General features: G+C 42.5%; 3 protein-coding genes and 1 long non-coding RNA gene across 5 annotated transcripts; 3 read left to right on the top strand and 1 right to left on the bottom strand.

Annotated features, from left to right (window-relative positions):
• The first annotated feature begins 28,149 nt into the window (after positions 1 to 28,149).
• Positions 28,150 to 72,320, top strand: zfr (zinc finger RNA binding protein). 2 transcript variants are annotated; one of them, XM_026186177.1, is made up of 20 exons: positions 28,150 to 28,264; positions 28,413 to 28,494; positions 31,757 to 32,039; positions 34,517 to 34,655; positions 40,979 to 41,197; positions 41,597 to 41,832; positions 45,116 to 45,319; positions 45,616 to 45,928; positions 53,294 to 53,484; positions 53,567 to 53,686; positions 54,268 to 54,413; positions 54,978 to 55,143; positions 55,730 to 55,932; positions 56,635 to 56,785; positions 57,349 to 57,490; positions 59,425 to 59,522; positions 60,354 to 60,449; positions 64,449 to 64,560; positions 65,952 to 66,049; positions 71,315 to 72,320. In XM_026186177.1, the coding sequence occupies exons 1-20, from the start codon at positions 28,228 to 28,230 to the stop codon at positions 71,495 to 71,497; spliced, it is 3,219 nt and encodes a 1,072-aa protein (XP_026041962.1). In that variant the 5' UTR covers positions 28,150 to 28,227; the 3' UTR covers positions 71,498 to 72,320. The 2 variants fall into 2 exon arrangements, with proteins under 2 accessions (XP_026041962.1, XP_026041963.1); XM_026186178.1 differs by lacking the exons at positions 59,425 to 59,522; positions 64,449 to 64,560; positions 65,952 to 66,049; positions 71,315 to 72,320 and having other exon boundaries at positions 28,151 to 28,264; positions 60,354 to 60,415.
• On the top strand, positions 32,046 to 33,223 carry LOC113032976 (uncharacterized). The gene is made up of 2 exons (XR_003273974.1): positions 32,046 to 32,534; positions 33,112 to 33,223. It is a non-coding gene; the product is annotated as an uncharacterized LOC113032976 (long non-coding RNA).
• A 3,032-nt stretch (positions 72,321 to 75,352) lies between the features above and the next one.
• Positions 75,353 to 99,564, top strand: fam151b (family with sequence similarity 151 member B). The gene is made up of 6 exons (XM_026187903.1): positions 75,353 to 75,666; positions 75,768 to 75,893; positions 79,038 to 79,197; positions 79,274 to 79,491; positions 98,398 to 98,533; positions 99,092 to 99,564. Exons 1-6 carry the CDS (start codon positions 75,570 to 75,572, stop codon positions 99,231 to 99,233), a joined length of 879 nt encoding a protein of 292 aa, XP_026043688.1. The 5' UTR covers positions 75,353 to 75,569; the 3' UTR covers positions 99,234 to 99,564.
• A 17,535-nt stretch (positions 99,565 to 117,099) lies between these two features.
• ankrd34bb (ankyrin repeat domain 34Bb) lies at positions 117,100 to 122,140 on the bottom strand. The gene is made up of 3 exons (XM_026188310.1): positions 122,046 to 122,140; positions 118,685 to 118,947; positions 117,100 to 118,582 (listed from the first exon to the last, which is right to left on the bottom strand). Exons 2-3 carry the CDS (start codon positions 118,885 to 118,887, stop codon positions 117,100 to 117,102), a joined length of 1,686 nt encoding a protein of 561 aa, XP_026044095.1. The 5' UTR covers positions 118,888 to 118,947; positions 122,046 to 122,140.
• Positions 122,141 to 144,179: the final 22,039 nt, after the last annotated feature.

Genomic DNA, 144,179 nt, shown 5'->3' with positions numbered 1-144,179 from the left:
ACATCACAGCAGATGCCTTTGTGTGAAAGTAACTGAGAATAAAACACAGAAAAACATGAAGGAGATTTTCCTGGTCTGGCTTTTTATAGCAGATAACCTTAAAAATATTCTACAATGTTCTGCATATAAAGCTTAAATTTCTTCAGTATTGAACAACAGAAAAAATAGGCTTTCTTGTCCGAGGTCATTTAGGTGAAAGAAAGAAAAGAAAAAGACAGCAGCCACAGCGCTGTAAACAACGGTAGACTGGTGGGTAATAAGCAACTGAATAATACAGAAAACAGAGATTGGAGACGGGAAACTGTTCTTGAAGTACAGAGAGAGAGAGAGAGAGAGCTGTGCATGGATGTGAATTTAATAGTCGTGGAAGCAAAACAGCAAAATTCATGACGACATTGATCAAATGTGAAGCGCAGTTTGAATCAGAATCAGAATACTTTATTGCTCCCTGGGGGAAATTATTTTTTGTTACAGTGCTCCATTTTGCTGCTTCTTTTGCTGCTGGCTCGGTGAATTTTGGTTGGAGAGAGACAAAACCTGCAGCTCAGAATCAGCGCAAAAAGACACATAATCACAGCGCGGACCGGACGCATCAGAACCGCTAAGCTCCGACAGCGTGTCCGTCTACGGGCCGTCGGGTGAGAAAGCCGAGAAAGACGAAGCTGATTCTGATGCGTGGGGTCCGTTCTGTGTTTACGTCTTTGTGTGGAGTCCGTGTACCTGCTCTCATTTGCTGTTTGGTTGTTGTTGAAATGGTTTTGTGAGCTTTAATCTGAGAATCTGGCGTTTCTGGCAAAACACAGTTATATTTAAAAGTCGATTCAGGATTTAATGAATTGATATCGCTTTATTCAAGCTACTCACCTCCCACTTCCACCTGCACTTTCAACTGGACCACGGCCAATCAGAGAGGTCCCGCCCCTTACTATCTCTGATTGGTTTAGTCCACGATAGGGGCAAAATGTGTGTCTGTTGTTGACCACAGGGAAGGTTGCAGATTTTTTTTTTTTTTTTTTGCTACCTGAACATTTGGTCGCACAGGTGCAACCAAATTTTTTTTTTTAGTCGCACCACTGAAAACTTTGGTCGCATTTGCGACCAAATTGGTCGCACTCTAGAGCCCTGCTGTTGCTTCTACTTTAAACAGAAGAGCAGGGACATGGGTGCAGGTCTTCGCCACTCCGGCCATACTGGTGCAGTGGGCGGCTTCAATCTTCCCTGTGATGCTCACAGTGACCCATGGCTGCAATGCTGGTTCATTCAGTCTTTGAGAGTAGTGATGGTAAATTTGATTCTTTTTACTGAATCGAGTTTTAATGAGTCACTCACCAAAGTGAATCGGATTTTTTGAGTCATTTGATTCACTGAGTCAGTTGACCAGAGAGTGCAAAAAATTTACATTTTCACTCAAACTTAATTTGTTTCTCTTTTCATGTAAATCCCACTGCTAAGATGAATGATTAAAAAAAAAAAAACTATTTTATAGAGCAAAAAAGAGCAAAAACATTTCTAAAATTAAGCAATTTCCTATCAAAATTGCTTAATAAACATTTATTTTGTTTATTTTTATTTTATTAGTATTTTCCTTAAATGTGTTAAATATATATTTTCTCATCTAAATGTCCACTGAGCTGTGAGCCAGGGGGCGGTAATGCGCCTTAACATTGGTTGCCAACCAAGAAGAAGAAGAAGCTGTGAGCCAGGAGGGAGGGGGTGAGTAGCTCAAATGTGCTGTTAGCATGTTAGCAGAGCGATGCTACTGTGAACTGAGGAGCTATTTTCTTGATGTGAGCTTCTACTCAGGGTTTTTTCTTCCAGTTCAGAGCAGAAATGCTTTTGTTAAGAAACTGGCTGTTGTTTCCCCCCCCCCCCCCACCACAATTTTAATTATAAGCTAGATATATTTCTACTAAGCGAATTAGTTTGCTAACAGAAACAGGGATGAGTCAGTGAGTCAGTTGGGCTTGTGAATCGTGATTCACGAGTCAGTAAAGTGTTTCTCGAGTATTGAACGATTCGTTCACGAATCGAACATCACTATTTGAGAGCGCAGTACCTGAAAAACACACACAAAGTTCATTTAAAGACAAGAACTAATGAGCCAAGGCCGACATAAATGTGTTTTATCTACTTTATCATAAATGTAACAAAGTGTTTAGAAAGTTAGCACATACATGTAATTTTTCATATTTTTATGTATCCATCTATAGAACGCTGCATGTTATATTCTAAATCTGCCTGTTCTCTGTCAGAAACCTGCCTGCAGAAAATGAACCTAAAGTATGTAATGCAAGGATGTCATCACTTTCAAGATGGAGAAAGCATAAAGTGACAATTATGAATCACCTAATATGATAAGGAGATTCTGCAGGTCATTAATCAATGTATAAAACTAAAATAAAATGTATTTTTAGTGATGCAAGATATAAACATGGAAGCAAGATGTATAATTAGGATTATTTATAATAAATATGAATAAATTATTGCAATTTCTTTAACCATAAAGAATAACTAAATCCTCCAGGACAATGTCTCATCAATGCACTGAACTCACTATGTTATCCACCTAACATCCTCCACATGTTGTCACTGTAATTTCCCCCTCATGAATGAATTTATGCTTGCACTAATCTGAATGTTCGGGGGAAAATCAAACGCATTTTACTCGCAGTACTCAAGCTGAAGAAGTGGTTTTATTTATATATGTTTATATATAAATATATGCGGTGGCCCCTAGAGACAAAGCACGTACAAACTCCAAAACACATTTCTGTCACGGCTGGGAAGGCGAGCCGTGTGGTGTGGAGGACGGAGGACCCAAGATGCAAGCAATGGATGAAAATGCTAGTGAAGTTTATTTACAAGGTGTAGTGGCAAACAAGCAGTGGGGGATGACAAATAACTGAAGACACCTAAACTGGGAGAACTAAAATAACAGCCCTGGGAGCATACGACAAAGGGCAGAGAGGCAGACGACGAGCAGGACACCGAGTAACACAGACTGACACGTAGGGCTGCCACGATTAGTCGACTAGCCACGATTATGTCGACTATTAAAATCGTCGACGACTAATTTAATAGTCGACGCATCGTTTGAAGCTTTGTAAGATCACAAAGGACGCAGGAATGAGTACCGGTAGTAGGATTTAAGAGTGTAATAACGGACTGAAACAGAAGATGGCAGCACTGCATGTACAAGGATGCCAGCTGCCGTTAAACCCTGAAGAAGAAGAAGCTGTGTCCCAGAATTCATAGCGCAGCCCAGCGCAGTTGTCAACAATGGCGGCAGCTAGTTAGTTTTAACTTTACTCTTATTATTCTTTCTGGGGCACAAAATAAACGTTTAACATATTTTCAGGCTTGAATGTAGCTGACAAGACACCACATATTTTCAAAAGCGCTCCGACGTTTTCAGAGACGTCTGTTACCCACTAGCTCGTTAGCTAGGCGGGGGCAAGGCTAACTAAAGCCGTGAGAACACCGGACTCCCGGTGTCATGATCCTGGGTCTGTTGACCCAGCGTTTTGAGTTTTAGTTTATGTAAGCCCTTCAGGTTTCCTAAGTTCATTTGTTATCATGCCTAGGTGTTTCTAGTTCTTATTATTTCCCCCTCGTGTTTCCAACTATGTTAAATCTCCCCTGCTCTTCATGCGTTTCATGTCTGTGTCTTACGTTGTCAAGTTCGGGTTGTCATGTCTATGTCTCATTATGTTTCCTGTTTTATTGTGAAGAGGTCTGGTGTTTCTGTGTTCATCGTGTTCAGTTTTACTCTCCCACTGTGACGTCATTATGTTCATGTGTGCCAGCTGTTTCCCCATGTGTTCCCACTTCCCTCATCATCCTCCTGTGTGTATTTAGTCCGTGTGCTTTCAGTCATTTGTTGTCAGGTCGTCTGCTCATCCATGTCTCATCCCCAGGTACCCATGTCAGTTCACTATGGTTAAGCTTTTTCATGTTTTGTTATTAGTTCACCCAGTTTAGGTTATTGTTTAGTTTTCACCGATGCCCGATTATTTTTACCCTCATTGCTAGCCTCAATAAACGGCTTGTTTTGTTTATCCACACTACGTTTTGGTCTGCGTTTGAGTCCTCCTCTGCAACACATACGGTCTGCCCCAGCCAGACCGTGACACCCGGCAAATCGTTTTCAAACCCACCGCCGTCTTTCGCTAGTCAGGTTAAACATATATATAAGTCACTTAGATAACTTAAAAATGTTATTGTTTGGCTTTCTTTAGTATTTTATTTGTTCCTGAGTAAATCGGTTTGGCTGAGATTAAAGTTATAGTTTTTGCACAGCTAAAACTGTCAAGCAGACAGCTGATTGTCAGAAGTGTGAGACGCTGGAGAATATACTCCGGTGTCCTGTTATATTTTAGAAAGCAAGGAGTTTATTAAACTTCACCGAAACAATCTGCAAATTTCATTAAAATTTAATAAACTATCATCTTGTCTTTATTTTTAGTTAGCACAAACACTTCAAGCTGTAAGCTAATGATAGTTATGTAAGACCAGATGCTGCTGGTGCAATAAGCTGTACGCTGTACGTCCAATGGATGATGATCTGATTAGTCGACTAATCGCAAAAATAATCGGTGACTAGTCGACTATCAAAATAATCGTTTGTGGCAGCCCTACTGACACGGAGGAACACAGACGAACCGGAAACAGGCAGGAGAACACACAGGGCTTAAATACACACACCAGTAATCAGGGGATGAGAGACAGGAGGGCAACACGGCTGGGAGGAATCAGAGCTGACGGGACAGGGGAAACGTAAACTGAACACACTCACATCAGACAGAGACCTTCACAATAAAACAGGAAACTCAGACACGGGGAACCAAACAAGACACAGAACTAAACAGACAGCTTCACAAACAGACGGGGTGACACCATAGACCAGGGCTGCCCAATCCCAGTCCTCGAGAGCTACTATCCTGCAGCTTTTAGATGCATCCCTACTCCAACACAGCTGAATCAAATGGTTTGATTACCTCTTCAGCATGCCATCATGTTTGGCAAAGGCCTGATAACAAGCCATTCATTTGATTCAGGTGTGTGGGAACAAGGATGCATCTAAAAGCTGCAGGACGGTAGCTCTCGAGGACCGGGATTGGGCACCCCTGCCATAGACAGACAGAGACACAGACGCAGACTCAAAGGCAGACCGAATATAACACATAGAACTCAAACAATAATAATCATCATCATCATAATAAACTAGAAAATGATAATAAACTAAAAGCGCTGGGTCACCGACCCAGGACCATGACAGTACCCCCCCCCTCAAGGGCTGGCTCCAGACAGCCCAGCAGAAACACAAAAACTGACCAAAACAAAACAGAAAACGACCCGACCAGGGCGGGCGGACGGGGTCCAGGACGGAGGGACAGAGTCCAAAAAGGCCCAGATGGCCAAGTTCAGGGGGCCGACAGCGCAGGAGGCCAAAACAGTTCAGTTCCGGAGGCCAACCATGCGAATGGCAGCGGCAGTGGGGCAGGTCCGGAGGCCAGTCACGCAGTAGGCAGTGGCGTAGAAACAGTTCTGGGGGCCGACCGTGCGGACGGCAACGGTGGCGGCGAGGAAGCAGTTCTGGGGGCCGACCGTGCGGACGGCGGCGGCGAGGAAGCAGTTCTGGGGGCCGACCGTGCGGACGGCAACGGAGGCGGGAATGCGAGTCTGGAGGTCGGCCACGCGGAAGGCAGTGGCGGCGTGTAAGAGGTCGTCCACGCGGAAGGCGGGGGCGGCAACAGAAGTCCGGAGGGCGGCCACGGTGGTGATGATGCCCAACAAGCGGCCTGACAAATGACCGATGATGTTGAGGCGGCAGTTTGGAACCTGAAGGTGGCATGATCCCTGCAGCACCAGGCGAGGTGGAGGCTGGACCAGACAAGGCAGAAGCTAAAGCAGAGGCTGGACCAGACGAAGCAGAGGCTGGACCAGGCGAAGCTGAGGCGGAGGCTGGACCAGACAAGACAGAAGCTGAAGCAGAGGCTGGACCAGGCGACGCTGAGGCAGAGGCTGGACCAGGCGACGCTGAGGCTGGACCAGGCGACGCTGATGGTGCTGATGCTGGACCAGGCGACGGCGTGGGTGAAGCTGAAGCTGGACCAGGCGACGGCGAGGATGAAGACTCGGAGGCCGCAGCTGGCGAGGATGAAGACTCGGAGGTCGCAGCTGGCGAGGATGAAGACTCAGAGGCCGCAGCTGGCGGCGGCGTGGGAGCCGGAGACAGAGGCGCTACAGCAGGCGGCGGCATGGATGAAACTGCTGCTGCAAGCGTGGATGAGGCTGCTGGTGGAGCAGCCGGTGTCTGGACGGGCTCCTCGGGCCCCCCAGCTGACGAGGAAGGAGGCTGGACGGGCTCCTCAGGCCCTCCAGCGAGAACAGTCTCAGGACCAGTGGGCACAGGGGCCCCTGGAACACACAGGACAAAACCAGCAGGTGCGGGGACCTCTGGCAGGAACAGATCAGAACCAGCAGGCGCACGGGCCTCTGGCTGGGATAGAACAGAACCAGCAGGTGCGGTGGCCTCTAGCAAACACATAGCAGACTGCAGCTGCGCAGAGCATTGACCCTGCTCAGGCAGCGACAGCCGGGTGCAGTCCTCAGCTGGCTTCTTGACCTCCAGGGGTCCAGAGTCTGCTGGGGGCTTAAACCCAGCCTCTGGGGAGGCCCTGGAGTGCATCTCAGTCTCAGAACTAGCCCGCTCTTGAGGAAAGTTTGCAAGATTGTTTGGTTTGTATCTCTGCCTGGAACGAATGGGTGAACAATAGTTTCTTTCGGATTGAACTGGCCTAGCTGGTTGTACAGGAGGAGTTGGTGAAGATGATGGCTGAACAGGTGGCTGTGCTGAGGGTGACTGAAGTAAAGGTTGAGACAATAATGGTGGGGAAGTTGGAGACTGAACGGAGGATAAGGCTAATGATTCTTCTGCCAACTGGGCTACTGACTGGGCTATGGATTGTAACATGGTTTGTAATAAGTCTGGCTGTGACTGTAATTGAGCTGTGGATTGTGAGGCTGAATGTGGTGAAGGTGGCAACTGGGCTTCTGGCCGGGCGGCTAACTGGGCTTCTGGCCGGGCGGCTAACTGGGCTTCTGGCCGGGTGGCTAACTGAGCTTGAGGCGATAAACAGTCTTTGTCCTGTGCCGTACATAACATTACCCCTGAGTAAACAGTCCCACAGTTCAGACCAATAATACTGTCCTGTCCACTCACCACAGCTGGCCGCTCAGAAATCCCCAGGTCCGACTGTGGCGAGGAGCGTCGGTAGCGTGAGCGCCGTTTCCCCCTTAAAGGCTGGACCGACGGGCCGGGCAGAACATCCTCTGTCGGACCGGGCAGTGAAGCATGAGTTGCAGGGTGGGTGGTAGCAGCCGGGGGGTGAAGACGGAGCTCGTTCAGAATGAAATTCTGTGCGAGTGGGTGAAGTGAGCTGAGCAGCCAGGGGAGACCAGAAACCAAGCGCTGTAGCCGATTAGCCACGGCTTGGCGGAATTCTCTCCCCTCGTGCTCCAGCCAAACGTTAATTAATTTGTCCACAGAGTAAACAATATCCTCCCGGAGCTCCTTGGGCGGGTTGAATGCTGCTGGGTCCATAGTGGCCGGTTCGTACTGTCACGGCTGGGAAGGCGAGCCGTGTGGTGTGGAGGAAGGAGGACCCAAGATGCAAGCAGTGGATGAAAATGCTAGTGAAGTTTATTTACAAGGTGTAGTGGCAAACAAGCAGTGGGGGATGACAAATAACTGAAGACACCTAAACTGGGAGAACTAAAATAACAGCCCTGGGAGCATACGACAAAGGGCAGAGAGGCAGACGACGAGCAGGACACCGAGTAACACAGACTGACACCGAGTAACAGGCAGGAGAACACACAGGGCTTAAATACACACACCAGTAATCAGGGGATGAGAGACAGGAGGGCAACACAGCTGGGATGAATCAGAGCTGACGGGACAGGGGAAATGTAAACTGAACATACTCACATCAGACAGAGACCTTCACAATAAAACTGGAAACTCAAACACGGGGAACCAAACAAGACACAAAACTAAACAGACAGCTTCACAAACAGACGGGGTGACACGATAGACAGACAGAGACACAGACGCAGACTCAAAGGCAGAGCGAATATAACACATAGAACTCAAACAATAATAATCATCATCATCATAATAAACTAGAAAATGATAATAAACTAAAAGCGCTGGGTCACCGACCCAGGACCATGACAATTTCTAGCTTTAACTGAACTTCCAAAACAGAGCTACCTAGATCACTTAAATTACACAATTGAAAGCATGTGTGTATTGTTTGTGTATTTATACACAAGCACTCATATATATTCAAAAAATTTTTAAAAAAAAGGTTCATTTACCTGTTACTACCAAACACCAAATCCGGTTGTTGGTACTTGCTGGCTTGTGTAGCCAGTAGGTAACAAAAGCTCAACACTGCGCCCTAGCATCCTGGAGCACTTCTGTTGTGTTTTGTATGTGTTTTGAGTTTTTATGTGCTTCTGGGTTTTTACGTGTTTTGGAGTTTTTACGTGTTTTCCAGTTTTTACGTGTTTTGGAGTTTTTACGTGTTTTGGAGTTTTTACGTGCTTTGTCTCTAGGGGCCACCGCAAATATACTTTTATTTATTCACTTTATTCGCAGCTGGGATAGGCTCCAGCGCCCCTGGAAAGGATAAGCGGAAGCGAATGGATGGATGGAGGCAGGGAGTTAGTGGGCTGATCTAGGTATATCAATATGTCATCCGCATAGCAAGCAAGCTTGTGTTCCTGTCCCGCAATGGTAATCCCCTTAATATCTTTATTTTGTCTAATTGATTGTGCCAAAGGTTCTAAATACAAAGCAAACAGAAGCGGGGACCAAGCACAGCCTTGTTTATTTCCTCTCTGCAGAACAAAGCTATTTGAGAGACCCATTAACTTTAATTCTTGCGGTGGGGTTAGTATATAATGCCCTCACCGTATCAACAATTCCCTTATGTAAGCCGAATTTATCCAAGACTTTGTATAGAAAGTCCCAATTTACGGAGTCGAAGGCTTTTTCTGCATCAATACTCATAAGCATGGCTGTACTCTTAGATGTCTGTATCTGATGTATTACATGAAGAGTTCTACGTATATTATCCTGGGTCTGTCGTCGTCTTATGAACCCCGTTTGGTCATTACTAATCAGGTCGGGTAAAAATTCTTCCATTCTCCTGGCCATTATCGAAGTAAACAGTCTATAATCTATGTTAAGGACAGAAATGGGTCTATATGAGCCACACTCCATTTTGTCTTTCCCTTCACGTCGGAGCGCTTTTGAAAGTATGTGGTGTCTTGATAAACTGAGCAGATATTTGAGGTTTACACAGCTACATTCTCGCCTGAAAATATGTTAAACGTTTATTTTGTGACCCAGAAAGAATAATAAGAGTAATATTAAAACTAATTAGCTGCCGCCATTGTTGGAAACTGAGCAGGGCCGCGCTATGAATTCTGGGATAGGTTGGGCCACGAAGTATGCACCCGACCCATCCTTCAAACCTGGGGAAATAAAGGACGCATTTGTGGGCCGCATTATTTGGAGTCTTGGAATTTGGACAGTCTTCCTCGTGTCGCTGTAACGTAATCGGCCTACAAATGCGGGCACAGGAGGATGCGGTTCCTGAATTTGGACACAGCTACGATAACGGACACTGCTGCTTCTTCTTCTTCGGGGTTTAACGGCAGCTGGCATCCTTGTACATGCAGTGCTGCCATCTTCTGTTTCAGTCCGTTATTACACTCTTAAATCCTACTACTTATTCCTGCGTCTTTTGGGATCTTTCTGCGAAACTCTGGTTCCTTTACTGGTTGGTGCCGTCCGTGCACATCCTGTCTGGTAATGAGTCTTTGTTTGTAGTATCATTCGGTAGCTGTAGTTGGAGCGACAGTTGAGGCTCATCAGTGTCGCGTTACTGGCACAGGTTTCGTTGAGTGAACAGTCCATACACTTCCTCTCGTTCCTCGGTGGGCAGAAAGTGTATATGTATTTGCATAGCAGTCAGTTTTATTATTCAAGTAAGCTGTAGTGTTCATAAACTGCCACCAAAAGTTAGTGGCGTAGCCATGGGGAAACTTGGTGTACTTTCCTTTGTCATACAGTGTCTGCCTTTTCTTCATATAGCGTGACTTATTGTCCCTCACGGAAGCAAAGATGAGGAGCCCGGCCATGGTCAGGGCCACTGCAGTTATTAAGAGCCACCACCTCATGACGACGGGACACACCCTCCTGTCGCGAGTAGACCCCCCGGCCAGGAAAGCTGACCCCTCCACCGGGCGAGATCACAACAAGTGGGCAAGCCTGCTGTCAGCTGTGTTTAGATGGCTTCACTTACTGGCTCTGATGGATGCAAGATGGTCGTTCCGCTATTTTGCAAGCTCCAGTTTTTCCTTTGGAGCACTTTGATCAGAACCCAGTCACCGGGCTGTGATCTGCAAGACACTTGATAGACATCATTACATTCTTCGTCATTTACAATCATCTCTTTATTTTCCTACAACTTAGACATACATTTTGCTACTGAAATTGTATCTGCCTTTTTCACTGGGTAGATTTCTGGCCACTTTGAGAATACATCTATAACCACTAGGGTGTATTTTTACCCTTGGCATTCATTTAGCTCAATAAAGTCCATATGGATTGTGTGGTCTCAGGTTTCCCTGAGCATTATATTTTTGACACGTCATGCACGTTCTGACAAATTGTTTTGCTGAGGTTTCAAAATTTACAGTGTAGAAATGAGAGTTGACAATACTGGTCAGTCCCCCCGTTGACAAATGCGTACAGCCATAACACATCATTAAGTCGTTTGTCAGAACTGCACCGTGTTTTAGCCATTTTGCCTGCTCTGCTGTGCTTGCTGCTTTTGTTCATTTTTCAACACATCCAGTGGAATCTGATGTGTGTTTACTGCCATCAATGTGATGTTTGTGTTTTGTGCCGCCTATTTTGCTGCTCTGTCGGCAAAGTTGTTGCCTGTAGTAATGAAAGAGTCAGTAGGCGTTGTAAGAGGTTGGCATGCTGAACCAGGTTTCCAGTTGGTGTAATCATTCCTCTGTTATGCCAAATTTTTTGCAAAATGATGTACAGCAGAGAAAACATACTGGCTGTCTGTATGTATATTTATTAGTTTGTCTTTGTGTATTTCACTTTCGCGTATCACAGCTATCAGCTCAGCGCTCTGTGCAGAACACGAAGAAGAAAGGGGTTTTGCTTCTATTATTTTACTATCTGTGGTTACTGCGTAACCTACACAATTTCGGCCTGTGCTGTAAGGTCAAATGCTGTTCTCCTAGCTTCCACACTTGCTGATCATAAGGTGGATCTGGGCCTGGAGTTTGTTTAAATCTCAGAATGTTGTGATACTCGGTCGGTTTCTGGAAAGTGGATGTGGCGGGTGTCATTTAGCATGCACTCAGGTTTAATACCAGAAAAGAATGGCATGACTGCTATCTTAAGTTTTGTCAGAGCGTCTCTACCTAGCAAATTTACTGGACACGACGGGTCATATATGCATTTAATAAAGCACCTGCGGCCACTTGCTGTGTGTACTAGTTCTAAAAGGGCAGTTAATTGTTGTACAGTTGTGTGGCCTGAAGCTGACTTTACAACTAATTTGTCCTCTACTCCTACAATCTCGTGGGAAGTGACCTTCCTCTCCACGGTTCTAGCAGGCGTTGTCTCTATGTTATCTGCTGTTTCTGCGTGGCTGTCTGCAGCCTTGGTGTTTATGACTTTGCTCGCCTCTCTGTTCCTGATAGCCACCTGCGGATTAGTGTTTTAGTCTATTGTCAACAGTCAGCCTTATTTTGAAGTTACAGAAAGCTTCTTCTTTTTTGTTTGTCTTGGTTTGGGAGAATAGATGCAACACTACATTTTCACTTAAGGCAATTTTGAATAATTTCTAGTTTTTCAAACAATTCATGGATCTCACACATTTCAAACTTTCAAGTTAGGGTTGTTTCCCATATATATATATATATATATATATATATATATATATATATATATATATATATATTTAACTTTGCACTGCTCACAGCTCATAGCTCACAGCTCTAAACCTAGGCATTTTTCAATCATATGCCTAATCACTATGTGTCACTGTGATTCTCAAGTATTGTCACAAGTTCGTTTAAATTCGTTTCCAAAACCAACAAAATAATCAAACAAAAACAAAAAACATAAACGTGTCAGGACACAAAAGAAAAAAAAGAAAAATGCTGCCACCCGAACAAGGCAGAAGTCTGCATATGTTGGCTTGTAATAGCATGCAGCTTGTAACATGGTAGACTAATGTGCCTGTGTTAATTCAGCTCCATATTATTGTGTGAAGTTGCACTGGGTTGGGAGTGGTTTTGTGTGTGTCACATTTTTGGTGAGCCAATGGCTGGAATGGGGTTGGACTAATTAGAGGCAGGTGTACTTGATTGCACTGATACACTGGTCTTCTTATAGCCCACACTACAAACACTGCTGTGTTGTTTTGTCTCTCTGTGCAGGTATGTAATGTGATGAAATCAGATATGTTTGGGATGGATGGGTTTTGCCCTATGAATTTTATATTAAGTGTGTCGTTTTGTCTCTCTGTGCAGGCCAGGGCCTATTATATGCCACAGCCTAAAGGCAGCTGGGTTGCAGAGGCTTGAGTGACCACTGACTATATGCTTGCAGGGTGGTGGGTCTCCAAGGACAACTTCTAACCCTGTTAAAGGCAACATGTGGAGTGCAACTTGGCCGTGTGGCATAGCTGGCTCTGGCCTTGGGACTGTGTGTTTTTATACAATTCATAAGTGGGACACTGGACTGTTTTGTCTTTTATCTCTTGATATATTTTTCGTCAATAAATTATCTTTTAGAATTTTATTGACTGACATCTTTTTGCCCATGACTGAGACGGTTGGTCAGACCTAGAGTCTTTCTTTGGGTGTGTTACAGCAGCTTCTGCTCTAAAAGAAACAAAAAAGAAAAAGAAAAGAAAATGTGTAACATGCTCATCAGCTTAGCAGTGTCTACATATTTAATTCAGCTTCTCAATCCTGTAGTTGTAGCTGTTGTCTACAGGGTTTTGCTTATTGGTTGTTATTATAGGTGTGCTCTATATCTCAGCAATGTGTCATTCTAGGATGATAGGTTTCAAGCTGGTCAAGTGCCTCTATGCACTTCATTAGTTTAGTTATTCTCTGTATTGTCTTCATCTCACATGTCATTACACTGAGTTTCAGCAAACCTTAAGCTTGATGCAGACTACTGCTTAACAATTATCCACCTCACATCATAACCGATTAAGGTGCCTCTTCATATTAATATTATGTCATTGTTAATATTATCCTTTGTCTTATATAACAGTAATAGCATATTATATTTTATCAGTGTGTACCACTATACTACTACTGAGCCAATTTGTTAGTTAGGATAATCTTATTCAGCAAACAGATAATTTAGAATTCATCCAATCTGCGGTCACATTTGTTCTCTCTGTTGCATGGCGGACCAGGCAGTTCTATTATAATATATTATTTATATTTTATTTTGTATCCATCAAGGGCTTCAGATGACCTGCAGAATCATCCTTTCCCCAGGGTGGAGACAGTTACCTTTTCACACACTGTCCTTGGCTGAACAATGACACAGCCTTAATATACCTTATTTATTTTATTAAAATATTTTCGTGTGAATTATTTGCTTTATATTCATTTTATACATGCTGGGCATGGTCATCATGCCAACTGTGTTTCATTGTTAATATCACTTTACAGGTTGTTATCCTTGCTATTATTAATTTCAAATATTCTAAAGATCATTTCTACTGTAATTTTCCCTTTGTTTATCTTTATTTCGTACTTTTTATATTTATATCTACTCAGTGGGGTCTGTTTTCAACCCTTTTAAACTACTTCAAACTACTTTGATCTCTAGTTTTCACCTAATAAGGGATTATTATGTTCTTCCTGATATGGGTGTTGCTGCAGATGCGGCTGCAGGAGTGAGTGATGGTTTACTAAAAGGATTGTGGGAACTGCACAGTGTCTCGTCTTCTGGTTTTACTAAACTGGCAGTTGGATTCTGTTCTTCTGACTGTTTATATTTTGTTTTCTTAAATCTCTCAGTTTACAGACACTGTTTTTGTCCGGCGTCTGGACTTTTCTTTTCTCACCACTGCTCGTCAGCAGGAGTGAGTTTTAATTTCACTTGCTTGATTACCCATCTTATTTATGAATTTACTTATTTTTGTTTAAGTAATATATACACAATACAGCTGCTATCACCTTCGCTGGTATTAGAGACGAGAGTGGTTGCTCACACGCCCTTCTACTTTCGGACTATTTCCAAAAGCGGTGTGAACTTTACGAGACGGAACTCGACCGTTCTCTCAACTCACCAGCACGTCAGTGAATAGCAGTAAAAGAAAAACACAGTAGGAGCAGCTCAGTCTCTTATTGGACCGTGAAAATTCAGCTTGCTCCGTTAATTAAAACAATACACACACACACATTCACATTCACACCTATTCGCGCGATCGGACCCTTATCATAAGGGGAGCTGCCAGTCTTTCTGTAGACGAGCTACTTATTCCCTAGACCCAGTCTAGACCCAGCTGGGGGAGCTACCCAGAGCTCCAAACCTAACCCACAGAAGTGGGGAGCTTCCAGTCGACGAGCTCCAAGCTACCAGCCGACGAGCTACTTTAAACCCACAGAGGTGGGGAGCTTCCAGTCGCGACGAGCTACTTTCGCTATTTTAAATTCCCTGAATTTAAAATACGCTTTTACGCAAGATTGTGTCAGTGTGTCTGTATCTACCTGGTCGGTGTCGCCGGGTCTGGTCCACCTCGATCGGGCCCCACCACCGTGGGTCGCTTTCTAGAACGTTGGCCAAGACTCGAATTTAACGCCCTTGGTCTTTGACCACACACCTAGTGTGTGGGCTGTCGACAGACGAACAACGTGTACTGGTCACGGAGATGGGACACGATGGAGGCGCTCCGGCTCGAAGGACCAAGAAATGTTGGGGGAAAACTCTGTAAAAAAACCCAGGAGAAATAAAGACACAATGAGACAAAGTTACTTTCTTTATCAAACGTGTACACGGGTGAGCTGCTAAGAACAACTCACCCCATGCACAGTGGCTTGGTAATTTTTATAGGCACAGAGCACAGAGACAGTGAGAACAGGATAACAAATAATAAACAGATAAAATAAAACAACTCCATATATGGTGCTAGTCTCGTCAGCAGAGGGCTAGGGAAGATAAAACAATCTAAAACAATATGTCCCAGAAACAAGATGTGTTTGCTGGGAAAGTCTAAAAAGATAATTCTAAACTAATCTAACCATAGGCAGAGGGCAGACAAAAGGCATCTTTGTACATTTAAAAGAAGGTAAAGAAACATAGAATCATTTTTCCTGTAACAGAAAGAAAAATATTTCTTTGTGCCCACCTCTCCCTGTTAATGCCCTACCTGGCCCCTGGCAAAACTTTGCTAGACCCGCCCCCGCACAGTTACCAGCTGTCAGCTACTTAGAAAAGGATCCTGGTGTTATTTGTCTCTCAGAAACAGTTCATAACTTCAACTCATTCATGTCACATAAAGGTAAACCTGTTTCTCCATCACCTGTTCAGCTCTGATGATTCAGTAAGGACATCTCCTGGTTTCATCTTCATGTTTCCCGCTCACCACATATCCAAATCGACATCATGACCAGCAGCTTTACAGCTGTGGCTCCAGCAAACATCAGCTGATACTAGAAATTAATATTAAATAAATTCTAACAACAGCTGATCAAGCTTAAACGTGCTGCTGTTGTTTAGCGCGACATCCTGCGGTTTCCTGTTTCTGGCGCAAAGTGGGAGATAAACAAACGAGAGAGACGGGACTTGTGACAGAAAAGCCGATCAGCTGATCATTGATCAGTTTTATGATTGAAGTAGCAACAGGAGAGGGAGGGGGAGAGAATGAGAGAAGAAGAAGCAGCTGCAGCATAAAGACACAGAATAAATCCAGCTTTGTGTCTTCTTCCATTCTAGCTGAAGTACGGGACAAACTGTGCTCCTTTTCAGCTCAATACGAAACCCGTAATATTTTCTCTGAGTACGGGACGATTCTGTCTTTTTACGGGACGGTTGGCAACTCTACTAACTAACCTTATGAATGCCTCGGGCCTCTCCTCCTCCTGCCTCCCCTTTCCCTCATCCACCTGCTGGCCTCTGTGGAAGCTCCGCCATAGCCACCACAAAACAACTGAGTTATTTTTACACAACGGCCAGCATCTGGCCAATCAACCACCTTTCATTGTTTATACCATTACAAAAAAATAAAATAAAATAAAATTCATCGGCCCATAAAAACAAAAAATCACCATCGGCCCACGGGGTAAATGCCTGATGGCCAGTCCAGCTGTTAGATTTGTATTGTTGATTGTCATTTATGCTTAGAAATATTTACTTATATATGCTTAGAGTTTTGTAATTAGTTGTAGATTGGTAGAGGTTTTGATCCTTGATAGTCTGCAAACTTTGTGTGTATTAGACAGCACTTTGGGAGCATGAGAGGTCATACCGTGTTTTATTATTTTATGGTAGGATTAACGCAGTTGCGTTTGTTCTAGTCTAAGTGCTTTTTGTTTAGATGAACTGCAGGACTTCCTCACCGTGTTATCTAGGATGAACCATCTAGGGTGAGGGGGAGGCTACCCTCTTCCTGACCAAGGATGTTTGACCCTTTGATCAGCAGTCCCCACACACACACACACACACACACACACACACACACACACACACACACACACACACACACACACACACACAGGCAAGGTACTCTTTGTTTGTATGTAGACATCGTATGTTAATGAACCTATGCATATTCATGTAACCTCAATAAAAGGACAGTGTATGGGAGAACGGACGAGACCAACTGGAGTCAAGCGGTTGTCCGGTTCTCTCCCGTGCACGAGTAACATGAAGAACTTTGCCTATTTGTGTCTTGCTTAGCAGTGTAATTATATTGTCTTAACGTTCCAGCGAATAGGTTTATGCTACAAACCTATCATTAATTGGTCCTTCGATGCCGGAGCCCTGGAATCGCATTCACCGAGGGGAGGAGAGGCACGCTGACAGACTGACGTCAGCCAGGAAGTTCCTGTGGATTCGCGGTCTGTCCTCTCTCCTCGATGAATGACGGTCGGCGGGATTCGGGCTGATATTACACTCTAAGCAACGCCAAGTAAGTTTAAAGAGGCCGACTCTATAACCGTGTCGTTGTGCAGTCTCCGCCACTGTGTGAGGCGTTGAGAAGAGGCCGACTCTATAACCGTGTCGTTGTGCAGTCTCCGCCACTGTGTGAGGCGTTGAGAAGTTCGCTACTTTGTGTAGCGATACCCGGGTTCCTTGCTACTTTGTGGAGCAAGAGGTTCCTCGCTACTTTGTGTGGCTAGAGGTGAGTTCTCCGCCGCTTTGTGGGGCGTTGAGAAGTTCCGCGGGGTCCAGATTGTGCTGGACGATAGGCCTATTTTGTGTTGTTTTTGTTGTCGTCGTCGTTGTTGTTGTTGTTGTGTGAGTGTGTGCGGAGCAGAACATGTGGTCTGTGACACCGACTGTTGTTGTTATCATGGGTTTCTAAGCAACCAAGAGTGAGTCGGAGGGAGACAGACGTTTGTGCTGGACTTTGCTCCTGGCAGCACAAAGTATTTATGTAAAAAAGAGAGGGAGCGACGGCTCCACAGCTGCGCGGGTTCACGCGAGCGCGGTCACGCGGGTTTCACGCGGACCTGAGCCGTGCGGTTAATCGCAGGCTTAAAAATGGAAGAGATTAAAACGTTAGAAGTTTTCAGAAAACACACCAGCCTTGAAGAGCGTGTGGAGAAGGCCAGCCCACATCAGCAGCTATGCTCTGGTGGGTGGCTGTTCCCCCACCCCTTGCTGACACAAAACGTTAACTCTTCAGCCTGTGTGCCAGACCATAGACGTAATTGAGGTGGATAGTTGTTAAAAGTCATCTACATTACGCTTGTGGTTGCTTAAATTCAGTACGATGACATGTGAGGTGAAGTGATATAGGTAAATATTTCAACTAATGAAGTGCATAGAGGCACTTGACCTGTGTGGAAGACTTTCATCTTATTATGAACCATTGTTGGGATGTAGAGCACACCTGTGAAAACAACTAATATGCTGAACCCTGTATGAAACATCTAAAAGTACATGATGGAGAAGCTGAGTTGAATATGAAAGTGTAAGACTTTGCCGCTGTGGGCAGAGCAACTACTGTGTGATGTTGCGTTGCAGTTTTTTTTTTTTCTTCTGAGCTGATGAGCAGGCTACACATTATCAGATCGAGAGCTGTCTGAGAACTACTCTAAGAGAGGGAAACAGCGCTATGATAACTGTGATAACTGGAGTGTGCAACGTTTCCATGAGCAGTTTTCCTGCATCTTGACTTGTGTGTAGAGTGTTCATAACATCAGCATCATGTTTTTGATTATTTGTTTGTTGGGTTGAAAAATAGTTAAATAAACTGGTGATCATATTTACGGATCACCATGGCACATATCATCAGCCATGTGATTTATTTTTGCAGATGACGAAGTGAGTGTGAATGTGTCTGACATCACAGTGTTTTTGTGCACTGTGCAAGAGTAATTGCCTTTGATTGTGAGTGAGAGCGGTGATTCTGCAGGTCACCAGCTATTGTAACGAAAAAAAAAAGAAAAAAAAGAGTGAAAAAGAAAAATCATAGGAAAAAGGTTTTGTGTTGATCAGCCAAAAACAACTACAATTTCATTTTCTGCTTTTAAGAAAAGACTGTTCACAAAAACACAGAGAGAGAGAGAGATGTGTGTTGATTAAGCAGTGATGATAATAATGAAATGTCTTAGTTTGTCACTTTCAGGTGAAAAGCAGACCTGAATCAATTTTCCACATGCAGCGGTCGGAAGAAAGTTATAGTTTAACATCATTGGAAACATGCAGGCCAAGTTTCTGGCTGACTTATTTACAGTGCCATGTGTTTCTCAACCTCACAAGCGAGCTCACTCCTCCCTGAAGATAAGGAATGCAGCTCCATGATAAAGAGACAGCAGCAAGTCCTGAGCACAAAAAGTCCCAGCAAAGCAGCAGCAATGTGGATAAACAGCAGCAGAAGAAAGCAAACCCATCTTCCTGTCTGATTGGATGAATTCCACGGAGGGGCGAGCAAGATGGCGGTGGCAGCATGTTGAAATGCTCAAAAAGGACTGAGTGACTCGGGCAAGCCACATGCAGCTAGCATGCTGGCTAGCGACATGAAAGAAATGGACCCTTCATGATGCGTTCAACGTGCCAGCGCTGTGGTGGGAAAGGCTCCATCATAAACACGCCCTGCGCCGAGGTTCAGGCCAAGAAGAAGAAGACTATGACTTCCAAGCCCAAGAAGGTCGGCCTCAGCGTGGGCGAGCTGATTGTGAAAGCCGTGGCCGCTCTCAAGAAGGCTCTGGCTGCCGGAGGCTACGATGTGGACAAGAACAAGGCCCGTGTCAAGACCGCCATCAAGAGTCTAGTGGCGAAGGGCACCCTGGTGCAGACCAAGGGCACCGGGGCCTCCGGATCCTTCAAGATGAACAGGGTTACTGAGACCAAAGCTAAGACGCCTGCCGCGGCCAAAGCCAAGAAACCGGCAGCAGCTGCTAAGAAGTCGCCCAGGAAGGCAGCAGCAGCAGCACTTCGGCCACTAGCACGAAGTCAACCGCATCAGAGGACAATAGTGAGAGTGGCTGTGACTTCACTGTGCATGTGAAGAAAACGTTTGAGGAGAACTGAACAGTTGGAGTTTGACATTTGCCACCTGTGGAGTAAAATGGCAAGAAGAGACAGTGGGACACAGGACAAAGCTGAAGGAGAACTGCCGGCTGTTGGACTGTTGAAGTGGGAGAGGACAACAGAGTGAGAAGACTAGGTGAGAACACATAGGAATTATTTAATGTGGGAAATCAAAATTTGGGTTAGCAAACCTGGGGGAAAACAAAACTGACTGCTTAAGTTGGAAAATGGAGACGGAGTCTGAAACATTGCGAAAATAGAAACATATACAAAATCACACACACACAAGCAGAACATGCATTAACCCTACTAACAATTCCAAACACAAAATGACTCATGAAGACTCATAGCACATTAGTTAAGAAATGATTAAATAATAGCAGAGAAGTGTGTAGGAAAGGCAGCTTTAAGAACATGCTCTGCTGGAGATGCAGCTCCACAGACATGCATTAGACCTGCCTAATAACACAAACACATGTAATGAAAATTAGCTTGTTATCTTTCATCAGTGTTAAAATAGCGTCAATTTAGCAGACACTTGTTATTAAATACTGAATTTATCCAATGCAAAAAATTGACTCTCCAGGTTGCAGGACAACAGTTTAACTTTTGTGGGAAAAAAGATCCTGGTTTGACCAACCAGTGATCAGACAATAAATTTAGTTGTTAAAATGGTAAATTGGGAGAAGCTTCCTGCTTGATTGAGGCAGCACATGTAATTTACTGTATGAGGGAAATTGTCTTTTGTGATACTATTTTGAACATGCTTTTCTGTCGTCCTGTCAACTTAGTGGGTTAATAGCTGATATGCAAATTAGTGATCGGTTTTAGATTAATGAAAGGTGACTGAATTCTAGCACGAGTGAATGAGATGTGTTGGAGTTTGTTGTGTGTTGAGTGGAGACTCTAAAACACTGAGTTTCCTGCTTTGATGTGCGAGTGAATCCTGTATTTAGATACACAACTCTGAATACGTCAGAACAAACTTCTTTTGTGAAGTGCATGACAGCATGTCACATGTTTTATGATGAAGGGAAAAAAGGAAAACTGAATAAAATAGATCTGTGGCCTAAATGAGTGAAGAGCACAGACCTGGTAATTAAACTCATAGCTAATAAGACATTAGGATTATGTTGTGTGTTGTGCAGCTGATGGTTGATTTGGAGTGAATCTAGCTGATGATTTTTCTTTTGTTGTGAAGTTGAGCCTGCCGATTAGTATGATGGTATGATAAACCATGCTAATGGTATGATTTACCCTCCTGAGATGAGGAGCTTGTGTCATGACTTAACAAGGCCTTTTTATTTTGATACTTTCACAGTGCACTGAGAGTTTGGTTTGATAATCTCTGTTATTTTTTATTTTTCATTTTTGAACAAGCACTGATTTTTGCTTGTGAATTTCTTTTCTTTGAGCAGATCTGCAAGTCGGGAATTAAAAGCGTTACACGTCGTCAAGAAAATTGTTGCAAGTGAGTTTCTCCACATTTAAAATGGGTTCAGGGGAAAGCCACTTATTTGGGACAATTAGGAAATGAGAGTCCCCCCCAAAAAGGATTCAACGAGGAAATCCAGTCTAAATTATTTTTCTTTTTGAAATAACGTCGTTTTGCTGAGCGTGGAAACGAATGCGATGATAATTTCCACAATTAGCAAAAGAAGGAACCACTGAGTGAATGACTAAGAATTTTAAAATATCTGACTGACTGACTGAACATGATTGTGTGAAGCTAACCCCCACCTGACAAAGGTACAGATGAACCCATGTGTTTCCTTTTACAGGAGCAGAAAGATGACAGCAACACTCGAGGTTGCATGATGATTTAACCTTTTAAATGCCATTTTCTGTGTCTGTGCATTTATCAGGTGTGTTATTCATAGGCTTGAGTTGCTCACAGAGATATCTGTGACAAAGTATGCATACGCCTGCGCAAGCGCTAATATTTGCATTTTCTTTTCTTACAGCATGCCAGTTCTTCATGTGAATTGATGATGCGATTTATACCAGGACAACTGGTTGATGTTTTTTCCTACTACAGGATTTCTGGGTTTATGTGTGAGGAAAACTGTGTTTACAGGTTATGAGTGGTGATGCTGTTGCATTGTGTTGATGGGAAAATGTGAAGGTTACTTTGATAATGTGAATAACCTGTGTGAAATTTCCTGTGTTGAGAACTGGTGTTACTTCTTTCCACAGCTAGGGTTGACTTTATGGTGTTTTTATGGCACCTCTGGAACCTGTTGACCTGTGTCTGACCTCTGTCTGACTACAGTCAATGTGTATTGCTAATGTTAGTTTCTTTGAGAATGCTGTGGAAGATTCAGCTGAACCGGACAAGTGACATGAGTGAAATTAATAAGAGATACAGTGTTTCTGGGATAGTTTGATATGGGCTCATTAGCTGGCCACTTTTGAGCCCATAGTAATATATAAGTGGAGTGACTTTGCTTAAGAGCCGTCACCGATTACATTAATGTTGCCTGAGTACATGGGATGATCCATGTCTGAGGCGACTTATGAAAATAATTGTAGTTTACTGATTTGAGAAAACCTGCACATGACACTTGTCTTGCTGATGTTGAATGCTTCTTGTCCTTATGATACAATTGTTTACAGGTATGAAGTTTGATTTTACTTCCAGATTTTGTTTTCCAGGCCATGATGGTGTGTATGCAGGCTCCTGGGAGAGCCAGGTGTTAAGCAAACTTAATATGCAAAGCACACTAACATTTTTATTGCAGGGTTATAGGTCCAGGGTGGTGCTGCTCCAGAGGAGGAGATGCCCTGATGTTACCTGGGATATGATCTAGCTAATCTTTTTCTTTGAGACGGGAATCTGATTTTGATGAGTTGACTCATGGGAGTGTCCATGTGTCAAGATGGGGGATCCAGGATTAATATGAAACAATGAATTAACATTAAATTTTGGAATTAACATTAAATTTTGTTTTATATAATTTTTGCAGCGATTTGTGTGATTAACCGTTTATTTACAGGTATTAAACCTATGCAAGTGGTGCACCCATGTTCAGATGAGGCTTTGATGGCCTATAAGTGAAGTTCACTGAACTAAAGAATGTGGTTTGATGATTGTTGACATGCTCTCCAAATAGAAGTTTTTCCTCCTAGCAATGAAATACAGGTGCAGCAGTAATCTCCTGAGAAATCTTCAGAGACCCAGTGAGAAGCGAGAACCATTCCAGGCATAACTGACAGCCCAGGCAGTGGTTGAGGTCAAAGATCAAGCTGATTGGGGCCCATCATGAAATCAGACCTTGGAGCCACAGCAAGGACCATGAAACTGCCTGCAAAATAGAGGAGAGGATCGTACACAAGATGGGAGAGAGGCTTCAGGAGGATCAGAGATCATCTTCAGCACAGCAGACATCACACAGAGAGCTGTGCTACTAAGCTTCCAGGAAATCAAGAGGAGACTTCCCACAGCAAGATTTTAAATAAAATGAAAGATTCAATATTGACGCTGAGGAAGACGACTAAGGTGTACGACGTGCTCTGCCTTAAACCTTCAGCAGCGTTGGAACATGAAAACTCGTGGGATGAGGGGAGCGTGCCAAGCTCCATCGACAGCGCAGAAGGAGTTCGAGGATGACATCATGATTCTGTGAAAGCACAGGAACCGGAAGCTATGGTGGTGATGACAGCAGTTTCCTATGAACATCATCTAATGCTGTGCCACTATACTGTGCATACGATGACACTCTGAAGGCTGCTGGGATCATAACAGCAGTAAGATGACGGAACCCAGCACCCTTTCCACAGAGAGCTTTTTCTGCAGAGCGTGGACAATTAAGGAGTCATAAATATCCCCCTCACAAGACGAAGGTCTGAAGTCAGGTGATGGGGGCTGGTAAGAGGCCATAAAACTAGAATGCTGAGAGGTCTGCAGCTTGGAAATAGCTGAGACCCATGTTGACGAACCACAAAACCAACTAGTATGTTTGAATGTCTATTCTACATACATTTGGACTCTGGTCCTATGGACAGTGATGGAAACAACTGGAAGAGACATTCATGACGCCCTGCAGAGCTTAAACCACTCTGCAGAAAGACATGTGATGTGCACACCCGGAGGAAGCACCACCAAGTTGAGATGTTTTTGAGAATGTTACTTTTTTAGTTTCACTATTAAATTAACAATTTCTTTGGTTGCTCGTAAGATGCAGTTTGCCATGAGATGAGCTCAATGAATGGGGTAACTGCTAATACATTTATTAAACTGTGTACCTTTCAGTAATTTAGGGTGATTTGACATATGCTGAGTATAAAAAGGTTTGCATTGAAACTGTCAGACATGACGTATTCATACCTGGGAACTTTTCAGGCATAAAGGTCAAAAAGGGGGGAAATGTTAGATTTGTATTGTTGATTGTCATTTATGCTTAGAAATATTTACTTATATATGCTTAGAGTTTTGTAATTAGTTGTAGATTGGTAGAGGTTTTGATCCTTGATAGTCTGCAAACTTTGTGTGTATTAGACAGCACTTTGGGAGCATGAGAGGTCATACCGTGTTTTATTATTTTATGGTAGGATTAACGCAGTTGCGTTTGTTCTAGTCTAAGTGCTTTTTGTTTAGATGAACTGCAGGACTTCCTCACCGTGTTATCTAGGATGAACCATCTAGGGTGAGGGGGAGGCTACCCTCTTCCTGACCAAGGATGTTTGACCCTTTGATCAGCAGTCCCCACACACACACACACACACACACACACACACACACACACACACACACAGGCAAGGTACTCTTTGTTTGTATGTAGACGTCGTATGTTAATGAACCTATGCATATTCATGTAACCTCAATAAAAGGACAGTGTATGGGAGAACGGACGAGACCAACTGGAGTCAAGCGGTTGTCCGGTTCTCTCCCGTGCACGAGTAACATGAAGAACTTTGCCTATTTGTGTCTTGCTTAGCAGTGTAATTATATTGTCTTAACGTTCCAGCGAATAGGTTTATGCTACAAACCTATCACCAGCTGTGGTCGTGCCATCAGTTAACCCTTCGCGTGCCAGCTGTGGCACGCGTGCCTAGGGTTGCCGACCCCGGCTCTATAGGAACTCTGTGTTAAAGGGTCAATGCACCAAATTGGGTTTTGATAACAGTTTATTTCTCATGCAATGAAAGACACAAACTGCTCAGAGGGATTACTACTGAGCACAAGTTAAATGAGCTCATAGCACTACATTGGCTTTATCAGCCCTGCAAAAACAGATCAGTCTTAGATTCTCTTAAATAAGTAGAATCTGAAACTGAAGGGTTTTAGATTAAATCTGATTCCTAAATCAAGAAGTAAAGCTTAAAGAATAGCCTAGGTTTGTAATTTGGAACAAAGTTGCGTTAAGTGTGACCTTCTTAGCTGCAAACCTAGAACTGGTCTAGTAGCTGTCTTACTGTAACATAAGTGCTGCAAAAGGGATTTATCTCTCTCTCTCTCTGTCGATCTCTCAGTCCCTCTTTCTAAAATATTCATTTTACGGTATTTTCTCTATATATGATGTAGGTTTGGATTTTCCCTCCTAAATCGTGATGCTCTGGAAGTCTCTGTCAGTCGACCTGCCTGTATGTATGTTTTTCTATGTGTTTTGTTTTGTCTCCCCTCCCAGTCCCCTGCTTCCTCCTTTAAGTGTGTGTGTGTGTGTGTGTGTGTGTGTGTGTGTGTGTGTGTGTGTGTGTGTGTGTGTGTGTGCCAGTTTATGGGCGTCATCAGGCCAAAAGGTGTTTCCCGTGTTGAAGCTGCCACACCTGTCTTCCGTCTAGATTGGCCACTACTTAACTGTTTGACTGAGCTTCAGTCAACGCTGGATCGTTGAGTTACCAAGTAAGTGAAATCCCTTAACATAAATAATAAACACTTTGATTGAGAAATTGCATTTTGTGTTTACTTTTGTTATCTTTGTCTAATATTTAAATTTGTTTAATGATCTGAAACACTTTTTCATACCACTGTATGTACGCAGAAGTTCTGTTCAAAAACTATGAACAGACTCATTCCAACAATGTGAACCAAGCTGTCACTGCAACTGTACTAATGCCCAGTTTGTAACAACAGACATGATGCCTCATACTACAAAACAACCCCAAGAGATGCAGTTAAAAAAAGGGGGGTTAAGAAAAGCCACACACATATCGACCAGTTGGGCAAACTTGTCAACACTGTTCTTCAGAGGATAAAGTGCTGGTCCCTTATTACACCACAAGACTTCAACACAATGTTGCAGACGTGTGCCACCCAGGAAACACAAGAGCCTTAAGGCCATTTTCAGAACTTTTTTTTTATTTTTATTTTCAAAACTTACATTTAACTACTGATTTTATCTACTGTTCTGATTTTATCTGTTTTGATTTTATATACTGTTTTGTTTGTTTGTTTGTTTGTTTGTTAATTAGTTAGTTAGTTTATTTGCTTGTTTTATTCAATTTTAAATCATGCTTTTTATTTGTTCTTGTTTCTAATGTCTCTGTAAAGCACTTTGAATCACCTTGTTGTTGAATTGTGCTATACAAATAAACTTGCCTTGCCTTGCCTTGCCTTTATTGTAATTCTAAGAATCATTTGGCACATGGTATTTTGGAAATGTAATTAATGATCAAATGGTAACTACAACCATGTTTGTTGTCACGTCACAGTCTTATAACTGTATTTTCCTGCTCCTTCACTGCTGTAACCCTGCAAATGCAGCTCGTCTGTGAAGCACTTTGATGTACCTGAGTCTTTTAAATGTGCTATAGAAAGAAAATTGAAACTGAAACAACAACAGCAATAATAATAATAATGGTACTAAGACTGATTATAGTTACTATTGATGATTACTATTAGTATTAAGAGTTTCACTTTCTTCACTTCACCTTGAGGTAAACTTGTTTATTTGCAAAGAGAAGTAGAGGCATGGCAGTATCTGGATGATTCAGATTCACTAACAAACACACAGTGGTAAGAACTACATTTGTACAGGTTTTCTGTATTTTTGTGTGTGCACTTGTTGTTGTTTTTTTTTTGCACTAGATAAGAATGTTTCTATACACATACTGAGTGCGGCCCAATGTTTTTCATAGGAAAATTGTATCTACTTAGTCCTTCCTGTATGTTCCTTACATTGCTACACTGATATCAATGCACAATTTTAAAGGTTTAACCAGCCAAAAGGAAACGGTCAGGGCTGCAGGGAAATCAGATGTCAAGAGGGAATGTTAACTTCACCTTGGAAGATGAGGGACAATTCAAACTTTTTATATTTTGTGTTTACTGGTTCTTGGAACATTCAGAGAATACTCTGACCATGACAAATACCAGAGTTTGAGGTCTTTTATACTTTATATTCACACACTGATGTCCATGCTGTGAATTTTAATGCAGCAGTTTTAGCTCATCCTGTTGAAAGACTAAGCTCCTGCCATGGTAAAGGTTCTGTTGTCCAGATGTCCACAGTTCACAAAAAATCACTACTTCACCTAGAGTATCAGTCACATTTTAATCAAACTTGCACAAACTGATCACCTAATGACTCTTCACCCAAACCACGCTCAAAGCCAAGTTCACGTTTATTTATTTACAAGCAGTATTATGTGAACTGTGATGGATTGTGATGTTTCTCACATGAGTAAGATGGACCATGTTCATGTCTAACTGTCATGTCCATGTAACAAACTTTATGCATGAAATGAATACTTAAATCTGTTTTATTTTAATTTTTTAAAATAAAACCTGAAGCATAAATGACTGAAAATAAATTTAAATTAATGTACAAATTTAAATGTAAGATCTGAGATCAATCTTACAGGAGTGCTGACATAGATGTTGGAAGGCTTAAAGAATTACTTAAGATAAACAAAATGTCCCCAGAACCCATTTGTTGACTTTACGTAAAATTCTAAGTCAGTCCTCTACATCAGGTTTGTATGTTGAAACGAGTAATATTTGACAGTGCGTGCTTTATGGATGTGTGGTGTGAATATGAGTGATCAGTAAGATTAGAAAAGTACGATTATAAATGCCAGTCCAGACGTTCATCGACTGAAAACATCTGCCGCTCAGTGAAATGTAAAAAAGCGCGAGTGGGGTCTGCTGAGCAGCTACAGTCTCATATGAGACCAGAATGGGAGCAGCTGCTGTCCTCAGTATGCACACATTTACGGACTGTTGTTAAAAGACACCGCACAGCGGGACTCACGGCCCTGTCCCAACGCTATTCAGACATGTTACTGCAGACTGAATGTATGTGTGTGTTTCTGCTCACTGTAGGACCGCACCCAACGCTAACGTTTTACCGTTCTGCGCATGCGTCATGACGCCATTTCCGGGTGCGACATGTAATATATATAGGTTGGTGTAGCGCTGCAGAGAGTGGGTAGAATATACAAAACCAATGATTCCCATATGTCCAGTAGTATCCTTCACCTATGGTAAGTATCGACCAAATGTGAATTTATATTAAGGACAACTTTAAAAATGTTGATGTGTCTGCAGGCGTAAGAAAGGCAATAAAACCGTGAATAAATAGTTGTTGGACCGCTGCTAACGGTTAGCTTATCCTGTGTGTGTCCTCCGCAGTGCCTGGCCGGCTTGGTGAAGATGCCAAAATGGCTACCGGCAATTACTTTGGATTTACCCACGGCGCTGCCGCTCAGTACAGGTAGGGGGATGCGGGATACGTGGCTGGTTGGGTTCCTGTGTGCTGCATAATGCTTCTGTGGTCGAACGATGGCTTGTTTATATGCTGTACGTACATATTAATATTAAGGCTTGCTACTGCCCACTGATCCCGTTGTTCGCATTGGGGGAGGGGGCTGTTGTTCCCGGTGCTACGGTTGGACCTTCTCCACAGTTCCGACGGAAAACTACGGAAATAAACGTGAAGCACTGCCGATCCACTCCAGACCGAGGCCGAACACATGGGAGCCTCCATGGGGGTCGGACATCCAAATACGGGACAGCCCCCTTATGTGTGACATTATTAGACTTTATTATAAGGACCAACTGAAATAGTTATTTGGTAGGAAAATATAACCTGCCTTTCACTGCACGGCTGAACACTCGTTATCCCAAAACATGCATCTCATGGGAGAGTGCAGGATTATTATAATAATTATTACTATGATGATGTTGTTGCTGAGCAGCACCTGCTCTCACAGGTGAGTGTGTGTGCTGGGATGCGGTCGGTGTCAGAGCAAAGGGAACAGGGCTCGGTCCAAATTCAGCTGCAGTCAAAAACCTTTTTAAAAAAGCTTTACGGCCTAAATGTGCCGTTTCAGTGCTCACCCCGAGCATAATGGTATGCATTCAATCACTAAGTCAGGCCTCTGAAGCACGAGCAAGCCACCTGCTAGTTTTGTATGAATTTAATCTGTTATTTTAACAAAAGGGGGGGGGGGGGGGGTTGCATACCAACAGCCTCGGCCCTGTTCTAGCCAAGTGTTCATGCACTTTTCTTTTACTTTTCTTCAAACATAAACCAAAGGAGCACCGCTTACTCTCCAAATGTCCCCGTGAAATTTCAGCACTTTGGAAAAGTTGAAAGTTTCCAAACTGCTAAAATGTCCCCGTGACTGTAAATGGTTTCTTTGATTTTACATTGTATTGTAGGCTTCGGGCATAATTATTCTACCTTTGACATTTTAATTTTGTACACAAGATTTATGGTGAAATGGTGGTAGAGCAGCTGCTGTGGTGGAAGCCATGGTCAGCAACATGACGTCAGCTGTTTGTCTAATTTATTTTTTTATTTCTGAACAAAAAAAGGTGGGAGCTTTGGATCCAAACTAACCCGTTAAAGTGTGCGAAGTAGTGAGACTGTTGTAATATGGGGTAAACAGATATTCAGGCCCCGAAATGAACTATATCACTGATGTTTTACATTGTCCTCAGATTGGATTGTGTTGCTCTCCTTGAGTATGACAAAGATTGTGTTGGTGTCACCGTATAAACACTTAAATCACTTAGGCATTTGAAGCACCAGTGGAAAGAAGGTTAGAGACCACCTTTCACCTTGAACCAACACCTGGTTGTCATAAGGTGACAGGTGTAGTACTCTAACACAGACAGGGAAACACTCAGTAACACCAACCATGGTTGGTTAACCTAAGAAGCATGTGTTATGTGGCTGGAAGCTGGAGCGAGCACACAGGCAGAACAAACTCCAAATGATGATGCATGCCAACGCAGACCCAGCTGACTCGGGCAGCAGCGCTAACCACTGTGCTTAAAAATGTCTTGTTTCAAATCAAACTGGACTCTGAATCCTGTCAGTATCCTGGTTTGTGTGCTGAATCCACATCAACAATGTTTTTACATGACAAAGGATTCTTGGAAACTTATACAGTAACCCTATTTGTTGGCCCCGTCTCCATTTCCTTTCACTCTCATCACGTCTTATTGATCTGCGTTGGCGCCTTTAGTCCTTGTGATGGCTTTCTCTCTCAGCACGCTCTGCTCTTTACCCGTCCTGGATGATCATGACCATCAAGTCACTATATTTCAGGATTTAGTTTTAGGATTGTTTTGTTAACTCCACATTAATAAAATGGAGTAACACAGTACACTCATCTTTAGGCACAGCTTGCATGTTGCAGGTTGGACCAATTTTGCCTTCTGAACTCCCTCAGGTCTGCGCAGCCTAGTTTCAGCAAGGTGCTGAGAACATTCCTGAGGTTTTGGGAAAAATCTGAGGAATGTTCAGATTCCTGAGAACATCTGAACTTAAATGAAGAGGATCAACCTACAGAGGGGTGGATTTAAAGACGATCTTAAAGTCAAAGTGAAATAATGATGTGACGGCCTAGTTCATTTCCCCGGAGATTCATTGCAGCAACTTAGGATGATACTCATTAGTTGTAATGCTGTGTTTTGCTTACAGGGGGACATGTGACTGTTGGCTGTTCTTCTTTGTATTATGGCAGGGTCTTTACCTTACAGCAGGGGTGTCCAACTCCCGGCCTGGAGGGCCGGTGTCCTGCAGGTTTTAGATCTCACCCTGGGTCAACACACCTGACTCACATGATTCGTTCATTACCAGGCCTCTGGAGAACTTCAGGACATGTTGGGGAGGTCATTTAGCCGTTTAAATCAGCTGTGTTGGATTAAGGACGCATCTAAAACCTGCAGGACACCGGCCCTCGAGGCCTGGAGCTGGACACCCCTGCTTTACAGCACAAAGCACCTTGAGACAACTGCTGTTGTGATTTGATGTTATATAAATACAATTGAATTTATCAGGAGGAGAAGTGCTTTATTACAAATTAGTCCACAAAGTAAACCTGATATGTGTTACAGCTGACCTGTACAGAAGAGCATGCAGTTGCACCATAATTGTCATGCACATTTAAATAAATCAACAAAAAGTCTTTATATGCCAAATAATTCAAGGTATGTATTAACAGTAGTCTATACTGCACGATTCAGATGATAATTTAAGGGACCCCTGAGTCCCATTAGTGGGAGGATTTTAAAAAAAGACTATTTTTAAATGTAATCATGGTGGCATAATCTCAGCAGGGTCAAAAGAATCTCCATACATGCTTTGGTAGTTAGTACAGCTGTAAAGTCTTGATGCATCCTCAGTCATCCAGGTAAGAAATCCCCAGAATCTGTTCATCTGGACGTTTCAGTGGGAGAAACCTTCCATCATCATCAGCTGACTTCTACAGTCTCAGCTGACTGCAGGTGTCCAGCCTTATAAACAGGACATTCGCACAATGACTGAAACTGGCACCACTGGGGAAACAGTGGGCTGTGAGACCAGTTTGTTGATCATTAATATGCAATTTGTCATGGCAGTTTGGGGAAAGCTGTACAGTTTTGGAGACACTGGAGTCTGAAAAAGATCTTATAACATGTGCCAAGGCATTTCTCAGTTAGACTGTCGAGATAACCTTCATGTTTCCCTTTGTGTCTCCCAGCCAGCAGCCAGCAGCCGGGGTAGCATACACCCATCCAACCACAGTGGCCAGTTACACAGTTCATCAAGCACCAGTGGCAGCACACACTGTGGCAGCAGCTTACGCCCCTGCTGCAGCCACAGTTGCAGTAGCTAGGCCTGCGCCTGTTGCCGTGGCAGCTGCTGCCACTGCTGCCGCTTACGGAGGATACCAGCCGACTCACGCGGCCACAGATTATGGCTACCCTCAACGGCAGCCTGAAGTCCCTCCGCCACCCCCACCAGTCACCTCACAGAACTACCAGGTACCACAACATTTTTCTGTAGACTCACAGATTCCAGAACATTCTTTGGAGTCTCTTTGAATGAGGAATATGGGGAGAGATGTGCTGCCTTCATTATATTTGTGGGAGCTCACGTGCCATAAATGCATTTGCAGAATTCCATTAACTAGTTTCTAATTGGACACTATCAGCAGGAATTAAATGAATTACACACAAGTTAATACATTCTCTCCATAAATGCTTTAAATCAGTCAAATTAAATGCAATGACTCTCAAAAGCTTAATGATGGCGTTTCAAAATGAGGACGGGAGAAACTCGATTGAGTTACCGGACATGATTGGTTAGTTGGCAAGCAAGTGGGTCTGCTGCCAGGAAGCTGCTGTGGATCCTTAGCTTGGGGATCTTCCTACATATCCTCACCACAGTACTTGACTCTGCCTGTGAGGGAACTGTGTCGAACGTGGCAATCCTCTGCCTGTGCACCAGCAGTGTGGAGACCTGGAAGCAACCAGCAGGTACCTGAACCTTTTCTGATGACAACTACTTAGCATCTGAAATGGAATAGATAGATTTAATGAAACTGTACAATTTAAACAGTCCAGTCGCTTTGCTTGACTAGTAAGTGTTCAAACCTAGTATGGGCACCAGTTGGTCAGCAATAGTTGGCAGATCGGACTGGGCCAAGAAATGGTTTTAGATTTGGTGTAGCAGGCATGTGTGACATGTTTAAGTTACTTCACAGCACATGGCAGCACATTTATTTTTAGTTTAACAGCCTACAGACAGCTGTCATGTTACACTGCTGTCTGTAGGCGGCATGTATTCAAACCTAGCACCACTGAGGAAATCGATTCAGCAGTTAATGAATGGATATCACATTATTCATGCTAAAATCAATTTGAATAAGGAAATGGTTGTTTTTGTTTTAAACCTACCCTTATTGAGGCGCTGTTTAAGTGTACTATCAGGAGGATGTGTAAAATATAGAAGCTGTCTAAGAAATAATAAATGCTATATATTGGTGGGGGAAGAAGGTAAATTGACTGATTTCCACCTTTGACATGTTTGTATTAATATTTCTTCTTCTTTCAGCAGTAGGGCTCCAGAAACCGGACTTGAGCTGCATTCGTTCTTTCTGGACCTTAAACCTCTGCGGTTCTGTACAAAATCTAATAGTAATGACAATAAAGTTTAACAAAATGAAGTGTTGTGGTTATTGTCACAGTTTTTGCTCTTACTGTGAATGTAGTCTATAAGAATAATGCAAAGTTAAAATGTAATTTTCTGTTTATTAATAATTAATTACTGCTTATAGCGATCAAAGATGTGTGGGTATCGTATACAGAAATATTTTAAAAGTATGTGGAAGGAGATTAAAAACCAAATACAATGTTGACATCAAAAAGCTCAAACTCAAGCTTTTAACTGTGTAACGTCTTCAAACATTACAGCTAAAATCACGGGCCGTTGTTATCAATTATCTAGTGAACATTTAGAGATCTTGTTAATTTGCCATTGAGGCAAGAGTATATATCTTACTTTATTCAAATGTATCAACATTGCCTTGTTCAGTTTTAAAATGTTATAAAGTTTTAGGTATCTTCATAATGAAATTATGTTGGGACGTCGCTGTGGAATTGAGTGAATTCTGAGAGGACCATTTTATTCTAAAACATAATACAGCCACCAGTTCCTAGGAACCGGTGGCTGTATTGTGTCCAGTATGGTATCCCCAGGGATTAGCCTGTGTGATAGGGGCTACAGGACTAATTTTCCCAGGCACTGCCATGAACCTCAAGCAACCATTTGAAAGCTGTCATGAGTACTTATTTTGCCCCCATGACTGGTGGCTGCAGCCCTGTCTCCAGGCCTGTGTGACTGGGCCTTAATCACTTGAGTCTATCACAGTCATTGTCATGCATAACTGCCGTGTTTAGGACAAATGGATGTCATGTGGTTCTTGGTCACATATCTGGAAAATATTTGGGAAAAATAAAAGAAGTCTTCATTGGATGTAGTCCAGTAAACCACTCGTGCACCTGAATGAAACACCTCCACACAGCTCTGTGTTACGGCGGACTGCTGGAACCTCCCACTTCAGAGCAGCTGCCAATGACGAAGAACCAAAGACAGAGTGAAGGTGGCCAATCTGCCCCTTGTTGCTTTTAAACATAAAACTCTGCTGCAACTAGGGGCTAATAGGAAAACCAACACTTGTAGACTGCTTTTTACCCCTCAGCTGTGAAAGGCTGATGACCTGTCCATGGTGTAAATGACACTTAGTTGATGTTTCATGTCCTGTTTAAGAGCAGACAGTTTTATCATTGATGTGAGACTTAAAGTTGTGGTTCAGTATTTGTTAGTAAAGTATTATGATAAGAAACACAGTAGACCTCCAGTAGAAGTTTGGAGTTGATTCTTTTCTCAGACGTGCATTGAAATATAGACTGAAACAGTGGCATGAACAACGATGTCTGAGACTCTGATCATTTTGCAGGATTCCTACTCCTACGTCCGGTCGACGGCTCCAGCTGTAGCTTACGACAGTAAGCAGTATTACCAACAACCCACTGCAACAGCGGCTGTTGCTGCTGCACAGCCACAACCCAGTGTGGCAGATACCTACTACCAGACAGGTACACTCAAATACACATTTTTCTACCCCATTACTACCAAATGCATTGATTTGTAATCATTTTGATTACTTGCTTATTTTACTACCAAGAAACTTTGTCCCTACTTGATCTTCTGTGAACTGTGAACCAGTGCCCGAGGCAAAGTCCATAAAACATGGACGAGCTTGACTGGTCTGAGTCCTGACCTCAACCCAACAGAACAACTTTGGGATAAATTGGAGTGTGAGCCAGGCCTTGGCATCTAACAGTGTGTGTGATCTCACAAATGCACTTCTGGAAGAATGGTTAAAAATTCCCCCAAATACACTAACATAATTTTAAATTATAATGAATTTCCTAATGAGCCAAATGTTTACAGTGAGTGATGGGACTAGACTACACACCTTAGAGTGCTGACTCTTTACAATGAAGCCATGCAGAATGTGGTTTGTCTATGCAAGGCCTGCCATGAAGGTCACACTGTCACCAGAGAATGAATTGTAAGTTGACTGGTTACCACACAGTACACTGCAAATTCAGTGTCTGTCAGCCTTGTGCGTTGACTGCACCCACCCACCGATGTGTCCAGGAAAGAGGCTACAACTGTTGTATTCCTTCTATTAACCCACTCCTTAACCAGAAACGACATCACAGTGTCAAGTGTCCTACCCAGGGAGGGAAGTCAACGTCAGATTTATTGTTATTACTGCCTTACATATGGGACTGTGCTGATATATTGTCACTGTGTGGGAAGCAAAGATGTGAGCTGTGAATAACAGGCCTGTTGGAGAACTAAAAAATTGGTATTAATTGGTCAAATATTAATTATACAAGAATGGTTACAGTGTAAATGTAATTTATTGGAGTGTGTCCTTTACAGTGCTAATAAAGAAAAGGTGTAAGACTGGATATATAGAAATCACAGGAGCAATGCAGTGTGGCGTGGTTGCTTTGTGTTTGTGTGGGAGTGAGTTAGCCTGGAACTGTTGCTGGTTCTTAGTCGGGTGGAGGAGGCACAGGGTGGTGTTTCATCTTGTCCCTGAGGGAAGCTGTGTGAGGGATGGGTGGAGGCCACTGTAATGCTGACTGCTTCGTGTGTTGGTGGGAGAGCTATCTTTACTAAACACAGCGTGGTTCCTGATCTGGAGGCGGGGGAGTTTCCACCAGTTTGTTAAGATGCTTTGAATGGCACCACAGTAGAAGGAACACACGGTGATGACACCCTTTGCTGCTCTCACACTGGTTGTGTTACCAGTGCTGAAGGCAGCATTCTGGGGCTTAAGCAGCCTGTAGATGTTCCCCTGACAGCCATGATCTCTGACTCGTCCGACCAGTAGGCTGGACTAATGATACACTACAGGTAAAGACACAGCAGGTTGTATCTGCAATGGAGCCTCGGCTCCTATGGAGTGCAGTGGGAGCTCCTATGACTGTGTTTGTGTTGGTCAGCCGTATCTCTGCTGGGAGAGGAATAAACTGAACACACTGATCAAGAAGGCCAGCGCTGTTCTTGGACGACCTGTTGACCCAGTGAGGTAGTTGGTGACAGGAGAACGGTGGCCACCCCATGCATCTCAGCCTGACGGCCTTAAGCAGCTCCTTCAGTGACGGGCTGCTGCAGCCACAATGCGTGAAAGACATGCTTTCAGCTGCTGTCACTCTACGATGTACAACAGCAGGGAATGTGAAATAACTGCTGCTATTAATGCCTAACCCCACCACGAAACACTCTGTTCTGCTATTTGTGAACTTTTTTTTTTTTCCTTCATTTAATAATAATGTATAGCTAATTGATCCCCGTGGGGAAATTACGCTCTCTGCATTTAACCCATTAACTCAGTGAAGCAGTGGGCAGCCACTAATCAAGCGCATGGGGAGCAGTGTGTAGGGACGGTATCTTGCTCAGGGGAACCTCTGGGTAGCCGTTCAGTGGATTCGAAACCCAGACCTTCCAATCATGGGGCAACCACTCTACCTACTGAGCTATCCCTGCCCCATATATTGAAACATATTATAAATTGGAGGCTAACTATGTGGCTCAGAAGCAGGGTTAGTCGACTAGTCACGATTACGTCGCGGCGACTATTTTAATAGTCAGCGCGTCGTTTGAAGCTTTGTAAGATCCCAAAAGACGCAGGAATAAGTAGTAGGATTTAAGAGTGTAATAACGGACTGAAACAGAAGATGGCAGCACTGCATGTACAAGGATGCCAGCTGCCGTTAAACCCCGAAGAAGAAGAAGAAGAAGCAGCAGTGTCCGTTATCGTAGCTGTGTCCAAATTCAGGAACCGCATCCTCCTGTGCCCGCATTTGTAGGCCGATTACGTTACAGCGACACGAGGAAGACTGTCCAAATTCCAAGACTCCAAATAATGCGGCCCACAAATGCGTCCTTTATTTCCCCAGGTTTGAAGGATGGGTCGGGTGCATACTTCGTGGCCCAACCTATCCCAGAATTCATAGCGCGGCCCTGCTCAGTTTCCAACAATGGCGGCAGCTAATTAGTTTTAATATTACTCTTATTATTCTTTCTGGGTCACAAAATAAACGTTTAACATATTTTCAGGCGAGAATGTAGCTGTGTAAACCTCAAATATCTGCTCAGTTTATCAAGACACCACATACTTTCAAAAGCGCTCCGACGTGAAGGGAAAGACAAAATGTAGTGTGGCTCATATAGACCCATTTCTGTCCTTAACATAGATTATAGACTGTTTACTTCGATAATGGCCAGGAGAATGGAAGAATTTTTACCCGACCTGATTAGTAATGACCAAACGGGGTTCATAAGACGACGACAGACCCAGGATAATATACGTAGAACTCTTCATGTAATACATCAGATACAGACATCTAAGAGTACAGCCATGCTTATGAGTATTGATGCAGAAAAAGCCTTCGACTCTGTAAATTGGGACTTTCTATACAAAGTCTTGGATAAATTCGGCTTACATAAGGGAATTGTTGATACGGTGAGGGCATTATATACTAACCCCACCGCAAGAATTAAAGTTAATGGGTCTCTCAAATAGCTTTGTTCTGCAGAGAGGAAATAAACAAGGCTGTGCTTGGTCCCCACTTCTGTTTGCTTTGTATTTAGAACCTTTGGCACAATCAATTAGACAAAATAAAGATATTAAGGGGATTACCATTGCGGGACAGGAACACAAGCTTGCTTGCTATGCGGATGACATATTGATATACCTAGATCAGCCCACTAACTCCCTGCCTCCATCCATCCATTCGCTTCCGCTTATCCTTTCCAGGGGCGCTAGAGCCTATCCCAGCTGTCATAGGGCGAAAGGCGGGGTACACCCTGGACAGGTCGCCAGTCTGTCGCAGGGCCAACACACAGGGACAGACAACCATTCACACTCACATTCACACCTAGTGACAATTTGGATTAATCAATTAACCTATCCCCACAAGCTGCATGTCTTTGGACGGTGGGAGGAAGCCGGAGTACCCGGAGAGAACCCACGCAAACACGGGGAGAACATGCAAACTCCACACAGAAAGACCCCGGCCTGATGGAGGAAGTGAACTCAGGACCTTCTTGCTGTGCGGCAACAGTGCTAACCACCGTGCCACCGTGCTGCCCCTCCCTCCCTGCCTTTGTTGATGAATTTATGCCAAAAATTTGGGAAACTCTCTGGCTATAAAATTAATATGTCTAATACTCAAATTCTCAGTTATAACTATAGCCCTCCTGCTCACTTGGTTGTTCAATATCCAATGAGTTGGCAAGCACAATCATTAAAATATTTAGGAGTTGTTATTCCCAAGGATTTAACTAAACTATTTGAGGAGAATTTTGGTTCCCTACAAAGGAGAATAGTGGGTGATATTAGACGATGGAACATGATCCCCTCTCTTTCTCTACACTCACGAATTGAATCTATTAAAATGAATATTTTGCCAAGAATATTATATTTATGCCGTTTCAATGAATGGGATAAAATAATATCGCGGTTTATATGGGGGGGAAGCGGCTGAGGGTTTGTTTTAAAACTTTACAACTACATAAGAAGGCGGGAGGATGGGGGTTGCCGTCACTAAAAAATTATTTTCGGGCTGCTCATGTGAACAGCCCAATACTTTTGCATTATTTATTACATAAAACTCAGAACTAGGCATCAGTTATGTTACACGTTTGTGCAGTTACATATGTTCTTGGTTTGTGACTGTGGTCAATTGGTGTGATACAAGCTACCAAGCACACTGGAAGACTATTGAGGAGAACATGTTTTCCTCTCCAATACAAGCTGTCTTGATGGATTCGAACATTCGAAAATGTATTGACAAGGTTTGCAACCCCTGGGTGTCGTGCACACTTAATATATGGAGAAAAGTCGTGAAAGAATTTAAACTGGAACAGGATTTGGCTTTATTTAAATGGTATGCATATGACTCTGACTTTGTCCCGAATAAACTGGACTCACGTTTTAAAAGTTGGTCTGCTAAAGGGTTATCTACATTCGATAGTCTGATTAAGGATGGGAACTTTATTAGTTTTGACACACTGAAACAGAAATACAATCTAGAAAAACAGGATTTTTATCGATACCTGCAAATAAGACATTATATAAAGACAACAATCGGTGTGATGTCAAACACTAATGTGGAACTGGTAACTTTGTTTAGACAGGCGTACAGTGGGGATGTCGATACAAGGCTCATTTCCTTTTGGTATAATTTTCTTATAAATAAGCTTCCCCACTCAACTGATTATGTGAAGATGTTATGGGAAAAGGAGGGAGGGATGTGTATTTCAAGGGATGAATGGACTCAGATATGGGAACGGCAATGGAGGAGTACTTCCTCCAACAGCTGGAGGGAATTCGGATGGAAGTCTTTGATAAGGTTCTTTATTTCTCCGTGTCAAAAGGCTCATTATGATGGGAATCCTCCTGTGTGTTGGAGAAACTGTGGACACCAACGAGCACATCACACCCATATTATGTGGGACTGTCCTGTGCTACGGACTTACTGGAAAGACATTCATGGTACATTACAAGGCATTTTTGACTGTACATTCTCTTTGGACATGAAGACAATCTTTTTTTGGTTGTATACCGCGGAACTGGTCTAAAAATGATACATGTCTGTTAAGAGCTTTACTTGTTGCAAGTAAGAAAAGTATAACTAAGAAATGGTCCTCGCAAGATATACCGACCTTGTCATTATGGTGGGAAATTACGCTAGAGATTTATAGGATGGAGGAAGTAACAGCTCATGTCAATGACGGGGTGGGTTGGTTCCATTTGTGTTGGGATAAGTGGGTCCTATATGCCAATACCCATAAACCGAATCTTCTTTTCAAAGCTTGAAACCACCAACCTAGCTAACTGGTCACTCCCGACTGTTTTTTCTTTTTTTACTCTTTTTTTTTTTTTTTTTTTTTTTTTTTTTTCCCCTCTTTCGTTTTGCTTTGTTTTTCCCTTGTAAATTTTGTTGATTAATGCCTGTAATCACCATCGTGAAGTAATATTTTAGAAATAAAGAATAAAAAAAAAAAATTAAAAAAAAAAAAGCGCTCCGACGTTTTCGGAGACGTCTGTTACCCACCAGCTCGATAGCTAGCCGGGGGCAAGGCTCACTAGACTCCCGGCAAATCGTTTTCAAACCCACTGTGGTGTATTCATAATTGTCTCTGGTACATTTGTTGTATGGGCAGTATGTGTTCATTGTTTGATTGTGTAATTATGCCGGGAGATGGTAATACAGTGAGTAAAGAGTTGGTCTTACCGCACACAGTGGTCCCGCGTACTTATTCAGATTCGGAGTAAGAATAACAAACCCACCGCCGTCTTTCGCTACTCAGGTTAAACATGATATATAAGTCACTCAGATAACTTGAAATGTTATTGTTTGGCTTTTTTCAGTGTTTTATTTGTTCCTGAGTAAATCGGTTTGGCTGAGATTAAAGTTATAGTTTTTACACAGCTGAATAAACTTCAAGCAGACAGCTGATTATCAGAAGTGTGAGATGCTCGAGAATTTACTCCGATGTCCTGTTATATTTTAGATAGCAAGGAGTTTATTAAACTTCACTGAAACAATCTGCAAATGTCATTAAAATTTAATAAACTATCATCTTGTCTTTATTTTTAGTTAGCACAGACCTGAAACACTTAAAGCTGTAAGCTAATGATAGTTATATAAGAGCAGATGCTGGTGCGATAAGCTGAACGTTTTACGTCCAATGGATGATGATCTGATTACTCGACTAATCGCAAAAATAATCTGTGACTAGTCGACTATCAAAATATCGTTTGTGGCAGTACAGCACAACGTGACCAAGCAGAACTTTGAAATTTTGTATCCTTTTCTGTGTTTTCTAGCCCCCAAACCGGTCTACAGCCAGGGGGTGACATCATACACCCAGAGCCAGCAGACTCGACAGGTGACTGTGATAAAGCCAGCTGCTCCTAGTCCAGCCTCTTCAACGTTCTCCATCTACCCAGTGACATCTACTGTTCAGCCCGTGGCTGCTGCAGCCTCTGTTGTCCCGTCTTACTCCCAAAGCCCAACATACAGCACTAATGCTGTTACATACTCTGGTAAGCTGTGAGACGTTATCACAAAAGCACTGCTCCAGGAACAACTTTTTTACTGTAGTTCGTGAGTAACATGAAGGTGAATCGTAATGCAGCCGATCAGTTGTGTTCTGGATAACAAATGACTATGTGTTTGTTTTTAGCTGTATGAGAGCGGCAATAACAATGGTAAACAATATGTCTAACATTTTTTTGATGCTAGTCATGCTGTGTTTACCTCAGAGGACAGCTACAGCGCCTTAGCTCTGTTAGCATAGCTTTGAGACCTTTCGTCTGATTCTGTGACATGTTGACTAGAAATGTTGAATATGGTCTCATTGTGTAAATAAATGTTTTTTTTCTGAGAACCTTTTGAGAAGTTGACAAACAGAGCAGCAGTAAGTAGGTTTGGATGTTTTTCAGGAACCTCATACTCTGGCTATGAAGCTGCAGTTTACTCAGCAGCCTCCAGTTACTACCAGCAGCAACAGCAGCAGAAGCAGGCAGTGGCAGCTGTAGCTGCAACTGCAGCATGGACAGGCAACACCTTTACTAAGAAGCCCCCCTTTCAGAGTAAACAGCTGAGGCCCAAACAGCCCCCCAAACCTCCTCAGATACACTATTGTGATGTGTGTAAGATCAGCTGTGCTGGCCCACAGGTGAGTTCACCGCTGAGTGCATGGATATCTAACAGTCATGTTTAAATGTAAAATGTCTTGTGATATCTCCACTTGTTTTCTATGGAGTGCCTAATGTTGGCCAGCAAGTCTTTCAACCATGCAAAGATAATACATATATGCCATGCAGCTCATCAGCTTGTCTGTGTGCCCTGTACGAGGTCTGTGGGATTCAAATGTAAATGATGCGCCATGCAGTTTGTTCCTTTTCAGCTACCAGACACTCTTTGATCAACTCATCAGTGAGTGGTAACTTTGTTGCTTTTTAAAATAATTTTTTAAAATAATTAAAGATTAATATCAGTTTGTACATGCTCCAGAGAGCTTTTCTTCAAATTCTTTAATTCTCACTGGCTTATACAACTTTGTACTTTTGTGTTACTCGCAGCAACAACTCCACCTCATTGTGAGTCCATTTAAAAAACTTGGTGCATTTCCTCGACATTTTGCCACAACGTTTCAAAGAGCCGGAAAGTAAATAAACGGCAGACAGAAATGAAGCAGGAATCTTGTTTCACGCATGCGCAGTACTGGAACATAAGTGTTTTCGGTCTTTTCAATGTGGACGCACACCTCTGTGAACAGGACTGAAACGCTAGTGTGGACGCGGAGCTTTTTCAGACGAAAATGTAGTTTTCAAATCTATCCGGGCCAGTGTGGACGTAGCCACAGACACTGTGGAAGAGCTGCAGATGCATATGATGTGCTCAACAAGCATAAACGAAGACTCACAAATGTGTGCAGTGTTTTGTGTGTAACTTGAGGAGTCGTACTTCAATCCACACACACAAATATAAAGCAGGTTGACCAAATGTAAAACTGTTTTACAAATCAATGCAAATCTGAAGTACTGATTGTTTCTGCACAATTTATTAGGTTCACCTCACGAATCTGATCATGTTACCTTGCAGAGACCTTTCTGTGCACACAGATGTCAAACCTCCTTAAATACATGTGGACACAGATCACATCGCATGCTGTTGGGTTCATTTTTGAACTGAAAGTGCATAAATGTGCTAAGCAGTTAAAGCTGTGAGTTAAAAACGGCTGCTGTGTCTGTTTGCTCACTCAGGACAGCCAAACGATCACAGAGCACCACACGCACACAGGGAACACTCTTATTGTGACTCACAGAAACTGAGTCTGATACCAGCTCACGTTTCTTCTTCTGCACCTCTGTGGAGATGACCCTTCTGCAGGCAGCACTCCTGTTACCATGGCAACCCGCCCTCCGGTCAGGCTTGCGTGAAGAGAGATTTACAGCCTTGTTTCCTTTAGCAGAGTCAGGCTTAAGATTTTATACCTTGTGGTGCTTTCACCAGTGAAGCAACCCCCCCTCATATTCCTGAGAGAAGGAGCCTTTCCCTGGGATGTCTGAGACTAATTTAATGCTGCAGCTTCTCACAGATCCACACGGGTAGGCTGCTTTCAGGTCCCAGTGTAAAGCTTTGTTTGTTTTTATTTTTTTCAAAACTAGAAGAGGTGATTTATCCATCACAGAGCCGATACACCAGCCTCTAAAGGTTCATGCATGGGTTAAATAATGTGCTCTTACATGCTGGGGAAATTCAGCCAGTGCTCAGCTGCAGACAGAGGGGACAGCATGGTCGTACTGTGGATCATCCACTGGAGTGAGTGTATGTTAAGTTATATATTTCAAATAAACAGATATTTGATTCAGGTACGGTGGAATAACACTTTAATGTTAATCTTAGCACTCTCTAATAACAGCGACCGATGGCGCGATATGGCAGCCTCGCTTCTGTCAGTCTGCCCCAGGGCAGCTGTGGCTACACCTGTAGCTGCCTCCACCAGTGTGTGAATGTGAGAGTGAATGAATAGTGGCATTGTAAAGCGCTTTGGGTGCCTTGAAAAGCGCTATATAAATCCAATCCATTATTATTATTAATGTCGGCATAATAAATGATCCCAAACATGTCAGTGGTCATCCAAGTCTTGGTGGTCTACCATTACTGTTCAAACAAATAATCCCGAACATTCGCGCCACTGTCTGTGTGTGGTAAACCGATGGTTTCTAGTAAAGCGGTTATTAGCTGTGATGATCATTTAGAAAAACAAACGCAGGCATACAGTGGAAGCCCTGATGTCCTACGTTTACACTGGGACTTGAAAGCAGCCTACATTAGTGGACCTGTGCGAAGCTTTAAACCTGCCACAAACCCGTATGGCGTGACCTATCGGGTGATTCGTCCACACGTATGGAAGGCTTTGTGAGCGAGCGAGAGAGAAGTTGCGTGTAGTTTGAGACATCTGTGTGCAAAGAAAGGGTTTTGGAGGGTAATATTATCAGATTCAGGAGCTGAACTTAATACACTGTGCGTAAACGATCAGTATTTATTCAGGTTTGGATGTACGCGTTTGTAAAATAGTTTTACGTGTGGTCAGATTGCTTCGTATTTGTGTGGATTAGGCTAGAGGCCGCACACGTGTGGGACATCAACAGTTACACACAAATCATTGCACACATTTGTAAATTTTATTTTACGCTTGTGGAGCACATCGTACACGTTTGCAACCCTTTGAAGATTAGGCTCAAAGCTATGGAGAGAAATTTGTCTCCAAAGTAGAGATGGTGTATGTGTCCTGAATCCAGACAGCAGAGGGGCCTGTAAGCTGAAGGCTCCGCCTCCCATTCGACTTAGTAAAGACTGACGACAATGAATGTTAGGCTAAATATGGTGTGTATGGATATGATGCTTGGGTTAATTTACTGATAACTAATGAACACACAGGGTTAAGTTCAATGCTTTTCACAGTCAATCATAAGATATTTAATTGTTTTATGGTTATTAGTGGACATGGAAGTATTATGTACTGAAGTCAGAGTTAAAGCCATGTGCTCAGTTTGCAGTGAGCAGACTGCTGTGTTGAGGAATCACCGGCCTAAACACAAGAAGCTGCCTGTTGCAGAGCAGGTTCAGACATCAGACGTTTGCTAGCAAAGCTTCAGGGATGGAGCAGTTAAGACCAGCTTTGAGATTTTCTACAAATCCCTCAAAAAACAGAAAGCCATTCTTTGATGGGGAGTTTATCAGAGTTGGGTGGACTGACATGGTAATGTGTCCTGAGGAGGGAAAAAACCGTGAACCATAACAAGAATGATCAAGGACGTTTCTGTAAATCTACAACTTCAGTTGACGAAGAGCAACATTTATAAAACATTTATGCAGTCGCTTGTGGGAATGTTGATTAGTGTTTTGTCTCATGAATAATCTGTGTGTCCCTCCAATTCTGACTGCATAAGACTTACAAGGAGCACCTTGAAGGCCAGAAGCACAAAAAGAAGGAAGCGGCATTGAAGGTTTCTCAGAGCAGCAGTAGCAGTGGTAGCGGTGGAGGAGCACTGGCCCGCAATGCTCAGAACCAGCTCCGATGTGAACTTTGTGATGTTTCATGTACTGGTGCTGACGCCTATGCTGCCCATATTCGTGGAGCCAAGCACCAAAAGGTATGATTCACATTCCCACTGTGTCTTTCACAGCCCACACACTCTGCTGCTAAACCCACAGATGAACAAACGTAGCACCACTCAGGGGAAGGAAGCAGGCTTTGCAGTGGTGTAAGATTTAGCATTGTTACAACAAAGAATGAAACACAGCAGTCATTTGAAGAGGCAGCCTATACTTTCTGTCCACGATGATTGTCAGTGCTCAAGCAAACCTGGCTCTACACAGGAATCTGTTCTAGTGTCTGCTGTATGTAGAATAATCAGAAAGCGTCTGTGCACTCGTTTCTCTTTTCTAGGTTGTAAAACTCCACACCAAACTCGGTAAGCCCATTCCATCCACTGAGCCCAGTATGGTTACTCAGACATCATCCACCACGACAGCTGCTCCAAGCAAGACCACACTGGCTACTTTCAGCAGTTCCAGTACCACCAGCTCTCCATGTGTGGCTACCTCCTCCTCTCCTGCCTCCAGCTCCTCCTACCTGAGGCCCATTAACCTGGTTAGCAGCGGTGTGGCAGGTGTTAAGAGCCCCCAAGCCAACAGCCTTTCTGCTGCCAGTGCTGCTTCAGTGGGGAAAAAAGTCAACACCCCCAAGATCAACTTTGTAGGTTAGTAAGTTGTTTAACAGCAATGCTCTTTGGTCTCATTTGCACCTGTTCATGAAAAATGTGAATAGTTCTGCTTAAAACAATCCTGCTTTATTTGTGACGAGCTTTCCTGATGATTGGAGGGAAACGGGAAGTGTGGCTTTTGATTAAAAGCAGAGAAACTGAAGTTGAGTCTGAAAATGTTGGTAGTAACAGTCTGAATACCAGAGCAGGAGATTTGAAGCTTTTACCTTTTGTTACTTGATGATTTAAAATAAATGCCACCCTGCTGTATTTCACTCGCACTGACTTACTGGCAGGAAGTGTGGATCATGTCCTCTGGTGCAGCTTTTGTTGTTGTTTGTTTTGAAGCGGGTGGAACAAGCAGTTCAACTTGATCATATTCATAATCCAAACATGAATTAATGGCAGGACTTTAGGCAGTGTTGTAGGATTGGGTTGTGATTGATAGGGGAGGGATTACTGAAGTTAAGCTGCAGGCAGTCATTTTTTAGGTTATTTAACAGAAAAACAATGACAGTAACCGTGTCTCATAAAGATAGAATTAATCCTTTCTCTTTTTTTTCTTTTTTTAAACTTTTATTTAACTTTTTTTTCCAACAAATACAAGACTGGTTCACATCCAAGATAGTAACACTGCACAGCACTAGAATATTACACATTCTCCAGAGTCCACAGAGAACTTGTGATAAATTATGTCCATAATTGTTGTCCATTAGAATCCAGTTTACAGGTTGCTCCCAGTGTTTCCAGTGGTTTCTTCCATTTGTCCACAAAAATTCGGGAGCTCCCATCAATATGATGTCCCGGACTGATCAGAGTCATAACATCAATGATTCCATAGAGGAATGGAGGGAGGCTCAGCCCCCTCCCATCTCAACATAATGCTTTTCCTGGCCAACATTAACAGTGACTGAATCACATGCTCATGTTGTACCAGTGAGACAGGAATATATCCCAATAAACACATTAATGGGTTTTCTGTCACCTGATGACCAATGGCTGTACTAATATTGGCGCAGACCTCTTTCCAAAGTGACTGGATAATAGCACATTCCCACAAGCAATGAAATCTAGTGCCCACTCCAGCCTTACGCTGGAGACAATTTGGAGATGTTCCCATATTATACTTACTATAAATATACGGAGAAATGTACACATTGTGCAAAATTTTGTGCTGCAGTTCTTTAAATCGGTTACAAACAGAGATTTTAGATGGAAGGAGCAGGATTTTGTCCCATGCCTGTATATCTATTTCACATTTAAGCAACGTCCCCCAAGATTTTCTCAACCATGCCAATTTATCCACAATTAGGGCATAAATCTCTGAATCAAACTTTGATACAAAATGTTTATGCTCCCTTTTATCCAGAAAAACTTCTCCAACCGAGAAGAGGCTGTTGAGATTTGTAATGATTTAGCATTTTTTAACACATATTGTCTCAATTGCGAATACTTATAAAACTCAGTCTTTGACACAGAATACTGGGACTTCAGGGATTCAAATGATTTAAACTCACCATGTATAAAGAGGTCATAAAACCTCTTTACACCTACTTTATGCCATCCCACAAAGCTCAACACTATGTCAGAAGGTCTGGATTATTTATAAGCATTGACAAAATATTAAACGGATGACTACTGTTAAAAAGTTTTCTCAGTTTTCCCCACGTCCACATAGCATTATATATCAGTGGGTTGTGCTTTGTTACGTGAGGTAAGTCATTTAGGCGTTTCCCTAGAAAGCTAACAGGTGAGGATGGTTTACATAATACTTCCTCAATATTTAGCCGTGGCAGCCCAGAATGTTCATGTATCCAGGAAGAAAGAAACCTCGCTTGTATTGAGTAGGGCTGTTCGATATAATGATATGTATCGGATGACGATATAAAAACATCTGTCGTTTCATTTTACGCTATCGTTTGTTTCGTGGTGTCGCAAAATAAACTGTTTACAGCAATATTTGTTCATCGTTCTGATGTCACTGTAGTGGCTATATTAATTTCAAGTTCTCTCTTTCTCTTATATTTAATATAACCACACTACAGACGGACAAGCGTCTGTTTTTATGCGTTGTCGTTAGCAACAACGACGGTAACACCATCGCGCGTCTGCTTGTTTATGTTCCACATAAACCTTTCACAATAAAGCTCAAGATCCTGTTGAGACTTTTCAAAATAAACTGAATCACGTGAAAGATGCAGATTATTTACGGATGAGAAGTAAAAAAGAGCCGCCAGGTGCTAAAAAATAAACCTTAGACTCAAACGTTAGAACAGGCTTTCCCCGCAGCACGCCGTGTAATAAATACGCACAAAGAAAACGGCGCCGTTACAACTTATGTCTAAAAATGTGTAGTTTCATGCATCGGTTAAAACTAGAGATGGCACGATACCACTTTTTTATGTCCGATACCGATACCGATATCATAAATTTGGATATCTGCCGATACCGATATGAATCCGATATAGTGTTTTTTAATCAACAAAACTGTTTTTTAAATATCTTGCTGCATTTTGTATAAGTTCATACTCAAGTTTAAAACAACAACTACACTAAAGCTATTCTGTTATACCTGTATGCAAAAAAAAATATTTCATATTTCAGCAATACTGATCAATCTAATAAACTTAAACCTACACCATCCTCCCTATTCTGGTATTTTAAAGAGTACTTAGCATAAATATTAAGCAACCTAACTAATAGGGTTCCAACTCCCAGCAACAACAAAAATAAATAAATAAAAAATAGGGAACCACCCCTCACGCTCCACCTCATGATGCTTAATCGCCGTAATCAACCTTAATTTGATGCAGTGTGAAAAAAATGCACAGAAATCAATTATTTTTCAAGAAATATTAAATAGATTCAACATCTTTCTTCAACAAAATTGCAGACTGCACAGATGGTACCTTCCCAAAGGAAAAAGTACTATAGCTTACTAGGGTATATATATTAGACTTAATAGTCACTATATACAGTAATTGACTTCTATTCATTTTGCATCAAATTAAAACTTTGGGTGTCAGATAATTATTTATTAAAAGCTCGACATTTTAAATGAGAATAAGAAAGAAAAGCATGTCTTTGTGCCCCCTTTTCCCTGTTAATGCCCTATCGGCCCCCCTGGCTAAACTTTGCTAGATCCGCCCCTGCACAGTTACCAGCCGTCAGCTACATAGAAAAAGATCCTGGTGTAGAAAGTAATATTAAATAAATTCTAACAACAGCTTATCAAGCTTAAACGTGCTGCTGTTGTTCAGCCGCTGGTTTCCTCTTTCTGGTGCAAAGTGGACCAAAAGCAAACTAGAGACACGGACTGCGACAGAAAAGCCGATCAGCTGATCGTTAAGCAGTTTCATGATTGAAGTAGCAGCAAGAAGAGGCAGTCGCTTGTTAAGCTTAACGCAGGAATGCTTTACAAACATTCAGAGATGGACTTACACACTTGCTTTACTTCTCTCGGGATAACTTTGTCGGAGATGAAATGCCGGGTTGCTAGCGAAGCTCCACATGCTATCCAGACCACCTACAGGTCCCGCATGCCACAGCCGCTCTATCACGTGATGCATACTGCTCCGACTGCTAACGTTCTGAGGTGAGTTACGGCGTGTTGCAAGTTTTGTGAGATGCTTTCGTGATATTTAATGGATCGGATTACATTTTTTATTTTTCTCCGATATCCGATCCAGTCATTTAGGTCAGTATCGGACCGATACCGATACGTAATATCGGATCGGTCCATCTCTAGTTAAAACACGACTCCAGCTACATGACGCCCAGCTGGAAACACTTCACGCAAGTTGAGATTCACAGAATTTACAGAAAATGTTACATTGTTGTGATTTATATCGTTATCGGGACGATAGATGTCTTATATCGGGATATGAGATTTTGATCATATCACACAGCCCTAGTATTGAAAGAACACAATTTAATTTAATGTTTGGCACTCCCCACCCGCCCAGATCTTTCGGTAAATGTAGTGTCTCCAATTTAATTTTGGGTTTTCTTCCTGCCCAAATGAAATCCACCAGCCTTATTATTACTTTGTCTTCTGATTTCAAAATTGCAAACAACATGCCTGTGGGATATAATATTTTGGGTAGGATTACCATCTTAATGAGATTTATTCTTCCCAGAAATGATATCGGAAGTGACCTCCATCTTGTCAGCTCCCAAATATACAAAACCTGATGGTGCCCAGTGAAAAGGTCCCCTCCACTACACAGTCATTACAACAGATTTATCAAAATTTACTTTACATCCAGATATAAGACCAAAGTCCTTGATACACCTGGTAAGAACAGGTAGAGAGTTGGCAGGGTCAGTCAATGTTAGAAGAATATCGTCTGCATAGAGCAGAATTTCAGGTTGTTTATCCCCAATTTTAACTCCATGAACACTTGGATTTTGTCTAATGGTCAGAGGCTCAATGGCCAAAGCAAATAATAGTGGTGACAATGGGCTACCTTGGGCTGTACCTCTGCTCAATGTAACTGGGGAGGATAGCAAGCCGTTAGTTAACACAGATGCTGTTGGTATTTGTATATAATTTTGATCCACCCCAGAAAGTTTTTTCCAAACTCAAATCCCATTCAATTCTACCAAATGCGTTTTCGGCATCCATAGAAACAACAACCCCAGGCATTTGATAAAAATTTATAAAATGAATAATATTAAATAGGCGTCGAGTATTGTTATAAGAATTCCTCCCCTTAATGAAACCTGTCTGGTCAGCATGCACAATAGAGCACATTACCTTTTCTAGCCTAAGAGCCAGTATCTTTGAAAGTATCTTATTATCAACACCAAGAAGGCTCATAGGCCTGTAAGATGAGCATGAATCCGGGTTTTTATCTTTTTTAGCTATCAATGTTATATTAGCCTGGTACATAGATTCTGGGAGTTTCGATTCTTCAAGTGCTTTATTAAAAACCCTTAATAATAAACTATTTAACTTCACTTTCATTACCTTAAATTCTACTGGGAAGTCATCTGCCCCAGGACGTTTCCCTGACTGCAGTGCAGATATAGCTTTATCCACCTCCATCAGTGTTATGGGTGACTCCAGCAGGCTGACGTGATCTTCAGAGAGCTGAGGGAATACTAAGTCGAGTTAAGCCTTGTTATGTCCATCTCAGACTGGTATAAATTTGTGTAGAATTCTCTAAAGCACTCATTAATCTGACGGTTTCCTACTTGCCTTTCACCATTCACATCACACATTAGGCTTATTAGCTGATTCAAAAAGCCGTCGTCTGGCAAAAAGGACGTCTCTTTCAGCCTTTCACATTATCAAATTACGCAAAGATGTCCTAGCAATTTTAAGCTCACTTAATGTTTCAGCTGATTTTGTTACATAATATTGTTTCTCCAGCTTTTTTATATTATTCTCGATCTCTAACTGCCTTGTTAATCGTTGTTTTCTTTTATGACTTTTGTATGAAATAATCATCCCTCTCATGTAAGCCTCATAACTATCCCATGAGGTTCTCGGGTCTATCTCCTCTATAGCAGCGGTCCCCAATCTTTTTTGCGCCACGGACCGGTTTATGCCCGACAATATTTTCACGGACCGGCCTTTAAATACAAGAGGATAAATACAACAAAATAAAACTAGTACCGGTACCGAAAAAAATATTTATTCATAACACACGTGAAAAGACCCAGGAAAACAGAGTTAACGATAAAAACGATAACAAAAAACCCTGAAAACTATACATTTCACACCTGAGCCTCTACTCTCACGGCCCGGTACCAAACGACTCACGGCCCGGTACCGGTCCAAGGCCCGGGGGTTGGGGACCGCTGCTCTATAGCATTATTTCTAAAAAATAATGTTGTTTGCTCTGTTATGAAATGTATACATTTCTCATCCAAAAGGGACAGTGTGCTCATCTTCCAAGACATGGGGCGCTCAATATGCCTCATGGGTTGAATGGTTAGGAGTGTGGTCAGAGAGACCTATATGACCAATCTTTACCTGCTGAACCAACTGACTGATACTTGGACATAAAAATATAATCTATACGAGATGCTGACAAGTGAGGGTTAGAGTGGAAAGTGTACTCTTTAGATAATGGATTATAGTGTCGCCAGATGCCCATAAGGTCAAGCTCATTTACAATTTGCCAAAGGGCTTTGGAATTTTTTGTCAAAGTAGATTGTGGGGGAAGTTGATCCATTTTTGGGCATAAAACACAGTTAAAGTCACCCGCTAATATTATATTAGCACAGTCCATGACCTCTAATTGACTAAATAATACCGTGTAAAACTCATCATCCTGTGCATTCGGCGCATATATATTATCTAGAAGAACAGTTTCCCCATGCAACATCCCTTTAACCAAAATATATCTTCCTTCATTGTCCTTGTGAGTGGCTGTAGCAGTGAAGGGAAGGTTTTTGTGTATAAGGGTAATAAACCCCCTTTTATTTGTGGAGTAGGATGAAAAAAAATTTGACCAACCCATTCTCTACAGTATTTGTGTTCCTCATCTGTCAGATGGGTTTCTTGCAAAAAATCAGCGTGAATCAAATCTTTCTTCAGAGAATTTAGACTTGACTTTTTTTCACCACATTGTTGGACCCGTTTAACATTCCAAGTACTTAACTGACATATAAGAAGAGTAATATATATTTTGTGGTGTTACATATTTAACCAAATCTGCATTTGACCAGTCTGAACCTATCGACCAAAATAATTGAGCATAAAACAAGAACACTGGTTCCCAGCAAAACCTGAACACAAAGCCTGGAAACCTCAACCCTCCCCAACACAAATAACAAATCCTCAGCGTCGCACATGGTCTCATTTTCGGGGCTATTGCTGGCTGCTATGTCACTGCTAGTTTTCGCTTTGACTCCTCGTTTGCATATTTCTCTCTCTCTGCTTGAATCGAAGGTGTGCAAAAAACTCGTCTAAAGACATTATATAAACATTCGAGGCAATTTGTTGGCAAAATGAGCTAAAATACTAATATTTTACAGCTGGCCAGTGCAGAGCTCATAAACTCACATCTGCTCAGTGCAACGCATCACATGACACATCACGTGGTTAATAGGTTCAGACTGGTCAATTAATCCATTCTAAATACATAGGAGCAGGTTTTCAGGCTTGTCCCTCCACCACATTCAATAATCTAAAGATTGGCATCTTAATAAAATGCCTGGCTAATGTTGGGCTTGAGTAAGAAATCACACGTTTCCTGTGATAAACAGTTTAAAGGTACAGAGGTGAGCATCAAAAGCATACCTTTCCTTTGTAATCCACTAAACACACGAGCTGTGTAGTTGTTCTGTGACTGTACTTCACTTTCTAGGTTTTATGATGATTAAATACGCGTCATTGGTGACATGCAGGTGGGAACAAATTACAGACCACAGTGAAGATGGAAGATTCCAGGGCAGAGGCCAAAGTCGAGGCCTCTAAGCCTGTCGCAGCCTCTTCAGGGTCCCAGGAACCCAAGAGTGACATTCCAGATCTTTCCACATCATCCCTTGCTGTACTGCAGAGTGATGTTCAGCCTGTTGGCCATGACTATGTTGAAGAAGTGAGTTTGAACAAACTGGGACATACTTGGGAACAATGCAGGAATTCAAACTTGGAGTGTAATGTGTTGCTTTCTTTTCCAGGTCCGCAACGATGAAGGCAAAGTCATTCGCTTCCATTGCAAGTTGTGTGAATGTAGTTTCAATGATCCAAATGCAAAGGAGATGCATCTAAAAGGTCGCCGGCATCGCCTGCAGTACAAGGTTAGTCTTCAAGCACTTCCCCAAATTAACAGCTGACAGCAGGAAATGCTCTTTTGATAACACGTGTTCCTATCATACACATGAGGGAAAGCCGTCCCCTGATCCAGTCTGTGTGTTTGAGCACTGCACAGGTGAACTGAGCTAAACTCACCTATCTTCACATACAGTGTTGTGCAAGAAGTCACTTTGTTATTTTTTACTTTCATTCAGCCAGACTGTAGCAGCTTCTCCTCTGTGACGACAGGGCACATTTTCCTGCCACACACTGTACTTTATTTACTTCACTCCCCTTAGACAGACGCTCAGACTGCATGCCCTGCTTTGTCACGTCGCACACGCTCCTCTGGTCGTGCCCCGTTGTACTCGATGCTTTTCAGAGCCTCTCTCAAGGATGGAACCATTGTTGTCCACACAAAAGACAACTTGGCAGACAACTAATTTTAAACTGTATCTCACAGCACTTTGTTACAGTATCATCATCATGATGTCGTCCCTCGTGGCATATGGTCAGCGGGGGGCACAGCTGCTTAGCCTTACGTTTATAACCAGTCGAGTTCTTGATTGCAGTTTTTGTTTTGTAGAAAAAGGTAAACCCAGACCTCCAAGTAGAAGTCAAACCCAGCATTCGAGCCAGAAAGATCCAGGAGGAGAAGATGAGAAAGCAGATGCAGAAAGAAGAGTATTGGAGAAGAAGAGAAGAGGAGGAGCGCTGGAGAATGGAGATGAGGTATGGCTATGATCTTGTTATTAGTGGGTGGAGATGGTGGAGTCATGTATGCACCAGTGCCTTATCAAAAGGTCACCTATGGGCTGTAATATTATGTCTGTTTGCGTAATTGGTTGTTACATTTTAATAATAATAATAATGGATTGCATTTATATAGCGCTTTTTGGGACCCCTCAAAGCGCTTTACAATGCCACTGTTCATTCACTCTCACATTCACACACTGGTGGAGGCAGCTACAGGTGTATCCACAGCTGCCCTGGGGCAGACTGACAGAGGCGAGGCTGCCATATCGCGCCATCGGCCCCTCTGACCACCGGCAGTAGGTGAAGTGTCTTGCCCAAGGACACAATGACCGAGACTGTCCGAGCCGGGGCTCGAACCGGCAACCTTCCGATTACAAGACGAACACCCAACTTTTGAGCCACGATCGCCCCATTTTCCTTCTATAAAGTACAACAGATGATACATGCTTTTTTCCCAGGAGCAGTGAAACGTTTCTACATGGTGCAAGAAGCAGACAGATAAAATATTTGAGTGAGACCAGTTCTGGTTTACATTTTCAGGCGTTATGAAGAAGACATGTACTGGAGACGCATGGAGGAGGAACAGCACCATTGGGATGAGCGGCGTCGTATGCCAGATGGAGGATATCCACAAGGGCCTCCGGGCCCTCCTGGTCTACTCGGAGTCCGCCCTGGCATGCCCGGCCTGCAGCCTCAGGGGCCTGTGGTAGGAGATGTCTTTGGGGTTTTTGTAATAAGACACTAATAGAGTAGTTGTAAAATAAATAAGCTCTCAACAGAGCTTATGGTTGACGGTGCCACAGACTGAAAGCTCTGTCCCCCAGTCTTTAGTCATGTACAGGGAACAACTAACAAAGTCTGAGCCCATCACTGAAAACAATGAGCATGCTGGACTTAGCAGTGAACAAAAGGAAACAAGAGCCTGGCTGATCTTTAGGATATAGTTCTAGGAACTGTGGATCCCTCTGCTGCCTGCGGTTCTGTTGCACTAACGAACATTTGAGGAAGATTTATGGCTTTTGCAGTGAAGGCTCCAAGAACTTAGCTTTTCTCTTATCTGGTTATGTATTCTGAGTTTGACTACAATGACCATCTCTTGTTTGAAGTAACAAAAAATGCAATTGACAGTTATTGTTAAAAAATAACGCGTTTTTTTTCTTGGTTTGGCTTTTAAGAGGTGAAATGTATCATTTGAAAGTCTGTTTTTTTTATACCTGTTTAAGCTTTTTGATCTTAGCGCTGGCATGTCATTTAATAAAACCTAAACCTGTTTGAACTGTTCCATCTTACAGCCTCCACGCCGGCCCGACTCCTCAGATGACCGCTACGTTATGACCAAGCATGCAGCCATCTACCCCTCAGAAGATGAGCTTCAGTCCATCCAGAAAATTGTGTCAATTACAGAACGTGCTCTCAAACTGGTGTCTGACATAATTACAGACCAGGACAAGACCAAAGAAGAAGACAAAGAGAAGAAAGAACCAGCAAAAGACAGGTCTGTGGGTGGATGACAATCTTTAGTTTTAGTAGTAGAACAGTCTTTGATGAAGCCCCTAACCCACCGAGACAGTTTCAAGGTCGGTCAGGAGCCAGTGCCGAAGTTCAGATCATTTCTGTTTGGCAGATCCAATAGCCCTTTACCACTGGTACGTACTCAGCCTGGCTCTTTTAGGGTGTGCGGTTAGGTTGTAGTAACCTTGAGGTTAGAGGTCAAGTTGAAATGTGTGATAAGCTGAGCACACAGTGATGCAGGGTTTTGATATTCATACTGTGGGTGCATCTACTAGGTGGCCATTGCCACTATTTTTAGTACCTTCTCCTACTTAGTACCTACTTCCAGCTGCGTTGCTATAACAACCCAAGGCACATTGAGGTGGTGCTGTTCACATATATGTAGTGCTGCAGAGCTGTGCCCCCGTCTTGTCCCACATGTGTGCGCTGGGTCGGAGATGCTCTGAATCTCACTGTACGTGTGTGTAGTGACAATAAAAAGGCAAAACAACTGACACAGTGCAGTCGGTGCTCCTGGGGAAGGAGGGGGTGTAAGATTATGCTGAGAACCACTTACTCCAAGGTTTGACTCTCGTGTCCAAAGAAAAACTGATGTAGTGACATGGCTCTCCTGAGGCAGGAAAACTCGCTGACTTAGGGGGATTTCAAGTCTAATAGTTGCTGTTGTGCTTTGCTCATTTCCCAGAGCCCTGAAGGGAGTGATGAGGGTTGGTGTCCTGGCCAAAGGCTTGCTGCTCCGTGGGGACAAGAATGTCAATCTCGTCCTGCTCTGCTCTGAGAAGCCCACCAAGAGCCTCCTCACCTCCATCGTGGAGCACCTCCCCAAACAGCTAACAGTAATATCTTCACCATGTCACCCCACACTTGTTCTTTAGTGGCAGCTTTGACAGACACCCCACTTAGATCACCCGCCTCAGTTCGGACACAAGGCATACAAACTGCTGTTTTTATGAAGACCAACTTCTTTCTTCAGATTGCCTAAATATTTACTTGTGAATATGCCTCAGAGTAATCTGTTAGATGAGAGTATTGATACGGCAGCCTGTCATGTGACCTGTTGTGTACTTGCACCAGTTCCAGTATTTTTGTGCCCCACAGGAGACTTCCTGAGGGGTCCTCATGAACTGAATGAGGGTATAAACTGGAGGGGTTCAGCAGCTTTCAGGGATGAAGAAGCTCTGATTTGCTTGCTGTATATTACAGAGTTACCGTACGCACACACAGACTGGGGCTGCGATGCAGAGTAACCTCACCGCTATGAAGCTGGTTTACCTTCTTAACCATCACAGGGTTTAACTGTACATATGAAAGTGTCCACTGAGCTGACTACGTACGCCCCTCAAGTTATTTCTTTTGGAAATGAATTGATTTTCACTTTTTAAAAAATGTTCTCCTCCAGATGGTAACATCAGAGAAATATGAAGTCAAAGGGTCTGTCCAGGAAGCAGCCATCATTCTGACGTCCTGTACCGAGCCAAAGATGCAAGTGACAATCACGCTGACTTCACCCGTCATCAGAGAGGAAAATGGCCGGGATGGAGGTTGGAAACCCAAGACAGCCTTTCGCTTTCTTTTTTTGATATTTATCTCTCTGTAAAATCAGTTTCAGTATGTTGGTTGACGCTCTGAAGAGCACTGTCCTGCTGGCACACGGTGGTTTTGCCGTTGTAGTGGTCTAGTCCATGTTCCTTATTTGATTCAGCTGAAAGAGCTCATTAACATGAGAGATCATTTCTTACCTTTACTGTGTTGTGCACAGTGTGAACTGCCTTTATGTAAACAGCAAATTATAGTTTTTAAAACCTAAATGAAACCTCAGATTTCTATAATCTGCTTTATGAGACGTCCAACCTAAAGATTGTCTGAGTCTTGTAATTGCGTGGTTCTCATTACTACTTTGTTTTGTTGTAAAGAAAATGAAAAGGGTATGTGCCAGCAGTATTGCTCTCGTGCTTTTGCTCTGTAATTCTTACCTCTCAGATGCTATCGTTATCCTTTAAACAAAGCATGATCAGTGTTTGCATTGTGTTAAGTCTAGTTATTCCCAGGTGAGATTCTGTTTTGTTTCCTGTGTTTCAGGGGATTGTTTCCATTTTGTTGTTGGGAGACATACATTACTTTTTTTCCAAATTTCCATCAAGCTATGCGACAAAAGACAATTCCTGTACGCGTCTAAGTGATAAATGAACAGACGTAGGAGACACGACATGTCTTAAAGTTTAATCTGAACTAGTTGTGCACAGGTGGGAATTTTGCGTTGCTTTTGTAATCAAGATTTGGCCGAGTTGGAGAAATTTGGTTGTGATTTTGTCACAGGAAACAAATGTTCCTTTTGTGTACTGAACACTTCACCATGCTGACGTCCCCTGTTCTAAAGTGCTCCCCTGAGTTGATTCGTGTCGTCTTTTTACATAAACTGCACTCAAAATTGGGCTCAAAGCAGCTCATGTTTAGCTAAAAGCAAACACCTTTAACCTCAGACATTATGAAAAAGGAGTACAAACGATTTGAAGATGGTCAGCTATTCTACTGAATCAGTAACTGTGATGATTGTTCTGAGGATTATTCTTAGGGGAGTATTAATAAAAGTTCAGGAAAGGAGACTATGGCAGAGGAATCTGTGGTTGCACCTGAATATGGCTTCTGGTATATAATGATTGTTGGGGTCTTATTCCAAACTACTGATGTTAGGTTTTTGCATGCATGATATCCTAACCCTTTTGTTTTCTTGTACTTCTCCTCTTCAGCAACCATTGCTTCCTCTTTTTATATATATATTTTTTTATCTATATCTATATATATCTATATATAGATATATATATATCTGATGTAATATACAACTTGAGCACAGAGTTAAATTTTTCCTCCCCCTCACTTTCTTTCGACACTAGTACATCGTCTCCTATGAAAGGGTTGGTAGGGCCTGAGAGCTTCGGAAGGATTTTTGACCAAGGTTTTCTCACATCCCAAAAACTTTGCCACACCTACTGTTGCTGTGCCACTTTTTTTATCAGGTCACTTGCTATTTGCCCGTTCTTCCTAATTGTAACACAGTTCATCATTAGCTGTCGAATCCCTTGATTCTCAGTGCTTGAACAAGAAACATCTACAAAACGTCCATATTAATTTACCAGTTGCCAACAAACACAATTACCTGATAAAACAGTTTTGGCTTCAAACATTTGTGACCAAACACTCAGTGTAGCTATGGTATTGGTCTGTTCGTCTTAGGTGAGTCTGTAAACATAATGACCTAACATGCTGTACACTGTCTGCAAACAAAACTTTGACATTAGTGTTTTGCTGTGTTTTTCAAATGTCAGTGATCTCTTTGAAATTCTGAAAAAGCAAGTGTAGGTTGTTACGGAAAGAGAAGCTGGTATGTGTGGCAATGTGTTTGTTCTCTGCCAGCCTCGCTGACCTGGTCAAACACCCATTCCTCATCACCATTTTGACACTTGGAATTCATTTTTAGATGTAACCTCGGGTATGGTGAAAGACCCAGTGGACGTCTTGGACAGGCAAAAATGCCTTGACGCTCTGGCTGTTCTGCGCCACGCTAAGTGGTTCCAGGTTCGGAACATCATTTTACTTTCTTCTTGTAGCCTTATGAGATGCATTATTTCAGTATATTCATTTGTTTGGTTTTTTTGGGTTATAATTAAACTATTTATAGCAAAAAAACACACACACACACACACATATATTCAAGGATGTCATCTGTGCCAACAAAAATCTGGTCAAAGTATGTTGTATGTAGAGATGATAACCCAAGTTCATTTGAATCTCTCACAAAAAAAACCTCCTAGCAAAGAATTGGCATCCTTGTATCCCCAATCCAATTTAGACTGACATATAGTGACATGTGATTCCATAAGGCTGCACAGTAACCAGCACAAGGTTGTACCATCCAGAAGTGCTTTCATGTTCAATGTTTGTATTGTTTTATTCTATATATTTTGTACAATGAGGATTGAGAGAAAAAGGAACATCTGTATATTTTGCTTTGATTTTGCTACCAGGCAAAACACAGGCAAAGTAAAACAGATTTCCTTGCCTCTTTCAGTCCTTATATTCTCCTCTCAGGTGGACTCTTGTACTTTAAGTCCCTGTTTGTGAGATACCTGGACAAATCTGGGGTCAGGGTTTAGAAGATGGCAAGAAAAGTCCTCATTTCTTGTGCATCTTGCAAACTGTGACTTCCCTTACTAACTGCGAGGTCCAAGACTACTGGGAATGGCAGCTGATTGCAAACAGTTATGGCTTATATGCAAATCGAACCATACTCAAGCTTCCATTATGCACAGTAGTATTTGGAGCCTCTACAATGAAACTGATTAACGTGTTTGGTCCATCTCTTATCACGCTGGGTCACTCCATAAACCTAACTTTATTGCATCAAAGGCTAGAGCCAATGGTCTTCAGTCCTGCGTGATCATCATCCGAATCCTGCGAGACCTCTGCCAGCGAGTTCCCACGTGGTCAGCATTCCCCGGATGGGTAAGTGCCATTAACATTAGACCTCAACCGCAGTGCGTTTTGACACTTTGCGGTTTTTATAATGGAATTGTAAAATTCAGAGAAATTTCTATGGTGGTCTTGACTATCCTTCAGATGCCCCCCCAGGCACCTCATTGTGTGGGTTAATATGCTGAATGAAGTCTGTTTAGTGCTGGAGGAAATGGTTCATTTGTTGCTTTGCCTTCATGTGCATTGAATTGATATTACAGTCACAGAAAGTGTTGTGGTTGTTTTGATAAATCAGATTCTCAAAGACTAAAATGAAATAAAAATAGAAATGAAATTTCCTTAATTTTCCATTTCTGATTATAGAAGAATGTTCTCATGAAAAATAAAAATGCAGGGACGAAGTTACCCTGCCCAGGATGGGTATACAGAGGCCCCACTACAGAGTCCCGTTCACAGCTGGTGGGCAAAGAGAAGACAACAGTCCACCCTCCTGTGGCCTTACCACCTCCAGTAGATGCCATAAGGGTGAAGTGACAATCAAGGGTAGAGGCTGTGGCATTCCAGTTCCCGGCTGCTGGGACTGGCTATAGAGATCGAAAATGTGACGTCATTTCCGGAGTAAAACCGCAAAGGATTGTAGGTACAAGTGGCTACTGCGCACAAGACAACAGTCACACAGAGATAAACAGAGACGCAAAGAATGGCAAGAAGCTGCTGTATTATTAACTGCCATAGCCGGTCGCATGACAGCCGCTGGAAGCTGACGGGTAAAGCGATCGGTTTTTATCGGATTCCTTCGTGGAAGAAAAATTGTTCAAGTCATGTTTCCGAAGTCACGAAGAGGCGACGGAGGGCCTGGATTGTGGGGCAAGTCCCGAAACACACGGTGGTACAAGAAATCCCTTTCACTGGAAAGAACAGTGACTGTCGCTGCCCCCTCTCTCTTCTAGTACTGCGGAGCAAAGAGACAGACAGGACGGCCGGGGACGTCGCTGGGTTTTCTTTGCCCCGTTCTGATTTTAGTGGGGCGACCATGGTTCAGGAGGTTGGGAAGCTCATCTTGTAACCGGAAGGTTGCCGGTTTGATCCCCAGCTCTGTCTGTCTTGGTCATCGTGTCCTTGTGTCCTTGTGCAAGACACTTCACCTACTGCCTACTGGTGTTGACCAGGGCAGCTGTGGCTACAACTATAGCTTGCCTCCACCAGTGTGTGAATGTGAGAGTGAATGAATAGTGGAATTGTAAAGCGCTTTGAGGGTCTTGAAAAGCGCTATATAAATGCAATCCATTATTATTATTATTATTATTATTATTATTATTATTGCTGTGGCTGATGCCACTGGACTTTTAGTGTTGTTTTTATGTTTTTACTGTGTGTTCTCCCTGGCCAGAGGTGTTTTTAACTGTTTTAAATCTTTTATGTGAAATAAATTATATTTTGGTAATCAAGTTTTATATTGTTCTATTGCCTTGGCTACTCCACTGCTCTGTCTGTTTTTTGAAGGGTTGCCCTTTACTTAGAATAAAACCTGGTGTCCACCTACATATCGGGCTACTCGGCACATGTCAGTGTCCTGTACCCATCCGCCGGTAAACTGGAGCTGGGCTTGTTGCAGGAATCTGAAGTTACCAAACCCTTCATGAGTGTATGCACTCACACTTAGGACCATATAATTATAAATATGAGCACGATGAAAGCCGGGCAGCACGCTAACGTCTTTAGTCCGCTCTGTGTGCTTATATGGGTCTAACCCTTTCAACCCTTTGATTTTTTTTTTCCCTCGTACCTTTTTTATTTATTTTTTTAATTTTTTGGCCTTTTGTCTGTCTTGTCTGCCGTGCTCTCCTTTGTTTTGTACATAACTGTTTTTGGAGCAAATAAAATGCAAGTAGGGATTAAAACAGCAGAATTAATGATTACCCCTTGCTGGAAGTGCTAGCGCTTGATGCAGTGTTTTAATTTTGCTGCCACTCGTACCTGCAAGGCAACGCGTGAAAGTCACGTGGTCTGTCGATCTCTGAATGTCACCTCTTTGGTTGGGAAGGAGCCTGAACTGATGTGTGAGGCTAAAGAGACACTCTGGGATCTGATCCAGTCTCGAGTTGTCCTTGGTTAGAGGCTGTGGGCAGGGGTGGGTATTCTTGTACCCCTCTGGCTGGCTACCTGTATGTTGGGATTTTTCCAGTGAATATTTGGTATATTGGGACTCTATTGTTTCCATTGACCTTTGTGTCAGGGAACAAGTCCTGACTTATCGTTTGTAGTTATGCACTGAAAAACAGTTCCCAGTACTCATTCTGCTTCAGCCGTTTCTGCTGGTACTGACTTGGTTTTTAGGGTTTCCCATTAGGTCGTAGTACCTGGTACCAGGTAATTTTTTTTTATTTTTAGTCTCTATTCGGCTGGTGTACTAAGCGATCGAAGTTCATTCAATGTACAACATTGTTGTGTTGTGTGAGTCACATACTAATGATGTCATGGGGCTTTCCACTGTTTTGCTGTAATGACCTCACACACATTAGTTGGTACTCGATTGTAATGGAAAACGATCAAAGCCGAGTAGAGTCTAGCCGTGTTGAGCCGAGTGCATGCTAGTGGAGAGCGGCGTTTAGAGCCACTGGGTGCAGTGCTGGCGGGTAACCATTTCTCAGCGCTAATGTCCTGCTGAGAGACTTCGACCCTCATGTGGCCAACGACGGTGAGACCTAAGGGGGCATGACTGGAAGAAATGGCCTGCCTGATCTGCGCCTGAATGGTGTTTGGTATGGACATGTCATTAGCACACAAGTCCAATAACAGAATACCATGTTTGAACATAAGGGTGTTCATAAGTGCACGCAGCACTGGGACACCCTAGGTCACGGGTTGATTTTGTAATTTGTGCACTAAATGTGGATGGAGTGCTACTGAGCTCAGGACGTAATCCGGCAGTGGAAGGGCTACTTCAAGGATCTCATCAGGCCCACTAACAAGCCTTTTGTAGATGAAACTGAGTCCAGGGATGAGGGGGAATGATCCGTCCAGTACCGGTGGCCCTGGGGTATATCGGATCGTATTGGTGAGGAGCATCAGCTTTTCATTTTTGTTGTGGAATGCTGGACCAGCTCATTGTCCCCCTGAGGACATTTGAAATGACTTGGGAGTTTGTCCTTAATTCTTAAGGACATGACTTTAAGGTCAGGTTTATCGGCTGTTGGTACTTGTCCAGTATCTTCAGATTTTTTATTTTTTTTGTCAGGCCACACTGTGCACCCTGGAGAAATCTGCCAAAAACTTACAGATGTTAAAGCTGTGAGAATTCCTGCTCTAAACGTCTTGGTGCATGCTCAGTCCATAAACACAGAAGAGCCATCAGGCCAGGACTCTGCAGTCTATTCACACCTACAGGCCAGTGGACACTCTTTCAATGATGAGGATGTAACATCCTGGACAGGTAGGAACGCTGGTTTGAGCGCCGAGTCAAGGAGGCCATTTACGTGAAAAGGGAAAGACCATCTCTGAATCGAGGAGGGGGCCTAAGGGTCCATCTGTCACCATCTTACAATGCTGTGATTGTAGCCATTCCCCAACTCTATGTGAATGGGACTCATGGCCATTGATCAGTGGTTGTTGATCAATGGTCATCACGGTTTGCATATTGATGATCAATAAACTGAGATCCCAGCCCATTGTTCCTTCAGTGGGCTGTGAGGTCAGTGTCCTGTTTATAAGGTGAGACTGAAGAAGTCACCTGATGATGATGATGATGAAACGTTTCTCCCACTGAAAACATCTGGATGAGCAGAATCAGCTGTTTGGGATACTGCTCAAAGCCATTTCAAACCTTCCACTGAAAGTCTGGCTCCTGACTGTTGAACTGTGTAAATGCTGAACTCAGAAACCTTTCTAAAGCTTTGCTGGTATATTTGAAATATTTAAAGGTAGTGTAAAATATTAGGTATCTTAATTAATAAAAGTGGTGTGAGAAAAGCCACGATGCTGTTCCCAACCATCTCTAACATCTTCTGTTCCTCTGTGTGCTCTGTTCAGGCCATGGAGCTACTGGTCGAGAAGGCCATCAGTAGCGCGTCTGCCCCTCTGAGCCCCGGTGATGCACTGAGACGTGTCTTTGAATGCATCTCCTCTGGGATTTTACTCCCAGGTAAGGTGGTTTGGCTTTCTTTTGCATTGTTAGTTTTGTACTTGAAGAAAATTGATTCCATTTCTGTTCTTAAATCAAAACTAAATGGCAGAACGGTGGGCCAGTTCTGCTTCTGTTCTTGGCTTTTGAGTTATTAAAGTTTTGTATTCTCCAGATTTTATTTCTTTTCAATTTTCTTTTTGTTTTGGGGTTATCTTCATTTCCCCTCATTTAAATTATATTTTTCATTAGTTGCAGTCATGTTAAATGTTCTAATATAGGTGGTATTTGTCAGGGAAACATGTAAGAAATGTCTAATAGTAGCAAAATGTCTTTCAGCTAACTTCACAGTGAGTTTTCTGGGTTTAAGCTCTTTCACAGGAGGAACTGAAACCATTGTTCTGATCAAAGCTACAATTTCCCAATTTAAATAAGGCTATTTCACCACTCCCATTGTGTGACTGTGGTGAATGCATTCATTATGAATCAAACTTCCTTCCCTTTGTTCTGATCTGGGATCTGATTGCTTCAGTCAGGGAAGCTGAAGGGCTTCAGTAAAATATCACCAACAAAAATCAACCCCTGTAGCTCTTCGGTGTCCACAGGTCAGAGGTGCTGAGAACGTGAAATACTGAGGGAGCACTGAATTGTGAACATTTTCAGGACTGATTTTATAACCATGCAGAAGTATTGGGTGTGTTTCTGTACCCACGTCCTTTATTGCTCCTAATTCAGCTAGGTTTCTTTTAGCCGTTAACATTTGTTTACCTCGTGTGCTCTCCCGACACTTGGATCGCGTTTCAGTGCAGGCAAATTCAAATGCTCCAAAGGAACACTTTTAAGAGCATACCAGATGCAGATGTCTGGGCATGAAGCTGTGTGCACCCATGGCTGTAGATCAGGAGGCCGATCCAAATAGCCTTGGGGGAGATAGCAAGCCCCAGTTTTTCTGTGATGCATCCTTTGGAGCCGGGGTGTGAATGTTAGAAAACAATTAGCATAGGAAAATGCCCGGATGAATGGAGCAAGTTATTTGTGGTGAGTTTTTGCAGCAAGTGAAATCGTTCACTGGCAATCAGGATAAGATGGTCCGAGTTTGTAGAGTAGATTTGCTTCTGTTTGCTAATGTTTATAGGACCACCTTGTGTCTTCCTTTTATATTTTATTTTCCCTTGCTGTAAGAGCTCTAAGAGCAGTAAAGGCTGCACTTGGTGTAAACGCATCTAATGCTTTATGCAAGAAGATATAAAGAACCAGATCTGTGACAATCAAAGGGTTTGATGGGTGGTTTTATATTCACATTAGAAATCGTAATGTATACTCAAACGTCCAACATCTGGCCTATTGGCTGGTTGGTGTGTTGATCAGTAGGATTTGAATACCTCCTAATGAAGTGTGTTTTTTCCCACTAGGTGGACCAGGACTGGTAGATCCCTGTGAAAAGAAGCCTGTGGATACCCTGGCGACTTTGGGAGAGCAGCAGAGAGAGGACATTACCTCAAGTGCCCAAGTAAAAAAATCTATATCTCTGTAAACATGCAGCCACGTTTAGCATTTGAAAATTTTTAAGATGAGTTGCTGCTGCTTTTGTTTGATTTTTAAGATTGTGGTTACATGATCGTAAAGCATTTCTCCTTCAAAGATCTGTTAGATTCAGCACCTGGCAATCTGATTGTTGTGTTTGACATCATTAGCATTAGAGATAAGATCAGATGACCTTTATTAGTCCCACAGGTGGGAAATTTCTTTCGTTACAGCGAAAGTGCAAAGTTATGTAGCAGAAATTAGAAAACACTGGAATGGAATAAAATAAAAATAAATTACTATATACAGTAGAATAAAATAGAATACAAATGCTATATACAACTGAGTAAAAAAATACAAAAGTACAACTTTGTCAGAAAAAGAGTATTACACTTAGTGTTATTGCACATGTGTGGATGTGTGTGTTTGATCAGTTGAAGTCTTTGTTGTGGAGTCTGACAGCAGTGGGGAGGAAAGACCTGTGAAATCTCTCCGTCCCACACCGTGGGTGCCGCAGTCTCCCACTGAAGGAGCTGCTCAGTGCTGTCAGAGGCTCCTGCATGGGCTGGGAGATGTTGTCCAACAGGGATGACAGCTTAGCCGCCGTTCTCCTGTCACTCCCCACCTCCACTGGGTCCAGAGGGCAGAACAGAGCTGGCCCTGCGGATCAGCCTGTTCAGTCTCTTCCTGTCCCCAGCAGACCACACCGTAAAAGATGGCTGAGGCCACCACAGATTCATAGAAGGTCTTTAGGAGTGGGCCCTCCACTCCAAAAGACCTGAGTCTCTGCAGCAGGTACAGCCCGCTCTGCCCTTTCCTGTAGAGGGCGTCTGAGTTATGAGTCCAGTCCAGTCTATTGTTCAGATGAACACCAAGGTACCTGTAGCTGTCCACAGCCTCAATGTCCATACCTTGGATGTTCAGTGGTTGCAGTGGAGAATGATTGTGCCTGCGGAAGTCTACCACCAGTTCCTTGGTTTCACTGGCGTTGATCTGGAGGTAGTTCAGCTGGCACCAGTCCACAAAGTCTTGGGTCAGACCTCTGTACTCCTTGTCGTCCCAATCAGTGATGAGGCCGACTATTGCAGAGTCATCAGAGAACTTCTGCAGGAAGCACTGGGTGGAATTGTGGGAGAAGTCTGCAGTGTAGATGGTGAAGAGGAACGGAGCCAGAACCGTTCCCTGTGGGGCCCCCGTACTGCAGACGACCCTGTCCGACACACAGCCCTGAGTCCTCACATACTGTGGTCGGTCGGTGAGGTAGTCCAGGATCCAGGTAGTGAGGTGATGGTCCACTCCAGAGTTCACCAGCTTGTCCTTTAGAACCGAGGGAAGAATAGTGTTGAAGGCACTGGAGAAATCAAAGAACATGATTCTCACAGTGCTTCCAGTGGTCTCCAGGTGAGCGAGGGAACGATGTAGGAGGTGAATGACGGCATCATCCGCTCCAATGCCAGGCTGGTAAACAATCTGAAGTGGGTCCAGTGATGAGCTCACCAGGTGCCGAAGCTGAGCCAGGACCAGCCGCTCCAGGGTCTTCATCAGGTGGGATGTCAGAGCCACCGGCCTGTAGCTGTTGAGGTCCTTGGGGCGTGAAGTCTTTGGCACTGGTACAACACAGGAGGTTTTCCAGAGCTGTGGGACTCTTCCCAACCTCAGGCTCAGGTTGAAGAGGTGCTCCATCACCCTACACAGTTGGTCCGCGCAGGACCTGACGACCCTCGAGCTGATGCCATCTGGGCCCGCTGCCTTCTTGGCTCCTCAGTTCCCTCCTAACCTGGGTGGTTGAGAGAGACAGGCTGGAGCCTTGTGTTGAGTGTGTATTGGATGCTGTTGTTGGGGGTGGGGGGGAGTGAGCAGGGTGAGTAGAGGACGTGTGAAGTGTCTGAGGTGGAGCAGCAGCAGTGGGGGTGGGTGAGTCTGCAGCCGATGTTGTAGACTGTCTCATGGTTGAATCAAATCTGTTGAAGAAATGATTCAGTTCATTTGCCCACCTCACATCCCTCCCAGGCAGAGAGTTCTGCTGTTTGTGGCCCGAGATGGTTCTGAGGCCTCTCCAGACTTCACCAACGTTGTTTTGTTGAAGCTGGTTCTCCATCTTCTGCCTGTAGCTCTCCTTCCCATTCCTTATCAGTCCCCTCAGCTCTGTCTGCACCCTTTTCAACTCCTCTTTGTCTCTGGATTTGAAGGCCCTCCCCTTCTGCTTGAGGACGGTTTTAATTTCTGGGGTAATCCACGGTTTGTTGTTGGAGAAACACCGTACAGTCCTGGTAGGTACAGTGTTATCCACACAGAAGTTTATATAGTCAGTAATGCATGTAGTAAGGCTGTCGATGTCCTCACCGTGGTCATCACAAATCACCTCCCACACAGTCGACTCAAAACAATCCTTAAGAGCCTCCTCGCTCTCCTCTGACCATCTCTGTACTGTGCGGGTGGCTGGTGGCACCCTGCGCACTAAGGGCTCATACACAGGGACAAGGTGCACCAGGTTGTGATCAGATCTGCCCAGGGGAGGGAGAGGTGATGAACTGTCTAGTTCCTAACCCCTAACCCTAACCCCTAACCCTAACCCTAACCCATCTCACATCCCTCCCAGGCAGAGAGTTCTGCTGTTTGTGGCCCGAGATGGTTCTGAGGCCTCTCCAGACTTCACCAATGTTGTTTTGCTGAAGCTGGTTCTCCGTCTTCTGTCTGTAGCTGTCCTTCCCATTCCTTATCAGTCCTCCATTAGATGAATACAAACCCAGTATGTGCTCTATCCCTCATCTGCACGCTGTCCTGTCCATCCTGCTCACTCCCAGGGAACATCTCTGACTCTCGTTGCTCCCACCACTCTCTCCCAATAACTCTGTCTTCTGACCTCCATCCTGCTGACAGCAGTCAAATCAAATCACTTTTATTGTCACATCACATGTGCAGGTACATTGGTACAGCACATGTGAGTGAAATTCTTGTGTGCGAGCTTCACAAGCAGCAGAGTTGTGCAAAATACAAGAATGGCTACATCTGAAACTAATAAATATACTATTATATATTGTACATATATGCATTTCTGGATGTGTATACTAAATATTTTTCTGTGTGTGTGTGTGTGTGTGTGTGTGTGTGTGTATGTGTGTGTACACATATTTTACAAATTAAATAGAGTAAACAATAAATAAAATATATAAAATAAAATATACAGAGTGAGACATGTGCAAAACAGTGGCGTTACTGTACAGTGTGGAGTGCATAATGTTAAAGTTCCAGTAGTGAAGCTGAGGTGTCTATGACGTGTTCAGCAGTCTGATGGCCTGGTGGAAGAAGCTGTCTCTCAGTCTGCTGGTACGGGACCGGATGCTGCAGAACCTCCTTCCTGATGGAAGCAGTCTGAACAGTTTATGGCTGGGGTGACTGGAGTCCTTGATGATCCTACCCGCTTTCCTCAGGCACCGCTTCCTGTAGATGTCTTGGAGGGAGGGAAGCTCACCTCCAATTATCCGTTCAGAGCACCGCACTACTCGCTGGAGAGCTTTGCAGTTGTAGGCGGTGCTGTTGCCATACCAGGTGGTGATGCATCCAGTGAGGATGCTCTCAATGGCACAGTGATAGAAGGTCCTGAGGATGCGGGGGCTCATGCCGAATCTTTTCAGTCTCCTGAGAAAGAAGAGGCGCTGCTGCGCCTTCTTCACTGTTTTGTTTGTGTGTACTGACCACGTAAGATCCTCAGCCAGATGTACGCCAAGGAACCGGAAGCTGCTCACTCTCTCCACAGCAGCGCCGTTGATGGTGATGGGGGTGTGTACTTCTCTGCACCTCCGGAAGTCCACTATCAACTCCTTTGTCTTTGCGACGTTGAGGGTGAGATGGTTGTCTTGACACCAGTGGGTCAGGGCGCTGACCTCCTCCCTGTAAGCCGTCTCATCACAGTTGGTGATAAGACCCACCACTGTAGTGTCGTCCGCAAACTTCACAATGATGTTGGAGTTGTTAGTGGCTGTGCAGTCGTAGGTGTAGAGTGAGTACAGGAGAGGGCTCAGTACACACCCCTGTGGAGCACCAGTGTTCAGTGTGATGGGGGATGAGGTGATGCTGCCCAGTCTGACCACTTGGCGTCTGTCAGACAGGAAGCTAAGGATCCAGCTGCAGAGGGAGCTGCTCAGTCCTAGATCCTGCAGTTTCCTGTCCAGCTTCGAGGGAACGATGGTATTGAATGCTGAGCTGTAATCTACAAACAGCATCCTCACATACGTGTCTCTCTTCTCCAGGTGTGACAGGGCAGTATGTAGTGTCAGGGCTATGGCATCATCAGTGGACCTGTTGTGGCGGTATGCAAACTGTAGAGGGTCCAGTGAGTCGGGTAGTGCAGAGCAGATGAAGTCCCTGACCAGCTTCTCGAAGCATTTGCTTACGATGGGGGTCAGGGCTACAGGTCGCCAGTCGTTCAATGAGGAGATGGTGGAGGATTTGGGTACAGGGACGACGGTGGCCATTTTGAAGCAGGCTGGGACTACAGACAGAGAGAGGGAAAGGTTGAAGATGTGCGTGAACACTCCAGCCAGCTGAGCCGCGCATGACTTGAGGACGCGGCCGGGAATCCCGTCCGGACCAGTAGCTTTGCGTGCGTTCACCTTCCTGAAGCACCTCCGCACATCCTCCTCAGACACAGTGTGCGCACTGACGTCATCCGCGGTGCGCACACTGTCCGGTCTCATGGTGTTCGCTGTGTCGAATCTAGCGTAGAATACGTTTAGATCCTCACACAGAGAGGCCGTGGTCTGCGGTGTGCTGGTTTTCCCTCTAAAGTCTGTGATCGTGTTTAGTCCCTGCCACATACTCCGAGGGTTGTCAAACTGTTGCTCCACCCTGTCCCTGTACTCACGTTTGGCTGCTTTGATCGTCTTCCGGAGTTGGTAATGTGCGTGTTTGTAGTCCGATGTGTTCGCGGAGGCAAAGGCGGTGCTCCGTGCCGCCAGTGCCGCGCGAACATCTCCGTTAAGTGAACCCCATGATGATCCTGCTAGCGTACTCTGTACCGTACTCCAGCGTGGATGTCACTTTAAATCCACCTGCAGCATTCCCGGCCTTGCTTCCCTTCCTCCTGGTGCCCCAGTGGAATCACTGGCTTTGCCCTTCTGTCAGGTTTTTGCCAAGTAGTTGATCAGGTCACAGAAAGAGTAAATAACCCCCCCAAACGTGCACATCCGAGACTGTTGAAAGGTTTGCTTCTGCTCTTTGACTCACATGTTCTCCAACTTTGTGTGTTTAGTTTGCTCTTAGGCTGCTGGCGTTCCGTCAGATTCATAAAGTTTTGGGAATGGACCCTCTACCGCAGATGAACCCTCGCTTCAGCATCCGCAACAGCCGGAAGCGTCGCCGTGACAACAGCGATGGCACAGACAGCTTCGAGGGCGAAGGCAAAAAAGACAAGAAAGATTACGACAGTTTCTAAGCTTGCGTTATGAATTGAATCTACATACCAGCTGTACTAAAATGTCGTATGCTCGTCTCCTGTGTACTGGCTTCTTTGTTTTTAAGCTCCAGGTGTACCAGCCTAACTACAGCCTGACTTTGTATGACACACACGTGTATTGTTATTAGTTGTAGATTTCTTACCGTGAGGGCTGAGGACTCTGTGCTAGATGGACGTTTTTACCTGACGTGCTTCTTACAAGAATGAATACAGCAGAGCTTGTGTCACTGCTCCCCACCTGTGTGTTTAAAGTGGAGCCGGACTGAACTGTAATGTGGGTCAGAAGGAAGCGTGAGGAGAAATATCAATGCCTTCATTCATCTGTACAGTTGCATTCAGAGCTGGTCTGTGTTTTTGTTGTTATTGTGAACCTTTTATTTGGCCAACAGATATGTCAAAGTTCCTGTATCCCTGTGCTTAATGCAAGTGCTGTTTGATGCGGTGGTCTTGTTACGTTTCAATGCTAATCTACACTTCAGATGAAGACCTATGGGATGCAGCAGACTATGAAGAATATTTCAGTGTTGAGATACCTTTGTTAGTAGTGACATTGTAAGCCCAGGTATGTAGTTTTGTCTATTCATTTGCATATATAATAAGTATTTGTGTAATCTATAGATGTAAAAAGACAAGTTTTGATTTGTGGAAAAAGTGGCTACGTTGACACTGCCGACTGTTCTGGCTTTTAAATTAGTTTTCTTGTGTAATGGGGATTGTATTGGCTTGCTTGCCTCATACCTTGGTTAGGTGCTAAATCAGTTCTGTCCTGAGGAAAAGGAATAAAGATTATTACTGACTGAGAGATGTCTGTCCTGCCCTGAATGCTCTCTGTGCTCTGCTCACACGTCCAGCACAGTAAATGCATTTCCACCTGTTTCTCCGGAGCACATTTTTCCTCATGATGGCAAGTAAGTACCCTGCTGTCCCTACATTTACTCACTGACTGACCCGTTCAGCTGCTTGGTAAGGAAAGTATGTGGGCCAATCCCATGGCAGTAACTCGGCATCGATCAGAATCTGAGGAACTTTATTGATCCCAGAGGGAAGTTTGCTGCTATAACAACTCAACAAGCACTTTCATAAAATGAGTGCAGAAACAGAGATGATGATAGAGAAATACTAACATAAATATAGAGTTACAAATCTAAAGGACGTGTGCAAATATGTTGTGTACAAAAGTGACTGCATGGAGGTGTGAGTAATTTATAGTCAGGATGATCTGAAGCTCAAACTGAGCATGAGAATAGAGCGAGGGGAACTGTAGTGTGCTGGTTAGTGCTGTTGTGTATGAGTGTAATTACAAACCACCTGTATGCAGGGTTAAGTGTTTTTCTATCTTTGACTTTTCTGGGTCACAAAGGGAAGGAGAATGAACACGCGTGTAACGAATGTTCTTAAAACGTGGTTATTTCATCGGGCCTTCAGCAAAGATGCAGAGGAAACGAGGTCAAACACCAAGTGGGGAGAAGCTGAGCGACAGATGAGACAAAGCTGTCATCTCCTACGTAGCTGGTTTGTCACAGAAATTCAGAACAGTTTTCTACAAGCAGGACATTGCAGTGCATCTCAGACCCAGCCACACACTCGAGCTGTAGGTTGGCTCGACCGTGGCACATCCAAACGTGCACCAGGACCCTCATCGCTGCCTGCAGCCTCAATTTTTATTTTAGGACCTCTTTGTCTCTCCTGTTCCACACCTGTTTTTGGTTTCCACATGCAGCAGACTGCTTAACAGCCTGTTTCCCTCCTTTTTACTGAACACTTTAATAGCAGCTGTATCTCTGACCAAAGCTAAACGGGGAATGCTGACACATGCAGGATGTTACACAACCCTGTAACTTGTTCGTAGAACAAGGCTGCAGCTGGTAGGACCAGGCTGCATGAATGTGTTATATGCCATATTCTGTTTCTTTTTACCGAGCAGACTAGTCTATTTCCACAGCCACAACTTTAACAAACTGGAGATTCATTTAAACATTTCCTGTGATTCTGTTTGTGTTGCCTCGAAATCAAAAATGTCGCTCTGCTGTTACTGCAGCATACTGCAACTTCTGCATGTGTGTACGTTGCACATTTTGGAGAAGCAAAGCATGAAATGGACACAGTGAACCAGTGTGTCTTTTAGCTGTTTTGCAACCACTCTTTCAAGGTTTTTTTTTTTTTAAATAAAGGAAGGTTGAAGATTGGCCTATAATTAGCTAAGACAGCTGGGTCAAGCAACAGGTTAACTACTGCCAGCTTGAAGGCCTGTGGTACACGGCTGTTTAATAGAGATTGGTGGAGTATGTTTACAGTTGAAGCATTATTTAACCTCACTTTGATGGGACATTTTTACTCTTATTTGTATATTTACATTCTTTTCTAAATAAATCAAGTCACCTTTGACCACGACTGCTTTAAACTTTGACTAATAATCTATCACACTGTCAGTAGGAGAATATTTAAATGAGTCATGAGACAGTTTACTGCAAATTACGCAAACAAAACTAATGCATAAAAAAAATCTGCCTGGTGCTACTAAGAATTTATTTTCAATGGGGGAAGATGTTATCAGAACCAGCAAATAGAAATCCACAATGTATCACCAACTGCTGCATCTGTAAGAGACAAAAACACAACAAAAAAAAACCAAACATAGAAAATACAGATACATAAATCGAAATCTTCTTGTCGTGTCAGTGAGAGTTCAAGGTTCTTTATTTGTCACATGCATAGTTATACAAGTATAACACACAGTGAAATGTAGCCTGACACGCTCCTCGACATGTGCAAAAATTGGGGGGGGGTGTAGAGGAAGAACATTATATATATATATATATATACATACATATAGTATATACACTGGGTGAATGTGCAGTAGTAGCAGCAAGCAGGTGAATTCTGTACATTAATATGAATAGACATCTGACTATTTTACAGGATAGACAATATAAACATTTAAAATTAAAGGAATTGAAATGTACATTGTGCCTTGGTTTAGTGTCTGGAAGAGTCCTTGTCACAAATGTGCTTGATAACGAGGGTGGGAAGCTGCAGCGATGCCCTCCAGAAGCCTGGAACCAGAATATGAGAGAGCTCCTTGCCTCGTGGTAAATGGACTGGTTCTTATATCGCACTTTTCTACTTTATTTGAGCACTCAAAGTACTTTACACCACAGGGCTGAAGGTGATTATAGGAAAGGTGCTGGATCAGCCCAAAACCACATGGGAGGAACTTGTTAAAGATCTGTATGCAGCTGGGACCACAGTCACCAAAAACACCATCAATAACACACTACACTCGAGTGGATAGAAATCTGGCAGGGCCCACAAGGTCCCCCTGCTCAAGAAGACACATTAGCAATACTGCTGAGGGAGTTTCTATCAAAGGAAAGTTTGAAGCCTAATCTTAAAAGTAGAGATAGTGTCTGTCTCCTGAATCAAAACTGGAAGCTGGTTCCACAGAAGAGGGGCCTGAAAACTGAAGGCTCTGCCTCCCATTCTACTTTTAAATACTCTAGGAACAAGAAGTAGGCCTGCAGAGCGAGAGCGAAGTGCTCTAATAGGGTGATATGGTACTACAAGGTCATTAAGATAAGATGGGGCCTGATTATTTAAGACCTTGTATGTGAGCAGCAGGATTTTGAATTCTGGATTTAACAGGAAGCCAAAACAGGAGAAATCTGCTCTCTCTTTCTAGTCCCTGTCAGGACTCTTGCTGCAGCATTTTGGATCAGCTGAAGGCTTTTCAGGGAGTTTTTAGGACTTCCTGATAATAATGAATTACAGTCGTCCAGCCTGGAAGTAATAAATGCATGAACTAGTTTTTCAGCGTCACTCTGAGACAGGATATTTCTAACTTTAGAGATGTTTTCTTTTAGAGCTGATATTTTATTGTCTCACGTCGAATAGAATAAAGATTGGGGCACTTTGGTCACTTAGATTTTAAACTTAGAAATCTTGATAAATATTGTATTGAATCAGTAAAAGACTACCGGTTCTTTTATTTCGACAATCTCGGACCGGAAATGTGTTGTTATTTATCTTCCGTTTTGGATCGTGGAAGTCGGCAATGAAAACGAGTCTTTTGCTGAGTTTTCACAGAATTACTTTAATTTTAATCGTGTGTTTTATATTTTATGTCTTGTGGAATTTAAAGGGTAAAACAGGTAATGTCGAGCTTTGCAGCTACGCTCACTTGTTTTAGCGAGCTGCACTTTACTGTGACAGAGAGGAGCTAATGGCTGCGACCCTCGTGTTCTGTTCGCAGGTGGGATGCGTGACCAAACGCTGGACTATTTCTTCAGTCGGAGTTTTATAACGAGGATGGACGCTGCCGAGGTTAGCTGGTCGCATGCAGCGAACAGCAGGAGCAGGCTGGCGGAGGCGCTCACAGGTGAGTCCGTGACGTGGCTGTCAGTCCCGCTGACGTCAACATGGAAATTCAAACACCTGACATTTTATTGTTGTTTATGTTAAAGGTCATTTTGTCTAAATCAGCCCTTGTTTAGTCCTGAAGGTTGAAACTATTTTGCGTGATCGTGTTAAGTAGTGATGGCCCGCTTGAAGCTGACGCTCCGGAGCGTGTGTCGAAAAAAACAACACACTGGTTCAGAAGCACTGTGTCGAGGCTTGCTTCGTTTGGCAAAAGTCACGTGACCAATGACGTCCGAAGCTTCATTACGCACGTAACTGCTTCGGTACCTGATTCAAACAGATATAAGGAAGTGAATCATCCACGGGATTCGTGGAGTGTGTTGATGGTGACAGATAGCGACGAGGTGATCATTCCACTGACAGATATGGAGCCAGCGAGGAAGAGAGGACGTTCTGGCGTGTGGGAATATTTTGAGTTGATTTTGCTCAATTCATTTTATCTGCCGAAGTGAAAAACTTGAAATGTCCAAAATCATGTTTTCATAATGTAAATATCATTACAGCATATGACTTTAGGAACACTTCCATGTGAATTAAAGCTAATGAAGACTACAAAAATGTATTTGACACTATACGTACATTACATTGCTACAGTTTAGAAAATCATTTTGTTTATTGTTTTTAGGTGATAGTCTGCAGGACCCAGGAATACCTGCATATCTACCAACTTGCAGTGTAGTTCCTGCACTCCACAGCCTCTTCTGTTCCATGCAAGTGGATTTTCTCCAGGGCAGGAGAAACTATTTCTAAGAAAATGAACAGACTCAGCCAGCGCACAGTAACACTAATCCTCTTTTTAACTGTAAATAACAAAAAGGCTACCTTACATAGATCATGTTCTTACTTTGCAAGTTCTTGATTAGGGGTGGGTTTTGATTATCGCCTTTCTGATTACAATCCATGCTAAATTGAATAAAGTGATATTGATTCATTAAAATCCCGTGTCGATTTGTAAATTAACGTTATTATGCCTGAAATGCCAGCATCTCAGGTTAAACCTCACAACATGTCGTCAAACACCATGCAGCTAAAACAGTAACTGGGAGCAGGTTTACGGATTCTGCATACAAACGTGAACACAGAGCGCGGACCCGACGCGTCAGAGTCAGATTTTGATGTGTCGGCGGGTCCGCGCTGTGTTTGCCTCTTTTTTCTTCGCTGGCTTCTGCAGCTGCAGGTTTCATAACTCTCTGTTTACATCTCTAATTAAGTCTCACATGTGTCAGCTTTCTTTTAATAGATACGAAATTATGGATATATACTGTTAAATGATCAGACTTGTAATATTTCTGACTGAGGCAAAACTTTCCAGATTCCAATCAAATTGAATCGGATCCTGTATCGAATCAAAATGATTCTACAAATCAGTGACGATGCAGCCGTACTCAGCTTCCTAAGCATTTTCCCTTTCCAGTTCACAATCAATCCCACCCCTAGGTCAAAAATATGTATAGGACAATTGGCCTAATCTAATATTTTGTATGAACCTGTCAAGCTGTCCAGTGATTAAACGACAAGTAGATGGAGGCAGGACTCCACAGCAGGGGCATACTCCATAATGTGCTGTGCATTATCATATGTATATTATATATATTGCTCACTTATTGTATTTACCAACATCAAGGAGTTATGAGCAAAGAAAGGCCACCATAGTGCATGTTTAAATAGGGAAAGTTTATTGATCAAAATGTATTACGCAAATACGCATTACATTTTTTTCAGCCCCCCAATCGAGAAAACAAAACCAATTACATGTTCAAAGCAACGGAACGGTGGCCCAATATCAGAGAGAACTCCACTCTTGAGTGAGCAGTGATAATTGAGCAGTCCGTTTTATTTTGCAGATTCAAGCTGCTCTTCAAAATTTTCACCACCAGATGTCACCGGAGAGGACTGTGTTGAAAAGCTTCGAGTAATGAACCATTTTTCAATACAAGCTTCAGTGCTTCGGAAAGCTTCATTTGGCCATCACTAGTGTTAAGTTTCTGCTTCCTTCACATTAGCAACCGCATTAACGTAACCATGGCAGCGTCACTCTGCTAAAGGCTGAAATCATAGTTTCTCCCCGCTGACTCATGTTAATTGTTGGATTGTGTGTCCACAGGTGTTTGTACTTTGCGTCGTAATAAAATGACGGTAAAAGGCTCCGCCCACTTCCTATCCATGTCTTACCATGCAACGACTCTGTGAATGGACTGGAGAAGTGTAGTGGTAGAGTCCTCCGTCAGGAATGAGATATGTGTGTCGACTTTTTATTCTCCCTTAAAATTATTATGCCATAACGCTGCACAGAGCAGCTCTGCTAACATTAATTATCATACTTTTCAACAGAAACACTAATTTTAGAGTAAAAATATTAGAATGCATTATAATCTCTGTCTGTTCTACAGAAATATGGGAACACATTGCTTCCTCAAACGGCGGCTCTGAGCTGCTGGGAGCTTCCCATGATGCACTCAGTGTTTTTACTCACCACTTGTGGATACATTTAATCAGTAGTTATTATTAATCTCTGGCTCTCTTCCACAGCGTGTCCTTATTGTATTTTGTGTTGAATAAATAAAATGTCATTTTATTGTGAAGGAAGGAGGCTTCATGATATGTAACATGGATTAGAGGGCTGGTGTGTGAGCTGTGATTCATCTCAGGTCTGCCTAATAATCTGGACACTGTAATGTAATGCATTCTTTTTTTATAAAGCACTTTTCTAGTCTTACTGACTAACCAAAGAACTTTAGATTGCAAGTCACATTTTAACTACATTGTGTGCACTTTGAGGACTTTATCCGTCTCACATCCGTAGCCAGATTTTCCAGTTAACCTAGCATTTAATCCACGTTTGGACTGTGGGAAGAGGCCAGAGTCCCTGGAGAAACCCACACAGGCACAGGGAGAGCATACAAACTCCCCGCAGAGGCCACAGCTGGAGATAAAATCAGGACCCTTTGTGGCCGTGCTGCACACAGAGCGACTGTGTGCTCGTCATACTGCGCTAACCTCCTCTGGGCTGAAAATAAAAAGATATATTCAGTGATGTTTGTTGTTGGGATGATACTTAAGAAAGATACGAGTCGGTTTCTAATGGGCAACAACTGTTTTTCAGGTCCTTCTCTTATGATTGAAGCTGACATTGTCCTGAGAGGTCGTGATCCCAAAGAGCCAATCATGGCACATCCCCCTGATACAGACAGTGACATCACCCTGAGGGAATGGCTGGAGGGAGTGAAAGAGTACGGCAAGGGGATAAAGCTGGACTTTAAGAGGTGAGAAGCAGGTTCTGTTCCACCAATGCTGTGTGGGTCTGTGTGACGCTAACGCTGAGCTATACTCTCCACATAGCATGGAGGCTGTGTCAACATCTTTAGTCCTGCTGCAGGAAGTGCTGACTGAGCCATACCGTCCTGTGTGGATCAACGCAGACATCTTCTCGGGTCCTGGGGGGCAGATCGGACCTCTGGAGCATCACACCTTCCTCTCTGTTGTGACTCATCTTCCCTCACACACTGTGCTGTCTCTGGGCTGGACTACAGGATGGACTGCTGGGACAGATAATCCAGGTAAACATACCTCATCACCATTGCCTTTTTGTACTCTGAGAACTAAATTTTCTTGATAATACAAGAATAATATCATGTAAACAAATGTATTCAGATTATGGCTGGGTATCGTCACTGATTTCTGGAATAAATTCAATTCGATTAGATTTGAATTGGGGAAATTTTGCCTCAGACAGTCAGAAATATTATAATTCTGATTACTTATCAGTACATATCTATATTTTTATATCTATAAAAACAACGCTGACACGTTTGAGACTTGATCAGAGGTGTGAGCATCACAGCAGACGTCTTTGTGTCAAAGTAGCTGAGGATGAAACAGAAAAACAAAGTTACAGAGGTTTGATTACAGACACAGCTAAGAGTTTTGCAATTTGTGATCATTTTAAAAAGTTTACATTTCTTCAGTATTGAACAGCAGAAATGTGGCTTTCTTGTCAGAAGTCATCTAAGTAAAAAGAAAAACCACAGCGCTGTAAACAATGGTAGACTGGTAATGAGCAAGCATATGGGAAACTGTTCTTCAAGTACACAGAGAAAGAGAGCTGTGCAGGAAGTGTGATTTTATCGTGGTGGAAGCAAAGCAGCAAAAGTCAGACTGAAGTCATGACGATGTTTATCTGTAGTTTGGATCTTCTTTTGCTGCTGGTTCAGTCAATGTTGTTTGGAGAGCAATAAAACCTGCAGCTCCAGAATCTAGCACGTGAACACAAAGCTCGACCCGCCGAAACATCAGAATCAGTGAGCTGATTCAGCCCCGACCGTGTCTGTGCCGTCGGGTGAGAAAGTCGACATCTCACTGATCCTGATCCGTCGGCGCTTTATGTTTACGTCTTTGTGCAGAATCCGTGTTCCTGCTCTCGTTTACTGTTTTAGCTGTTTGGTGGTTGTTGGAAATTTGAGAGGTTTAACCTGAGATTCTGGTGTCTCAGGTAAAATACGTTTATATGTAAAAATCGATTCAGGATTTAATGAATCGATATTGCGTTATTCAAACTGGAATCGATTGTAATCAGAAAATCGATAATCAGAACCCACCCCTAATTCAGATTAGTGGGAGGTGATGCCACCAGCACATTTAGGACCTTTTAGTATTGTCACCCATATTTGAGGGTTTTAGGATGATGTCACTAAAAAGCCTAACTGCTGTTCAATAGTGAAGAAATGTAAATGTTGGGTCTGGGCTTGCAGGCCCCGCTGGTTCAGAGAGTTATCACCTGTGAAGAAAGCAAGACATCAGCTTAAACAGTATTTAACTTAAAAGGGAAGCCTGGTCGGATCTCAGAGCTGCAACTCTGCACTTGACTCAGACGACTCCGCCCCCAGCCTTTGCTTGCCACCTTTTAATTAGATGCATACCGTTTACACAAGCACCACCCATTGTAATGATCTCTAGGGAGCCCAGCGGCACAGCCCTCTGTGGGTTGTCAGCTGTGCTGGAAGTGGTCTCTGCTCCTCACTGATCCTCTTGAAGCCTCTCTCCTGGTCTCAGCTTCCATCTGCATCTCAGCCTCTTCTTCCATCACTTCACCTCATGCCACCTGCAATTTAAAAAATGAAAACTCCCCAAAAACCCTCTTTTGCCTCATGGTCCTTGCCATGCATCAACTCCACACGATTAGAGATGCACAAAACAGTTTCACATTCTCACTTAAAAATTCTTAGGGCTTCTCCCTTGGAGTAGCTCCACTACAAACCTGTAACCCTGTATTAGAGATGGCACGATACCACTTTTTTATGTCCGATACCGATACCGATATCATAAATTTGGATATCTGCTGATACCGATATGAATCCGATATAGTGTTTTTTAATCAACAAAACTGTTTTTTTTAAATATCTTGCTGCATTTTGTATAAGTTCATACTCAAGTTTAAAACAACAACTACACTAAAGCTATTCTGTTATACCTGTATGCAAAAAAAAATATTTCATAGTTCAGCAATACTGATCAATCTAATAAACTTAAACCTACACCATCCTCCCTATTCTGGTATTTTAAAGAGTACTTAGCGTAAATATTAAGCACCCTAACTAATAGGGTTCCAACTCCCAGCAACAACAAAAATAAATAAATAAAAAATAGGGAACCACCCCTCACGCTCCACCTCATGATGCTTAATCGACGTAATCAACCTTAATTTGATGCAGTGTGAAAAAAAATGCACAGAAATAAATTATTTTTCAAGAAATATTAAATAGATTCAACATCTTTCTTCAACAAAATTGCAGACTGCACAGATGGTACCTTTCTAAAGGAAAAAGTACTATAGTTTACTAGGGTATATATATTAGACTTAATAGTCACTATGCACAGTAATTGACTTCTATTCATTTTACATCAAATTAAAACTTTGGGTGTAAGAGTCAGATAATTGGGGGCGACCGTGGCTCAGGGGGTTGGGAAGCGTATCTGTAACCGGAAGGTCGCCGGTTCGATCCCGGGGCTCTCTGTCCTGGTCGTTGTGTCCTTGGGCAAGACACTTTACCCTACTTGCCTACTGGTGTTGGCCAGAGGGGCCGATGGCGCGATATAGCAGCCTCGCTTCTGTCAGTCTGCCCCAGGGCAGCTGTGGCTACAACTGTAGCTTGCCTCCACCAGTGTGTGAATGTGAGAGTGAATGAATAGTGGCATTGTAAAGCGCTTTGGGTGCCTTGAAAAGCGCTATATAAATCCAATCCATTATTATTATTATTTATTAAAAGCTCGACATTTTAAATGAGAATAAGAAAGAAAAGTATGTCTTTGTGCCCCCTTTTCCCTGTTAATGCCCTATCGGCCCCCCTGGCTAAACTTTGCTAGATCCGCCCCTGCACAGTTACCAGCGTCAGCTACATAGAAAAAGATCCTGGTGTAGAAAGTAATATTAAATAAATTCTAACAACAGCTGATCAAGCTTAAACGTGCTGCTGTTGTTCAGCCGCTGGTTTCCTCTTTCTGGTGCAAAGTGGGCCAAAAACAAACTAGAGACACGGACTCGCGACAGAAAAGCCGATCAGCTGATCATTAAGCAGTTTCATGATTGAAGTAGCAGCAAGAAGAGGCAGTCGCTTGTTAAGCTTAACGCAGGAATGCTTTACAAACATTCAGAGATGGACTTACACACTTGCTTTACTTCTCTCGGGGATAACTTTGTCGGAGATGAAATGCCAGGTTGCTAGCGAAGCTCCAAATGCTATCCAGACCACCGACAGGTCCCACATGCCACAGCCGCTCTATTACGTGATGCATACTGCTCCGACGTGCTAACGTTCTGAGGTGAGTTACGGCGTGTTGCAAGTTTTGTGAGGTGCTTTCGTGATATTTAATGGATCGATTACATTTTTTATTTTTCTCCGATATCCGATCCAGTAATTTAGGTCGGTATCGGACCGATATGTAATATCGGATCGGTCCATCTCTACTGTTACGTTTTTAGTCTAGGCAAGTAATTAAACGCAACAAGAAGTTTGCCCATCCACACCCCACCCAAGCAAGAACACCAACAATGATACCTTTTAAAGTGCTAAGCAGCCATTTATTTACTTCGGCAGTGAGCGATGCCAAAAATAACAAACAAAACTCCCTCGTGGTCCCTGCGCTTCCCTACACAATGTGAAAAAAACCAAACAAAAGACAATTCACTTACCTAGCTTTCTAATGAGAAAACAGGAGAAAACTTATTCAACAAAAATGGCTTCTCACGCCTACTACGCTGCTGCAGTGAAGGATATATACAAAGTGAACAAAACGTACGATCGCTACTTGACAAATCTATTTACAGCTATTTACAAAATGGACATAATAACGCCAGACATACACACGAAAACTCTACACTGCAGTAAATCAACACACAGGTTCTTGGTTAAGTGGTGGAGGTTCGGGGAGAGGGGCCAGGTGGCTGTCATCCGGTAGTTAAATACTGGAGGTGATCCATCAATTATCCAATCCGAGGATAGGCAGAGATTCCATCCAGATCCCTAACAGCCACGCCCAGGTGTCCACCTCCTAGGAAAAAAAAAAAAAAAAGGGGGAAGATACCCACAGCCATCCTCTGGTGGGAGGAGTAACACAAAACAAACACATCACTGGATCATAACATTTCCCCCCACCCAAAAAAAAAAATCAAACATTTAACCCCACACAAAAATGTTTGATTCAAGACCTAGAGAGGGCATCAGCCATGACATTCTCTAAGCCCTTTTTGTATCGGACTTCAATGTTGAAGTCCTGGAGGAGTAAGGACCAGCGCATAAGGCGCTGGTTGCTGTTCTGCATCCGAGTTAGGAACTGGAGAGGGTTGTGGTCAGAGAACACGACGGTTGGAACAGGACTGGATCCAAGGTACACTTCAAAGTGCTGCAAGGCCAGCAATAAGGCTAAGGCTTCCTTTTCGATCGTGCTGTAATGCAATTGGTGTTTTAGGAATTTTTTTTGGAAAAGAAACAGACTGGATGGTCAATGCCATTTTCATCCTCCTGCAAAAGCACTGCCCCAGCCCCCAAGACACTGGCATCCACCTCAAGCTTGAATGGACATGCGAAATCAGGGGCGGCCAGCACAGGAGCACTACAAAGGAGAGCTTTGACAGCTTCGAAAGCAAACTGACATGTCTCAGACCATATAAATGGTGATTTTGGACTGGCAAGACTGGTTAACGGGGCTACTACCTCAGAGAAGTTCTTGCAGAATCCACGATAATAACCTGCCATGCCTAGAAAACGCCGCAGCTCCCGACGGGTCTGCGGAGCTGGGAAATCTAATATTGCCTGCACTTTCACAGCAACAGGGAGGACCTGACCCTGTCCGACTTGTTTCCCCAGGTAGGTTACAACAGCCTTTCCAAACTCACATTTAGCCAGGTTTAGTGTCAGAGAGGCATCACGCAGACGGTCAAATATTTCGCTAAGGGTTTTGAGGTGTTCAGTCCAAGTGGATGAATAGGCAACTATATCATCCAGATACACTTCACAATTTCTGACTCCATGTAGCACAGTGTTCATCAGCCGCTGGAAGGTGGCTGGGGCATTCCGTAGCCCGAACGGCATGACGGTATACTGCAAAAAATGGTCAGGCATAACAAAGGCACTGATTTCGGATGCACGGTCCGTTAACGGAACCTGCCAGTATCCCTTTAGGAGGTCAAGCTTGGTCACGAAGGTTGCTGATCCAACACGGTCGACCAAGTCATCCATGCGTGGGAGTGGGAAAGAGTCTGGTTTTGTAACAGCATTTACCTTTCGGAAGTCATTACAGAAACGGGAGGTTTGATCGGGTTTTGGGACGAGAAGTGATGGTGAGCTCCAAGAGCTATTACTGGGAAGAGCAAAACCATGGTCGAGAAGATACTGGACTTCCTGCTGCATTATGGCACGCTTAGTGGGATTTACTCTGTAGGCATGTTGCTTGATGGGCTTGTGATCACCCACATCAATATCGTGACTTAGCACATGCGTTTGAGTGGGGATATCACCGAAAAGAGTTGAGTAATTTTTAATGAGCTCACGGACATCGGATTTTTCGGGATCAGACAGATGTGCTAAATAGGCATCCAAGTCAGCCAAGATTTCAGAGTTCCTAAGACGCACCCCAGAGACAGAGCTGTTCCTATCCTCCAACCCATCATCGCAGGGACTATATAAGGGTTGAGAGACGGACACCGACACAATAGGTAACACAGCAGGTGACAGACTAGCGCGTTCGCGATCAATGTATTCCTTCAACATGTTGATGTGACAGATGCGACTTTTCTTCTTACGATCAGGGGTTAACACAACATAGTCAGTTTCACTTAGTTTGCGCTCAATGACATACGGACCGGAAAACTTTGCCTGCAGGGGTGAACCAACCACAGGCAAGAAAACCAACACGCGATCACCTGACCGAAACATCCGTGCTACAGACTTTCTATCAAAGTGGGTTTTCATTCTGACCTGAGCCTTTGCTAGCGCGCCACGAGCAAAGTCACAGGCATTATGCAGCCTCTCTTTAAACAAACTAACATAGTCCAGAATGTTTTCTTTCGGACGATGTCTATCAGAGAGAAATCTCTCTTTCAAAAGACGTAGCGGACCGCGCACCGTGTGGCCAAAAACTAAATCAGCTGGGCTGAACCCCAAAGACTCCTGGCATGTCTCCCTGACGGCGAACAATAGCAGTGGCAACCCCTCATCCCACTCACGGCCAGACTCAGTGCAAAACTTGCGAAGCATGTTTTTCAGAGTTTGGTGGAACCTTTCCAATGCACCCTGACTCTCCGGGTGATACGCGCTGGAAGTGCGATGGGTGACACCGAGCTCTGTCATGACCTGGGCAAAGATTTTAGACATAAAGTTTGTGCCCTGATCCGTTTGGATACGTTTAGGCAGTCCAAAGGTAGAGAAGAACTTAACTAGTGCTTTCACAATCCCACGGGTTTTTAACGAGCGCAACGGGATGGCCTCAGGATAACGGGTGGCAGTACACATCATGGTGAGTAGGTATTGGTTTCCGGACTTTGTTTTTGGAAGAGGACCAACGCAATCAACGATAACATGTTCGAAAGGTTCCCCAATGACTGGGATGGGTTTTAACGGCGCAGCTGGAATCACCTGATTTGGTTTACCGGCAAGCTGACATGTGTGGCACGAGCGGCAGAATCTTACAACATCAGATTTGAGACCAGGCCAGAAGAAGTAACGGAGGACACGGTTGTATGTTTTTTGTGATTCCCAAGTGACCGGACATGATGTGGTCATGTGCTAAGCTTAGGACCTGGGGACGGAATGACTGCGGAACAACGATCTGCTGCACTTCCTCATGTGTGCAGCCAGAACTGGGAGTCCAGTAGCTATTATGTTACGTTTTTAGTCTAGGCAAGTAATTAAACGCAACAAGAAGTTTGCCCATCCACACCCCACCCAAGCAAGAACACCAACAATGATACCTTTTAAAGTGCTAAGCAGCCATTTATTTACTTCGGCAGTGAGCGATGCCAAAAATAACAAACAAAACTCCCTCGTGGTCCCTGCGCTTCCCTACACAATGTGAAAAAAACCAAACAAAAGACAATTCACTTACCTAGCTTTCTAATGAGAAAACAGGAGAAAACTTATTCAACAAAAATGGCTTCTCACGCCTACTACGCTGCTGCAGTGAAGGATATATACGAAGTGAACAAAACGTACGATCGCTACTTGACAAATCTATTTACAGCTATTTACAAAATGGACATAATAACGCCAGACATACACACGAAAACTCTACACTGCAGTAAATCAACACACAGGTTCTTGGTTAAGTGGTGGAGGTTCGGGGAGAGGGGCCAGGTGGCTGTCATCCGGTAGTTAAATACTGGAGGTGATCCATCAATTATCCAATCCGAGGATAGGCAGAGATTCCACCCAGATCCCTAACAGCCACGCCCAGGTGTCCACCTCCTAGGAAAAAAAAAAGGGGAAAGATACCCACAGCCATCCTCTGGTGGGAGGAGTAACACAAAACAAACACATCACTGGATCATAACACTACCCTGTATTAAGGAAAAACATTAGCCAATGGTTAAATGTTAAGTCTGTTCAACTTAACAGACTGTCATTATTGCCTGTAAGACAAACTCTGTAAGTTAAAACAAACTTCACAATTGCAAGCAACTGTAGCTCATAATAATAAAGCACTCAGCGCCACAGAGACAAGTGTCAACACAGTTTATTCCAAATCATTAAACCACAACTATCACCATAATTTCTCCAAATCATGGATCATCCCATGTGTTTGATTGATTGGTAATTTATTTCAACATGTGAACAATATACAGGTACATTTAGAAAAGAAAATAAGAGAGAAAAAAATACATACAAAAAAAACCATTCTGATTAATTTACATGTTGAAAGGGAGGAAGTAAACACTTTATTTAATCCCACCCCTTTACCATAAATTATCAGTTAATATTTAGTCAGCTTCCTTACTGATATAATTTGTAATAAAAATAGTGAACAAATTTCTGATATACTATATACTATAATATCACATCATGAGTTTGTTTTTTTTTTTGTTTTTTTTTAAATAGAGACATTCAATTAATTTCAATATTTTCCTTTTCTTTATAGTTCAAAAAGATCATATTTTTATAACTCTTTTTGAACAGTTTTATGTTTGGACGTTGCTTTAATTCCATTTTCAGACTGTTCCATAGTTTCACTCCATGAACAGAAACACAAAAGCCTTTTCTTGTAGTACGTACCTTCATTGTTTTGAAGTTACAAAAACCCCTTAAATTATAACTTCCTTCTTTCAAAAAAACCATACTCTGAATATTTCTTGGCAGGTCTTTATTTTTTGCTTTGAATAGAATTTGTGCTGTGCTTATTCCACACTACTCTAATCATTGACTTTCTGTCACGGCTGCCGAGGTGAGCCGTGTGGTGTTGGAGGGAGAAAGGACCCAAAATGCAGGCAGTAGATGATAATGCTAGTGACGTTTATTTACCAGTAATGGAAAGACAAAACAGGCAGTGAGGAATGACAAATGACTGGAGAAACCTGAACTGGGTAAACTAAATGACAAACCTGAGATCATAAGAAACGGGGTGCGGGGCAGAGAGACGCAGACGGAGGAACAGAACACCGTGGAACACAGAAGTGGGACCAGGGCAGGCACAGAACACAAACCTAACAAATGCAAATCATAACGGAGTACATACTCAGGATAAACAAAAGCATAAAGAAACACAAAACACTGAGTCAGGAGACTCAGGACCATGACGCTTTCCTTAAGCAATGTCACTCACTTATTTTACCTCTATGAGCTCAATGATGGTCAGATAATGAGCCGAACACTAAAATGTTCTATAATCACTGCACATCTGCTCTGTTGTCACTTGTCTGTCTGTGCTGAATCCTCCACAAGCGCTCTTAGAGAGAAACAAACATCAGCAGCAGCATCCTGGAGGTCAGGCATGGGTCACCAGATTCCAGAGGTGCTGTAAAAGGCCAGAAAGTTAACAATCTGCCGTGAAAAGAGTGACATTGGTTTCAACACAGTATGTGTCTCACATTGAATGCTCATTTCCCTGCTGTAACATTCAACATTTTCTCAACAACACAGTGTAATAGCATAACCAACACACAGGATGTAAACACAGTTTCCTCACACAACATCAGTTACCCAGAAAAGTAGCAGTTAAAGGTTAAAGTCTGCAGGGCCCACACTCTCATGTGACCCTAAAATCTCCCCCTCTGGTCTCTGTCATCCTCCTGCTCCTGCAATAAAGAAACACACATCCATACATCCACCCTTCACATCTGGGTGGAGGTGCAATCCTGCATGTTGGTGCTAAGTCAGTCAACTTCTGTCAAACTTTTGTCAGTCCAGTCAGTTCCCCATTTTTTTTATTATTCATTGCTGATAGTAGCATTTACATCTTGTCGCATTTCGTTCCCACTTTCAGCAATATGACGCCACTTTAGAAAGTAAAAAGAATCCTTTTAAACCGGGACTTGCTCTCTGATTGTCCCAAATAAGTGGCTTTCCCCCGAGCCCATTTTAATATGGAAAAGCTCACTTTGCGACCGTTTTCCCGACAACATGTTGTATAGCGCTTTCTGTTCTAATCGTGCAGATCTCTCAAACGACAGAGATTATCTCAAAGCATCCATCAGCCACACACCTCACAAAATAACCCTAATGTCTTATTAGATCACGAGTTTCTTCTGATGTAATCAGGTGTGTGCCATGTTAAAACTTTCCTCCACACATCAGAAACAAGAAACTCAACAACCTATTAGCCTCACTCATTCAGACCCCTCTTCAGCATTCTGTTTGCCCCTGCTATAATTTAATCATCTGTCCTACTATAATATCAGTCCAGTGGTCTATGTATCACTTCTCATCTTACTAAGTGAACTGGACAAGATGACAAACAGTAACATGCTGAAGATGCTGTCTGGTCTTCATGAGTTTCATTGTATGTGTTAGTATGGTTAATGCATTTTCTGTTTGTGTGTGATTTTGTGTACCTTTCTCTCTGCAGTGTCTTAGACTCCTTCTCAATTTTCCCACTTAAAGCAGTCATTTTCCTCCCAGGTTCGCCAACCCAAATTTAATTTCCCACTCTAAACAACAGCATTCCTCTGGGTCCTCACCTGCTCTGTCCACTTTGATCTCCTCTCCCCCTTGCAGCATTCCAGCTTCAGCTTTGTCCTGTGCAGTCCCCACTGTCTCGTTCATTGCCATTTCACTCCAAACATGGAAAATGTCAAACTCAGACAGTCTTCTCAAAGACCAGTCACACACAGTGAAGTTGCAGCTTGCTGGAAACGCATGTCCATCCATCCAATCAGAAGATGGGTTCCCTTTCTCTCAGATGCCGTTTTGCACATACAGGGAGTGCAGAATTATTAGGCAAGTTGTATTTTTGAGGAATCATTTTATTCTTGAACAACAACCATGTTCTCAATGAACCCAAAAAACTCATTAATATCAAAGCTGAATGTTTTTGGAAGTAGTTTTTAGTTTTTTAGTTTTAGCTATTTTAGGGGGATATTTGTGTGTGCAGGTGACTATTACTGTGCATAATTATTAGGCAACTTAACAAAAAACAAATATATACCCATTTCAATTATTTATTTTTACCAGTGAAACCAATATAACATCTCCACATTCACAAATATACATTTCTGACATTCAAAAACAAAAACAAATCAGAGACCAATATAGCCACCTTTCTTTGCAAGGACACTCAAAAGCCTGCCATCCATGGATTCTGTCAGTGTTTTGATCTGTTCTCCATCAACATTGCGTGCAGCAGCAACCACAGCCTCCCAGACACTGTTCAGAGAGGTGTACTGTTTTCCCTCCTGTTACGCCCTTAGTCTAGGCGTGTAGGGACGCACATAAGGTTGGAGGAGAGAGAGAGACAAATCCCCGCCCTGGTTCCCAAGCCAAACATCCCAAACCAGTTGTGAGTAAAAAGGTGATTTTATTTAAGGAAAAGAAGCATAGCTCCAGGGTGAGCCCAGGCCAAAATAATAAACAAAACCAACTAAGTCCCACCAAAGAAAACTAACTAAACCCTAGGAAAGAAACAGAACAAACAAATGACAGCGCTATCCTTCGCTCCCTAACCCAGAAAACAGGAGAAAACGATTCCAAAAGAAAAGGCGGCTCACCCCTTCCGCTTCAGCCCAAGAGTGCCTAAGCTCTCAGCTAATGCACCAGGAGCGGCTCCAGCAGTTCACGCTCACACAAATACACAATAAAAGTACAGGCTGGGAAAACCAGGGTCAGGGCCGCGCCGGCTGCCAAGCTACTCGCTCGCTCCACTCTCTCTCCCTCTCTCTGTGGAGCTGTCAGAGCGGCTTTTTGAAGGTAGTCACCCGCTCCATGGTCCAATCAGCCGCTCACTACTCTTCATTAGGGGAGGGACCTGGAAAGAGTCTTAAGCACAGTACAGAAACACAGAAAGAAAACAGCCCACACAGGGTCCTCATGGCCACAGCCGTAACACCCCCCTTCCCAAAATCAAAGACATCTCCTTTCTAGATGTTTTGGACAGTCATGTTCACACTTGCGGACGCCGCCCAGCACGATATTCATGAGCCGTTGGAATGTGGCGGGAGCGTTGCGCAACCCGAAAGGCATGACAGTGTACTGGAGAAAATGGTCAGGAGTAACAAAAGCAGAGATCTCGGCCGCACGTGATGTTAGAGGAACTTGCCAATAGCCCTTTAACAAGTCCAGCTTAGGGTCGGTTCTGTGACGTTCGTTACTATTGACACAATCCTCCATTCTGGGAAGAGGATAGGAGTCAGGTTTGGTCACACTGTTCACCTTCCGAAAATCTGTACAAAACCGTGGGGTCTTATCCGCTTTAGGCACTAGGAGACACGGGGAACTCCACGCACTAGAGCTAGGGACAGCAAGACAATTTTCCAACAGATAAGAGACTTCTGTCTGGGAAAGAGCACGTTTAGTGGGATTCACCTGGTAGGCATGTTGTTTGATTGGAGGATGGTCCCCCACATCGATATCATGCTCCAACACGGTGGTACAGGATGGAGTGTCCGAGAAAAGATTAGGATGATTCTCAATCAACCGACACACGTCATTTCGGACATCATCATCTACCTCAGTTAAATATGACCTTAAATCACATAGAATTTCAGAATTCCTAAGTCGTGCGCAGCCCACAGCACAACCGAAAACCAAATCATCACCTACTGGGTCATACTGGGCTTCGGAACCTGGCACCCCCACAGTCGCAACTGTTGACACACCACCAGCAAAGTAGGGCTTCATCATATTAATATGACACACACGACACTTTTTCCTTCGCTCTGGGGTGTCAATGACATAATCCGTGTCACTCAATTTCGCCTGCACCGTATACGGACCACTGAACTTTGCCTGGAGGGAAGATCCAGGGACCGGTAGAAGTGTTAAAACTTTATCACCAGCCTCAAATTTCCTCTGCACAGCTTTCACATCAAACTTCCTCTTCATCTTACCCTGCGCTGCAACGAGAGCATTGTGTGCGATTGCACATGCCTTATGCAAACGCTCTCTAAAAGAACTCACATAATCTAACAAATTTCCTTAGGAGCATCTGTGTCAGACAGGAAGTTCTCCTTGAGCAGTCGCAACGGGCCACGCACTGTGTGACCGAACACCAGCTCAACAGGGCTAAATCCTAGCGACTCCTGCACGCTTTCCCTCACAGCTAAAAGGAGCAGCGGCAACCCCTCATCCCACTCCTTTTCAGACTCAAGGCAAAATTTCAACGTCTGATGAAACCGCTCAAGCGCACCTTGTGACTCCGGATGATAGGCACTAGATTTCTGATGTTTAATGCCAAGTGATTGCAAAACTTGAGCAAAAATCTTAGACATGAAATTAAAAGCTGATGTGTGTTGCTACCCGTTTTCCTGAGGCACCTCCTTGTAAATCTCACATTTGATGATGGACCACAGGTTCTCAATGGGGTTCAGATCAGGTGAACAAGGAGGCCATGTCATTAGTTTTTCTTCTTTTATACCCTTTCTTGCCAGACCCGCTGTGGAGTACTTGGACGCGTGTGATGGAGCATTGTCCTGCATGAAAATCATGTTTTTCTTGAAGGATGCAGACTTCTTCCTGTACCACTGCTTGAAGAAGGTGTCTTCCAGAAACTGGCAGTAGGACTGGGAGTTGAGCTTGACTCCATCCTCAACCCGAAAAGGCCCCACAAGCTCATCTTTGATGATACCAGCCCAAACCAGTACTCCACCTCCACCTTGCTGGCGTCTGAGTGGGACTGGAGCTATCTGCCCTTTACCAATCCAGCCACGGGCCCATCCATCTGGCCCATCAAGACTCTCTCATTTCATCAGTCCATAAAACCTTAGAAAAACCAGTCTTGAGATATTTCTTGGCCCAGTCTTGACGTTTCAGCTTGTGTGTCTTGTTCAGTGGTGGTCGTCTTTCAGCCTTTCTTACCTTGGCCATGTCTCTGAGTATTGCACACCTTGTGCTTTTGGGCACTCCAGTGATGTTGCAGCTCTGAAATATGGCCAAACTGGTGGCAAGTGGCATCTTGGCAGCTGCACGCTTGACTTTTCTCAGTTCATGGGCAGTTATTTTGCGCCTTGGTTTTTCCACACGCTTCTTGCGACCCTGTTGACTATTTTGAATGAAACGCTTGATTGTTCGATGATCACGCTTCAGAAGCTTTGCAATTTTGAGACTGCTGCATCCCTCTGCAAGATATCTCACTATTTGAGTCTGTCAAGTCCTTCTTTTGACCCATTTTGCCAAAGGAAAGGACGCTGCCTAATAATTATGCACACCTGATATAGGGTGTTGATGTCACGGTCCTAAAGGGCGACCGTGGCTCAGGGGGTTGGGAATCGCATCTGTAACCGGAAGGTCGCCGATCCCTGGGCTCTCTGTCCTGGTCGTTGTGTCCCTGGGCAAGACACTTTACCCTACTTGCCTACTGGTGTTGGCCAGAGGGGCCGATGGCGCGATATGGCAGCCTCGCTTCTGTCAGTCTGCCCCAGGGCAGCTGTGGCTACAACTGTAGCTTGCCTCCACCAGTGTATGAATGTGAGAGTGAATGAATAGTGGTATTGTAAAGCGCTTTGGGTGCCTTGAAAAGCGCTATATAAATCCAATCCATTATTATTATTAGACCACACCCCTTCTCATTACAGAGATGCACATCACCTAATATGCTTAATTGGTAGTAGGCTTTCGAGCCTATACAGCTTGGAGTAAGACAACATGCATGAAGAGGATGATGTGGACAAAATACTCATTTGCCTAATAATTCTGCACTCCCTGTACTGCTGCTGCTGGGTCTCTGCTCAAGACTGCTGTTGTCTCTTGGACTGCCATGTTGTTGCTTTCTGGAACTGCATTTCTTGTCTTCAAGGAGAAGTTAGCGTCCTTGCAGCTCGCTTTTCAGGATGAGGAATCAGAAAGACTTTATTTATCCCCAAGGGGCAATTAACACAGAAGTGAAGCTGTAAACAATTCAGTCAAAACTCGGCCCGAGTGTTTCTAAAGATGTTAACCTATAATTTTCTTCCGACCGCTGCATGTGGGAAATTGATCCAGGTCTATTTCCCCATCTGCAAGTGACACACTGAGAGACATGTTCATCATTCTTATCACTGCTTGTCAAGTGTTCTGTCTGTGAGGTGCCCACACTTGAAAAAGACCAGACTTTGGGTTTCACTCACTTTATTTTGAACAGCTAGTTAGATAGTGGATAGGTAGGTAGGTGAAAAACCTTTCAACACAAAAAAAAAAAAAAAAAGAACATTTCATTAATACACTTAGACCCCCGGAGAGCAGTCATTTTGGGTTTCTACCTTTAAAAGCCGGAGAGCAGTCAGTCAAATGCTGGAGTCATATGTATATTAGGTCGTTACTTAGGAATTCTGGAGGGAGGGGAGTGGGGGTGAGTGATTGAGGGGGTTTGGGAGTGGAGTGTTTCAGTTTGCCATCTTAGGGAGAAATCAACACATGTCCTTTGTTGCTGACATTTATTGATGAAAACAGTACAAAAAAACCATTTGTACACATATTTACAAATAATGATAAAAAGTGAGTGAGTACATTTCAACATTTTCAGCAATCACTCACAATCCTGGCACTGCCACGGTATCTGTCGTCTGCATTTACCACATGTGTACCTGTAGCAGTGAACACATCGCACAGTGGCCTGATTTTTCTTGCATTTGTGTTTGACCTGACACGTGGCTCTTTTTCCAGGGCTCGGTGTGGAGGGTTCTGCCCGAAGCAACTGATCTTTTCTTGCCTTCTTCGCAGCTACATGAGAGTGAGCCAACTCTGTTGCAAGCGCCACCAGGAAGTCCACCCGTCTTTCCTTCGTCCCGGTGCATGCTTGATACAGCACATGTGCATTCAGTGCTGCCATGTCAATCATGTTATAAAACACGGCGACTGGCCAGTCGCCGTGTTCCTTTGCGGACAGTGTACTCCCGAACCATCTGGTCCATCACATCCACGCCACACTTTGTTTTGTTTTAAAGGGTGACCGTGTTTGGCTTCCTTTTGGTGGTGTTATCAGTCTGAACCACGCTGTGCATGCTGCTAAGAATATAGACTGTCTTCTTCCGTTTGGCCGCATACGCCGTCAGCGTGGCAGCAGAGGTTGAAAACACCTAAGAAATAAGATAAATTGTTATTTTCATAGCCCTTTTACACACAATGAAACACATAAACATAGAACCACAAAAGACCTGCAACATACCTGAGTGGTGAATACATTGCAATCTGTCTGTCTAGTGGATTGAGGAATTTCCCTGCGAATCCTGTTGACTGTGCCGAGGATGGTGGTTTTCCGTCCAAGAAGTTTTTGTGCCAGTGAAAGCGATGTGAAAAAAATTGTCCGTGGTAACATTTCTGCCCTTGTCTAGGAATGGTTCCATCAGCCTCATTACTACATTTTCAGAAAGTCTCTCCCCAGTGGGACGACTGGGATCCTTGCCAAGATATGGGAAGACATTGCAAATGTACTTGGATTTTAGGTCGCAAGCCACCCAAAACTTGATCCCAAACTTGTCCGGTTTACTTGCAATATACTGCAGGAAACAGCACCGAGTCTTTGATGGGAAAAGCTGTTCATCAACGGTGATATGTAGACCAGGGTTGTAGCACGTGATGCAGTTGGTGACAAATGATCCCCACACACTGGAAATTGCAGCGAACTTATCAGTCTTTGCTCGATCACTGCGGGTGGACTTGTCATCAAAGCGTAGGTGTTGCATGATGTTTTGGAAGCGGTTTCGTGCCATAGTTCCAATTATCTGTGGGTTTCCCAGGTTTGCTGACCAGCAGTCATTTAGAGATGGAACCCTGTTAACCCCCCGCAAGATGACAATTGCAATAAATGCCATTAGTTCAGGGAGGTCCATGAACCAATGAACATGCTCCATGCACCACTCAGCAGGCCATTTGTAAATATGTGTACAAATGGTTGGTTTTTTGTACTGTTTTTATCAATAAATCTCAGCAACAAAGGACATACACCCATGTGTGTTGATTTCTCCCTAAGATGGCAAACTGAAACACTCCAAGTTGGTGACTTTTGGAGATTTATTTCCCTGGATGATTGAGAATGCATCAAGATGAAACACAAAAGGAAGTTCACAGCTTTTAGCAGCTCCCCCACCCCCTCAATCACTCACCCCCACTCCCCTCCCTCCAGAATTCCTAGGTAACGACCTAATATACATATGAATGACTAGCCAATTTAGCTTCCACTTCCACCATTTGACTGCTCTCGGGTTTTATAGGTAGAAAGGTAGAAGCCTGGGGATGCTAGTGTTCATTCAGATAAATTAAATGCATTATACAGAATACAAATGAAATAACAAAAATATATACACTTTAGTAAAGCCATTTAACATAGCTAAAGCTAAATACTTTTGTCTAAATCATCATTTAACCCAGTTTAAGTTAGTTTTACATTCATTGGTTTTTAATCACAGAGCTGAGTAATTTCACACAACGAAGATGAAATAAACTGTGGTTCTTAAATACACAAAGTGTCTACCTTGCATTTTACACTTTTTATAAACAATTACATTTTTAAAGTATACATTTTAGAGTTTGCAAATATTTTAATAGAGACTTTAACCAAGGATTTTCTTTTACAAAGAATTATTTTCCTTAAATTAAACCAAACATATTTACACTAGTTTTAAGATTTAACCAAGGATTTGGGGTAACTATTTTTAGTATTAATAAAATAAATGTGGGAAACACTATCTACATAAACAATTTATTCAAACTTAAACATTCATTTTAATATCAATATAGTTTTTTAAACTTAAATGCAGTAACTATTTCCCAAAGCATAAATACATTTCCACAATTGAGCTTCCATAGTTCCCCAACATATAAGCAGCAAATATGAGTCCAAGAGCTTACCGATAGCCTGTCTAGCTCAAAGTCTTCCTCACAGTGGAAAGTGGATTGTGCTTTGTTTGCTGTCCTCTCAGTATGTCGCACCCGGGTCAAATGGCTGCTGCATGCATTTTAAGGTCTACTAGGCACGCCAGCCCTTGATTGCTCTAATTCAGCTCACCTGGCGGAGCGGCACGCACCAGGCCGCGCTTAGTTGTAGATTGCACACAAGGTCTAATCAGCAGCCATGTGCAAGCAGCAGCACAGAGCAGGTAGTGGGCAGGAGGAGGAAGAGAGGAGTAACAGCCACACCTACTAGGTCAGCGCGACACTGCTTAAATAAGACACCTCCTCTCTCTGGTTTTAAACTCTCCTCTCTTAAACCCAGAAAATGAGATTGTAGTTGTTCTAGGCTGAGAAACACAAAACCCTCTTCATGTTATTATTGATTTAAATAACAGAGTTGTTTAAATCAACAACTCTGTTATATATAGCTTTGTGTCCACCCTAGGGGAGTTCTAGGTTCGCATGGGCCCGCGTATCCAGAGCTGAGGATCTTGCGTCCTCAATAGACCTGAGGGGTGATGGAGATGTAGTCTCTACACGTATAATATAACCTGTAATATGGACAGTATGACAGTTCTCAAATATGCAGACAACATGGTGGTGCACCCGACTCTAATAGCCTGGCAGCATGTTGTCAGCAAATACAACTCACACGCTGTTTCAGCACCTGGAGGTCAAAGGGCAGGTGGTGCAGCAGCTCAGTGCCTTTAGGTACCCGAACAGTGAGGAGACTCAGAATACTTTATCAATGCAAGAGGAAACTTTGCAGTCACAGTTGCTCCAAGACAGTAAGGACAGTAACTAACAAGTTACAGTACCAATAAAAAATTACAGTATATTACACAATAGTTCTAATAAATAAATAAATATCCCATTATCTCACATGGAAGAGAGTGTAGATAAAGCTGAAATTGAGATGCCCTCTTACACTCTCCTTTGTAGAGGATGTGCAGCTGTTGCTGCACATTAGATGGACGTAGCCACAGGCAGGAACTATTTTCTGTCTCATTTGGATAAATCTGTCTCTGATTGAGCATGCTCAGCACATCACGGAGTGGGTGGGAGGTGTTGTCCAGCATCCTCCATGTCTTGGACAACATCCGTCTCTTTGACACCATCTTGGCAGAGTAAAAATAAAATTCTCACCAGGAAAATACATGCATGCAACATAAGAGTTCATCCTGACACTAGAAGAACCCATGTTCATGGACTACCTTGACAGCCGAGTCAGCCAGCAGTCAGGTGGCTAATGTTGGTCCAGAACCACTAAGGAGCTCATGGTGAGTTTTCATGGGGAAGAAGGCAAGAATGCCTGGCTGTTATACTGGGAACTGTGGGACCATGTGCCTGTCTCACCTGAGAGCACTTCCTGAGTGAGGTTAGAACGAGAGTCAGTGAGTCCTCAGCAGACCATAGTGACACATCTCACATAACACGTTTATGTTTTGTTTCTCTTTTGTTCAGGCTACAGCTGGGATATGGTTCATATGATGGAGAAGATCTGTAGAGACCTTAAACATCCCGTAACATTCCCAGTACGTGCAGCTCTGCTGGCCAAGTCCTTCTCCCAGCTGACATGGCTGCTGAAGCAGTCAGACAGGTGAATGTCGGCCACATCGGACCTTTTTCTCAGAACAACACCACAAACATGCAGTGGCTTCTTTGCTGTCTCCTGGTTGTCTGAAGAAGCCATATATATGCTCGATATCAGTAAAGGAGAGCAAATCAAAATCAGCAAACACTGTATTCGTCTAATTAGCCTCATTGTGGATCAGAGGTAGTCAGTAGGCTGCAAGCAGTCACAGTAGTTTCTCCTTTTTACTTCTCACACATTGGTGTGGGACACAGCTGAAGCGTTATGTTACCATATAATCATAAACTGTCCTTTTAGCTTCTTCGATAAGATCTCTGCCTGCCAAGCAGTGAGAGAGAAAGTGTCATCACTGGACAGAAGCATGTGTGCATCACAGTTTAACTCGATCCACACTCGTCTCATAGTTGTGATTTCATTGGACCATTTTAATGTTTCAATGCCACAAAGTTAGATTTTCATCTGTTGTTACAATAAAGTTGAAAAAATCAGAATAAAGTCAAATGGACGGAGTTTCCAAAACCATTCTGACATATGTTAATACCTTTTTTTCCTTGACATTGACAGGTACACTCTAACTGTGTGGACGGGCCACAGTGATGAGTTCTCACTGCAGGACTTGCTGCCCTACAGAGAAGAGTTTGCCACGAGCAGGATTTACTTTGACCTGCCAGACTCTCTAAGAGCACGGATCAGTTCAGCACAATAAGCACATATGAATCCAGTGAGAAGTTGTCTGGCTGTGACATTAACTGGTGCACCTGCAAGTGGAAACTAACTTCATCCTGAATTTATCTGAAGCTCGCTTCCTGTTAAAACAGAGTTCATCCTCCCCACGGTCACCGACTGCTTGCTCATAGGAATCGTCTATTCATGAGGATCCTCTGCAGTACTGTAAGGTGTCTGCCTCACAGTATTAAGGCCATGACATTAATGTTACTGGGCCTGGTGCATTTCAAATCAAAAGATGCTCTAAGCCCACTTGCATGTAATATTTTCTGTTTTCTCTACTGATTCTTTTTTTTGGGTGGGATAAAAAAATCTGCAAATCAGCCGAGTCCAGTCACGTTGTGTTTTTGTTTGTTTGTTTTTTAATTAAAGAGTGTTAGTCTATTTTCAAGTGGGACGAATCAGACAGTTTCGAGCAGAAGGGGGCTCTTTCCCACACAGGTTGGACTTTCCTTCACTTACACGGCCTTTTAGCTGAGCCTTTGTGTCTTTCAGAAGCTGAGTTTAACAGATTCTCTTAAAAATATATTTAGTTCAAGTTACACTAGCTAAAGTGCATATGAGGAGGGATGTTATACCCCTTCAAATGAGTGATTTATGACCCACGATAAAATGATTTATGAGTAATAAAGGACGTAATAAAACAAATGGCAGTCATAAAAATATGTTATTAATAAAATTATTAATAACATTTTTAATAACATGAAATTATCATATTAATAAAACTATTATTAAAATGATCATATTTCATAACTCATTCAATAATTCAAAAATTATTTGATTATTAAAAATATTTTTAAAAAAATGCAATTTTTAAGCCAAAAGAAGTTTATTTTTTTATGGCCAAAAATGTCGTGTGTGTGTGTGTGTGTGTGTGTGTGTGTGTGTGTGTGTGTGTGTGTGTGTGTGTGTGTGTGTGTGTGTTAAACCATAGTTCTTAGTGCTTAGTTAATCTTGTGCTTTTGTAATATTTAGAATGGAGATACAGGCTGCATGCCCCGATGGAAAGCTTTATTACTATTTATTTCCATTTGTTTAATACGAACTAGGAAATTTACAATCAAAGTCCGAGTCACAAACTCTCACGATCCCGAAAACCCCCCAGCATCTCCCATCTATCCCCCAAACCTCAGGCAAGTTAACAGTGTTCTCCTGAAAAAACCCTGTGTCTTCCTCCAAACTCACAGCACTCCTAACTTCTCACATCCAGCGCACAGCCTAAATTGTCCGTCTTACTCGCCTCGTCTCAGCTCCCGAGTGATGCTTACCTCTTTTTTGAAACTTTGTGCCCGAGACCAACTCCGCCTCATAGGCGTGCCTAACTTCGCCCGCTACCAATCACATATCACACATATGCTCCTGGTGAGCATAAGATGTCTGATATCAGCTTGGCATCTCGGTTATAAATGAAATTCAAAATGTTTTTGGTATCACTAATGTATAATTTGACTTGTGAGATACACACAACAAGGCCTAGAAGAAAAGGGGATAGTTTACTACGTGCTATAAAAACACAATCCTTAATCTTTGATTGTGAGAAAATGGTAAGCTGGGAGAGAATACAGCATTATACAAGCAATATGTTTTGGCTGTGTCCGTAGATCTAAGACATACAGTGGGGCAAAAAAGTATTTAGTCAGCCACCGATTGTGCAAGTTCCCCCACCTAAAATGATGACAGAGGTCAGTAATTTGCACCAGAGGTACACTTCAACTGTGAGAGACAGAATGTGAAAAAAAAATCCATGAATTCACATGGTAGGATTTGTAAAGAATTTATTGGTAAATCAGGGTGGAAAATAAGTATTTGGTCAATAACAAAAATACAACTCAATACTTTGTAACATAACCTTTGTTGGCAATAACAAAGGTCAAACGTTTACTATAGGTCTTTACCAGGTTTGCACACACAGTAGCTGGTATTTTGGCCCATTCCTCCATGCAGATCTTCTCGAGAGCAGTGATGTTTTGGGGCTGTCGCCGAGCAACACGGACTTTCAACTCCCGCCACAGATTTTCTATGGGGTTGAGGTCTGGAGACTGGCTAGGCCACTCCAGGACTTTCAAATGCTTCTTACGGAGCCACTCCTTTGTTGCCCGGGCGGTGTGTTTTGGATCATTGTCATGTTGGAAGACCCAGCCTCGTTTCATCTTCAAAGTTCTCACTGATGGAAGGAGGTTTTGGCTCAAAATCTCACGATACATGGCCCCATTCATTCTGTCCTTAACACGGATCAGTCGTCCTGTCCCCTTGGCAGAAAAACAGCCCCATAGCATGATGTTTCCACCCCCATGCTTCACAGTAGGTATGGTGTTCTTGGGATGCAACTCAGTATTCTTCTTCCTCCAAACACGACGAGTTGAGTTTATACCAAAAAGTTCTACTTTGGTTTCATCTGACCACATGACATTCTCCCAATCCTCTGCTGTATCATCCATGTGCTCTCTGGCAAACTTCAGACGGGCCTGGACATGCACTGGCTTCAGCAGCGGAACACGTCTGGCACTGCGGGATTTGATTCCCTGCCGTTGTAGTGTGTTACTGATGGTGACCTTTGTTACTTTGGTCCCAGCTCTCTGCAGGTCATTCACCAGGTCCCCCCGTGTGGTTCTGGGATCTTTGCTCACCGTTCTCATGATCATTTTGACCCCACGGGATGAGATCTTGCGTGGAGCCCCAGATCAAGGGAGATTATCAGTGGTCTTGTATGTCTTCCATTTTCTGATGATTGCTCCCACAGTTGATTTTTTCACACCAAGCTGCTTGCCTATTGTAGATTCACTCTTCCCAGTCTGGTGCAGGTCTACAATACTTTTCCTGGTGTCCTTCGAAAGCTCCTTGGTCTTGGCCATGGCGGAGTTTGGAGTCTGACTGTTTGAGGCTGTGGACAGGTGTCTTTTATACAGATGATGAGTTCAAACAGATGCCATTCATACAGGTAACGAGTGGGGGACAGAAAAGCTTCTTACAGAAGACGTTACAGGTCTGTGAGAGCCAGAGATTTTCCTTGTTTGAGGTGACCAAATACTTATTTTCCACCCCGATTTACGAATAAATTCTTTACAAATCCTAGCATGTGAATTCATGGATTTTTTTTCACATTCTGTCTCTCACAGTTGAAGTGTACCTCTGGTCCAAATTACTGACCTCTGTCATTATTTTAAGTGGGGGAACTTGCACAATCGGTGGCTGACTAAATACTTTTTTGCCCCACTGTAAACCTGTTATTAGTTATTAAAGTTAACTGGAGTGCAGCTTTAATTTAAAATTATTTCATGAACTGTCCAGGAATTACAGACAGCTTTATACTGATATGCTGATATAAAATTCCCTGAGTTTATTGGCTGCAAATTTGTGCACTATTTTTTTGTATTTTTCTAATATATCTCTGATCCACGTTTTCTTACTGACCGTTGTGCTCCTGTAACGTGAATTTCCTGAGTGTGGCATTAATAAAGTCTGTGTCTATGCCAAACCTAAAGTTTAAACTCATTTTTTTAATTTACTAAGATTTCTGATTTGCAGCTAAGACTGTGACATTATTTCACCATTTGCAAGCCAGAAGAGTGATCGCTCTTGAAGCCTCGTTGTTGCACAATACTAGGACTACTAGTACTACTTCTAGTACTACTGCAGCAAGACACTTGTTTCCTTTTTTCCATCAAACATTTCTTTCAGCCATGGATGTGTGACAAATTTTTTATTCAATAACCAGAAAGTACACAAATACAAGATTAAATAATTTATTTATCAAAGATACATAATTACACATTGATACAATGAACAAAGTGTCTATAAAAATTACACACAGTGTAAGAAAATTATAACATTATAACGTACAAATAAGTGTTTTATGTCATAAGCCACCCAGTGTCATAAGCATACAGTGTCATTAAGCCACCCCCTCTATTCAAAGAGTGTTGGCCTCGACCCTCAGCCATCATTAAATAGTTATAATACAAATCACTGCAGTGCAGTACCTGTAATCTGGTCTTTAAGTCTGATCTCATTAGCTGTTTCCGGGTTCAAACTCAGCTTCAGGTCCCAAAGTCAAATGATCACTGCAGCATTACCGAGACTTAAATACTGTTTAAATTCTTTCATCTTTAATAAAATGATCAGCGTTGCTGCTTTACCAGGTGTAACAATGAAGTTTAACATCCAGGCATCCATGAAAACAGAATTTATGAATTTTTACGGAGTTAGAAGTTAGCAGGAAGTTAGCTCGCTAGTTTCACTTCCAACATAAATGAAGAGAGAAAACTAAACAGCAGTGATGTTTGCAGGGTTACTGAAGTTGGGCTAGCTGGTATATAATGATGTGCTACATGATCGCTAGCTACACAGCTATGTTAGCATAACATAAACACAGTGAAGCTGGAGGATGAACGCTAACTCTTTCCAGTCTATAAAAGTTAATGTGAGGGTTCCTGATGATGAACCACTTCGTATCCAGCGGCGGCGGTGACGAGAGTGATTCCCGGGGCTGCCTGCAGCGGCAGACCCAGAGCTGGTCCAGGGGCCACCCATGTGGCAAGCAGTGGCAACGCAGCAGGCGTGGAAGTGAGCCAGGGCTCACAGGCAGCTGGGCAGGCAGCCAGCTCGCAGGACCACGCCGCCCTCGGGTGTGGCAGGACCCCCACCTTGACCTACGTCTCCAGCTTGGCAAGTCCCGCTGGCCCGCCAGCCTCCAGTCCTTCCCACGCACTGTCCACATTTACAATAATCACACGGTTGCTGTAACAGTACATTCAACGGCTGCAGCTCTCTCGCTGCCAGATGTACACATCACCACCAGAAACAACAACACAAGCAGAGCACAGGTTTTAAGCTGGCCAGGTGTGATTGTAGATGCCGTACAGGTGAGTCCATCTCACCTCCAAAATATGCAGTATCGCACACCGCTAGTTTTATCTATAGATCACTAAATTACAACAACAGTGACCTGGCAGTGAGACTGTCAGTCACAAGAATGGTGGACATAAAGCAATTTTCAAATTTAGAATAAATCAAATGACTCTATTAACATTTTTGGTTGTATTTATTATTACACCTTTTTTTCCAGTCCTCTTACATCTATGACAAAGTGTGTACAGTCTATATGGAGGACCGTACCTTACCTGTTTTTAACATGTGATGTCTGTGTGAAATACTGACATCACCATATCAAGGAGTTTATAACATATTTATTTTTCTTTTCTGAAAGAAATGACAGAAACATTTACAATATGTGAAGTTACAGCACAGTTTCTCCAAATGTGTACTTCTCTTTCAGTGAGGGTGCTTTTACAGCATCAACAGTAGCTCAGGTAATAAAAAATACAATCCCCCCACAGACAGGAAGTGAACTTTAACAATTTAGGTTCTGTTCGAGTCTTGTTTAGATGATGTGAACCATCTCATGGATCTCTTTTGTGTGTTTTGTATCAACTTTATTGCAAATCACTTGTACTTTATTTGGACAAATGTAGAGGAGAAGCAGCTCCTTTTTAGTTTCTGTGATGCATTTACTTCTCACACCTTTAAATTACAGGTTAGTGTTGATCTCAAATACTAATTATTCTGTGATTTTCCAAATGACAAGGAAGCTCCTGACCATGCATGGAGGGTTTCACCCCAAGTCCAGCAACCTGAGGCTGTACGCTAAGCAGAAGGATGGAGGCTGGGGACTGATGAGTGTCAGCACCACGGTCCAGGATGAGACGACAAACATCCATGAATACATCAGGAAGATGGCCCCAACTGACCACATGCTCAGTGAATACCTCAGACACACACACGCACGCACACACACACATACACACACCCCTACATAGGTCCCTAAAACAGTTGTCTAAAAAGGTGGCATTTTTTTGTCTAAAAAGTAAACTTTTTGGCTTAAAATGACAACAGCACGCCATTTTTAATTCAAACATCTTATTCATCATCATATTTTCATAATCATATTTTATGGTCCTCCACAGTATGATAATTGATTATTACTGATTTATTACATATTGTACTTTTACAATATTCCTAAAAATTATGGCTGCCATTAACTTTGAATACTTCCTTAGTTATAAATCATTTGAGAGGGAGCCATAAATCACTGGTTTGACATAAAGTCCTTATTCTCCATTCTCGTGTGTTCATTGTGACACATTTCCTTCTTTAAACTTACAGGCTGAGTGTGATTGTACCTGTAATGAGTTAAAAGTATCAGTAACTGACAAGGGCAAGCTGCTTGATATTCAATTGTTTTGCCATTGCAGCTGCTGCTGCACATACTGTCAGTAGTCTTTCTGTTGTACACTGCCACAATGCGAGAGACCATGTGTTGTGACCAGTGTTGGTCAAGTTACTTGAAAAAAAGTAATCAGTAACTAATTACCGATTACCGAGTAATCCCGTTACTTTACTGATTACTTATTTTCAAAAGTAATTAATTACTTAGTTACTTAGTTACTTTTTAAAAACACGATTTACAACCTGAATAGGTGATAAAGCGATAGATCTTTCAGCCCAATTCTACTTTTTCTGCATAATCCATCATACAAAATGTAATCAAATGGAAAAGTCTCTTTTTAAAACTTGTTTTATTAGTTTTAATCTTTTAACTTTATGCATCAAGCAAAAATTTAATTATATGCAACATTCTCTGACTGGAAGAAATTAGTTTAACATTTAAACCTATTTTCTGCACATTCCAGCACATAAAATAAAATATTTTTTGTGTTTACACTCAGTCTTTCAAATAGATGCAAGTAAAACAGCAGAAAATAAATAAAGTCAAAGACTAGCAGTCCCGTTGCTCTATTTTCACCTGTAAAGCAGGAGTTGGGGAGGCGGAGGTTTACCCTGGTGCAGGTGTGCAGCGGTCAGTGGAAGGATACGCGAGTTTCTCTGTGAGTTTCCCATTATGTCGTAGTGCACTCGGTGCTTGTTTAGGGGTTTTTTTTTCGCTGTAAAAAGACGTTTTCTTCCCACGCCCAACGGACGCTAATGTTTTTGTCACTTTTTATGGAATCAAACTCAAAGTAAGGTCAGTACTTCCACGCTTTAAATGCTGCACACTCATACTCTCTCCCGCACTTGATATATTATCCATTGTTGATCTGCACACAGCTGTTGTCACGAACGTCGCACTCGCTTACATCACTGTCATGAGACATTCTCGCAAAAAAATCACGGTTTTAGTAACGCAGCGTTCCTATGGGAAAGTAACAGTAATCTAATTACCTGAAAAAAGTAATCAGATTACAGTAACGCATTACTGCCCATGGCTGGCTGTAGCTCAGGTGGTAGAGCAGGTCATCTACTAATCGGAAGCTTGGTGGTTCGATTCCCGGCTTCCCCTAGTCTGCATGCCAAATATCCTTGGGCAAGATACTAACCCGAAATTGCTCTCCGATGCATTCATCGGAGTATGAATGTGTGTGAATGTCAGTTGTGCTGGTGTGAATGGGTGAATGCACAAGTTGTGTAAAGCGCTTTGAGTGCTCAGAAGAGTGGAAAAGCGCTATATAAGAACTAGTCCATTTACCATTTACCATCTCTGGTTGTGACAGCACTGGATGAAGATCTGTTAATCATTTGGGGCAGATTGTCTTGTTCTCCGCAAACAAAAATGCTGAGGAAAATTCAAGACATGCTTTCAGTACACCTACCTGCAAGAGAGACATTATGTTCTCCATAGTTTAGCACAAAAAGGATTGAAGCAGAAGTGCAATATAATGCAGTATAATGGTTAACACCTTTGGGTCCCTGAAGTGTTGCTACTGGCAACTCAGTGGGATGGAGATAAAAGCTATAAATGTTTTAGATTTTCAAGGATGCAGCGTTATGAAATGGCAATTTATAAAAAAGGTTTTCAAAAAGAGAAAGTTCTTGCAAAAAAGTAAAAATGTTGTGTTTTTCTGGTTGTGTAGTTGATGTTGAATAGTACTTTTTTAAAAATTCAATTCAGTGTAATTTATTTTACCACAAATCACAACAACAGCTGCCTCAAGGTACTTTATATTGTAATTTAAAGACCCTACAATAATAGAGAGACAACCCCCTATGAGCAAGCACTTGGTGACAGTGGAGTGGAAAAACTCTCATTTAACTGGAAGAAACCTCCAGAAGAACCAGGCTCAGGGAGGGGTGGCCATCTGCCCCCACAGGCTGTGAGTGATGGGACGAAGACAAGACACACTGGGGGAAAAAACAGAGATAATAACAGAGAAAATACTATTATAATAACTAATTAAATATTGAGTGGTGTATAAACACATAGTCACTGCTAATTTGCTCCATTTATAAATGACTATGGATCTAATCAAATAAGAAACTGCTCCTCTTAAAAAGTAAAATCCATACCAGTTTGTGTTTTTGTTTATGGAGATTCAGCTTTCCACCTTGTGCGGTTGTAGCAGCCCAAATCAATGGGTGTGAATGTGCTACAGTACTGTATGCCTGTACAAGGAGAAGTCTCTTTTATTGTTTAAACTGGACTGAGAGCCAATGCTATCACTTTTTTGAAATGACAAAAGTGTGGGAAAAAAAGCATGCTTTGTTTCAGTTCCAGCATATCAGAACAGGAAAAAAAGGTCTTAAAATTAATTATATATACCATATTATCATTATGTACAAAACTTACGCCAAAATGCATAAATGTGAAAAACTAACTACACCCTTACTGCTTCCACTGGAACTAAGAGAGTTAGTAGGAGCCAGGAGCTGCTAAATAAATGCTAAATGGCCTGTATTTGTATGGTGCTTTACTTTGTCCCTATGGACCCCAAAGCGCTTTACACTACATTCAGTCATTGTTAAGGGAAAATTGTACTTAGTAGTCAGTATAAACTTTTAATGATATAAGTTTACATGTGATAGAATACTGCATGATGACCTTTTCCCTGCGTAGAACTGATTATGCAATGAAAATTAGCTTGTTAAGTCTCATCAGTGTTAAAATAGGGTAAATTTAGCAGACACCTGTTATCAAATGCTGAATTTATCCAATGCAAAAAATTGACTCTCTAGGTTGCAGGACAACAGTTTAACTTTTGTGGAAAAAAAAAGATTCTGGTTTGACCAACCAGTGATCTGACAATAAATTTAGTTGTTAATATAGTAAATTGGGAGATGCTTTCTGCTTGACTGATGCAGCACAAGTAATTTACTGTATGAGGGAAATTCTATTTTTGTGATAACATTTTCAACATGCATTTCTGTTGTCCTGTCATCTTAGTGGGTTAATAGCTGATATACAAATTAGTTGATCGTTCTTAGATTAAGGAAAGGTGACTGAATTCTAGCACGAGTGAATGGGATGTTTGGAGTTTGTTAGAGTGGAGACTCTAAAACACTGAGTTTCCTGTTTTGATATGTGAGTGAATCCTGCACCCAGATACACAACTCTGAATACATAAGAACAAACTTCTTTTGTGAAGTGCATGACAACATGTCACATGTTTTATGATGACGGGAAAAAAGGAAAGCTGAATAAAATGTGTCTGTGGCCTAAATGAGTGAAGAGCACAGACCTGGGGATTAAACTCATAGCTAATGAGACATATTAGGATTATGTTGTGTGTTGTGCAGCTGATGGTTGGTTTGGAGTGAATCTAGCTGATGGTTTTTCTTTTGTTGTGAAGTTGAGCCTGCCAATTAGTATGATGGTATGATAAACCATGCTAATGGTATGATTTACCCTCCTGAGATAAGGAGCTTGTGTCATGACGTAACAAGGCCTTTTATTTTGATACTTTCACAGTGCACTGAAAGTTTTGTTTGATAATCTCTGTTATTTTTCATTTTATTTTTATTTTTTGAACAGTGCACTAATTTCTCTTTGTGAATTTCTTTTCTTTAAGCAGATCTGCACAACGGGAATTAAAAGTGCTACACGTCGTCGAGAAAATTGTTACAAGTGAGTTTCTCCACATTAAAATGGGCTCAGGAGAAAGCCACTTATTTGGGACAATTAGAAAATGAGAGTCCCTGCCCAAAAAGGTAATCCGATCTAAAGTTCTTCTTTTTCTTTTGAAATGACGTCATTTTGCTGAGGGTGGAAATCAAATGCGGCGATGGTTTCCACTATCAGCAAAGAAAGAAAGAAAGAATGGATGAATGAATAAGTGAGAGAAAATAAAACTGACTGACTGGTAAAAGCTGACAAAAGCTAACAAGACTTTACTGATGTAACATGACTGTGTGAAGTTAACCCCCACCTGACAAAGGTGCAGATGAATCTATGTGTGTTTCCTTTTACAGGAGCAGAAAGATAACAGCAACATCCGAGGTTGCATGACGATTTAACCTTTTAAATGCCACTTTCTGTGTCTGTGCATCTACCAGGGGTGTTATTCACTATCTTGTGTTGCTTACAGAGGTAACTGTGACAAAGTATGCATACGCCTGCGCAGCGCTAACATTTGCATTTTCTTTTCTACAGCATTACAGTTCTTCATGTGTTTGATCATGTGATTTATAAGAGGACTAGTTAATGTTTCTCTACTACAGGATTTCTGGGTTTATGTGTGAAGAAAACTGTGTTTACAGGTTATGAGTTGGTGATGCTGTTACACTGTGTTTTTGGGAAAATGTGAAGGTTACTTTGATAATGTGAATAACATGTGAGAAATTTCCTGTGTTGAAACTAGTGATTAATGAGTTGAGTGACTTTTCTTAAGAGAAGTCACCGATTACATTAATGTTGACTGAGTATATGGGATGATCCATGTCTGAGGCAAGTTATAGAAATAATTGTAGTTTACTGATTTGAGAAAATCTGCACATGATACTTGTCTTGCTGGTGCTGAATACTTTATTACTTTAAGCGTGAAGTTTGATTTCACCTCCAGATCTTGTTTTCCAGGCCATGATGGTGTGTATGCAGGCTCCTGGTGGAGCCAGTTTTTAAGCAAACTTAATATGCAAAACACACTAACATCTTTTATCGCAGGATTATAGGTCCAGGGTGGTGCTGCTCCACAGGATGAGATGCCCTGATGTTGCCTGGGACATGATCTAGCTAACCTTTTTCTTTAAGACAGGAATCTGGTTTTGATGAGTTGACTCATGGGATTGTCCATGTGTCAAGAGGAGGGGTCCAGGATTAACATGAAACAATGAATTAACATTAAATTCTGTTTTATATGATTTTTGCAGCGATTTGTGTGATTAACAGTTCATTCAACGGGTATTAAACCTATGCAAGTGGTGCATCCATGTTCAGATGAGGCTTTGATGGCCTATAAGTGAAGTTCACTGAACTAAAAAATGTGGTTTGATGATTGTTGACATGCTCTCCAAATAGAAGTTTTTCCTCCTAGCAAGGAAATACAGGTGCAGCAGTAATCTCCTGAGGAATCTTCAGAGGCCCAGTGAGAAGCGAGAACCATTCCAGGCATAGCTGACAGCCCAGGCAGTGGTTGAGGTCAAAGGTCGAGCTGGTTGGGGCCCATCATGAGATCAAACTTTGAAGCCACAGCAAGGACCATGAAACTGCGTTGGAATGAGAGCTGTGCCAAGGGGGATTTCCAGAGGCCAACAGAGGAGATTGTGGACAACAGACGGGCACCTGAAGGATGAGGGGAGCGTGCCAAGCTCCATCGACAGCGCAGAGGGAGTCTAAGGATGGCATCATGATTCTGTGAAAGCACAGGAACCAGAAGCTATGGTGGTGATGACAGCAGTTTCCTATGAACATCACCTAATGCTGTGTCACTATACTGTGCATACGATGGAACACTGAAGACTGCTGGGATCATAACAGCAGTAAGATAACTGGACCCAGCACCCTTTCCACAGAGGGGTTTTTCTGCAGAGGATGGACAGTAGAAGAGCCATAAGTATATCCACGACAGGACAAAGACAGAATCGGCAAATACAGACTATTATGTCTGTTCTCATATGCCAGTACATCAACACACCCCACACTATATGTGTTCCTGGACCAACTCCCAGGGAAGAACTACTCCATGATATTAGCAGCGAGAGGGGGACTTTGTGTCCTCTTCAATAACACCTGCTGCACTTACATACTGGACGATGTACGCTCATTAAACATGACTGACGCCCTGAATGCTTTGAGACAAATCCAGCAGGCCCAAAATCAGGACTATGTAAGTGATACAAGTGACTGGTTTTCTTGGCTATACACTGGCTCCTGGTTACAGGTGCTAAAAGGACTACTCATCGGAGTTGGGATATTTTTACTTTTATTTTGTGTTCTTGTAACGTGTATACTGCCATGTCTAAAACTCATGATTAACCGCATAATATTTTCCACTGTTGCTGCATATACAGCCGTGACAAATGAACATGAAGACTTTGTGTGATTAATGACGATGTGACAGAAAATGTACAACAAGATTTTACATACTGATATCTCACCTAAAGATATACTGACAACAGGAGGGAATGTCAATGGAAAATTGTATTTAGTAGTCAGTATAGTCTTTTAGTGATATAAGTTTGAATATGGTAGAATACTGCATGTAATCATTTGTGTTTAGAAGTATATAGTTGGTGGCATATTGAAAGAATGTCTCATCCTAGGAGGTCTGTAACATTCCAGGGTGTTCTGGCGTTCACCCCCACATCCTAGGAGCATGGGAGAGGTCGTACCTTGTCTTATTGTTTTACGGTAGGATTAACGTAGCTATATCTGTCTAAGTGCTTTTTGTTTAGATGAACTGCTGGACTTTATGGGGTCACACACACACACACACACTGAAGTATAAATAAAACCCGGGGCAGTTTCTCAGTGCGAGTCTCAGTTCTGGAGGCTGCCCTTGCTAGCAAGAAATTCTGCATGTTTCTCTTCTCTGATTCTCTACTGAAGAAGTGTTTTAGAATACATCTCTTAACAAAGAGGCACCTTAGTCAGTTATGATGTGAGGTAGATAACTGTTAGAAGTAGTCTGCATCAAGCTTAAGGTTGCTCAAATTCAGTATAATGAGATATGGGATGAAGAAAATAAAGAAAATATGTAAACTAATTAAGTGCATAAGAGGCACTTGACCTGCTTGAAAACCTGTCATCCTAGACGAGACATTGCAGAAATATAGAGCACACCTATACTAACAACTAATAAGCTAAACCCTGTAGACAACAGCTAAAGCTACATAATTGAGAAGCTGAATTAAATATGTGGTCACTGTAAGCTGATGAGCAAGTAATATGTTTGTTTTTTTACAGCAGGAGCTTCATGAGAATTCAAACATGCAGCTGTCTGTGAGCTCAGTTTTTTTCCCCTCACACTTCTGATTTGCCTTGGGCAGCAGCTTTTTTGCATCCTGACACATGTGTGTAAAGTGTTCATGCTATCAGCAACTTGTTTTGTTTTGTTTTGAAAAATAAATAAATTTGTGACCATACTTGTAGATCACAGTGACACATAATGATTAGGCATATGATCTACTAATGCAGATGAAGTTTATTCTAAAATTTAAGGAGAACAAAGAAGAACAGCATCTTCAGTTGTGTCTTGGCTGTTGTTCTCTGTGTAGTGTGCTGAGTTTTGTTTTTTGTTTTTTTGTTTTTTGACGTGTTGCTTGAGAGAGGAGTACTGTGATTTCTGAAGTAGCTCTCACCATGCGACCTTGATGATGATAAGTTCAGAACCAGCTGAGAGCTGGGTTGTCTGCTTTGCTTTAGGTGATAAGTCAGAAAAGTTCAAACTTAGTTTCTTGTCTTGAAGGGAAAAAAAGAAAGAAGGAGGTTTTGTGTTTCTCAGCCAAGAACAACTACGATTTCATTTTCTGTTTTTGAGAAAGGAGAATTTATAATAATAATAATAATAATAATAATAATAATAATAATAATAATAATAAAACAAAGAGTGATGTTTTGTTTAAGTGGTGAAGAAAGCTAATACTGCAAAATACCAACTAGTGTATGATCAGCGAGCAATAAATGAAATCCCTGAAATGATGCTACCAGTAGTAGCAAATCCCCACTCTCTATGCTGAAGCTTTAAAGAAATCAATGATGTCCTGCCTCCTGCCAGCAGCAGAGACAGTTTCTACTCTACGTAATGACATTTTAGTGACTGGCCACACAGAGGAAGGGTGTAAGCAAAATACCATGGCTGTGTTACGTCACTTGGCTGAGTTAAGGCCACAAGGTATCTTTAAATAAACTCTAATTATGAAGTCACATACTTAGAGCACACCCTCTCAGGTGAAGGCAGAAAGCTACTAAACAAAGGAACAGAAGCTATACAAAATGCGCCACAGCCACAAAACTAGGCATTCATAAGATTTCCAGATGGAGAAGTTGATTCGTCATTGTGGCTGAACTGTGACTCTGCAGAAAGCTGGCAACCTCTGTGCACCTGTGGCCATGGACATGATTGGGACATGTGAATTCAATGAGTTGGAGATGGGTAAATGAATACTTTTGACAATATAGAGTATGTATGTGAATAAAGAATGCATGTACATGAGACTGAGATAATTAATTTTGGCCCTTATCCGTCCCTTATTTATTCCAACATTTTTGCACCACTGAGATATAAATTTTACTGTAGGGTCTTTAACTTTCAATATCAGGGCATAAGGACCAGGTGGTTGGTACATAAGAAATAACACAATTTTTTTTCAGTTTTCTAATTAGTATGTGCAAGGCTAAAGGCCTTTAAACACCCAACAGATTGCAGAACTATATCTGAATTTGCCATGTAATGGAATGCATTGTATTTTTGCTGAAAATTCATCATCAAAAAATGCACTGTGAAAAAAAGTTTACGTCAACTGACGATAAGCTGGTCGTGAGCTTTCTAAACAAGAAAAGGAAGAAACAGATTCTGGGTCTATCCAATCCTCTCAAGGCAGCAGCAACAGGGAAAATGTCATGGCTTGATCCACGATCTGAAGCTTTCATATATATTCAGGATGCCAATGGGGCAATTTCAGCTCTTATTGGGACCACATTGACTGAGGTAAAGTATTATTTTACTATTTCCATATCAGTACTAGCGCATGACTTGAGTTAGGAGTGCACTTGTTGCCAGATGGAGGGATCTAATTGGTCGCATCTGTTTATTTGGATCCGAAAAAAATATATCTATACATGTATATATATGTATATGTATACCACGTCAACTGGAAGAGACTTGGTGGACCATCTGCATCTACAGGTCAGTCCTTCGAGGACACCAATATTCACATTTTGGACAAAGAAGACAGATGGTTTGAAAGAGGAGTGAAAGAAGCCCTTTGTGTCCACTGTCTGCCATCTATAATCCAGTTCTGAGATCCTTTCCCAGACGCCTTAATGCCCACTCACATCCCGGGACTTCTGACCTCAGGAAATCACATGATAGGGTGGGGCTAGGTTTCACAATGAGCTCACCGAAAACCTTAGCTGATTGTGAACTACACCCATTTTCACACCTTGGCTCATGTAATTAGGTAGGGGTTCATTAGGGGGTCCATTGTCCCTCTCTGGGGGGCACTCCCACATGGCTTAAATCTGGGACTCTCCAACATTTGACTCTAGAACTGAAGAAGCTTCTCAGATAAGAGGTAAAATGTCTTCAAGCAACTCAAAGAAGTCCAGACACTTTTTTTTCTTTCCAAGCTCCTTAGACTACGATGACCTGGATGACTGAGAACCTTCACAGACAAAACCAACACTAGCTCCTTAGGATGTTTTACCAGTCGGTGGTTGCCGGGGTACTGTTCTATGCTGTGGTGTGCTGGGGGTGCAGCACAGCAAAGAAGGACTCATCCAGGCTGGAAAAACTAAACAAAGGCTAGCTCTGTAGTCGGCATGAAGTTGGACACTCTGGTGACAGTAGCAGAGAAAGGGACATTAAAGAAACTGCTGGACATTATGGACAATGCTGGGCATCCTCTGCACACGGTCGTAAATAATCATAGTAGCCTATTCAGCAACAGGTTGCTTCTCCCAAAGTCAAGAAGCAACAGACTTAAAAACTCCTTTGTCTCACACGCCATCAGACTGCTTAACTCCTCACTGGAGGAGAGAGAGAGAGGAAACGGGGACAAAGGAGGGTTGGGAACAACTGACCTGTAGTGCTTTTTTCCTTGTGCTATATTTGCAATATATTTCTTACATCCGACTGTGCAATAATCATTGTGCAATAGACTCACTCAAATGTGGAATCCACTAGTATTCCTATTTATCTCTATTATATAGTCTGTATTTATATATGTGTATATATGGTATAATTATGCTTACAGTGGGGCAAAAAAGTATTTAGTCAGCCACCGATTGTGCAAGTTCCCCCACTTAAAATAATGACAGAGGTCAGTAATTTGGACCAGAGGTACACTTCAACTGTGAGAGACAGAATGTGAAAAAAAATCCATGAATTCACATGCTAGGATTTGTAAAGAATTTATTCGTAAATCGGGGTGGAAAATAAGTATTTGGTCACCTCAAACAAGGAAAATCTCTGGCTCTCACAGACCTGTAACGTCTTCTGTAAGAAGCTTTTCTGTCCCCCACTCGTTACCTGTATGAATGGCACCTGTTTGAACTCATCATCTGTATAAAAGACACCTGTCCACAGCCTCAAACAGTCAGACTCCAAACTCCGCCATGGCCAAGACCAAGGAGCTTTCGAAGGACACCAGGAAAAGTATTGTAGACCTGCACCAGACTGGGAAGAGTGAATCTACAATAGGCAAGCAGCTTGGTGTGAAAAAATCAACTGTGGGAGCAATCATCAGAAAATGGAAGACATGGGGCTGTTTTTCTGCCAAGGGGACAGGACGACTGATCCGTGTTAAGGACAGAATGAATGGGGCCATGTATCGTGAGATTTTGAGCCAAAACCTCCTTCCATCAGTGAGAACTTTGAAGATGAAACGAGGCTGGGTCTTCCAACATGACAATGATCCAAAACACACCGCCCGGGCAACAAAGGAGTGGCTCCGTAAGAAGCATTTGAAAGTCCTGGAGTGGCCTAGCCAGTCTCCAGACCTCAACCCCATAGAAAATCTGTGGCGGGAGTTGAAAGTCCGTGTTGCTCGGCGACAGCCCCAAAACATCACTGCTCTCGAGAAGATCTGCATGGAGGAATGGGCCAAAATACCAGCTACTGTGTGTGCAAACCTGGTAAAGACCTATAGTAAACGTTTGACCTCTGTTATTGCCAACAAAGGTTATGTTACAAAGTATTGAGTTGTATTTTTGTTATTGACCAAATACTTATTTTCCACCCTGATTTACCAATAAATTCTTTACAAATCCTACCATGTGGATTCATGGATTTTTTTTTCACATTCTGTCTCTCACAGTTGAAGTGTACCTCTGGTGCAAATTACTGACCTCTGTCATCATTTTAGGTGGGGGAACTTGCACAATCGGTGGCTGACTAAATACTTTCTTGCCCCACTGTATATCCTTACTCTCATTCCCCTTTATTGTGTCTGTAACATGCAACTTCTGTCGGTGCTGTGCTACTGGAAACTCAATTTCCCGGAGGAACCCACCCGTGAGATTAATAAAGTTTCATCTAATCTAATATAATAACACTAGTCACTTTTCTCAGAACAGACTCACCAATAAACATACAGCATTAATTGATATGATTGGATGGCCGAAGTATTAATGAAGAGGGCTGTTCTATTCACAACTGTTTACAAAATTACTACAATATTTAAATACATTTGTTTTCAAGGTATTTGGAATGCAATGTTTCATACTAAAGTATTTATAATTATCATTTCCAAACTGCCCTGGTGATAATTAAAATGTTACTCTAAAACAACACACTGACACAGGTGAGCACATCTAATCTATAATCACTTTTAAAGCACATATGAATTGGCATTAGAGATGGGGTTATAGCTATAATACAGCTATTGCACACATATTTTCTCCTGAGAGATTTTATTTTCTATTGCCCAAAAGTTTCCGCAAAGTTGGCAAGTTGTTTTATTTGGTCACTCTGCATTGAGTGACGCCTCCACAACATTTTCTTGGCTTTCAGATCCTTGGGGAAAACAGGTACACAGGGTAGAACAGGTTTTGGGCCTATAAGAACACCGTTCAGTGTCTTGGTACTTCCACTCAAAGGGCAGGAAGAGTTAGAGCTAACCCCAATATCTGGTATGGGAATATGAGGATTCAAACGAGGCAGGTATCCGGGGCGTGTGTGGGCAATGTGATCCAGAAGAAGAGCTCCTGAGCCTCTTCGCTCCAGCCCTGTAGTGGCTCGCCTCTGGGCCGAGCTCTCCAAGGACTCCCTGGATCCCGACAGATTGGAGGCTCTGCTGGTGACCAGCTTGTGTCTTTCCGCTGCCAATCCAGCACCACCACTGCTCTTTGAGGTTCTGTCTCTGCTGCTGAATTGCTGCAACTGAGAGTCAGAACTGTAGTGGGCAATACCAATGTTCCGCCGACGCACCACATTTTGCAGACTGGAAACATTCATCTGTGTAAGACAGTCAGATGAATCTTCATCTGCAGGTCTGGATTCATGGGAAAAGGCAAGACTATCTTGAAGCAAGTTTGGGTGTGAAACAGAATATAATGAACTTGCAGCACTGTCATATGACATCTTTCTGCCAAAGCCTTTTTTCCCACCACCTCCCCTGTTGTCATTTCCTGATAAGATCTCTAATGCTTTCACAAGTCCTTTTGCATCTTTGAAATCAATGCTCTGGTGCCGTGAAATAGCAAGAGGATGTTCTTCGACTCTGAAAGACAGCACCTCCTCCGGAGTAATTTCCACTGGTTCCTCAGTCAGAGAGGACGCCTGACTCTGCTGGAGCAACAGGGAAGGACTTTTGGACCAGGCTTCTGAGTGTAGCTGATGGAAGTTAGGTCGCTTATCCACATCGGGAACACGTAGAGGACTTCGATGTTGCATTGGTGAACCTGGTTGAAATCTGATCAGGCCATGCCCTAAGCCTAAACACTGGGGATCCTTGAGGGCACGAAGGGGGCTGCCAGGTTGAGGAGAGGTTTTTGCTGAAGAGCCCTGAGGAGGCGTTCGTAGCTGGACCTCATATGGCGACATGTAGCAAGATGCTGGTAAGTAATGCAGACTCTCTTCAACTTCAGGAGATGGAGGAACATTAAGGTACTGCTTTGTCACCTGATGGCCAGATGGCAGTTTGTTGGTGGTGATGATGATAACTTCCTTACCCTTGGCTTTACAGGCATCTAAGAGTACACTAAGAATGTCCCTGTTACCAGAATTAACTGCATAAACTAACGCAGATAAACCTCCATGATCCTCCAGGGTTGGATCAGCTCCGCTGTTAAGAAGAAGTGACAGAATTTCAGCTCCCATTTGTTGAAGACATGCATGCATTAGAGCCGTTTTCCCAGTCTTGTCTTGGATGTTTGGATCAGCACCATTTTCAAGAAGATACCTTGTAGTAAAAGTAAAGTAAGGTAAAGTAAAGTAAAGGGTACATTTATTTTATCAATTATCTAGAAGATATTAATGCTCAACAAAAATATATAAAACTTACCGAACCATCTTGTGCTGGGGTACACTCTGTGAATCTGTATAGCATGTCTTGCAGGCTACCATAAGTGGTGTCTCACCATGCTCATTACTCTCATTAATGTAGGCTCCTCCTTCCAGGAGCAGCCGAGTCAGACGTAGCCGGCATAAATATACAGCCTTCAACAGGGAATTGCCATCTGTTCGAACCTCTGTTGACTCATCCATTGTGAGGACCTTTGATGAAACACTGTCACTTCATTGTCTGAAGGTGCACCCAAAACATCCCTGCAACAATGTAAGAAGTTTTTAGGTCTCCATCAAGTGGGCAGCTGTTGGAAGCTTTACACTGTGGGTCCCAAACCATATCTGAGCATCACATTACCTATAGAAACCATTTGTTTGATATAGTGTTTTCTTGTTTGACAGTGCATTCAGATATTCGAAACCAGTCACTCTTTCACTATTTTATATTGCAGCCTTACACTAAAGTTGGCTTTAGTGTGAGGCAAAATTAAGCATTTGCTTAATTTTGGGAAAATTAATTCTCCCTCTCTTACACACACGTTGGGTATTCATATCTTGTGGGGACATCTAATTGACATAATGCTTTCTGTAGCCACTTACCCTACCCTTAACCATGAAAAATGAATGCCTAACCCTTACCCTATACCTAACCATAACCCAATTGTAACCCTGTCACTAAAACCACATTTTGAGTCTCAAAAACGCCTTCAAACTTGTGTGGACCAGGATTTTGGGCGCCATAAGGCCTGTTGGGCCCCACAAGTATAGTAAACTTCCAATTTTTGGGCCCCAAAAAGATATGAATACAGACAGACATAGTATTTATCTTCATAAAAACTATGTTTTTTGGAAGAAACAGGTAGTGCTCAACTTTTCACTCTTACCACAGTGCAAATTGGAGTGCAACAACTTTTTCCATGTATGTTAAAACACTTGTTATGTTAAGCTGCCAGAAGTGCACCTCATCTTTAAACCATGCTGAGGTAGGCTTTAGCCCACTCATGACCCTGAACAGAGAAGGTGCATTGAAACATTGATGGGTGTCTCCATAGCAGTATTTGATTAACAAAATAAATGGCTGTAGAAGAATCACAGCACAGTACGATTGTTACCTGGGAAAGTTCATATCCCACCAAAATACTGCATTGAGTTCAAGCTGAAAGCTGTCTTGTAGATGACCTGCTCCAACAATTACTTATTCTTTCCTAAATGAACCTGTACAGCTCTACATTGTTGTACATTTCATAGAGTTAGAACACTGAATGCCTGTCAGAGATTTATTTTACTGTCTGTGTTTCTTTCTATGGTCTTTCCACCATCTCAGCTCCTGACAGCTTCCTGCCATCCCACCCGGGTTTTTTGTTTTTGCTCTCCCTTATTAACAATGTGGTTTTGCTAAGAATGAAAAACTTTCAGTTTCTGGTAAAAGTGAAAGAAAACTGGAAAAGTCACAGTTACACATGAATTAACATTGCTTTTCTTTCCAGTATTTTATAACTGTGCAGCATTTGCAGAGCAGCAGCAGTTCACACAGAAACAACCTGTTGTCTTTGCACCTCTGTAACAAGCTATTGTTGTCTTGATTTTGACACTGAGACTTAGTATTCTATCCAATAATACTCTGCACATACATCTCCTGATAGATTTCAACATTGTGACAATGAGGAGACATCCTGTCACTCAAAACACAAAGTTAATAACAAATAGAGTCACAGACTTTTTTCTAAAGAAAAATACACAACTCGCCCTCACCACCAAGTGACCGTGTAAGCTTCCAGCTCTGCTTCCATCCACAAAAGAGAGCTAAAAGTATAAAAGTATACAACATACAGTGTACAGTCAATGGAAACTACATTATATAAAAATATTTCTAGCACTTTTAAAGTATCAAGAGTTAAAATACTTGCAATTAGAATGGGCCTTATATATTTTGGTGGTTTCAATTTAATTATTGCTTTCTTTAAAATCGTAATCCTAAACGTTAAACTTTAAAGTTAATGCAGTATTTACTGAGTACTCTGTACTTCAAGTCCATTTCTTTTCCTGATATGACATAGTTTACAGTTTTAGTATCTTGTGCTTATATGTTATGATGTCAACTTTTTACAGGTTGTTTGTATTTTATGTATTGCTTTAAAGACAACTTTTTTTCATTAAACATTATGAAAATATTTGGGAGTATAGAGGTTTGGTCATGTAATAATGAAATCATCTGTATTTAGGCTGGTTCCCTGGTCTCCTGGGAAAATTAAGCTTTAATAAGGGAGAGCAAAAACAAAAAACCCGGGTGGGATGGCAGGAAGCTGTCAGGAGCTGAGATGGTGGAAAGACCATAGAAAGAAACACAGACAGTAAAATAAATCTCTGACAGGCATTCAGTGTTCTAACTCTATGAAATGTACAACAATGTAGAGCTGTACAGGTTCATTTAGGAAAGAATAAGTAATTGTTGGAGCAGGTCATCTATTAATCGGAAGGTTGGAGGTTTGGTCCTGGGCTGCTCCAGTCTACATGCCAAATATCCTTGGGCATGATACTAACGCCAAGTTGCACTCTGATGGATCAATTGGAGCGTGAATGTTAGATAGAAAGCGCTTCCCTGGAAAACGCATAGAAAACAATGCCTGTATGAATGGGTGTGAATCTGTGAATGTTGTATAGAACAGTTTGAGTGCTCAAGGAGAATAATTTTTTTTTTACCAAAATGTTTTTATAAAGAGCAGCAGGTTTTAAACTTTAGCAGCCTTTTCTGCAGGGTGACATTCAAACCCCGATCCGAGGGGGTCAGGCCTGGTCTTCCACCACCACAGACAGAATATCTAATGATAACAGCAGCAGCAGAGAAAATGTCATTCCTCAACACAACACTTCACACAGAAAGGCCAAATAGATACTGAAACATTAGTATAGAAATGGTTTTGTCCAGGACTTACATGTCTCAAAAATATTTTAATAGCTACTTGCACATGTAGCCAAAGAGGAATTCTGTTTAGTTACACACTGACGCAGAAGCGCTTTTGAAAACAGGAGTCAATAGAAATGAAAAGAAATAACAGAAAAAAATGGCTACAAGGACAAACAATCCATTTCATCTCCTGCCAGCCTGCAACATTCTTAATGTTCTGCAATGGTCTGAATTTATTGCCTCTCAGAACAAACTGACAGCTCCTGTTATGCACAGAGTAGAATTTATCACAATTTTAGTGCAGCATCAAGGGTGCTCTGGCATCCTTAAATAGGATTTAACACTAACAATAGAATTTTACTAAGTCTTATCTTACCAAATTGGGCAAATAAAGGAGACATGTAAAGTAGAAATGACTATTTGTTCCCAGCGTGTTAGTGTGTGTAAAACTTACCTGAATGAGTTTCGTTCTTTATTGTGAGAGATGTTCAAACTGCAGTTTAAAGCCAAATGTCAGACTGCAGGCTGAGAGGTAGGTACGGAGACCAGACATTCACACAGGAGTGACTGATGGAAGGAGGGAGTGAAGACTGATATGCGTCAGCTGACAGCAAAAGGCTGGCCAATGACCATGCAGCAGCAAGCATACAACCAGTGATGGCACATCCTTTTGTGAGCATCCACAGTGCAGACAGTGTTGTTTGATAAAACATTTGCGCAGGAAAGACTCGTTTCTTTTAAGCTTCAGGTATTCAGACTGTTGTGTGAAATGACAGTGTGGCCAACGTCACCAGAAAGTTCAAGGCTGCAGACATTTATTTTGGTGAAGATTGCACAGAACAGAAACTTCACAGAACTACTGCCATATTCAGTAGTCAATAACAGAAAAGCACTGAGAAGCTTCGTCACTTTTAGAGAGCAAATAGCCACAGATATCCTTCACCAGCGTGTCCTGCTATGTTAATCCATATTGATTCATCCGTTTCCTCTTTGCTGTACTTTAATAGAGAAGTACCATGGAAGCAGATGTGTGGCGAACAGAGGGAGGACCCACAATGCAGGACTGAACTCAGAAATCACAGATTTATTCCTGCACTGTAAGACCGAATAGTAATAGTTTGATAAATGAAATGAGTTGCAACTACTTAAAAACCCGTTATAAGTTCATACACCCTTATTTCTTTGAGTAGTTTGAACAAGTTTGTTTTTTCAAGTTATCAGTACTTGAATATGTTGATTAGTTTCAGACATTGCCCTTGAATAATTTGAGTCGACACTGACATCACATACGTGCCTACGTACGTACGTACGTGTGCCACCTGTTCTTCATGAGGAGCTGGGAACCATCTTGGAATCGTCGCTTCGAGTCCGAATGCCCGCTCATTACTCCGAAAGAAAGCTGTGGAACGTTAATTTCCGAACAGAAATAAAATCACTTGGGAAGGTTTTTTGCTGCATTGTCTTTGACGCTGGATAAAGGAGGACGTGCTGTGGTATGTTACAGACCTTTGAACTGGAACAGCTAACGCTCTGCACTTGGCTAGCTGCATTTACCGCCTTTGCAGCAATTTTGTCTTTGTGAGCGCTTTTGTGGTAAGTTTTATTTTTTCTGAAACCTTATTTCTCCTTTGTAATACGAATTATTATCGTCATAAATGTTGAATTGTAGCAGGCATTTAAGAATTGCTTTTTTCTTTTCTTTTTTTTTAAAAATCCATGCCACCTAATGTAAAAATAGGGTTCCAGTGTATGGTCTTGGTGGCATTGGCCCCAAAGTGTGTTTTGCAGGAAGCTAATAAGCTCACATTTAGTATAACACATTATTAGTCCCAGCAGAGGCGAGCACTAAAGCTAAGCCCTGCTCATACATTTCTAATCTCTTACTACTGTAAAATAAGTCTTTAGCAGGCGTTTCTAGAGTGCTAAACAGATTTGTAGTTTATAAACTGCCTTGTGGATAAATTGTTGAGTCTTTGTTGCACTGCTGCGCTGCTTAGCTAACTCATTTGCCAACTGGTGGAACTTGAAAGCTATGTTTAGTATGGAAGCCCGTTTCCGCCACTAAAAAAAAAAAAAAAAAAAGATCCATAACTCGAAATTTCGAGTTATTTTCTTGAAATTTCGAGTTATTTTCTCAAAATTCGGACTTATTAACTCGAAATTTCGAGTTATTAACTCAAAATTTTGAGAAAATAACTCAAAATTTCGAGTTAGCGGTGCCAATAAGAAATCTACGTGGCTGATGTCATTTCCTTGTTACCCGGAAGGATATGGCGCAAAAGGGTGCGCACTCAAAACTGGATCGTGTCGTGAGCTACTGTATAACAACAAATGTCAAGTCAAGTCAAGTCAACTTTATTTGTCAATTCTGCCACATGTACAGGACATACAGAGAATAGAAATTTCGTTACTCTCAAACCCTAGTGATTAAAAAATGCAAATAAAATAATTAAAAAGTAAAAATTTAAATAAATACAATACAATTTTACGTATAACAAAAAAAAAAAAAAAGCTATGCAATATACAATATACAATATTCAAGTAAGGAGGCATAGTAGTGCAAATAGGCAAATAGTGCAAATGGAGATTTAGTGGTATGCGGTAAGAGATAGTGTAACAACAAAGTCTTATGAGGTAATGGCAGTCCAATGCTCCACAAAGTGACTGGTAACTGGTGCAGGCCAGTGAGTGAGTCAGAGAGTGTGTGTGTGTGTGTGTGTGTGTGTGTGTGTGTGTGTGTGTGTGTGTGTGTGTGTGTGTGTGTGTGTGTGTGACAGAGTTCAGTGAGACTGTGGAGGGGAGCAAATGGCGCCAGGTTCTTCAGTTTTGAATGCCTTCCTACAAATGATAACTGGATAAAAGGTATACAAAAACAGTGTGACCGCGATTGTTACATACAAAGTTGAACAGAATGCAACGTGAGGGTTAACCAAAGGCACCTATAAGGTTTCTGTTACACACTAATGACACCTGTTACGTCTGGTGAAACAGACGTTTTGCTGAAAGCATGCGTAATAAGTGTACAGCACTGTATAAAACAAAATCACAAATCACCCAAAACAGGGAATATGACTGACAACTATATAAATAAGGAACAAAACCAATAAAACTGTAACCAGACAACTGAGAAAATGTGGGATTGACTGTATTGTGATGCTGATTGTAGTTACAGTGCAAATGGACACTTAAAAATGCAGTTCCCACTTCTCCACCATAGTCAGAGCTCATAATGTAGTTAGGCACAGATACTTTGATGATAATATGGTGGCTTTATTTTAATTTTGTAATTTTAATTTACATCCTTCCTTACAGCATGGGAGACTTGACTGAATTCTTGAAACAAAGAGAAGTCTCTGAGGAAATTATACAGACCTTGCAGAATGAGAAGGTACTTAATTCCAACAAGATACTGGTTGAAATGCAACTTTTCCTCATTGTTCTTAAGTTAAAAATAGGATTGTATTTTCAAGGCTGGTTGTTTCAATAAATTAAATTATTTTTCCATCTTTAGATTGATGCCAGTGTCATAAGTCTAATGACAGATGAGGAGCTGAAGACTTATTTGCCATCATACGGTGATCGTCTAGCAGTATTTGGATTTTGCATAGAGGGGATAGAGGGGGCAGCAGCCGCAAGTCAGCGCTTTTTGAACGGCTGAAATCCAAACTGTCCAAAAGAAAATTATCTGAAGAGGATGGCAGTAGCACACGGCAATAAGAAAATTCCCAAACAACCCATAAAAGAAATGCTCTGAAGAGAAATAGAAAAATAGAAATAGGATGGATGCATTATGATGAAGACACTGAGGTTTTCAAGCAGGTTAGAGCTAGACGAGGAGGAACAAGAAAAATAGACATTTGCAAGGATGCCAAGAAAAGGGACATATTACAGGTTGCAACAGGCCTGTTCTTTCCAGATGGGGGAAACATTCAGGGGCCCTTAACAGATTTTGACTGTGATCTGAAGGATTATCAAGAGATGATAGTCGATGATGCATTGACAGTAGGAGAACTTTATCATGTCACAAAACTAAATATCCTCAGGTTCTACCTCACCACAAAGAAAAAACAAAATGACAGCCTTCAGAGCTCCAACCCAGGTTTGTATCCATCTTCAGAAATTGAAGCGAGTCCTCAAAACCAAACCTCTTCTTTTTCTGTCACTACAGTCCAAACATCTGCTCCATTTGAAACAATCAGCCATGATGTGACATACATTGAAGACACTCCAAACGATAACCTTCCACAAACTTCCACGCAGTCTCTAAGTGCTAACACTTCTCACAGCAGTGACATTATTTTTGTTGGCCCCTTTTCTGACAGTGAGCCAATAAATTTGGATGACACCCTGATTTTTTCTCCACAACCTGGTCCATCCAGTGAGAGAGTGAGGAGAGTAGTGGTGGTCCACAGAGGGCAGGTAATGTCAGAGCTCATTTCACATTTTAGTGATAAGGACCTTGAAGATGTCGACATCAAAATCCAGGTCTTACTGCCTGATGGAACACCTGAAATGGCCCATGACGATGGGGGAGTTGTGAGAGATTGTCTTTCAGAATTCTGGAAAGAATTCTATGACAAGTGCACCACTGGAAATGTTTACAAAGTGCCCTTCTTAAGGCATGATTTTGGGCAACCGGAGTGGGAGAGTGTGGGCAGAATCATTGCATTTGGGTGGGTTAGAGAGAAATATCTGCCTGTGAAAATTGCACCTGCCATTCTGGAACAAGCTGCCTTTGGATATGTAAAGAGTGATACTGTGGAGAATTTCCTTAAGTTCATGCCTGACTCTGAGCGTACAGTGTTAGAGGCGCGGCGATCAGACTTTAGCACCGTGGACCAAGAAGAACTTATAGACATACTTGATAACCACAGCTGCAGAAAGATACCAACAGCCTGCAATGCCACTGAAGTCCTATTGGAGCTTGCACACAAAACACTTGTCCAAGAGCCTGCCTATGTTATTGAACAGTGGGCAAGAACACTCAGCATGCCACGGGAAAGCCTTTGTGATCCATCTTCAGTTTATGAAACCCTCCAACCAACTGTGAGAAAAGTTCTCAAGTGTCTCACTTTCCCTGAAACAATGACGGCTCACCAGAAGCTGATTCAGAAATATCTAACTACATATGTGAAGAATGCTGAGAAGGAACATTTGTGTTTGTTCCTCAGGTTTTGCACAGGTTCAGATTTACATCTGGGAAAGAACATCATCATTGGGTTTAACGAACTTAAAGGTTTCCAGAGACGACCTGTGGCACACACATGTGGGTGTGTACTGGAGCTGTCGATAAATTATGACAGCTATCCTGACTTCAGATCGGAGATGAACAGTGTGTTGGAATCAAATGTGTGGGTTATGGACATTATCTAAAGGTTTGATTCACGGACAATGGCTTTTAAGCCATTGTTGTTTTACAACAGATTATATTTGAGTTGTGAACTAAGACTAAAGTGTTCCCATGTGAATGTCACAGCAAAGGTTTCAGGTGTTTAAAAACTGAGTTCCAAGAAAAAGTCTTTGGTGAAATACCACTGTAATGCAATTTGAGGTACTTCTTTGTGTTTCTGTGTTTTCCTATTACAACTGAGGCAATATTTTTCTAAACACTTGTGAAATGCATTTCTGCAGAGGTCTCAGAGTGGCAGTCTGGAGACCATTTATAAGCATTCCCATTTCCTCAGTCAGCATGTGTGCATGTGAACAATGAAAGCAGTTTTTCCACCTTTTATTCAATTTTTCTATTATTTGAATCCAAAATCAACTTTAAAAAATGCATTAGGTTAATTTTAATTTGTCAAATTTTATTAATTTAATGTCACAAGATGACATGTATTGTAGTGGTTGTGAGACCCCTGTTGTGGTCTCACAACAGCGGTTTGCAGATGTGTTCTCCCCCCTGCCAGGCCGAACGTCTCTCATTGAGCATAATTTTGTAACGCAGCCTGGCGTGACGGTGCGTTCACGGCCCTACAGGCTTTCTGAGCATAAACGGCAAATCGATCAGAGGGAATTGGCTGAAATGCTGAAAATGGGAGTGATAGAAGAGTCGCACAGCGCCTGGTGTAGCCCCATCGTTCTTGTGGTGAAGAAGGATGGGTCTATACGGTTCTGTGTCGACTATCGCAAGGTGAATGAAGTGTCACGTTTTGATGCTTATCCCATGCCCCGGGTCGACAAGCTCCTGGATCGGCTGGGCACGGCCCATTTTTTCACGACACTGGATTTAACCAGGGGCTACTGGCAGATTCACTTGTCTGCCGAGTCCAAGGAGAAAACGGCCTTCTCCGCTCCGTATGGGTTGTACCAATTCGTTACGCTTCCGTTCGGCTTGTTCGGAGCCCCTGCCACCTTTCAGCGCCTCATGGACCAGGTGCTGCGTCCGCACGCTGCATATGCTGCTGCCTACCTGGATGACGTGATCATCCACAGCGACACCTGGGCGGAGCATGTGCAGCGGGTGGCCGCGGTCCTGGAGTCCCTGAGGAGGGCGGGGCTCACGGCCAACCCGCAGAAGTGTGCGGTTGGACGGAGGGAGGTACAGTATCTGGGGTACCACTTGGGGGGCGGGCAGGTGCGTCCAAAGGTGGAGAAGACGGCGGCTATCGCATCCTGCCCGTGCCCCAAGACTAAAAAGGAGGTGAGACGGTTTCTGGGGCTGGCAGGTTACTACCGCCGTTTCGTGCCAGGGTTTGCGCAGCTGACCAGCCCCTTGACCGATCTCACCCGAAAGGGTGCTCCAGATCTGGTTCAGTGGACAGGGCCGTGCCAGGCGGCATTTGTGCAGGTGAAAAAGTCTCTCTGTGGGGAGCCGCTGCTTCACACTCCTAACTTTTCCCTCCCTTTTGTTCTGCAGACTGACGCCTCGAACAGAGGGCTGGGGGCCGTTTTGTCCCAGCAGGTAAGGGGGGGCCGACCGTCCCGTTCTTTACATCAGCCGGAAGCTGGCAGAGTGCTTGGCTATCCGGTGGGCGGTCGACTCCCTTCGCTATTACCTCCTGGGGCGCTCATTCACCCTCTGCTCGGACCATGCCCCGCTGCAGTGGCTCCACCGCATGAAGGATGCCAACGCCCGGATCACCCGGTGGTATCTGGCTTCACAGCCCTTTAAGTTCAAGGTGGTCCATAGGCTGGGGGCGCAGATGGCGGTGGCCGATTTCCTCTCTCGCTCGCGGGGGGGGGGGGGGGGGGGGGGGAGTAGGTTCGGCAGGACAGCTCCCCGGCCTCAGTCGGGCGGTGGGGGTGTGTGGCGGAGGTGTGGTCCCGGGCGCGGCTGCAGGGGAGGAGTGGTGCAGTGAGCTCAACGGGGCGGTGCTGGAGATGCCGGTGAAAACAGCTGATGGCAATTTGGACTGATGGTTTTTTCCTTCCCTTTTTATAGTGAGACGGAGAGGAGCAGAGGGAGAGGGAAATCAGCTGGGACCAACAGCTGTCAGACTGTGTTCAGTCATAACGCAGGGAAAACTATAAATAAATGTGGAATCTGGTGATAAAGACCTGTGTGTAGTGCATTTCACACCCCCTTTTTCAAAACTGCATAGCCGATGGGGTAGTTATTTAAAAGATATTTTCCTATATTTCTGTTTTCATGTTTAGTAAAAGCACTACTTTTCACGTGTACTTTAATATATCTGATGTTTCTATAATATGCAATATACGCTTAAAACACTCAGCAATTTGTGAATTCATGATCCGTATCTGTAATACTGTTAGCATTTCTGTAGCATTTGTAGCTGAGGGCTTCAGCTTCCGGGTAACACGGAAATGACGTCATTCACATAGATTACTGATTGGCAGAGCTAACTCGAAATTTTGAGTTATTTTCTCAAAGTTTCGAGTTATTTCTCTCATAATTTCGAGTTAAGTCGAAATTTCGAGTTGCTAAGTTGAAATTTCGAGTTGCTAGGTTGAAATTTTGAGAAAATAAGTCTAAATTTCGAGTTGCTAAGTTGAAATTTTGAGAAAATAAGTCGAAATTTCGAGAAAGATAACTCGAAATTTCGAGTTAAGTATCCGTTTGTTTTTTTTTAGTGGCGGAAACGGCCTTCCATAGTTTAGTTCTCTGGAATTGTACATATTAAAACTGGGGCATCAATATCGTAGGCATAGGATGATATAAGCAGTGATCAATCATCATATAATTAGCCAGTAGAACTTGGTTTGGATTGCAAATAGTTCTGTATACAAGTAGGAATGTTGAATCTTCTGAACTATTAAGTTGTTGTGCCTGGTCTATTTCAGGTTAACTTGAGGGTGAACCCATCAATAATACATTTACCAAACAGTTTTTTTCTCTAATTTTATTCTCAACCCCAGTGTACATTAGAAGGACTTTTTGAGTTTAATTTTGATGTTATATTGAAATAAGGTGAAATTCCTGTGTTATTATTAGTTAAGAATTAGTTGAGTTCTGGCCTAGTTATGTTTCATCTGTCACCTTGGTTATGTGTCTTGTCTTCTGTGTTTTACTTTTATGTCCATGCCCTCATTTCCCTAATCTGTTTCCTTGAGTCTCCCCATGTATTTATGCGTGTTCCGTGTTCTATTTGTCAAGCTCGTGTTGTCTTGACTGCGTCCCTTTCTTGTTTCTGTTTTACTGTGAAGAGTCTGGTGGTTCCATGTTCAGTTTGTTTTGTTGTACTTACCCTGTGGCATTCAGGTTCATTTGTGTCAGCTGTGTTTCCCCGGTGTTTCCACTTCCCTCTTTTCCTTTCTATGTATTTAAGTCCTCTGTCTTCGTCTGTTCAGTGTCTATTTATCTTCATGTCAAAGTCACAGAATTTCTGCTACTGCTCAGGTTCGTGCTCATGTTTAGACATTTTTCACTTTTATGTTTGCATGTCCCTGTTAAGTTTCATGTTCTTGTCTCTCGTTATTGTTTTCAATGTTAGTTTAGGTTTTCCGCAGTTAAGGTTTTAGTTTAGTTTCACCCTTGTTTCGCCTTGCCTTGCTTTTATGTTTTTGGACATCACCCTGAAATAAACAGCTTGTTTTTGTTTGTTTGTTTGTTTTTGTGTCCACTCCATAAACACACCAGCGATCCCTGCATTACATTTTCCTTGTTGTTCCAGTTTTAATATGATGTTTGTAACTCTTTGTCTAGTTTGTATATCTATGTGATGGTATTAGCAAATGTTTAAAAAGTGGTTGTTGTTAGACCACCTGTATGTATACAGTGTTTGATAACTGATTATGTAAAAAAAAAAGTGACAAAGCGCTGGACAATAACGTATTATACCTATTTCTTAATCTCTCTTTTCAGGTTAAGGCTGAAACTCCTTGCTGGTGTAGAAAGATACTATTTTGGTATGTTGATTGCTAAAAATAAGAAAAAAACCCCATTGATAGCACTTCCACAGTTACTTTTAAAAAGTTTAAAAAAAAATCATACAATAGCGTTCAAATGCAAACTTTGTAATCTTATCTTTGGAAAACAGATAAAGGTGCTTGAGCACTATCGGTTACATCATAGGAATGTTTCCTCAGTCAGTCCTTTGCCATGTCCATATGATTGCTGTATCTGTACATTTCAGTCACTGAATGCTTTGAAAATTCATTTAACATGGATACATTCTCAGAAAGTTGTGCAAAGTAGAGATCAAAGTGCAGTATTTCTTTGCCCTCTTTGTGGTTGTAGCCAACCATTCAATGATAAAAATGTCCTTAGTCACTTAAGGACACATCTAAAACAGCATGAGACATTGGATTGCCCTTTCAAAAATTGTCACTACCGTAGTCAAAGGAGCTTGCAAAGAAAAGCGTCTGGACTTCTTTAAGTTACTTGAAGACGTTTCACCTCTCATCCGACAAGCTTCTTCAGTTCTAAGGTCAAATGGTGGAGAGTCCCAGATATAAACCTAGTGGGAGTAACCCCCCACAGAGGGACAAAAGGACCCCCTGATGATCCTCTAATCGTCTGAGCCAAGGTGTGAAACTGGGTGTGGGTCCCAATCAGCCAGAGTTTCGGGTGAGTTCATTGTGAAACCTGGCCCCACCTTATCATGCGAATTCCTGAGATCAGATGGCCCAGGATGTGAGTGGGCGTTAAGGCGTCTGGGAAGGGATCTCAAAACTGGATTATAGATGGCAGAGAGTTGGTGTCGTAAACCACCGCCTCTGTTCAAAGATGGTCGCTCACAGTGGACATAGATGCTTCTTTCACTCCTCTTTCAAACCATCTGTCCTCTCTGTCCAAAATGTGAACATTGGCATCCTCGAAAGAGTGTCCTTTATCCTTAAGATGCAGATGGACTGCTGAGTCTTGTCCTGTGGAGGTGGCTCTTCTATGTTGTGCCATGCGCTTGTGAAGTGGCTGTTTGGTCTCTCCAATGTAGAGGTCTGGGCATTCCTCGCTGCACTGTACAGCATACACCACATTGTTAAGTCTGTGTTTTGGCGTTTTGTCTTTCGGGTGAACCAAGCACGACATCCCAGTGTATTTCAGACCCAGCAACACGCTCAGACAAAAACTGGTTTACCCGAAAAACAAAACGCCAAAACTAGGTTTATATCTGGGACTCTCCACCATTTGACCTTAGAACTGAAGAAGCTTGTCGGATGAGAGGTGAAACGTCTTCAAGTAACTTAAAGAAGTCCAGACGCCTTTCTTTGCAAGCTCCTTTGAATATTAGGTAGTTAGTGTTCAAGGAAATGGTTCTACTGGATTTTCCTTGAATAAACAAATTCTGAACTAGTTATATACAACTCAAATTCCTATGATGCACATACTTTGTGAACACATTTTGTACTTCTAAATTGTTAGTGGCATCGTTCATCACATCATCTATAATTAGCAAATTGTTCTTGTCTTTAGGCAGAAGGGTGTCATCAGCAAGAGATTCGGGTATACCGTTAACAAAGTTTATGTCTTTTATCTTAAGAAGCTGGTCATATAGTGGCTGCCAGCATGAGTATATATACACAATGTTATCAATGCTGTGTGATATAATCCTGGAAGAGTTTTCAATGACACTTTTAACAAAAAAAAGTCTTGCCGCAGTTACTGGGACTGCTGACCACCATGCTGAACCGGTGCTGCAACCGGGCTTCCGATGTGCAGCAATGGGCTGAAGGTGAGTCTCAATATAATGCACTCGTGTATAACAATAGGACCCACCATCGCCTCATTAAAGAACTTAAGGTAGAATTAAGATATTTCTGACAGTGCCAACAAACAATGAAAAATAAGCGTTGTAAAAGCAGAATTTATGGCAGAGTTGTTGCGTTTGATCAAATTGGATTGAACCTGGGTTGAAATGATGTTGTACTGTTTGGTTTTATAAACCTGAACACCAACATACTTGTTATCTAATGATAATGCAGCACATGAAGGCTACAGATGTCTTATAATGAATATCATCAAGTCAGTGATTACAGAGTCCACTGTAGTTTGGTGACTGTTACTCATCCTATATTCTGATTAATATTTCTCTCACTTAGAAACTGATCAAACTGATGGCAGCCTTGGAGCGTTGCAGGCACGAATAGAGGAGCTTGTCGTCATCATCAAAGTACGAACACAAAGTCTTTACAGACAAAATGGTACGTCCCAGTTTCTTTGAAATGGACCGTTTGATACTTAGTTTGTACAGCTACTTTGTAAACAGAATAAAATTAGATCCAGGTTTGTTTAAGATGGATGTGATGGGTGTTCTAGCAAACAAATTGATGAGTGTAGATTAAAATGTAAGTGTAACAGTTGGTGAAATGTTAGTATTTGACCACTAGGCGGAGCTCTTGTAATGATAATGTAACTAACGCATTTTATTTTGTATGTTTTATTTTTGTGTTGAGCATGTTAACATTTTCCTTTTTTGCCTACCGGATTGGTGTAAAGTTAATTTGATACATGGAAAGTAACCAGTTAATTTTGTAAGTATAAGGTAAGGGCAGAGGTCACTTCCTGTTTTGGGAAGTAAAGGTCAGAGAAGCTGCGCATGGTGACGGTCTAGCCGTGTAAAAGTCAAGCTAAGAAAGAAGAAATAAGCCCTAAGTTCCAATTACACCGGTTTGTCTACTTGCAGGCCAAAGTGGTATGTTTGTTTATATTTTGTGAATTTTATATTGTAATATGTTTTAATGCTGAAATATAATTTTCTTGTACATTTGTATTCACCAGTTCTACGGTGTACCTGTGTACGTCAAGAGAAGCACAGTAAACATCAGTAAAGAAGAACTCTCGTGTCTCTCGTGTATGTGTACAAGCCGGCATAGTAGAACACTCCACTGCTCCGGAGAAGGCAACGAGATGGTTGGACCGAAGCTACTAGCAAGAGACGCTACTAGCAAGAGACGCTACTAGCAAGAGAAGCTACTAGCAAGAGAAGTATCACATGCTCCAGCAAATGCATTGAGTACGTAAAGAAGCAAGCTAACAAGTGAAAGATAGTCAAGCAAGCACAAAAGTCCGTGTCTTGGAAGTAACAAAGCACTTGTAAATTGTTATCAAGCCGCAGTTCCATTTGAAATTCAAAGTGACCTTTCATATTAAGGAGCAGCTAAAATCAAGATTTATCAAGTAAATGTTAAAGTCAAGTGAAAATACTATTAAGACAACATGGCAGATGAAAATGAAGATGCAATACAGCCCACTGAAGAAGAAAGTGCTGATGATAATTTTCAAAATGATGAAAGTAAAGAGCAGACAAATGGAGAAGAAACTCCACAGTGCTCAGTATTTACTGAAGGCACACAGTCAGAAAGCTTACGCAGAAGCCAGCGCACACGCACTCTCACTGAAAAGGGACAATTCTTACAAGAAGCCAAGTTAAATGACTTGACAAACAATTTTGAGCGAGTTTACAAGAAGTGGAAATACCACATAAACTTATTTAAAAGAATGGTGAAGAGTAAAGACATTGAGTTAATACCTGAAGCTGTAAGTGTTATAGACACTAGTATGACTGACATCTGTAACATTCATGATGAGATCAGAAAAATACAAAGTCCTGATATTGAAATGCGCAGAAGATGTGATGTGTGCATGGCTATCAGTGAAACTGCCAGAGCAAAGGCTCGGTGCCTTTTAGAAGAAGATGGTGATCCAAATAGTATACCCTGGCCTGATTCAGAGTCCGTGTATGACAGCAGTTCATCCAGCGCTTCTTCAAGGATCACATATAAGTCAAGGTCTATCTCTGGGATGTCAAAGCAATCATCTCTGGTCACACTACAACAAAGACAAGAAGCTGCAGCTGATGTAGCAGCTACAGAAGAAGTCATTAAAATAATGAAAACACAGCATCAGTGTGAGGAAGAAATCAGAGAACTTGAAGTTGAGGATGCAAGGAAAAGAGCTCAATTTCTAACTGAGAGCACCTCAATAAAGACAAGGTTAGATGAAAAGAGAAAGGAAGTGGAACTTTTGAGAGAATTGCAAAAGCGTAATGCAGCACAAGCAAGACTGAAAGTGTATGCTGAAAGTGTGAATAGTGAGGATGAAGACAAATCTCCTGTTCATTCCCAAGTAAGACAAGATAGTTCCTTCCCGCAACCAAGCTTTCCAAATGTGAACTCAAAACCATTCATCCCCTCTCAAGTTAGAGCTCCGCAACAAACTGCACCTCTCCAAGCCTCTGTCCCTCAAACAGCAATTCGTAGTGCAAATGAAACGCCCTCCACTGATCTTGTAAGGATGCTCGCTGAAGCTATCACTGCAAACAGAATCCCAATCCCAGAGCCTCCAGTCTTCACAGGTGATCCACTGCAGTATAATGACTGGAAGTTGTCTTTTCAAACATTAGTTGACCGCAAGAATCTGCCAATTCAAGAAAAGCTATTCTTCCTGAGAAAGTATGTTGGAGGTTCAGCGAAGAAGGCTATTGAAGGACATTTTCTGGTTGGAACAGACACCGCTTATCATGCTGCCTGGGAGATACTCAACGACAGGTTTGGAGATCCCTTTGTGATAGGCAAATCATATCGTGACAAGATTCAGTCATGGCCAAAAATTAACAACAAAGACACTAAAGATCTACGTGAGTTTGCAGATTTTCTAAGCAGTGTTGAGTCAGCCATACCTTATGTTCAAGGTTTACAAGTTTTGCATGACTGCGTGGAAAATCAGAGGATAGCTGCAAAGCTGCCTGATTGGCTAAGTGCACGGTGGAACAGAACGGTGACAGAGTTTCAAGATGAACACAGAATGTTCCCAGATTTTAGTCATTTTGTCAAATTCCTGAATAAAGAAGCAAGAATTGCATGTAATCCTATCACTTCTCTGCCTGCAATAAAGCCAACTGAACAAGACAAGCATGCATTCAAAGACAAGCCCAAAAGAAACTACATGCTGAATGCTAAGTCACTTAGTACAAGCTCTAGTGAAAGGACAAATGTCACATGTCTCTTTTGTAAGAAACCTGGTCACACGCTTCAGAAATGTCGCAAGATAATGGACAAGTCAGTTGAAGAGAGAGTAAAGTTTGTGCAGTCTGAAAAACTGTGCTTTGGTTGCCTCAAGACTGGTCATAACTCTAAGAACTGCACTTCCAGAAGTGTGTGTGACAAATGCCAAAAGCCTCACCCAACTTGTCTACATCAAGACAGAGAGAAAAGAGACAAGGAACAAAGAAAGAATAGCCAACAACAATTTAAGGCTAACCAGGAAACAGAGGTTTCTGAAGTACAAGAGCAAGTATCTAACCAAGTTACATCCAACAGAGTTGTGCAACAAAAGTCAAAAGGTTGTACTTCCTCAGTTATCCCAGTTTATGTATCCACTGTGGATGAACCAGAGAATGAAAAGTTGGTGTATGCTTTGCTCGATACTCAAAGTGACACCACTTTCATCTTGAAAGACACAGCTCAGTCGCTCAACGCCATGTTAGAGCCAGTTAAACTCAAGATTTCCACTATAACGTCCAAAACAAAAGTTGTTTCAAGCAGCAAGTTAAAGGACTTACAAGTAAGAGGCATTTACTCTGAAACGAGAATCAAACTACCAACAAGCTATACCAGAGACTACATTCCTGCTAACAGATCACATATTCCCACAAACAAAACAGCAGAGAATTGGTCACATTTGAAACATTTATCAAAGGAGATGGCTCCCAAGCTTGATTGTGAAGTTGGACTACTGATCGGATATAACTGTCCTCAAGCATTGCTCCCTCTAGCGGTGGTCAGTGGTGATCGAGACCAGCCATTTGCACAGAAATCTTTGCTTGGCTGGAGCATCATTGGCTACAGTGACTCTGAAGGTGATTGTGAAGATGAAATAGGAGTAAGCCATCGTGTTATTGTTAGACAAGTCTTGCCAGCTGTAGGACCAGCTCACAAGCTCAAAACGGAAGTTCACTTTGTAAGCAGAAACAAAGTCAAAGAAATACTTACTCCAGCCGAGATACTTAATGTGCTAGAGATGGACTTTGTTGAAAAAAGTGTTGAAGAAGAGTCAATGTCACAAGAAGATCTACTGTTTCTAGCCAAAGTAAAAGAAGGCATAAAACAAAGGCAAGATGGCCACTTTGAAATGCCACTACCCTTCAGACAAGAAAGACCTGACTTGCCAAACAACAAACTTTGTGCAGAACACAGACTGAAGTGTTTAGAAAGGCGTCTCAGAAAAGACGAGCGCTACTACAAGGACTACGTGACTTTCATGCAAGACATCATAAAGAGAGGTGACGCAGAGAAAGTGCCAGAGGCTGAGCTAAATAATCAACCAGCATGGTACATTCCTCACCATGGCGTCTACCATCCGCAGAAGCCAAATAAGATCCGCGTCGTCTTTGATTGCTCTGCAAGGTTCCAGAATACATCGCTCAACGAGCATCTCCTGTCAGGACCTGACCTCACAAATACTCTTGTTGGAGTTCTGTGTCGTTTCAGGAAAGGACGTGTAGCTGTCATGTGTGACGTGGAGCGCATGTTTCACCAGTTTCATGTTGCCCCAAAAGATCAAGATTACCTCCGATTCCTATGGTGGGAGGATGGTAACATGGAAAAGTCCACATCAGTGTTTCGCATGAGAGTCCACTTGTTTGGTGCAGCATCTTCACCAGGATGCGCAAACTTTGGATTCAAGCATGTCGCTGCGCAAGGTGAAAATAAGTTCAGTGAAGCCACGGTGAAGTTCATGCAACGCAACTTCTACGTGGACGACGGTTTGGTGAGTGTGGATTCAGTGCAAGAAGCTATTCAACTTGTAAAGGAAGCTAGAGAACTGTGTGCCACGGGTAAGCTGCACCTGCACAAGTTCATTAGCAACAGCAAGGAAGTGATTGCTGCTATCCCAAAGGAAGAATGTGTAGCAGGAGCAACTGATCTGGATCTGGCACTAGGAGAGCCAAAGATAGAAAGAGCCTTAGGGGTCCAATGGTGTGTAAGCTCAGACACCTTTCAATTCAGGGTGATTGTAAAGAATAACCCCTTCACTAGAAGAGGAGTGCTCTCGACAGTGGCCTCAATATTCGACCCACTTGGATTCGTCGCTCCGTTCATTTTAGTTGGTAAGAAACTCCTCCAAAGAATGTGTCAGGAAAAGCTGGACTGGGACGAGCCGCTTCCAGAAGATCTCAAGCCTCAATGGGAAGCTTGGCTCAGAGACCTCCAGAACCTGTCCTCCATAAAGATATCACGTTGTTATGTCCCATCAACATCCGACCAAGTGAAGCAGTATGAGTTACACAGCTTTTCTGATGCCAGTGTAACCGGTTATGGTGTGTGCTCATACTTGAGAACAGTGACCAAGTTTGGAGAAGTACAGTGCACTCTTGTGATGGGTAAAGCAAGAGTCGCTCCTACTAAAGTGACAACCATCCCAAGATTGGAGCTTTCTGCGGCTGTAGTAGCTACGAGAGCAGCTGACTTTCTAAAGAGAGAATTGGAGATCCAAAATATTCAGGTGTACTACTGGACTGATTCCAAAGTTGTCCTTGGTTATATTAACAACGACGCAAGGCGCTTTCATGTATTCGTTGCTAACAGAATACAGAGAATCAGATCAAGTACAGAACCAAGTCAATGGCGATATGTTGCCTCTGAACAAAATCCTGCAGATCACGCATCACGTGGAGTCATGACAAAAGAACTAGTACAGTCCAACTGGTTCACAGGACCAAGTTTTTTATGGCAAAAGGAACTACCACAAGAAGATGCTAAAGTGAAAGAGATCAGTATCGAAGATCCAGAACTCAAAGTCACAACAGTATTCGCAGTTAAGGCAAAAGAAGAGAAATCCATTTTAGAACGACTGGAAAAATTCTCAGATTGGACGAGAGTTGTGAAAGCAATAGCAAGATTAAGACGACGTGTAAAGTATGCAAAGAACTCAAAGGAAATGTCCAATGAAAGTACTACGTTGGAAGAAAGGAAAGAAGCCGAGGAGTTCATCATACAGACAGTTCAACAAGAAGCATTTGGAAAGGAAATTAAGATCATAAAGGATAAGGAGGAAGTCAGACCATCTCACTCAAAGCTACTTCAGTTAAGTCCATTCCTTGATCAACACAATATCTTGAGGGTAGGAGGAAGACTTACAAAAGCATCAATCCATCCCAACATCAAACACCCAGCCATTCTGCCAAAGAAACATCATGTGTCGCACCTGCTCATCAAACATTTTCATGAGAAGACGCATCATCAAGGCCGAGGGATGACAGTAAATGAGATACGGTCCAATGGCATATGGGTAATTGGCTGCAGTACTGAAGTATCGTCATTTATATACAAATGTGTCAAATGTAGAAAGTACAGGAAAGGCAATCAAGAACAAAGGATGGGTGACCTGCTACCAGAAAGACTGGAAGCTACCCCTCCATTTACATACAGCGGTATGGACTGCTTCGGACCATTCTGTGTAAAAGAAGGGAGGAAAGACTTAAAGAGATATGGACTCTTGTTTACATGTATGTGCTTGAGAGCTATACATATAGAAGTCCTAGATGATCTCAGTACAGACTGTTTTCTCAATGCACTCCGTTGTTTCATAACAGTACGTGGCAATGTAGGTCAGCTGCATTGTGATCAATGCATCAATTTTATCAGTGCAAGAAACGAAAGCTTCTAACGCAAGCAACTCAAGAGAAGGTCAGAGAGCTGGGAATAACTTTCGTTTTCAACCCACCTGCTTCTAGCCACATGGGAGGAGTCTGGGAGAGGCAGATTCGGACAATAAGAAATATTCTGAAATCCATTCTTGACCAGTCATCTTCAAGATTAGACACTTCATCATTGAGAACGTTCATGTATGAAGCCATGGCAATAGTTAATAGTCGACCACTAACTGTAGAGTCTATCAACGACCCTGTAGGACTGGAGCCGTTGACACCCAACCATATTTTGACGATGAAGTCAGCAGTGATCTCACCACCACCTGGAGAATTCGCTAAAGAAGATTTCTACCTCCAGAAAAGATGGAAACGAGTACAATATTTGGCGAATGTATTTTGGACAAGGTGGAGAAAGGAATATCTGTTAAACTTGCAACAGAGAAGCAAATGGAATAAAAACAGAAGAAATGCAAAAATAAATGACATTGTGTTATTACAAGAAGACTGTCTTCCAAGAAATCAATGGAAACTCGCCAAAGTTGTGGAAGTCACTCCAGGAGCTGACGGCAGAGTCAGACAAGTTAAGCTTCTCATCGGTGACTCTACTAGAGACAATAAGGGGAAGCACACAACTAAGACGATTTTAGAGAGACCCATACATAAGACTATACTTTTACTTGAAGCAGAGTAAAGACTCAACATAATGTTTATTGGTTAACTTTCGCTAAGTTCATTGTTGGGTCAAATTCCTTTAGGATCACACATGCTGTTGCGATAGTGTGATGGTGGGAGTGTAACAGTTGGTGAAATGTTAGTATTTGACCACTAGGCGGAGCTCTTGTAATGATAATGTAACTAACGCATTTTATTTTGTATGTTTTATTTTTGTGTTGAGCATGTTAACATTTTCCTTTTTTGCCTACCGGATTGGTGTAAAGTTAATTTGATACATGGAAAGTAACCAGTTAATTTTGTAAGTATAAGGTAAGGGCAGAGGTCACTTCCTGTTTTGGGAAGTAAAGGTCAGAGAAGCTGCGCATGGTGACGGTCTAGCCGTGTAAAAGTCAAGCTAAGAAAGAAGAAATAAGCCCTAAGTTCCAATTACACCGGTTTGTCTACTTGCAGGCCAAAGTGGTATGTTTGTTTATATTTTGTGAATTTTATATTGTAATATGTTTTAATGCTGAAATATAATTTTCTTGTACATTTGTATTCACCAGTTCTACGGTGTACCTGTGTACGTCAAGAGAAGCACAGTAAACATCAGTAAAGAAGAACTCTCGTGTCTCTCGTGTATGTGTACAAGCCGGCATAGTAAGTATATACATTATGTGAAGGTGTGAATTTTTTATGAATATTTACAGATAGCAACAAGAGGCGACACAGAATTCGCAAAGTCATCTTAGTTGAGAAGAAATGCTTGGCGGCTGCTGTTGACGACTACAAAAAGCTTGCTGAATCAACAAAGCAAATCGTATCCAGCGATGCCCTCATCCAGACCGACATTTGGCCCTAGCAGAGCACAAGTGAACGTAAGCTCTTGATTTATAAATATCCTTTTTAAACAAGCTCCCAGTATCTGAGCAGTAGTTGAATGTTTTGTTCTTCAATCATAATATGCTACTATGTTTTCCCATCTGATGTTGTTAAACTGTAGCTGCTGCTGACCTCCGGACAAAGAGAAAGGTCTTTGAGAAGGTGATGGCTGTGAGGCGCCTGAGAGAGGAGGAGATGATCCTTTGCAGGGAGATGCGGCATCACTGGACAGTGTTGCGAATGCAATCTGTGGTGTTGGGGACAATCTCCTCAGACTGTAAGCACATTATTTATTTATAAATTTTTTGATGAATCGATTGAAAATAAGAGCAGATGCTAAAGTCTTACTGGATCTTTTACCTATATCTAGGTTGGTGGCTAACACTGCTTTCTCCCTTTAAAAAAAAAAGTTTAATTACAGGATCCTAATTCCTTGTGTTTATGAGGTGTGACAAAGTGGGTGAGAAGACCATTTGTCTATATTCTTAACATTCTTGTTTTGATTTAACCATATTTCACATGTAATCTGCAATAGGCAAACATCTACTATCCCGGGTTTATGTTTTGCACTTTTACAGATTATATAATATAACATCTTGGTTTAAATCAATTCCTACAAGTTTGTTAAGTTAACATGTTCTTTATTTCAACTGTTAATTTGTATTGTTTAGAACTTACCTTACCTACCTGCCTTCCAGAAACAAAAGGAGGAAATGTAGTTTTACTTCCTGCTTTATACCTCCTGGGTTCATCTGAGGTCACAGGAAGAGACCAAGTGCAGAAGGGGAAGAACTCTTATAATTTAATAAAGTTGATTTTAGAGGGTTTGTGAAGACATAGATTTATTGTTGTAATATGTATTGATTACACCAGAGTTTATGTTGCCAGTAAAGAGGAGTAGTAGAGGTTTGAATATAATCATGTTCATCTTACCTACCTACTGAATGGAATAGTCCAGAGGAGGAATTGTTTGGTTAAGTGGACTATTTAAGCAGAAGAACTCAGGTGTTTTGGGAGAAAGGTTCAGGTTGGTGTAGCTGTGTGCAGTTTGACTTTAATTTCTGTTGATTTAAGTTCAGTTATGTTTATTTGAATTGAGTTAATTATAGAGTTGAGTTTCTTATTTGTTTCTTTGTAAATATTGTTTGGGCCACAAAATGGTGAATAAATCACTTGCTACACTGGACAGCATCGGTCTCCTGCACTTCTTTGACCGCTTAAGTCGAGTCCTACCACATGAGGTGAGGTTTTTTGTTTGTTTGTTTTTTTGCTTTACTCATATTTATTTGTTTTGTTCTTTTTACAGCCTCCCTTGTTGGCATGTCGGAGGATGCACAGAAGGGACTCCGTAGCCTGGTTTTAAAAAAACGAAATGAACTGAAAGCTGAAATCCTCAAAGTAAAGGACACGTAAAAGAGAATCCTCAGCCACCAACCACTCCTGGAAATGGACTCGGAGGAGGAGGAAGACATTCCAGACGATGCCACTGAGAGTGATTTGAGCACTTCTGATGAAGACTGATTGTGTCATCATTGATGTTATGTTTGGTAAAATAAAAGTTAATCACATCTGTTTAATCTGATTTTTACAATGTCTGTTTTAGAAATTGCTTATCATCAACAGACATTTTACATTTTAAGAAGAAAAATGGAAATTCCTTGGTGCAGTTTACCCTGAATCATTCTTTCCCATCTAATTTAATGACAACTGTACATGTTCACATACAATAACATAATTTAATTCATGGAATGCTTTCTGGACTGCTCAAATTATCACAAAATTTAAAAGCACCAGGCAGCACACTCATAAGGAAATTTTTTGTTCAGTGTTTTGTCGAAGAAATCAACAAGTACAATTGAGATGTTTGCTGTAGTGGTGTGTTTGTTAAGAAGCATGCCAGCACACTGGTGAACTGACAGTCCCAGAATGCACCCGAGCCAGTGACTCGCCCCAGAGCAAATGAAATTGCTTATCTAGAAAGACAACCGTCATCAAAGAATAAGTAAAAGAGTAGAAAACAAATGGTAAGGGAAGGTACTGTGGGGTAGGAAAGAAAGGCCAGAGCCGTGCAAAATGACCTCCAGCAGGCCACAAATGTGCACGTCTGCTCAAGCGGTCAGAAACGGACTCCATGAGGGTGTTATGAGGGCCCGACGTCCACAGGTGGGGGTTGTGCTTACAGCCCAACACCGTGCAGGATGTTTGGCATTTGCCAGAGAACACAAAGATTGGCAACTTTGCCACTGGCGCCCTGTGCTCCTCACAGATGAAAGCAGGTTCACACTGAGGACTTGTGACAGAGTCTGGAGACGCCGTGGAGAACCTTCTGCGGCCTGCAACATCCTCCAGCATGACGATTTGGCAGTGGGTCAGTTTTGGTGTGGGGTGGCATTTCTTTGGGGACAACACAGTCCTCCATGTGTTCGGCAGAGGTAGCCTGTGTTGTGGAACTTTTCCAATTAAATAAAGCCTGTAGACGAGTGGTGAGCGGTAGCTAACATTCTTTAATCCAAACACACAAAGAACAGAGACAACCAAGCTTGTGGAGAGCCTACATGACCGCGGGGCAGGGTCAGCAGTCTCACTGAGCCTAGCATGGCTCTCAGTTAAATACCTTCTCCAGGAACAAAAGGCAGTACACAGCTGTTTCACACCTTAAAGTTGACACTCCCTTGCTACCTCCCAGAGTTCTCGAAGAGACAAAAGACTCTTCCTGTGGAGTGTTTGCTTCCCCCCCAACTTCCTTACTAGACTCCCACCATTTGTCTTACTGTATGAGTGTCAGACATGTTAAACTCCAGTGGCACCAAGGCATTATACAATAAAATAATGTGATTAAAACATAAGTAAAAGAAATTGCTATACACCTGACTGCCATTAGGTGCTGAGATGCGATCCTCAGGTTCCTTGTGAGACCATATGCTGGTGCGGTTGGCCCCGGGTTCCTCCTAATGCAAGACAATGCTAGACCTCATGTGGCTGGAGTGTGTCAGCAGTTCCTGCAAGATGAAGGCATTGATGCTGTGAATTATATCCCCTGTCAAGAATATAATAGAATAGAA

This window comes from Astatotilapia calliptera, chromosome 12 (genome assembly GCF_900246225.1).
Source record: "Astatotilapia calliptera chromosome 12, fAstCal1.2, whole genome shotgun sequence".
In the NCBI taxonomy this organism is placed as follows: Eukaryota; Metazoa; Chordata; class Actinopteri; order Cichliformes; family Cichlidae; genus Astatotilapia; species Astatotilapia calliptera.
The sequence above is the reverse complement of the archived record's forward strand: the minus strand, read 5'-3'. Positions and strand labels throughout refer to the sequence as shown.

What these genes read in the sequence shown, in the direction of transcription:
- zfr (XM_026186177.1), top strand. Translation starts at nt 28,228, where the DNA reads ATGATTCCCATATGTCCAGTAGTATCCTTCACCTATG. An exon ending in GTGGAGCCAAGCACCAAAAG is followed by an intron (nt 45,320 to 45,615) that starts GTATGATTCACA and finishes TCTCTTTTCTAG; the next exon opens with GTTGTAAAACTCCACACCAA. An exon ending in ACATTACCTCAAGTGCCCAA is followed by an intron (nt 66,050 to 71,314) that starts GTAAAAAAATCT and finishes TTGTGTGTTTAG; the next exon opens with TTTGCTCTTAGGCTGCTGGC.
- fam151b (XM_026187903.1), top strand. Translation starts at nt 75,570, where the DNA reads ATGAAAACGAGTCTTTTGCTGAGTTTTCACAGAATTACTTTAATTTTA. An exon ending in ATAAAGCTGGACTTTAAGAG is followed by an intron (nt 79,198 to 79,273) that starts GTGAGAAGCAGG and finishes CTCTCCACATAG; the next exon opens with CATGGAGGCTGTGTCAACAT. An exon ending in CTGCTGAAGCAGTCAGACAG is followed by an intron (nt 98,534 to 99,091) that starts GTGAATGTCGGC and finishes TGACATTGACAG; the next exon opens with GTACACTCTAACTGTGTGGA.
- ankrd34bb (XM_026188310.1), bottom strand. Translation starts at nt 118,887, where the DNA reads ATGGATGAGTCAACAGAGGTTCGAACAGATGGCAATTCCCTGTTGAAG. An exon ending in CCCCAGCACAAGATGGTTCG is followed by an intron (nt 118,583 to 118,684) that starts GTAAGTTTTATA and finishes TTTTACTACAAG; the next exon opens with GTATCTTCTTGAAAATGGTG.